Source organism: Akebia trifoliata, chromosome 6 (genome assembly GCF_017979445.1).
Source record: "Akebia trifoliata isolate Shusen 1 chromosome 6, ASM1797944v1, whole genome shotgun sequence".
In the NCBI taxonomy this organism is placed as follows: domain Eukaryota; kingdom Viridiplantae; phylum Streptophyta; class Magnoliopsida; order Ranunculales; family Lardizabalaceae; genus Akebia; species Akebia trifoliata.
This window is the reverse complement of record NC_141380.1, coordinates 22,087,830-22,232,008: the sequence shown is the minus strand read 5'-3', so window position 1 is coordinate 22,232,008 and position 144,179 is coordinate 22,087,830. Positions and strand designations below refer to the sequence as shown.

Sequence of the window (144,179 nt, the reverse complement as noted above, 5' to 3'; positions counted from 1 at the left end):
ACATACAAGATGTATGATTTTTCGAAAAATGTGACATCGGGTGACCATTCACACCCTTTTATCAATTTGAATGGTGGCGACTCCAAAACACCCCAAAGTGGAGGGATGTTTTAAAAATATTGAAAATCCCATGTCCACAGCTTGGCGACTCCGCTGGGGACTACATACTAGTGGGTCCGACCTTCTTCCTTGATTCGGTTATTTTAAAATTAAAAAAAAAATGTTTGTTTTCTTTTGGTTTATCTACTAACGTTTGCCTTGTTTCTTTCTTTCTTTTTTTATTTCACAAGTTTCATATGGGAATGGTTGTAATGTTTATTTACATGTACCTTTTGCTTTACTTTTATTTTTGGACAAGGGATGTAAGGATGGATACGACTCAAAAATGCACACACATGCACATGCGATTCATACCCCTATGCATAAGCCACCCCCTCCCATTTAATTTTCTAACCCCGGATGCCGGTACTCTCATGCCCCCGAGATCGCTATTTTGGGTGGCTGGGAGGAGAACATCCACCCCATTCACCAACCTAAGACATGTACACTTCGGTGTACATCGAGATTTGAAGAATGGGTAGCCGAAAAACCACCTACAAACCGCATGCATCGAAGAATAATTAATAGACAAAGGACACTAAGGCTTACAAAACCAATTCCGTATCTATCCCATGTTCATATGTGATATAATTTTTTAAGCCCACGAAGGTAAGTTGTATAGATTTTAGGATTTTTATTTTGTTCTCGTTTATATGTCCCCCTAGGTAAAAGGGGGAAATCTATTTTTTTTATGTTATCATGTGCATCATTAAAAAAAAAGTGACATTTTTGTGGCCCAAGCCAAAAAATAGAGGCTATGTGCCTCAAAACCCAGGAATTCCGGGCAAAAATGGGATGAGGATCAAAAACAGAACAAGGTTAGAAGGCCAGAAAAGGTTCTGGTCCGTACTTGAAGCACGGACTCAAGAAATATTGTTAAGTCCGTGCTGAGAAAACGGACTGGGCAAATTTTCTTAGGTTCGTGCATGAAGCACGGACCAGTGCAAAAAAATAAAAAAATAAAAAAAATAAAAAATAAAAAATAAAAATTTAAAAGTTCTAGTCTGTATTTGAAGCACGTACCAGCCAAAAAATGGTTGGTCCATACTTGAAAAACGGACCCAAAAAAAAAATTTGTTTTACTCATTTTGTTCCTTACGTCAGTCTTGACAACTTTTCTTCTCAAAGTTTTTTTTATTTTGCGTTTTAGAGCTTGAAAATGATCAAATGATTCACTTTACTATAAAACTCATGGCCTACTACTCATAATCGATCCTACTCAAAACGGATTTTGCCCGACATGGCTCACTATCGATTTTTGTCATAATTAAGCCCATCCTTCATTAAGTATTCACTTTAAAGCGGGTCAACGACCCAGATTCATTTCAAGTTGGGTCCACGACCCAGATCCCTTCCAACTGGGTCCCCAGCCCAGATCCGTTTCCAACTGGGTCCCCGACCTAGACCCACTTCAAACTGGGTCCCCGACCCAGATCCACTTCCAACTGGGTTCACAGCCCAGATCCAACCAAACTGGGTCCATGACCTAGATACATGTCAAACTGGGTCAACGACCTAGATCCAACCAAACTGGGTCCACGACCTAAATCCATGTCAAACTGGGTCCACGACCCAGATCCAATCAAACTGGGTCCATGTAGACACCTCATTTTTGCATCCGCCTGATTAATCAAGTTGTCAACCCGATCGCAAAGGTTCCCAATGATGGATGTCTATTCCAATGCTTTATTTTGTTACCAGATATGTTTCAGAAATCCGGATGAGGTATCTCGAACTGACAAAACTTAGAAACCACGCTACGCTAGGAAAATATGACCCCAGAAACATAGAAATCATCATCTTGCAAACTAAAAAGAAGCTTCACGATAAAAATCACTAAAAATGATTAAATTACCAAAATACCCCTAACCTCAAAACAACCTTAGAGCCTACATTACGCTTAGGAAAATCCGTTCAAACACATAAAACAACAAATCGAAACCAAGTAAACCACTTCGCCAATTTTCACAAAATTTGACAAAATTATGAAAATACCCCTCATAAAGTTCACGATCATTTCATACAAAAAACTTCATAAATGACAAAAACCAACATTCCCATTGAATTCCTTACGAAAAACTGATTCCAAAACATCCTGGAACATTGAAAAATGACTTAAAACGTAAAAAATCCTCTCCGAGGGCAAAACGGTAATTTCACAATTTTCATAATTAAAAAATTTGAAATTAATAAATAAAACATTAAATAATTAAAGTGAAACATCAATGAAATTAATTTAAAAAGTTGAACCTAAAAAATCGATTAATTGGACTATCAGGCAAAATTGTTGAGGGTTCGTGGGATATTTCTTTAAGGACCCCTCCATTTGGGGGTCCAAAGAATTAAAGATGTAATAGAAGGGGGTTCTCCAAAAATTAAAAGTAAATCAAGCAAGACTGAAGTCAAGGTATTAAAGTCAATCAAGTGAAACTGAAGTCAAAATTAAAGTCAATCAAGCAAGACTGAAGTCAAAATTAAAGTCAATCTCATAAGACTAAAGTCAAAATCCTAAATTAAAACCCTAATCTAAACTAATCAAGTCAATCTCATAAGACTAAGGTCAAAACCCTAAATCCAAACCCTAATCTAAAACTAATCAAGTCAATCTCATAAGACTAAAGTCAAAACCCTAAAACCCTAAAGACTAAGTCAAAACCCTAATTGAAACCCTAATCAAACCCTAAATGCTTCTAAAAACTTTATAAATAGGAGTCTCCACACCCTATTTTCGTATCAAAGAAAAAACCCTAGAAAAAGTAGGTGAAGAAGCCTCCACAACCCCTCCAAAATCCTAATTTTGGAGCCCCAACTCCTTCCCTAACACCCATACTCCTATTTTAGCCTAAAAAACACCCAAAAACCTCCCAAAAACATCCCAAAAATCCACGACAAATTCAAAGCATTCAGATCCAAGAAGGAGACACCTTGCCTCGAAGATCAGAAATCAGATCCGGAGACAAAACGAAGCAGGAGTACGGTGCAAGGAACTGTTTTTCAGATATGAGGGAATAGTGCTTTTGCAGATCGAAGGTAAGGTTTTTTATTATTTTTTTAATCTAGGTTTTATCATTAGCAATGTAGTTATATTTGGAATAAGTAGAGACTGGTATTGGCCGGGCGGGGTTGGTGCCTAACACCTTCCAACCCCGTAACATGATCTCCGGATTCAGATTTCTATAGTAGATTAGTTCCTTTTTATCCATTTTAGAGTCAGTTTGGTTCCTAGACCACAATAACTAGGTGGCGACTCCCAAACCTCAAGGGTCAAAAGCGGATCCGCGCACCCCGCGGATCGAGGGCGCTTTCAGTCCACGACCCAGATCTAATCAACTGGGTCCACGACCCATATCCATGTCAAATTGGGTCCACTACCCAGATCCATGTCAACTGGGTCTACGACCCAAATCCATGTCAAACTGGGTCCGACCCAGATCCAACCAAACTGGGTCCACGACCTAGATCCATTTCCAATTGGGTCCACGACCCAGATCCAATCAAATTGGGTCCACAACCCAGATCCATGTCAACTAGGCATGACCCAGATCCACTTCAACTGGGTCCCCGACCCAGGTCCATTTCAAACTGGGTCCACGACCCAGATCCATTTCCAACTGGGTCCATGACCCAGATCCAACCAAACTGGGTCCATAACCCAAATCCATGTCAACTGGGTCCACGACCTAGATCCATTTCCAACTGGGTCTACGACCCAGATCCATGTCAACTTGGTATGACCCAGATCCATTTCAACTGGGTCCACAACCCAGATCCACAACAAATTGAGTCCACGACCCATAGCGAATCAAGTTCATGATCCATCTATGATCTAACAAAGATAACAACTGATCAATCGACTCCAATGCATTCAACTTTTTTTCAAAAAATAAAAAAGGGGGGCACCAATTGCAGTCCTTGATAAAGGTCGGTGCCTAGAAAGATCTTACCCTGTTGATACGAGGGGGATAGACTACATCTATTCAGGGAACAAGGTGATTTAAGAGTGCCATTGTGCGCCATCTCTTCCTTGGAGATCTGCCTGGCCGACGATGATTTCAGAGAATCGAATTAGGGGCTGCCAAAAACATGGGTTATTCTAATTCAATTTATCTCGAAAATTACCTTTTTTCAAAATACTTTCCCGACTCCGTGTCGATGCCAGCTCTGTGCTGATGAAATTACCTTTTTCAAAACGTTTTACCGATTCCGTGTTGATGCCAGCTCCGTGCTGATGTAATTTCTTTTCAAAATGTTTTACCGACTCCGTGTCGATGCCAGCTCTGTGCTGATGTAACTTCTTTTCAAAATGTTTTACCGACTCCGCGTAGATGCCAGCTCCATGCTGATGTAACTTCTTTTCAAAATGTTTTACCGACTTCGCGTCGATGCCAACTCCGTGCTGATATAATTTCTTTTCAAAATGTTTTACCGACTCCGCGTCGATGCCAGCTCCGTGCTGATGCAACTTTTTTTCAAAATACCTTACCGACTCCGTGTCGATGCCAGCTCCATGCTGATGTAATTTCCTTACTGACTCCGTATCGTTGCCAACTCCGTGCTGATGTAATTTCTTTTCAAACCGTTTTACTGACTCCGTGTCGATGCCAGCTCCGTGCTGATGTAATTTCTTTTCAAACTATTTTATCGACCCTGTGTCGATGCCAGCTTCATGCTGATGTAATTATTTTCTCTCAAAAACAATCCAGCTCCGCGCTGACGAACCATGTTTTCAAGCTCACCTAACTAAATTACCGGACCTAATAAAACATCATGCATTTTCCTTTTTTGTAAGTAAGATAGTAACACTTGGTCTTCTGTACCCACAGGTGGCCAAACGAAAAAAGTACAAACATCCTGAGAAGCCTCCATACTTTCTCCGATCATCTTCATCAACTATGAGTAACTCAGATGAACCACAACCTGCTACAAATGAACTGGCCGAAGCTAATGCAATGATAGCAAAGCTGTTAGAAATAATGAAAAGGCAGGAACAAATCTTGGCGACTGTCTTGAGTAGCACTAATTTTTTGCAAGTACAGGCAACTTAGCATCAAGCATCCGGGTCAAACCCCGAACCCCCTGAGCAAATACGACCAGACCAACAAACCACCCCACCTCCTACTGTGCCAATATATCAGGGTCCTCCGCTCTATATACCACAGAATCAACCACCTCCGGTAATGATCCCAGATGACGACTGTGACTTTAGGGCTCCTGAAGCTAAGAGTGCTACCGACGACAAAATGGCCCGACAGATCGAATCTCTTCAAGAGGAAAATGCAACGGATGAAGGGCACAAATACCCTAGGAGGAACAAGATTCAGGGACCTATGCTTCTATCCCAACGCACAGCTACCGGCTAAGTTTAAATACCCGAAATTCGAGAAATATAATGGTGTTGGGTGTCCTCTGTCACACCTCAAATTGTATTGTGGGTCAATGTGCCAATATGGCGAGGATGACAGACTACTGGTACAACTTTTTCAAAGAAGCTTAACAGGACCGGCTCTCAAGTGGTTTTTAGGATTGGACCATACACTCATCAAGAGTTAGCAGGACTTGGCTGAAATGTTCTGGCACAATTATCGGTTCAATACAGATGTGGGTCTAGATCGAAACGATATGGCTAGGATGACGAGAAAACACAAGGAGACAATGAAAGAGTATGCCTAGAGATGGCGGGAGTCCGTTTCACAAGTACGGCCTGCGATGACTGAACAGGAGATGAACACTACGTTTATCTCAACACTGGGACATGCCTTTTACACTCATTTGGTTGGACACACTACAGGCACATTCTCGAATTTAGTTCAAGTAGCAGACCGGGTCAAGGACGGAATCCGAAACGATCTAATATTTGACTTTACAGCCTTAAGTGCAACAGTGGGGACCTTGGCACAAAAGAAATCAGTGCCTTTTGTCAAAAAGAAAGAGGATACCCAGGTCAATAATGTACAACCCAGCCAACCTCTCATCATTCAAGCACTAGCTCAGCGGCCACAGGCACCTCAAGCCCCTTGGGCGCCAATACCTCGAGCTGCTTGGGTTCCAGCATCGCAGAATCCCTTCCGGATGGTTCCTCCACAAGCCATGCCAGCACAACCAGCACAACAGTATGGACAGAATCAACAAGCAAGACCGAACAGGGTTAATAGAGTATTTACCAGGCTACCCATGACATTATCTGAGTTACTGCCAATGTTGCTCAAGGGTGAGTATCTTGCAAAACGTCCACCAAATCCTGAAGCTGCCAAAGGGCCAAGGTACAACCCCAATTTGTTTTGTGAATTTCATATGGGTGCACCTGGACACTCCACAGACCAATGCTGGCAGCTCAAACATCAGGTGCAGAATCTAATCGATAAAAAGGCTCTCATCCTAGATGGGCCCGCCAACCCGCCTCAACAACAGATTGATTGGATTTTAATTTCAATATTAATTGGTTGATCAGATTTAATTTCAATTTGATGGGTTGATCGAATTTGAATTTGAATGTTGATTGGTCGATTTCATTTTTTGGTTGGTTGATCGATTAGATTTAAATGTTGATGGGTTGATTAAATTTTGGATTGGATATTGATTTAAAGTTTTCAAGTTGATTGTTTGAATTTTAATTTTTGTTTCGATTTAAAAATTTTCAAGTTAATTGTTTTATTTCGATTTTCCTAAGAGTCAAGGTTTCTATGTTCAAGTTGGACATCAAGGGGCGTTTCGGTCATTTTTGTGATTTCTTATAAGTTTCTTCGATTTTGTCGATTTTGATTCTGTTGGACTTGAAATCCCATTCTAAGTGCAATGGAGGTTTTTTCGAGACTTTTCGAAGGTCCAAAATTCATGAAGGGTATTTTTGTCATTTTATCAAATTTTGTCAATTTTAGTGAATTTTGGCGTGAAATTTCTTTCAGTCCTAATGTGACTATTTCTAAGTCTTGAGATCATATTTTCCTAGTATAGCGAGGTCTCTAAGTTATCCAAATGTGTAGCAAATATAACCGTACGTGCTTGCTAAGTTGAGTGTATGGCGTAGTGATCCTAAGCGTGCGTAATTGTATGTCACGTGGCCATGAGAAAGAAGAGAATATAATTAGAAGACAGAGGAAATTGGAAGGATGCTTCTCACAAGCTTTTGAATTTTTTACGCTTGTCATTAGGAATCCATAACAACCAAATGACGGATCGCCAAGTCAGGCGGATGCAAAAATGGGGTGTTTATAGTAGCGAACAATGAAATTGAAATGAAAAATCTAGTAGGGAAAACGTTCCTAGAAAATATGAAATGGAAGCATATTCAATAAGAGATCACCGAAGAAAGGACATATGTAAAGGGACTTCATGAAGAATTGGAAGGTAGAACTAGACAAACACAACTAATGGAAGATGCTATGAAACCAATTGAAGAGTGGCTGCAAGATATGGTTGACTTCGTTTCTTCTTTTAGGCTCGACATATTTCGTAACATGTATTCATTCTTGCTGTAACTTTGGACCTTGTATAATATTTGAAAATTGATATCTATTATGATTTTGTGTCCTCTCAAATATATCTGATTCTTCATGCAAAAGTAGAAAACACATTTCCCAATCTTATATAAAGACTAAATCATTATTAGCTCACATAAAATCATAATGATAATAAAAGGACTGCAAATGTAAGATTTGAAATGAAACAATTAAGCTATCAAATACACTAAATAGACCATCGAAGTATGCAAACAACTTTATCAACAAGATATGAAAAATTGTCATTAATGTTAAAAAGCTTCAAGGAGTACAAGTGGAACGAACATAAATACAGATGACGTCAACAAGGAAATCTTTTCAACCATTTACCATTAATGGAATCGTGCATCTCAATCCCTTGGAAATCATTTAATATGTAGTAACCGGTCTTGAAAACTTGGACAATTATGTAGGGGATTGGCTCATAATTTGATGTGAATTTTGTCTTAGTTGAATCTGCGTGAATCTTGTCGGCAACCTTAAGAACATAGTCTTCTACTTTGAAAGGTCGTAACTTAACATGCATGCCATATGCTCGAGATGTACGAAGGCAGTAATGATCAATAACCCGATGTGCATCTTAATGTTTTCCTTCTAACATATCTATATCAATTATTCACAACTTGGCATATTCGACAAATCTACTTTGTAAGGTTGTAGCGCTTTCCATTCTTGATGTATCATATTGCAACTTTATTAGAGAATTTGCTTATGCTCTATAGACTAAAGAGGATGGTGCTTGTCCCGTAATACTTTGAGCCAAAATACGATAGGACCATAATCTATTAATTATGTAAAGAATATTTGAAGCATTGGTGATACGATAAAATTATACCAACATGATAATGGATCCACGGTCTTCCTAACAAGATGTGGTAAGAGGTGCCCGCATTCGTCACACAAAAATTGTGGATAAATCTGATTCTCCGTAAATAACTCAAAGTGATATCATTCTCATGGTTTGTTGTAGCATCTTCCCCACTCCTAGAATGATCTAGATTCTCTCAGTTCGAACCTTATTGATTGGTATTCCCAACACCTCAAGCATAGATAAATGTAGTATATTTACTTAATTGCCTATGTCTAAAGACACCCCATTTTTGCACTCGCCTGATTAATCAACTCGTTAACCCAATTTCGACGGTTCCCAATGATGAATAGTTATTCTAATGCTCTATTTGATTACCAGATGTGTTTTAAAAATTCAAATGAGGTATCTCAAACTAACAAAACTGTAGAAACCATGTTATGCTAGGAAAATATAACTCTAAAAACATATAAATCATCATCTTGCAGACAAAAAGAAATTTCACGATAAAAATCACTAAAAAATAATCAAATTATTAAAATACCCCTAACCTCAAAATATCCCTAGAGCCTACATTACGTTTAGGAAAAACCTTTCAAACACATCAAACAACAAATCGAAATCAAATAAACCATTTCACCAATTTTTATAAAATTTGATAAAATTACGAAAATGCCCCTCATAAAGTTCACAACCATTTCGCACAAAATTTTTTATAAATGACACAAACCAATATTCCCATTAAATTCCTTACAAAAAATCGATTTCCAAACATCCTTAAACATTGAAAAATGACTTAAAACACAAAAAATCCTTTCCGATGGCAAAACAATAATTTTATAATTTTAATAATTAAAAATTCTGAAATTAATAATGAAAATATTAATTAATGTAAAGTGAAATCCTAATTAAAATTAAATTCAATCAAGTGAGACTTAAGTCAAAACCCTAAAACCAAGTCAATCAAGTAAAACTTAAGTCAAAATCCTAAAATTAAAGTCAATCAAGTGAGACTTAAGTCAAAATTCTAAAATCAAGTCAATCAAGTAAGACTTAAGTCAAAATCCTAAAATAAAGTCAATCAAATAAAACTTAAGTCAAAACCCCAAATTCTAGTTATCAAGTGAGACCAAAGTCAAACCCTAACCCTAAAAGAATTTTAATTAAACTCTAAAACTATCTAAAATAATTCTAATTAAACTATGAAACTATCTAATGTAATTCTAATTAAACACTAACTTTATTTAAAAATAATTTTAATTAAACACTAACTCTATCTAAAATAATTCTAATTAAACACTAACTCTATATTAAAAGCACTTAAAAAAATCTATAAATAAGGGTCTCTACAACTTATTTTCGTATCCAAGAGAAAACCCTAGAAAAAGTAGGTCAAGGGGCATCCCCAACTTTCCCAAAACCCTAATTTTGAAGTCCTAACTCCTTGCCTAATACCCATACTCCAACTTTAGCTAAAAAAAACCTAAAAACCCTTCAAAAATCCCTAGAAACCCTTTAAAAACACACAGAAATCCATAAATAAATCAGAAAAATTCAGATATAAGAAGGAGGTATTTCGTCTTGAAGATCTAAAGTTAATCCGGTGATAGAACGAAGCAAGGAATGCTACATGAAAAGCTGTTCTATCAGATCTGAGGGAACAAAACCGTTGTGTTCATAAAGGTAAATTTTTTATTATTATTTAGGTCTTTTTAGCAATGAAGTTTTATTTGAAAAAGTAGAGACCGGCATTTGCTAGGCGGGGTTGGTGCCTAACACCTTCCAACCTCGTAACATGATCCCCGAACCCGTATTTTCTTTCGTAGATTAGTGTTATTTATCTTTTAGAGTCAAAGTTCGATTCCTAGACCATAATAACTAGGTGGCGACTCCCAAATCTTCAAAAGTCAAAAGTGGATCCGCACACCCCGCAAATCGAGGGCACTTTCAGTGGGGATTCCACTGGGGACTATTGAGGATCAAACTTGAAAAGTCCCAAGTATGAGAGCATTGCCAAATCGATCAAGTTTTTATTGTATTTTATTTTGATTTATTTTTTTAGTTAGTTTGGCTTGATTGTATATCATTTGTTTGATTTTTGAGTATTCTAGTTTGTTTGTTTGCTCTATGATTCAATCAAGGGTCGCTTGTGATTATCCTAAATAATTCTAGATTTCAAAGATTAATAAGAAAATGATGGAATGATGGTGGTTAGGATGAGAAGAATGTTTTTCCTTTAAAAAAAAATAACACTTAAGCATGGTGCTCCGATAGTAAAAATGTTTTTATCTATTTTTATCTTTTTCTCCATTTATCTATTGAAATGGGCAGCAAAGAGAGACGCTTCTCTCTCTCTCTCCCTCTCTTTATCGACTCTCGTTAATGACAATTTTGAGAATTTTAATTTGGATTTTAATAATCTCAACAATGGCGTCAAAACATCTCATAAGGTTTACATAGAATACCAATCTGTAAATCCGGAATTGTTGCTGAATGAAGGTTGGGACAGTAATATTAAAACATTTTTACAGAACATTCTAGTGAGAATTAAGTCTGGACATCTATTAATAAAATATAGATCTCATCGAGTAGATTAATTTAGAACCTGAATTTACTCAATTTCATTATCGGGAGCCTTGGATATCATCGATATAAGTTCGGATTAATTTGTAAATCTAGAATTGTTGCTGAATGAAGGTTGAGACAGCAATGTTAAAATGTTTTTACAGAACATTCTAGTGAGAATTAAGTCTGGGCACCTCTTAATAAAACGTAGATCTCATCAAGTAGATTAATTTGAAACCTAAATTCACTCAATTTCGTTATCGAGAGCCTTGGATATCATCGATGCAAGTTCGGATTGTATTTTCATAATTCACAGAAAATATGAGTTTATCTAGTGTTAGCACAGTTAATGTTCCTGATTTATTTTGTGAGAGCGAGCTCATTTGGCACTAGGATCTTTCTCTTTGATTTTCTTTTGGGATTTGTTTCTAGTTTTTTTTTATAATTAAAAAAAAGGGTTCATCGCTCCTTATCCCTACAACCATAATTCTATCATCAATGCAATATTTTTTAGAATCTTGATTTATGTTGGATCACCTAAAGTGATCCTTGATGAACCATAGATAAAAAAAAAAACAAAAAATAAAAAAATAAAAAATTGTGTGCATGTTTCAATATTGGATCCGATTGATTATTCCTTGTGCTATACTGATTAATCGCTTATCTGACATGCCATGATCTTGTTTGATATATATTTTTTGTACATGTTTTGGTCTTAATTTTTTATGCTATGGCATATCCATATTTTATGATTTGATATGGCCCACAGACCTATTTATTTGAAAAAATGCCCTGACCCCACCCTGTATTGCACACACCATAAGCACGTTTACTGTTTTTCACACTTGCATGTCCCAATATAGCCAACATTACACTAGTACGTGACCCAGTCTTTTCGGAGATGCGACGTCATTCATGAAAACACAACTCCAGTCACGTACCTTAGGGTATATCAAACTGGGGCATTAGTACCATCTGATCAGGTGATTCTGAAAAGGTATATCAATGCACCCGGGTTGGAGCGACATGAGTCTTTGTCCTATTGTAAGCCGCACAGTCACATGTCCCAATTACCAACGTAGTACTAGTACGTGGTCGATCCCCTCGTGGGATGTTAAACCATTTATGAAAGTTACAACCCTAGACTCGTACCTATATGGTATATCAAAGGTAATCCAAGTTCACCAATTGCACTTGGTCAAAATCAATACTTAAGCAAGATCCTGTCCCGCTATACCCTACTATACGAGGGGGATAGACTACGTCTATTCTAGACGAGAGGTACTTAAGAGGGCCCTTGCTCAGCATTGTGTACCACCTCTCAACTGGGGATTAAACTGGCTGCTTTTGACTTTAGAGAAATGGGTTGGAGTCTTAGATTATCACTTATACGGTATATTGAACAAAGTCACCACGTATTATTTAATTAAGTACGCTTGAGATGTATATAGGTGCACTTGAGAAAGGATGGTCAAATAAATTACATTGCACGTAGTAAACCTAGAGTCTAGAAGCCTTCCTATAGGTCACGACCTGAACTGACTAAGGGTGTTCTCGGGTTGCTCTATTTAATCCAACCAATAGGTAAATGGGTGGACTAATCCAGACTGTTCAAACTAAACCCACTATATCGGTTCGACCCAATCGGTGAAATGTACTGATCATTTTGAACCAATTAAACTAGTTGGCCCAATTGACAAATGGATCAAACTGATCAATACCAAATCAGTTGGACTAATTGGTTTCACTTTTAAAAATCTAGACTACTTTATGTATAAAGATTCGATCTTAGGATTAATTTGTCTGATCAAAGGTTCAATCAGGGGTAGACCCTCGTCTAAACTTTCTCACTTTCTTGGTCACTATAAATTTATAGTGCATTTGGATTCAATATTTCCCACCGCACTTGGGTTAACCTATATCGAAACTTTAATCATGTAGTTAAGAGTCAACCTTTAGAGTCAACGGTTAACATTGGTTTACTTCCAATCAGGTAATAATTGTTCATAGACGTTCTAAATCACTATCTGTACCACTTTGGGTCCATGAAAAAAATCGTCCTTCCAGAGTATCATTGTCAAGTCCAAGTAGTCAGCCCTCGCCATAAAAAGAAACAAGTACAATGGATGAAGCAACGCTCCGTCAGATTTTAGAATCTTTTTAAGTAAAAATTATCACTTCTGTCCAGACACAAATTGAAGCCCTGAAGACTGAAAAGGAAAAAGATAAAGAATCTAAGCATGTGTTTGACCTCGTCAAAAATCAAGAAGATAATGAATTACCTGTCGACCCTATCTTAGCTCATCGAAAAACTCAGGTTGAAACTACTTTGAAGAATATCAAAGACCTCGACGATCTTGCTTTTGGATTAGGGGCAATGACCTTGTTTCCCACGGTCTATCTTCTAGAGAAGTTCACAATGCCAGACATGGAGAAGTTTGACGGGATTGGATGCCCTAGGACTCACTTGAAAGTATATGTCGGCATAATGCAATCTCAGGGTTTAAGTGAAGAAAAGATGGCTCAACTTTTTCAAAAAACCCTTACAGGTCTTGCCCTACGCTGGTTAATGTCATTGGACTCATCTTAGGTAAGAACATGACATGAATTGATGAAGGAGTTTATTAGTCGGTATTCATTCAACACATATATTGAACTCACAAGAAGAGACCTAGAAACTACTAAATAGAAGTCTGGGGAAACTTTCACTGAGTTCATTGCTCGATGGAGAGCTAAAACTGCTCAATTGTGGGACTGACCTCAAGAGAAGGAACAAGTCAAGATCATCCTCAGGAATCTCACTCCAAATTATGCCAAGTACTTGATGCCTCAGTACCTTCCCACTTTTTAATCCCTCATTGAGGCTGGAAATCAAGTTGAGGATGCCTACTCTTCAGGACTTTTTAAACATTTCAAACCTAATGTCAATTCCTTACAAGTGGCCAACACCTCTTTCGCACTATCTCCTCAAGCTACTCAACCCTCACAAGCCAAGCCTAGGAGACAATTTGGCAATCATGGAATGTCCCTTAGTGTTGCTTATCAAAAATTGATGAAAAGGGGATTGCTGATACCTTTACAACCTAAGCATTTGCCTAATCCTCTTCCTCCAAACATAGATAATGGACAATTCTGTGAATTCCATCATATTACTGGTCATGTTCTTGACAATTGTATTACTCTCTGTCATTTTATCCAAGACTTGATTGAACAAGGAAAGGTCACCATACCCGCTCCTACCGCACCCAATGTTAAAACTAATCATTTACCTACCTTTCAAAATCAACCTCCCCCTACTTTGAACCTGATATCAATATTCAAATCCAAGTCGGTTTATCTAATTTTCTTAATTTATTCAGTCGGTCTTAACAGTGTACCTCTACGATGTCGAGATGAGCATATCTACCCCAAAGCAGTACTAGAACTAAAGACCATAGAGATTATTGAAGCAAGTGGTTGTCCAACATATGACAGGCTTGAATCCGAATATGAAGAGATAGTAAAAGCAGGCAAGTTCAAGTCATCCATCGAAGATAATCGAAGTGGCATAGACCCTAAAATTGTGTCCCTCCATTCAGAATGATGTCGTCTTTTTAAGTCTTCTTAATTTTTTTTAACTTTAGTAGCGTCAGTCTTTGAGTTCAGTTATCTTCTTTAATTTTGGGCTTTAGTCAGGTTTGTCAGTTTATGTTCTTTTTTATTCTAATAAATAAAGAAACTTTTGATTATCATGCGTGTAATAATGATTTGAGTATAATATCTAACATGAGGATTGACTTAGAGCTCACTAATCAAACTTAATAAATATTGAAATTAAGGAGTACACTCAAAAAGTGCAAATTGGTGATATATTATCCTCAGGGAAACATAAGAGAATTATAAATTTACTTGAAAAATTCAACAATGTTCCTGCATGGTCTCATCAGAATAGATTGCACCAAAATAAATCAAGACATAAAGTCGAGGGTGAACTTCAAAGTCGAAGTGTATTGGTCAAGAATGATGTAAATGAAACCATCGACAAAGGTACTAAGTTCTGCAAGAAGGGATCCATCATGTTTTTCACTCGAGAGAGAAAAGTTCTCATTCGTAAAAGAATATGAGATTTTCTTTAAAGTTTGGAAATGATTGAATAAGTCAATGTCAAATACAAAGAACTCAATCATACACAATTTCATAGAAGAAGACTAAAGATTTTTACCTTTTCAAAAGAAGACTTTACTTGACATAGCAATCCAAATATCGAGTTCCTGAAACTTAGACCAAGTCAAGTAGCAATACACCAAAGGAGGCCTCCTTAGGTCAAACCATTTTCTTGTCTAGCAAAGAAGAAGATAAACTTCTTTAGCCCCTCGCGACCTTTTAAAAAAAAATCAATAGCCTTTTCTTTCTAAACCACACTGACCAATCTTAGAAGATAATCTTAGTATGAACTACATTTTGACCTGATCCCAAAAGAAAAAGAAATATTTGAGGTACGTAGGCAACTTGAGAAGTTACTTCAGGCCCGGTCAAGCAAAAAAATGTATTTTCTTAAGAAAAGTGACACCCAAAAGGAAAATCCCTTATTGAAAGGTTCAAAAGAAGAAAATGCCAAACTATGGGCATTAGAAAAAAAATACTAAACTAGAGGCATTAGAAAAAAAAAGAGTCAAAAGAACTTACAGAGAAGAATGATAAAAAAAGATAATATTAAACTAGGGGCATTTTGGGAAGTCGAGCCTTTTATCCTTTCTTTCTAAACCATGTCCTAAGCCCACCTATTAAGTCCTCTTAAATGCTAATTGACTCGGTTAAGGTGTAGGGAACCAAGAAGTTTTCGAGATGAATATTCAAGATCATCGAGAAAAAAGAGAAGTCCGCTAAGTAAAAACCTCGAAAAGGCAACTTAGGCAAAAGTTAGGGCATAACCATAAAAAAGAAAGCCTGCTAAGTTGAAAACCTGAAAAGGAAACTTAAGTAAAAATCAAGGCATCTTTAGAAAAGAAAAGCAAAACCTGCTAGGTTGAAAACCTGGAAAGGCAACCTAAGTAAAAATTAGGGCATCATCAAATAGGAGGAAAAATCCTATTAAGAAAAAAAATTTAGAAGGAAGTTTGTGCAGAAACTATGAAATGCAGAACCATTCAAGCCACAACATTCGTTTTTCAGGCAAGAGCTCAATCCGAAGAAGACAATGTTGAAGTCGAAAAAATCAAAAGTCATCTTGAATATTGTAAGATCTTCAAGAGTATGTTTACTTGTTCAAGTGTTCGCTAATGGAAGATATAGAATCATCAACCACTTTGAATAGAACGATCTTCTATTCTAATATTTACCAAGATTTTTTAAGTCCAGCTCAAGCATTTTTCAAAAAAAATTCAAAAGAAAATGATCAATCCCTTATTGCATATATGATAATCTTAAGAGTCTTAAATTTAAGAGAATATCATTTCTTCTGTCTGTCATATATCAGAGTCTGTAGCTACTCGTGCAATCCATTCCATCAGTTTCGTAGTCAAGTTCCAGTCAAAGCCAATCTTGAAACTAGGGGTATTTTTGAAAGTCATTTAACTCCAAAATTTTGTTCTTAATCACATGATAAAAAGGAAAATCTTACTTAAAAGTCCGATGAAGTCCAATGATAATTATGAATCCAGATGCATGATAAGCCAATAAAGGCCTGATCTTTCAAACTTTGAGCTTGATTTTGAATCATAAAATGAATTAGTAGGATTGTTTAAGTTCCTATAAATCTAACCCGAGAAACGTGGCTTAGTAAGTTCAAGTCCGAGAAACTAGACTTCAACTTTTTTTGAATCATAGAATGAATTAATAGGATTCCCTACAACAAATATGGCAATTAGGAACTGTTTATAACCGTTCTTTAGTCAGTATGAAACGGTTTAGCAACTGTCTTTAATCGAGGCGTCATTAATGAATTTAAACTGTTAAAAGCCGTTCTAGATCTCAGGATTTGGAACAGCTAAAAACCGTTCCAAATCTGTATTTATATAAACAAAAAAAATATCTTAGACATCGATTTAAAATCTGATGTCTATAAGAGTGATGTATTAAATCTGAGACTTTAGACATCAATTACAAACAGATATCTAAACTTTAAAAAAAAAATTAATTTTTTTTTGCTATGTACCTATTACCCGCTTTCAAAATAGACCTAAATAGAAAACATCGAGGTTCTCTATCATATTAATTTATACACAAAAAGAGTTACGATGAGTCATAGGTACAAGATTCTAATGATGCTTGCACGTCGAGGAATTACCACATTATCCTTGATAGATTTGTACTGCTCTCCTCGATTAGAGTTTGCAAGATCAAAGACATCGGATAAGAATGTCGATATGGAATTGTAGGCCTCTCAGAAAGCAATAATGAAAATAGAGGGTAAGTTAGATGGGAAAAATGCTAATATTTGGCCAAAATAATTGCGAAGAATATAATTATCCATGTCAGTACAACTTCCTCATTGAAAACTACTGGGTCTCTTCTTACTTAGCATAGAGAATCAACTAGATTGACATCTTACTGTGGGTGTGCCTACTTTTGAGTATAGGGCTATCTAAGCTCCTCAGTGTTACACTCAAAGCACATTTGCAAGCCCGGCATAGAGCCTCCATCATTTTAATGTCCCAAGCACGACTACACAACAAGAACTTACAAGCTTAGACATCGACAAGAAAATTTAGGCATTTAACCATTGAAAATTGTTCCCTAAAAGGAAAGTTATTCAAGAATCCTTACTAATCAAATATGGCTTTGAAAATTGGCCATAACCTTTGAATTGCATTAGCCACAGCTTTAGGGTGATTTACATACCTAAAAATTAATAAGTTGGGCAATTGAGAAACCACAAAATAGAAACTAGGATACAAAAATAAAATACATGTCAATTCTACATGAAAATGTTTCCAAGTCGATCAATATGAATAGTAAGCTCCCGTGCAATTATTTTTTGCAATGGTCCTGGACCTTGATTGATGATTTCCTGTTTGTTTAGAAAAAAAAAAAACAGTATTACCCAGTCCAATAGAATTTTATACTAGTTTCTTTAGATATAGAATTTTAGACTACTTTCTTTAGAAATGACACTAACTTGTAAAGGAGTTACAACTGGCAAGCATAAAGCCTCTAGGGCTTTCTTAGCATGCATCTGTGATAATATAAAAAAGAATGTACTTCACAAGAAAGATCCAGAATAAGAATGGTCTATCAATGACATAGTAATACTGGTAGCAGATACATAGGATAAAGGTTGATCTAATAGATGGCTACGATTATCCAACTGAGACTGGCTTCAAAGATCTCATAGCTTACTCTGATTTCCCGGTCTTCACTTTAAACTGCTCTTGAATGTGGCTAATCAGAACGCCATGTGCAACTAATGGTTTTTCTTCATCTTGCATTCAAATGAAAGTCATAATCAACTTTTAGTGAAAAAGAGCATGATCTTATCTGCCAATCGACGCTAATTGCACTTCGTAGAACCAAATAAGAGTAGACAGACATAACACTCACACCGAATTTCCAATTTTAAATGAGCATTAAAGAGGATATATTATCTGGTTTAAAGTTTTGTGTCACTCCTAAATGTTTCAGCCAAAACTTTCTATTTTTTTGACATACAAGAATGCCACATTATTTAATCTCCAACAATCTTTACCTTTCAAAGAAAAAAGGAATGCCACATTAATATTGTTTTGAAATTCCAAATGTATCCCAATGCATCGCAAAACCTTAAGGAACATAACAGAAAAACATATGTATTCCCATTAAGTCACGAGTACTTGATAATAAATAAAGCATAAACAAACTACATAACTTCCAAGAATCATTAAGACAAATAAAAATATAATAAAAACTTTTCCAACATTATATATGTATCACATGCAATGTTTTGATGTACATATGCTTGCTCCAGAATGTTTAGAGACATTTGTAATGTGTATTAATAGAGGCAAGTGTGATTATTAATTCTAGCTTTCATTTTAAACACTTAAAAATAGTTTGATTTATTCATCTATAAATAAAACTAGTTTTTTCGATTTAAAGCCAATGTTTTAATACATTCCGATTGAACCAGGATTTATGCATGTCATGAGGAATGCCTCAAGAAAATTCACTCAAACATAAAAGTCTCAAATTCAAAATACCTCTTCAATAGCATTTAAAAGACACCGACACATTCCCTGGAGATGATGTTCGATGTGAGTTGCAACAAGAGGCATCTCTGCAGCTGTGATTCCATGCACCCTGTACAAAAATCAAAGATAAGCTCACAAAATTTGGTGACTGTAATCATAGATTACTACCAAGGAATAAATGCAAAAGAAGCTACAACTGCAACAAGTATAATATTACACATTTAAGTGGAAATGATGTGGAATAGCCCAGAAAAGAATATGCAAACAACGTAAAAAAAAAATTCACTTTGTTAAACAAATTAAGGAAATGGACAAATAATAATACAAAACAAATATGCACCCCCAATTGTATAAGACATATGGTATCATGTCTATGTCTATTCTTGTATCCAACATTGGGAGAAAGCATTCCTCCACGAGAGCAACAACCAATTTTGAATTGCATTCAGCCATCAGTGCAAATCTTTATGCAGTACAAACTTTTTGGTCACCATGGATACATTTAAGAAGGGTCCATGAAAAACCATCAGCAATATGGTTTGACATACCAACATGAGAATGAAGACCAGAGTAAACATGCATGCAACAATGAATTGAACTCTTTAAAATAAGAACAACCAACAATCAGCAAAAACAAAATGACAGAAACCCATAGATATTTTGGGCAACATGAAAAAAATGCAAAGCAAGACTAGGGACATGAATTAGCAGATAAGTGTGCCCAAACTGCAATGCAGAATTGTTAGGCTATAATCACTAAAAAAACCACATGTACCCCTCTATTTTTCCCTATTGTGTGTGTGTACGTGTATGTACATCTATCTCAATATTGCCGAGGACCCGGAGATGATTCATGTGTGTTTCGTGATTCAAACTGGATAACTTTTCCTTCTATATCGTCTGGATCACCCTGATTTTCCCATCACATCTTGATTTTTTTTTTTTTTTTGAATGTTTTGTGTGGCTTTTAGTAAATTCCTCTCTTTTTGTGGTTAAGACATACAATTGTCACAACAAACAGCAGAGGGACCAATTCCCAATTAAAATTCAATAAACGTAGAATATTAAGATAGTAAATACTAAAGTAGAGATCACATTGGAGAAGTATAATAACTTCTCATCAAAATGCAACCTTGTGTATCGAGGATTGTGTTGCTCAAGTGTAGTAGCCTCTGATATTTCAGAATTTGCTTCACAATGCAGCTCATAGTCAAGGACAGCTCCTTCTCCATGAAGTGTGATGTGATTCTCTATTGATACATCACTTGCAAGACTCTTCAATGGATATAGATCTCCAACTTGCAACTGTTGGTCCATCTAAACATTCAATAAGGAGAGAAGTTAATTTTTTCTCAAAAATGTGCGTGTTTATCATACATAGGATTGGAATATTCTAGTGCCATGTCGAACAAAATAGTATATAATTCTCTTCTATATATAAAGAAATATCATAGGTTCATCAGAGTGAGATCTAAGGTTGAACATAAGATGCAAAAATGTTTCCCTATTTTTAAGAAGTTCAACCTTGAGAGTTACAAGGTAGGACTAGATCAATCTAAGTATCAGAAAGAAAGAAAAAAACCTACGAATGCCATTAGAATTAGAAGTCCCTTGTGGGTAAAATCAAGTTATTGATCTGATTCCATTAGTATGCCCTGTACCTACTTGTCAACCTGTAAGGCCACTTTTACCCATTAATGCGAGCATGTTTCAAAGGAAGTACTAGCATGGCTTAAAATATCATATTGATTGAATGTTTCAGTTAATGAAAAGCCCGATAAGATATCCACCAATATATTCGATACAAACTGATACATTTTCAGGGACAATGTTTCTTATAGATGGCAGCCGATACATTCTAATAATTTAAACCATGGGTAGTACTATGTATAACGATGTTAAAATTAAACATACCAAGTACCATAAACTATAAATGCAGCAGTAGCACTAAAGGAAATTAGAAACCCAAAGTATATATATTGAAAAGTCAGGATCCAGTAAGGTATCCTATTCCTATTGTATCTACATGACACATTTTGGTAGGAGTTTAAAACATATCGGGCTCCTAACCAAGCCAGTTTGTACATGGAACGGATCCCGATGTGTTTAATCTCCAACCAAAATGTGCCAGGTAGACACCATATGTTGTTATAGAAATGGGGCACCCCTCTGGAGTAAGAAATTACCTTAACTTTCTCCATGTAAAACTCTAGAGTTATGATTTTCCTTTGATGGGCCCATATTGCTCCATTAAAAGTCAGAATGCCCTATCCAAACAAAGGACCACGCTCCTTCTGTAGAGTTGAAGGTTTTCCTAAATCCAAAGACGTGTAAAGAGGCTGATTTCCTTCACCACATCAGAGGTGCTGACATACAATAGTTGTATGTTGTTGCTTCCTCCACCAATAGTTGACATGCAAACACAGCGTAAGAATCTGGTTATCATATTTACAGTAATCCGTTTCGTGGAGATGTTGTTGCTTCCTCCTATAAACTTTTGGAAAGAATTCCTTCAAGAAGTCATCCATGGAAGTCACTCCACCTGAATCAATGTGGAAAATTTTAATTCTCTTTGAATTCTTAAGTGAATGTTGGAACATTATTAGATTGTAAAATTACTTATCTCAAAGTCTAACTTTCACCAAAATATATATGGAATTCTTGTGTAATTTATGGAACAATATTAGATTGTAAAGTATGAACCATTACTGATTTAAAATTCTGACTCACACATTTTTTTTTCTTCATAAAATTGGGGGAAAAAAACACAAAATTTGCAGAGAAAAATAAATAAATAAATGGAATCCTTATGTGATTTTTTGAAACATTATTAGATTTTAAAAGATGAACCTTGTTACTGACCTAAAACTCTAACTAATTGCACCAAAAAACAAAAAATAAAAAACATTAAATTTGAAAAATACATCATATTTACACATAAAAGAATTATAAATCAAAGAGGGATTAAATGCTTACATCTTGATAGAAGAGATGATGTACCTGATTTCAAATAGGATTTTGATGAAAATGGTGGATCAGAAGAAGGTTAGAGTATTTTTTAGGGTTCTTCGGTAGAGGATCCTCACTCGCTCCTTCTGAGTAGCTCCTCACTACGTAACGAGATCAAGATGGGAGAAATGAAATTGAAATACCTTATTTCAAATATGATTTTGAAATCGAAGATGAGATATTGTTAGGATTTTTTTAGGATCAAAAATGAGCTTCGTTAGGGTTTGCAATCGAAGATGGTGAGCGATTGGAGATGGGAGAAATCGATATAAAATAAAAAACGTGGAGAAATCGAAAATGAGATAATTGAAGGTGAAAATTTCTCTCAAGCTCTGGGGCTCGTTCTGTTTTGTTCGTTCTTGTTGGAATGTGAGATTAAAATGGTTTTCACTCGATCTTCCTAATCTAAAATCAGATTGGAGAAACGGCTTGTAATAGGGAAGTGGCTTAACACCGTTTTCAACAAGAAACAGCTCCAAGTCGTATTAGAGATTTGTTCCTAATTCACTTTTTTCTTGTAATAATTGTTTAAGTTCTTTAAATCTGAGCTCGAGAAACGTGGCTTAATGAGTTCGAGTCAGAGAAATTAAACTCCAACTTTTTTTAAATCATAGAATGAAATAATAGGATTGTTTAAGTTACTATAAATCTGAGCCCGAGAAAGATGGCTTAGTGAGTTCGAGTCCGAGAAATGAGACTCCAACTTTTTTGAATCATAGAATGAATTAATAGGATGCTTTAAATTTCTATAAATCTTTTGAGAAGCGTGGCTTAGTAAGTTCAAGTCTGAGAAATGAGACTCCAACTTTTTTTGAATCATAGAATGAATTAACAGGATTGTTTAAGTTCCTATAAATCTAAGTCCGAGAAACGTGGCTTAGTAAGTTCGAGTCCGAGAACGAGACTCCAACTTTTTTTGAATCATAGAATGAATTAATAGGATTGTTTAAGTTCTTGTAAATCTTAGTCCGAGAAGCGTGGTTCTAACGAGTCTGAGAAACGAGACTCCAACTTTTTTAAATCATAGAATGAATTAACAGGATTGTTTAAGTTCATTAGCCCGAGAAGTGTGGCTACAATAAGCTCGAGTGCGATAAACGCGACTCAAACTTTTTTGAACTCTAAAAAAGAATTTCAAATAGGATTTAACGAAGTTCCTACAATGTTATGACTTCAATTACTTCACTGTTCAAGTTTGACATGATTGCTTTCATTGCATAAGCACATTTCAATTTTGAATCATTATTGTCAGTGAGAGAAGATCTCTAGGACCTGACACATTTTTACTCAGTAAGCATCACACCATTGCACACACGTGCACTTTTGTATTAGTCAGGGAGAATTTTCTAAAATTTGAGGATCTGACATACTTTTTCGGGGAGAATTTTACCCTCAAGGATCCGAAAGTCTCGATGAATTGTTAAACCAAGCTGCTAAATGAACTGTCATTAGCTTTGACATTCAGATATTGCACTATCTACCAAAATAGATTTGCTATCTAGTTTGTTTCAACCTTTGTCAAAAAGGGGCATCTGTAGACACCCCATTTTTGCACTCCCTGATTAATCAACTCGTCAACCAAATTTCGACATTTCCAATGATGAATGGTTATTCCAATGCTCTATTTGGTTACCAGATGTGTTTCAGAAATTAAGATGAGATATCTCAAACTAATAAAACTATAGAAACCACGCTACACTAGGAAAATATAACTCCAAAAACATAGAAATCATCATCTTACAGATAAAAAGAAGCTTCACGATAAAAATCACTAAAAAATGATCAAATTACAAAATACCCCTAAACTCAAAACATTCCTAGAGCTTACATTACGTATAGGAAAACCCTTTCAAACACAGCAAATAATAAATTGAAATCAAATAAATCATTTCAATTTTCACAAAATTTAACAAAATTACGAAAATGCCCCTTATAAAGATCACGATCATTTCGCACAAAAAATTTCATAAATGACATAAACCAATACTCCTATTGAATTTTTTACGAAAAATCGATTCCAAAACATCCTAAAACATTGAAAAATGACTTTAAATGCAAAAAAAGTCATCTCCAAGGGTAAAACGATAGTTTTACATTTTTAATAATTAAAAATTTTAAAATTAATAATTAAAATGTAAAGTGAAATCCTAATTAAAATTAAAATCAATCAAGTGAGACTTAAGTCAAAATCCTAAAATCAAGTCAATCAAGTAAGACTTAAGTTAAAATCCTAAAATTAAAGTCAATCAAGTGAGACTTAAGTCAAAATCCTAAAATCAAGTCAATCAAGTAAGACTTAAGTCAAAACCCTAAAATAAAGTCAATAAAGTAAAACTTAAGTCAAAATCCTAAATTCTAGTTAATCAAGTGAGACCAAAGTCAAACCTTAACCCTAAAAGAATTCTAATTAAACTCTAAAACTATCTAAAATAATTTTAATTAAACTATGAAACTATCTAATGTAATTTTAATTAAACACTAACTCTATTTAAAATAATTCTAATTAAACATTAACTCTATCTAAAATTATTCTAATTAAACACTGACTCTATCTAAAAAACATTTAAAAAAATCTATAAATAATGGTCTCTACAACCTATTTTCGTATCCAAGAGAAAACCCTAGAAAAAGTAGGTCAAGGAGCCTCCCAACCTTCCCAAAATCCTAATTTTGAAGTCCATAACTCCTTACCTAACATCCATACCCCAACTTTAGCTCAAAAAATACCTAGAAACCCTTCAAAAACACCTAGAAATTCATAAATAAATCAAGAAAATTCAGATCTAAGGAGGTACTTCATCTTGAAGATCTGAAGTGAATCCAGTGAAAGAACGAAACGAGGAGTGCTACACCAAGAGATGTTCTATCAGATTTGAGAAAACAAAACCTTTGCATTCGTAAAGGTAAATTTTTTTTATTATTTAGGTATTTTTAGCAGTGCAGTTTTATTTGGGAAAAGTAAAGACCAGCATTTATCGAGCGAGGTTGGTGCCTAAAACCTTCTAACCCCGTAACATGATTCTTGGACTCGATTAGTGTTATTTGCCTTTTTAGAGTAAAATTTCATTTTCTAGACTGTAATAACTAGGTGGCGACTCCCAAACCTTCAAAAGTCAAAAGTGGATCCACGCACCCCGCGGATCGAGGGCGTTTTCAATGTCAATTAAAGCTCTTTTAACCAAAATATCGCATATTTGAACTTGAACATATAGGGACCAATTGTGGGTAAATTTTATCACCAAATCATCATTAGAGAAGCATATCAAGATCCTCCCATCTTTCAATTTATCAGCGCTAAGTACTTCAACAATTTTCTTTTCTATCATCAATTCCCTTTATCTTTTCTTTGACTTTTACTAACAACACTTCTTCTTGTGTTTTAGGTGGACATAAAACTTCTTAAGTGAACAAAAATTGAATTTCATTACTATGGAGTAAAGCCTCAGCCAAGGCAATTTCAAGTGTTAGTCAAGTTCTAGGGGACAATTCAGTATGTTCAGATACAAAATCCACAACGGAGATCTTTTTTAGGAGTGATATTATGTCATGGAGAGATTTCGATGTCAATATTCGTGTGTCCTCTTCTATAGACTTATTTTCATTTTGTTCAACCTGGTCACTTGGTTAGTTATCTCTTCATTGTCTGTCTTTATTGATGTTGTTTTCCCCATGATTCTGTCATACTTTCCTTCTCCAAAACCTTTTCAACAGGTATTTTCTTCGCCTATTTTCTATTTTCCTCTAACTTTTTTTTTCTCCTCTTTTCCTTCTAGATTATTTGTCTCATCATCCTTGTTACTACTTTCTACTTCCCATACTCTAGAGGTATGATAGGCTTCCATCATTTATAACCCTAGGACATTCGCTTGTCTACCAAAGTCTCATCAGCAACTTGATCGTGAATGATGCTGTGCAACTTAAAACAATACTTGGTCGCATACCCAAGAATCCTACAGAAGTTGCCCCATCTAGCTTCAACAATCAGGTTTGTGGGTTTATTATTCTCCATGAGATGTCAAAAAAATGGCTTTTATTTTATCTATATCATAATTTAGCTCCTCTTTGGTCCTATATTGGAACCTTTTATCTTGTCCCTGGGCTCTCTCAACCTCTTTATCGAATTTCTCATCTTCGATGTCCTGATTGAAACCCTTCCTTACAACATATGTATACACCCATGCTTGGTTGTAACACTGTTGAATTACTTTTACCACTTCTTGTAAGTTTACCATAATTTTGGCCTCATTAACTATCAAATATTTGTGAAAATTCTACAAACACTCCTTCAATAAAATGTACATACCAGGCTACGCTTGGATACATCATTAGTAAGTTTATAAATGAGTGCTTGGAAGTTCTTGAAATATGCAATCAATGATTGTCTAGGTTCCTATGGACATCTTTGAAGATCCTCAATTGTCATAATTTTCCTGAAGGAGAAGAATCTACTATAGAATAACTCATTTTTTTTTCTAATTCCCTACATTGTTAGTTGAAAATTTTAAGAACCAAGTAAAGGTTGGACCACTAAAAAATATAGGAAATAATTTGACTGATAGTATCGGATCCATGGCGTATTCTTCGCATAAGATTTCAATTTTATAAATATTCTCGTTCAGAGCAGTAAATCCATAATATTGAGGAAATATTGGTGGAGTAAATTTCTTTGGGAAAGGGTGTAAAAGTACTTCTCTTCGAAACACTCTTCGGTGGTTTTTCCCTTCTCCCTTCTTTGAGCTAACTATATCCTTCATCATTGTCTACATTACATTTTTAACATCAGCCATACTATTCAAAGATAGACTCCTTTGAAATTGCATTTCAAGTGAATCCTCTTGATGTCTTGGAGGCTCAATAAATTCATATTCTTTTTCTAGTGTTTATTCTTCCTTTTCTTTTGCCATTTTATCATGGTGTCTCACATTTGAACCAATTGTAATTCAAGACTTTATTCTCTTCTAAATTGTCACTGTCAGTCCTCTTATCAACCATGGGCGCTTTGGAAGTAGAGGTATTATTTCTCATTTGTGTAGACTCATTTTCAAAAGCATTCTTGAATTGGCTTCTGACTTGTAATAAGGACTCGAATGTGGAGAGGTACTGGGTGACTAGATGTTAAGCATACCCTTGTGATAGATTTTTCAAGATGATCGCCACTTGCTCTTTCTCTAAAAGTCTATCCCACATTTGTGCAGCCTTAGCTCTCCAATGACAGATGAAGTCAGTAAACGTTTCCCCATTCTTTTGCTAAGTCGATTTTAAATCCCTTCGAAAAGTTTCGATCTCTATGCTATACTTGTATTGGTGCCAGAACAACTTTGACATATTTTCCCATGTCTCTATTATAGTTGGATCTTGAGACATCAACCATCATAATGTTGATCTCGATAGAGTATGTTGGAATAGTAATGTCATATGTTCAGCACTGAGGCCCAGAGTACGTATGTAAGTGACATATACTTTTAGGTGCGTTTTTGTGTAGCCTACCTCACTGAATTTTTTCATTTTGGCATTATGAACTTCTCAGGTAGATAGATTTTAGGAATGTGATTTAAAGCCTCGATGCCTACTGTGATTTCGTCAATTCCTTTTATGTTCCTCAAGGTCGTTTCCAACTGCGTCATTTTGTTGGTTAGCATCGAATTCTCATTAAAGGGTTTTTCGTTTCCAACAAGCTTATAAACCTCTTTTAGATTTTTGGTCGTACTACCTTCTGGTCCCTTGCCCTTTTGACAGTTAGGGGGCTTTTTTGTTGATTCAGAGATTTGTTCTAACACTTCTACCTTATTTTTTTATGTTGTTTATATCCATTGTAAAGATTGCCAAGATTTTACGAATCTTCGTGAGTTCAGATTTATAAGTCATTCTTGACGATTCACTTGGTGCTGACGTCTGCCCTAATTGACTCAACTCATGACTCCAACTAGGTGGTAGACACTTAAGCTTAGGAGCAATGATATCCTGAAATCTCATCAAATGTGGATTATTTGTTGCAGACCCAAGAATAGATTTTTAGCAATTGGAACTAAAGGTCCCTCTTGATAATGTTTATTAAATTAACCCCCTAGATTCAAAGTCTCTAAGCGATGAAATATTCTGAGTAAGAAATTACATGAAGATGATTTGTTGATTGATAAAGAATCTTAAAAAATTTTGAATCATGATTAAGAGTTGTACGACCTTCAAAGAATAAGATCTAGGTTGTTCTAGCCGGTACACCCTCTTAATATGTTTTCTATTAATCCTGATCTTGTCGATTATTGAATATTCAGTCTATTGAGTTAAATTGGCCAATACAAAATGATTAGGACTATGTACCCATTTGAGTTTAGGTCGGTTTGATTCAATGCATATGAATATTCCACTTGAATCACTTCATCCACTATTTTTAAGCCAATTAGGCCAATTGGTCCATGTGTTGATCCATAAGATTCATTTACCAATTGGGCTAATTAGTTTAACTTGACATTGACTGTTATGTTTATTGGGTCGAATTGATATTGTAGGTTCAATTTTAACGATGTAGATCGGTTCACCTTTTTACCTTTTAGTTAAATTAAGTAAAACAACCTGGGAACACTCTTGGTCGATTCGAGTGGTGGCCTAGTAGGATCGTACTTAAGTTCAAGTCTCTAAGCTCACTATATGATTGAGACTAGGTTTGGACAAAACTTAGGTCACTTCAACCCGAAACACCGATATACTATCCTAGTTTTACCTAATTGAGCAGTATATGGTGCTTTAGTTTGATATAGCTGAAGGTATTGTACTGAAGTTGTAGTGTTCACAGGCGTTCCCCGTGTCCCAAAGGACCAGGTTAGCTTGGATCCGGCTATAGGGTTTATAAGGATATGTGATTGCAAATATGAGTATGTACGTCCGTGAGTGTGTGCAAAGGGACAAACTACGCCTGGGCATTTTCGAGAATAATTAACCATATAAGCCACATACATTCATCAAAGTCAATCACAAGAAATAATCAATCACATCCAATCACATACCAATGAAAGAAATGATAAAATCTAACCTAATCTAAGAATCTCTTTGAGTCAATTAGGTTGACTCGAGCGAAAATTCAACCTAAGGATAGTCTTGGATCGAGTCAAGTTTGACCCTAAAATCTCCAACGAAGTCGTCACTGAAATCGCCTTGACCTTTTTTTACTAAATAGTGAAGAGGTGTTTGATTGATAAAATGGGAATTTTCTGAGAATTGGGAGTTGCCACCTAGTTTAGTTCTAAAAATCACAAATAACTCCAAATGGATCTGGATCGGTCCACGAATAAGAGAAATAGGTAAGGAGTCAGGTTACGGATTTTGAAAGGTGTTAAGCACCGAACCCGTGCCGATCGGTCTTTACTATGATTCAAAACTATCTTATGGTCAACACACAAAGACTAAAGTCAAATTAAGATCCAATTATCATCAAATTATGTCGGATTTGTTAAACGAATCTTACGGCAAAAATTTTCCAATCATTACATGATTTCTCAAATTTCGTAAAAAAGGGAAATTTTGAAAAAACCTAAATCATATCATATGTTCTAAAGTTCACATGATAATATTTTCCAATTAAAAATTTACATATGCAAATATTTTCCAAATCGGACCAAACATAAATTTGTAAAAATCTTCCAATTAGAAAATTATGAAGGTGAAATTTATAAATTGATAATTTATGAAGTTTCTAAATTAGAAATTTAAGAATATATGATGAATTCCCGAATTAGAAGTTTATAAAAATAAAATTTCCAAAATAGAAAATTATGAATTTCATAAATTAGAAAGTTTCAAATATGAATTTTTCAAAATAACAACTTATGAACATGAATTTTTCAAATCAAGAGAATCTAAGCTATTCAAGATTACCAAATTGATGGAATCTAAATAGAAGTGAACCTTCCAAATCAAGATAATTTAAATCATGTATGATTGTCAAATTGGTAAGATATGAACATAGGAACTTTTCAAATCGACATCATATAAATAGATGTAAAATTTCTACATTAGAATATTTCCACATGCATCCAACTTCTATATTAATAAAATGAGGATATGTCCATAATTTGTAAATTTCAAAATAGTTATCATCCAAAGCATGCATAGTTATCAAATTATCCAATGACTTATCGCAAACATAAAAACTTATCAAAACAATTTATTTTCTATCTAAGCAATAATATTTGGTAAACTGATAAACATGTCACATGTTGGAAATTTTAAATTGGAAAAGAACATCTAAACACACAAATTAATTCCCAACTTGATAACTAGATCATGAATATTTCCTAGAATAATTCTCAAACCACCAATAAATATCACCTGTTAGGACCTATTAAATTGAACATTATTTATTCCTAAACATGAATAATTGTGAAAGTAGTTCAAATCATTCTAGTCACCAAAAGAAATTTAAACAACCTCAATTTCATCATATCAACTTAAGCATAATGATCATGAATTTCATAAAAAATAATATAATTCCTACTAATATAAGAATGGAAAAAAGAAAGAGAAAGAATGAAAGAACGACAAAAAAAAAAACTCTATACCTCAAGCCATATGATGAATACAATTATAAAATAATAGAAAACACTAACACAATGATCGAAAAATCAAATAAATAAGAACAAAGAATAAAACATGAGGAGAAAAAGAAGAAAAAATAAAAATACAAAATACAACTATATCGAACTAACTTCAACGACAAAATGGTGGTTGTTGTGATTCCTTCAAATAAAACTTGAAATATCATGAAACGTCAAAGAAGGTAGGAAAATTATGGGATGATGGCTGCTGTGGGGGGTTCAAGAGAGGAGAATAGATATGGTTGGGGGGCTCAAAAGCGTTGTGAAGAGAAAAGAAGGGAGATGGCTGGGTTTGGGGAGTGTTACTCAGAGAAGATGAATCAGGTTAATCTTTTCTTCCCTTTTTTCATCTTCTTTCTCTTTTTTTTTTTGATTTCTGTTGTCTAGAAAATAAAGAGGAATGGTGAAGGAGTTAGCTGACTGGGATGTGGAGGAGAAGATGACCCTTCTTTTGCTATCGTATGTAGGAAATAAAAGAGAGAGAGAGGGGTTGTTGCTGAGTAGAGGACGTGAGAGAGAGCAAGGAGTTGTTGCTAATATTGGACAGTCTAGAAAGGGAGAAGAAAGTGGAAAGTTGGAGAAGTGTGGGTAAAAGAAGTTAGTTGAAAGAGGAGGAGACATGCGGCCAAAAGAGAGTTGTTGGAGAGAGAGATTAGAGAAAGGAAGGACATGGCAGAGAGCTGCTGGAGGAGGAAGAGAGAGATGTTGGAGCAGGGAGAGAAACCAAAGGGGAGTTACTGGAACAGGGAGAGAGGACATGAGAGAGAGTTGCTGGAGCAGGAAGAAAGGACGTGATTGAGAACATGATAGAGAGAGGAAGGACGTGAGAGAGAGAAGGATAGAGAGAAGAGGTTGTGAGAGAGAGCTAAGATCAGAGAAAGAGGGAGGACGTGAGTATTATAAAAATATAGTTTCTATTTTTGTTTCTCTTGTTTCTTTTTTTTCTTTTTTTCTTTTTCTTTTAACGGTTTTTTTTTTTACTTCATTTCCTTTTCTCACGTTTCTCTTAAGAAAATGAGGGTAGAGATCCCATGTTACTCGCACTTTGGTAATCCTTCATCAATTGGTTGTATGATTGGTCAATATTTATTTTTTCGATTTTTACATAATTATTTTGATTTTAATTCCAATTTTATAGGTCGATTAATTTTTAATTTGAAATTTTTTATTGGTTGATTAAATTTTACTTTAATTTTGATTTTGATTTTGATTAAATTTTAATTTTGATTTAAGTAGATTTTTAATGTTGATCAACTCTTAATTTGCATTTTTAATTTGATTTTGATGAAATTTTGATTTAAAATTTTAATTTAATTTTGAGTTTTAATTGATTGAATTTTAGTTTGGTTTTGATTTTAAATTTAAATTTGACTTTGATTAGATTAGATTTTTAATTTGATTTCAAATTAAATTTTTTTTTTTTATATCATGTTTTCTTAAGAATTAGGGTCTCTAGGTCAAAGTCGGATATTGAGGGGGCATTTTAGTTTTTTTGTGACTTTTTATAATTTTTTATGTTTTCATCGATTTGGGTCTCATTAGACTTGAAATCATATTCTAAGTACAATTGAGGTATTTTGAGAATTTTTCATAAGTCTGAAATTCATGAGGGGGATTTTTGTTATTTTGGTGATTTTTGTAGATTTTTATGAATTTTGACGTGAGGTTTCTTTCGATCTCAACGTGATTATTTATAAGTCTCGAGGTTGTATTTTTCTAGCATCGTATTGTCTCTTAGTTATCCAAGGGTGTAGCGAACCTAACTTACGTACTTGCTAAATCGGGTGTAAGGTGTAGTGATTCTAAGAATGCATAAATTTCTATGTCGAGTCATAACAAGTAAGGGAGATAAAATGATTAGAAATGGGAGAAATCAATGATAGTATTTTGAATATGATTTCTTTGCGTTAGAATTCTTTGCGCTCATCATTAAGAATCCACCACAACCGAGTGACGAATTGTTGAATTAGACAAATGCAAAAATGGGGTGTCTACACTATCAAAATTGAAATAAAACAGATTTCATTGAAAACTATACTACGAATTTTAAAAAATATTCTTGTGACTAAGTAGATTTCAACTTCGTGGATATTTTGTTCTTCATTGTCAGATATTAATTTATGTTCGAAATACATTTAAATCGCAATTGAAGACTACGTGTACGAATCCACTATCAAAACCCATCTTTCTCTAATTTTTGTTCTCTCTCACATGAATGAATTTGACATCAAGCAACATTATAATATAGTAATATAATATAATATATTATATTATATAAATGTTAACACCTGGATACCTATGGTTAACACGACACATTTATAACTTATAATATAATAATATAAATATTAATTATAAATAATTCCTTTAACAATTCAATAATTTTAAATAAGTCCATCTTTTATAAATAATTATACTTAAACTAATTTTATAAAAATAATTATTTTAATATTTTAATAATAAATAATATATTTTTTTCATATATTTTTCTTTTTTCCATTATGTCCACGTCATTAGACTAATTCAAGCTATGTATCTCAAATTTTCAAAATTCCACATCGATTTTTCTTTATTAACTAAAATACCCTTAATCCTTAATCTCTCTTGATAAAATTAATATTTTCTTAACTTATCCTACTAAATTTGAATTTAAGCATGTTTGTAGTTTAAACTATGTTTTTTTATGCTTTTGAACTCATCGGTAACGTATATTTGACCAACTTCTTATAAAATTTTGAGTTTTATCTATTTTGATTAAATGTTTCAATTTTTCAATCATAATTATGGTAAGCTTCCCCGAATTGTATATTTCACTTGTGAAATCCTCTTTCTAGTAAATTTTTATTTTTTTATGTTACGATTTATTTTTAAAATTAAATAGGAAAATATGTCAATATAATTGACTTAATTCCTCGATATACATAATAACTTTTCATGGCATTACACTATCTTCAATTTTCACATGGATTTTGACAAGAACTTATTATCTTAGACATAAAACTATGCAAATAAATAAAATTCCCATGTGAAACACTTTTCTTACAAACATAGTAAGATTTTAAGCCTTATTAAGGGTCGTTTTGCCCAAATGGATAACAACATCAACAATCCGATAACCCAGGCCTTTAAGTTTCATCGAAAAACTCTTATAAAAAAATTCAATTTTTTTTTTCTTTTTTTGAGCTTAATCCAAGGTTTTTAAAATGGACGAATACAAAACTTTCACAAACTCCCAAACTTAAAATTAAAATTCAACAGTGGAAAATAACTTTTTTATATTTTTTTTATGAAGTTCATATAACTTTTTCCTCTACAACCCTAAAACATCAGATCATGTTTTTGGATCCACCAGGTGAGCCCAAGGACCTTTAGTAAGGCTAGTTGGACTCAATTCCTATAACTCCGATTTTTGCCATTTAATTTTAATTTTGAAAATCATAAGTGTAACATTTTTAAAATTAAAATATTTTTGTGATTGAGAAAAAAATTACTATTTTATAAAATAATATAAAATAATTTTTTTATCATTTACTAAAATTAAAGTGGGACAAAATATTTATTGTTTTTTATAAAACATTAGTTTTTCAAAATATTTTAATTTTGAAAATGATAGATTTACCTTTTCGAACTTAAAAGAAAAATTACTTAGAGAACCTTAACGGATTGATTTCTTTCTAAATAGTCCTTGAATTTTGGGTGGTAGCTTGATTGTCCATCTAGTAAACCTTTTATTTCTTAATGGCCCCTCATTGTTGTCGAGGTCACCAAATTTTATTTATTGTCGAGGCCAACATTTTATTGACAAATCACCACTTATTATTGTCAAGCTCACCACTTTCTATTTATGGTCCAACTAGTTGCACACCAACCTTAAAAAATCATTTATTAAAAAAAAAGATATTTTTGTTACCTCTATTTTAACCTACTGCTTGCACTCCAATACCTAACCTTTTAGAGTTTAATTTTTATTTTAACTTGTAGTTTTATATTTTTTGCTCTTGCTATGTTTTGATTGTGTTTTGTGATTGATTTTGCTTGTGTTATCTTTGGCTCCAACTTAATTAAGGCACTTATTTTCTAATCTTAGTTTAAAATTTAACTTGAACCTATGTATTTCAAGAGAACCTAACTTTATAAACATGGTTCTGAAACAAAAAAATATTTCTTGCGAAAATTATTGAACTAACAATAATTTCTTTTGACATAGTTGAGGAGGAGCAAAAATATTAAAAACAAATTGTGCAACATTTTTTTAATTATTTTTGGAGTGTAATAATCCTAATGGAGTGCAAATGTGAAATTTTAAACGATGGAGTGCAATTGGTAATGGGTGGTGTTCAACTAGTCGGTCCCTTTACTTATTGTCGAGCTCACCGTTTATTGTTTATTGTTTATTGTCAAGGTCACCATTTTTATTGTCGAGTTAGATATATATTTTTTTTTTGTTGAACTCGACGGTTTTAAAAAATTGTCGAAATCGACAATAATAGACGTCGAACTCAAGGTTGTAAAACACACCCATTTTTGTTTTTTGTTGTTGTTGAGATTTGTCGATTAAAATACATGGAAAGATTGGTTAAAAAGTTGACTTAATGACTTGTCTAGATGATTTCAAACTAAAAGAATCATCCTCGATCAATTTTCATAAAAAAAATAAAATAATTTTTTTTTGAAAAAGTCCTAATTTTTTATATACAACTTCAAAATACTTGAAAAAATCTGTGAAAAATGGCTTCTTCTACCTTGTCAAATCCTTTATGTCATAAAGGAGTGTTTGAAGCTCAATTGGGATGGTAAAAATTCAAATTTTTTTGGATGAAAATGGTAAGCTTAAACAGTTAAGACACATTTGGTGTTTCAATTGTGAGAAATGAGTTTAGGGATTGATTAGAAAGAAAAGTTTTACTAATTAAATTATTAAGAGAAAACCTAAAATTTAGGAATTAATTAGAAAATAATCCCTCTACCAGGCTCCTCCAAGCAATTTTCCTAAATTAAAATGAATATGGAATTAAAACATGATTTTTAAACTCACCCGAGATCGAGATGCATTGCCCGAGTTAACTCGGTATTAGAGTTGAATGAGACCAGCTTACAAAATCAATTTTTAACCGAGATTTGTGAGTTACAGTGCAATTTATTGATTTGTCTCACAACACGTCTCAAACATATCGGAAAATTCATCCGAGATGGCTCGGTATCGGAGGTGAACGAGACGAGATAAAATACCGAGTTTAAAAACCATGAATTAAAATGAGTATGTTGAAATGAAATGAGAATTTACACAAATTTTATTTTATAACATGGCGATTTCCCCTGAAAAAACCACTGGATTTAAGAGCTTTATCTCAAGACTACCAAGTAAACATGCTCCGTACCATCGCCATGGGCTCGTCTTGATGTTTCTTGAACTCCTAAAAACCCTAATTCTGAACCACTGAATCTAACATGGCTTCTTCCATCCTTCAACCTTCATGGATTTCCTCTCTAAGCTCCATTAATGGCGTCTCATTTCCTAGAACCGATCATCTCCAATCAACAAAACTCAGAAACTCATACTCCGTCAGAAACACTAAAATATCTGCATCTTTAAACGACTCCAACTCTGATTCTTCTTCTCTGCCCAAATCTACGGATTCACCTGAAACAACACACTCCCAAGTTGAATCAGTTAAGCTTGCTTTTGAAAAAGCAAAGTTGTATAAGAAATCTATACAATCAGACTCAATTCCAAAACAAGATCAAAACCAAAACCAAAATCAAAACCTAGAATTAGAATCTGTCGAAATTGAAATTGGGAAGGAGGAAGTTCCTGATTCAGTTAAGCTAGCATTGAAGAGAGCCAGTGAATACAAGAAGAACAAAGGATTTGTTGCTAAAAGCAAGGATTTTGGGGAAAAAGAGAAAGATTCAGGTATTTTATGGAATAGTGTTGGATTTCTATTCACATTTTTTGTTGATTTTGATAGAATGTGTGTTTGGATTGAGAGAAATGGAGATAAATTGTTGAGTGAGGAGAGAAAAGAGAAATAATGGAGAGAAAAACGGGCCAGTTTTTCCTCATTTGGAGAGAAGAAATGCTCATGACTAATAAGAGCACTAAAAATTACAACTCTACCCTTTTTTCTCTCCAAACTTAAGTTTTTCTATTATTAAACCAAATAAGATGGAAAGAAACTGGATTTCTTCTCTCTTTTCTTTTCTTTTCTTTTAATGAGTTTCTTTTCTCTTCATTTCTTTCAACCCAAACAAAGAATTCTTTTTAAATGCAATAGAAGTCGAAATTCGAAAATCGAAAATCTGCTTAGAATTCTTTTGTTATTTAGGTATTAGCTTATTGATGAACAAATGGGCTATTTTGGGTTGAAGACATAGGAGTGAAATTTATGTATAATTTGTGTTTTAGGATTAGAGGAGGCAAATGCGGGGAATTTGGGAGATGGGTTTGTTGAGAAAAGGACACGTAAGAAGGAAGAACCGATGATTTCCAATATTGATTTTGTGGGCCTTGATTTTTCTGATAAAAAGAAGAAAGGATTGCCAGCAGGGTTGGTTCCATTAGTAGACTCTTTTCCAGAAGGGGATATTCCTGACGTGGAGTTTATTGTTGGGGATACGAGCAAAATTGGACCTGCAAAGTCATTAATTCCAGAGACAACCATGCAAGAGGACTCAGATCTCTACAAGCCCAAGGTTTCTACATGGGGAGTCTTTCCAAGACCTAGCAACATTTCTAAGACGGTATAATATTTATCAGATTCAGAGTTATTCTTAGAGAACATAACCCTTTTTACTGATGAGGCCTTTTTTTTGTGTTTCTTGATTTAACATCATTCTTCATATTCTTAGAGAGGGGTTTGTTACTTTGATTATATATTCGAACCACTTTCATAATTTGGATTTGATCAATAATTGCAAAATGCAAATATAGCTTGCATGGCCAATTTGGCCTCTCCAAAACATAAACTAACTTACTGAATCTAGTGCCTAGTAGCAAGAAGCTTCTACCAAGCAGGTAGCTCCTGCTCCCCCTTGTCTTAAAATAGTTCAATTTAGAAGAATTATTGAAAATAATTGTCAAGTCTCATAGTGAGAGCTTGACATATATATATATATTAATAAAAGAGTGAATGGACGTAAATGCCCTTACATAGAAATAATAGAAAAATATTGAACATAAACATTATTTCCAATACTCCCCCTCAAGCTAGAGTTAATATATCAATTAAGCCCACCTTGACAAGATGAGAGTTAGTGATAGAAGGATCAACAAACTTCGTAAGTATCTCGGCAAACTGATCTGAAGAAGTTACAAAAACTGTCTGAAGAGCATCAAATCGAACTTTCTCCCAGAGAAAGTGAATATCAACCTCTATATGTTTGGACCTTTCATAAAAAACTGAGTCAGATGTAAGCATGATGGCAGATTTATTATCACAAAATAAAGTGGAAGAGCTAGAGACAAGAAATCCAATCTTCATCAGTAAAGATCTAAGTCAAATAAGCTCACAAGTGCCAAGGGCCATAGTCCAATACTCAGTTTTAATAGAAGAACGGGAAACTACATTCTATTTCTTACTTTTTCATGAGTTCAAGTTACTATCATGGAAAGTACAGAAATCAGAGCTAGATTTCTTGTCTGTAAGAGAACCAGTATAATCAGCAACAGTGAACCAGTTTTTTTTTTTGTAAAATTTTCTTGAAATTCTAATCTAAAATATATCTAGATTATGACATTATAGCACATGTGCCTTGATGTATCGTGTAGCTCTGTTCAGGCTTTTCCAGAGTGTCGTGTTAGACACCTTTTTCAATGTCAGACACTCAAATATCAATATTTACATCACTAGAACCAAGGAAAATTAATCTTTTTGGGTAAGCAAGAATTATAATGGGTGACAAAGGGTTTTGAAGCCTAGTTTGTGGTATCAACATTCACACGCTGGCATTTTTACCACATACTATTTTGTAGTTAATTGCTGGAAAGCCATATTAATAATTGGAGCCTATCTTATCCATTGCCAAGGAAGTTATTTTAGCTAAAAATGTATTCACCTACTATCTTGGATATTTTTTTTTGATTGGTCACCTACTATGTTGATTATTGTTATATTGAACTTGCATTTAAAGGTGGATGGAGTCAAAATTTTTTTTTTCCCAATGGATTTGACCTCATTTATGCTTTTTCTATGTGCCCTGTTTTCCTTTCTTATCTCCTTCGCTTCTTTCTGTATATTATTGTCTCTTATGGAAACTTTTTTGATTTGGAAGACTTCTTTTCTTGTTTCATATTTAGTAGGATGTAACATCATTCATGTTTTTCTTGTTTATTTCTTTTTTGGCTTATTTACCTATAAATATTTTCTTAATGGTGTTCAGTTTGGTGGTGGTAGAGTTATTCGCCCAGGGGAGGTGCTTGAAACGGTAGAGGACAAAGCTGCTAAAGAGGCACGCACTAGACAATTACTTTTAGCCTACAAGAAAAAGTCGGGATTAATTATTGATGCAAAGCTAAAATCTGAGAGTGAGAAGGTAAAGATGAATAATGCCTTTTTGTCTCTATGCTTATAGCATGAGTATCGTGCATGACTCACTAAATGTTTTTTAGCTGTTAAATTTTTTATGGACAATTTTAAATAAGCGATGCATATCAATCATTCGAGAGACAATTGTTTGAAAGCTTCTCTTATTGGGTATGGCTTTTTTTTTTTTTTTCTTTTCTTTTCTTTCCAGTTATCATGTCTAATCAAATTCAATTTGCATATAGCTGATGCATGCCCTTTTTATAGCAACTTGTGTGTGTGTGGACAATGGTGGAGGGCAACGACAACACGGGGAGCATGGGCTAGTGGACAAGGGTGAAGGGAGACCAAGACATCGAAAAGGCTAAAATGGATAGAGGACCCTAAGAAACTAAACTATTAACTATCTAAACCAAGCAGGGCCACCGCAAGTGGTAGAAAAATGAAAACATTTAGATAGGTGATGGACTCAGATTTACATACTCCCTCACTTTAAATTCCTAAGTCAGAGGTGATAGAATTCTCACATCAAAAGTCCATTTTTGCAATCGGGTTGTCAGCTAAATCCCTTAACTTTTTTAATTACGTAACACATCCTTCCGCTATGTTTTGAACATAATATGTGAAAGGTTTATAAATGAATACTAGGTACCTTGCCACCTAACTATCGAAGGTCAACAGTCTATTTGCATACGGGGGTTCAACAGTCAAGTCTAAGTCTTAGTAAGGGTTGAGCGGAATCGACTGGGTTGAATATAGAGTATGCAAACAAGGGAAAGTAAACCAAGGTTGGATGTATGGACACATGATAACACAAGGGTTAAGACAGTAAAGGTGAACAAGATAAATAGTAACAATAGAAGACTTGGGATGGAGAAGATGACTAGTAGAGAAGAATAAAGTTACACATGAACGCACACAATATGCTTCATTAAAAAGTAGTAGGGACACAGAGAAACAAGACTACAAGTTTACAACAAACTGATTACAAGCTCAACATTAGTAAACATACAAAATAAAAGACTTAAGGACTTACCAAGCTGGGAGACAAGCTTGGGCTCACAATCTCAAATTTTAGAATTCAAGAGAGGACTCAAGATTAACTCACTAGTGATGGGATTATCTCAACTGATCTTGTGATATCAGCTCTTGGACTTCAAACCTATCTCCATGTTTCCAATTTTTTCGTCAACCCCCTTTTTAGTCCCATCAACTAACATTACATCATCTGCAAATAATATACATCAAGGTATGTGCTCTCAAATATGAGCAATTACTTCATCTATAACTAAAACAAAACAAAGTTGGGATTCAATGCTTATCCCTGATGCAAACCATTTGTAAATGAGAACTCATTTGTATCCTTTCTGTTTATTCTCACACTTGTCCCAACCCTCTCATACATGTCCTTAATTATGTCAATATGTCCATTTGGGACTACTTTCTTCCCAATACCTTCCAAGTTGGCTCTTTACGAACTTTGTCAAGTGCCTTTTCCAAGTCAATAATAATTATAGAGATTCGTCCTAGTAGAGTCATTAGCTTGATAGTTGATGTAACCGTCATAAAACCAATTTGGTTTTAGGATGTATTGATTTCATTGTGTGGATCATAAATTTAATACCTTGATAATTGGTACAACTGTGTGTCTCTTCGATTCTTATATATAGACACTGCAATGCTTTTTCTCCATTCACCAGACTTCGTTTTAGTCTTTAAACTGCTATTGAAATACTCAACTAGGAGAATACAATACTTGTCATACATTTTCATAATTTTGTTGGACTACCATCCAGTCCTAAAGTCCTACCTGTTTTCATTTTTGCTAATGGTGTTTTCAGACCTTTAACCAACAGAAAAATGTTGAATAATATCTCGCAAGTGAGAAAAAAACTACCCAAAAAGAAACCAGAAGTGTCACACCAGAATCCATGGAATCAACACAGGTACTTATAAGTGACAAATGTTAAGAAGAATCCATGCAAAATAAATAGTAATGGGCAGTTGGTACTTGATATCCTACTCACCAAAGTCTCCGACTTATTGAAAAAGCCACGATTAAATCATGATTTTTTTCCTTCCCTGATTTAATCACAATTTTTTAATGCTACACGACTTTTTATGAACTTCGCAGTTAAATCACGAGTATTGCGAAAATAATGAGGATGCAAATGAGAGTGACATTGATTTGATGTTTTTGATCTGTTAAGGAGTCCTAATTCGGACTCAAAATTTTCTTCTTTTTTAATATTTTGAATAGTATGAATCTTGAATATGTTGTGAATCTGTGGTTACTTGTTTGTGGATGCATAAATGATACTAATATGGGAATTGGTGATCTACCATTCTAGTTTAATATGGAACTTAATGATATAATATAGGAACACCCACTAGTAGGAACAATTACATAGCCCTAACTTAGCACAATTTTTCCCGAATTTTTTCTGATGTTTCCTGATTTTACTGAATTTTTCCCTTGCCGACTTATTCTCGAACCCCGACTAGGTGACTATGCTTGGTATAAATGATAATTTTTCATGTTACAACTCGAGATGCATCCTTTATCTCATATTTCCTGGTTGTTATAAAAGGGCTCTCCTAATTATCCAGGGTTTGCAATTGTAGGCTTTGAGGGATGGTGACTACTTGATGGGTGTTGGGAAGCTTAAAGAAGCATTACCTTATTATGAGAAAGTGATGAAGGGATTGGCTTTTCAGGTAATTCTTCACAACCTGTATGCTCTATATTGATTGTGTTGCTTGCATGGTTGCAAATCTCATTTCTGACGACTTTCTCTTGACTTTCACGAGCAAGATAAATTCTCAAGATGTCCTAATGTTTTCTAGCACTGTACAGTTGGTAGTATTTTAAAATTATTGAGTTAGTTTATGTGTACAAGGGGTACGCCCAATGCTCTATAAGTTCCGAGTTGCTACAGAGGTGAGACATCTCTCCAATATTATTGATTGGTGTAGTAGAAACTTAGCATTTTAGTGAGAGGGATGTGTGGTTTAGTCCATTTATCTTCTTTGCCTCCAAACCACCTATTAAGTTTTCTGATTTCTGTTTCTGCTCTAAATAGTAGGCATGCTTACATCTACTATCATATAGCTTGACAGTTTCTAGTAAACCCTACTTCTAGCACTATATATTCAGCCTAATCAGAACTTAGGTCTACCAAGGCACTGACCTTAAAAGGCTTAAAGAATTCAAGCCAAAGCTTGAAATCTTTCCTAAACAGTGTTCTGTCTCACCTTATTTCATCCCCTACATAACAGTCCCTTTGGGTTCCCTTTGTACTTGCGGTTGGTCATCTTGACCTCCGTCTTTATTAATATATTTCTTTTACCTATAAAAAAAAATATATCCAACTATTTTGAATATGAACATACATGGTAGTCTATTTAGAATAAATCAAAATGATAGCTACCGATCATAATTCTTATCATAAAGAACATAATGTGAAGTGTATAAGTCCCTTATACAAGAAGTTGTACTTTCTGTTATTTCTACAAATTTTATTACCATTTTCAGAATATTGTGAACAAATAATATTTTTCTATCAAAATTTGCAGTCTATTGAAATATTTACATGGAATTTTTTACTTATAAAAAGAATTCTACGAAATTGTTTCATTTTTAAAGCTGAGATTTTACTTTTTCTGCCATAATTAACTGTTAACTGCAATATTTCATGCGAACAATTATTTTTACCGAAATATGTTCATAATGAAATTACCAGTGGAATTTCCTGTCAAGCCATGAGGAAATGGAAATATTTCGATAAAATTTGTCAAAATTAATATCATGTTTAGCATTTAATGCATTAGAAACTGTAAGAAGATCATGTCTTAGTTGATGCACCAGCAGAATAGATTGGGAGTTGGAAAATCTCAAGCCATCCGTTAGGCCATTTTTGTGTACAAACACCCTAAATTCCTTTTTTGCTCTTCGAGGCCTGTTATCCACCTTTTTTTTTCCCACTTGAGAAGGCTTATAAAAATCCCCTCATAGACACCATGGTGCAATCCCATATACCCATCATGTAATCGAGCTCTTCCCAAAATTGACTTCTAGTATTTTTGCTCATCTTCCCCATAAACTCCTATGAAGATCCATTTGACCTTTTTTGAAACCTATGTATCCCGAATGGAGATAAAAATTGCCCTGACATGCGTATCTTCCATTACAACACTTATCTTATCACACAATAGTTCTTAAATAACAGACCCTTACCAGGAGAAGATTTGAAATACTTCAAGATACGATATGCCGCTTTGAGATGTTGGGTTAGATAAGCATGCATAAACTAGCTTATAACACAAACTGCATATGCAATATCCGTCTGTCTGTCTCTTTTAGTGCCACACTGTCCAAACAGCCATAAACTTGGTTGAGGCAAAATTAGGAGTTGCCCTATTCTAACTCCTCACAACACATGAGCAAGGCCTTATCTGATCACCTATACTTTACTTTTACCCATCACAACTGGGAGCTTGGCTTTGTATTTTTGTTTTTCATGGATCAAGTGTCCTAATCTATTCTTTTGTTTCAGACAAGAGATCCTAGATTTGGGATGGAAAGTGTACATTTAGATTTAAATAACTTCCCCGAAGATAAAACAAGGTTTTGACTTCTAATATCATTTCTATCTATTCCAGGTTTAGCTCTGATATCAAATCTTGGATGCAGGACGGTGGGGGTAGAAGAGGAAAAAAAGGGTGGCTAGGGGATCTAATTTGGGATTTAGAACTGGGTTTAGAATTTGGGTGGCTATAGGAAAAGGGTTTCCAAAATCCCAATTGGCTATTTAAATGCAAAGGGCAAAGTTTTATAAATTATTATATTTTCAATAGGATAAAGGAAATGATTAAAGGTTAAGGTTTGTAGGGTAAAGATTAAAGAATAAGATAATGGGGAAGTGATTAAGGATTGAGGAAAATGTTAAAGGTTGCGGGAAAGGTTTTCAAGAATTCAAGAAAGTGGTTTCAAGAATAAAGAATTCAATAAAATCAAGAAAAATGAATTAAAAGAAAATCAAGAAAAAAATAAAAGATTAAAAAAGAAATAGGGAAATTGATAGAGAAAAAAAATGTTATCTTGGAGTAACTCCAAATGGGCCTTACACCCCACCCATTTTTTGGGAAGATCAAGCTCAAGCTTTCTTTTTACCTATCATTCTTCGTTAAACAAAATCCTAATACAATTTATATATATATAAAATAAATCCAAAAATCCTAATCAAACAAAATTCTAATTAAATAACCTAATTTCATAATTTTCTCTCTCCTAATTTTCCAACCCTAATAAACTTAACTGCGCCTAAATATTATACTAAGATCATGTACCAATAAAACATCATAATAAGTCCAAAAACATAAAATTAAAATCTTAAAACAACTCAAAACTAAAAAAAAATAACTAATATAAAATAATCCCGAATGATGAAAAAATAAATCTAGATCCAATTATGTGAAAACCTAAACAATTACAAATTTTTCATCAGAATCCTTGATCGTTGACTTGATTTGCATTCCGCATTAATGTCCTTTGAAGATTTCTTCCCTTTGCCATAGGAGCTTTGGAGCAATATTCTCAATGTAAAGGCCTTAACTTTCATTTGTCAACTGTGTTCGAGGATTGCAAAAGGTTTCCTTTTGAAAATCTTGTATTTAGATGGGACACGATTGTTTGTAAGAGTTTTTTGGTTGAGATTTTTTTTTCCAGCTTTATTGTGTGTGTGTTTTCCTTGTGAGGCCTTGATAGGTACTCCCCAGCTTTCGGGGTTTTCGTAAATTATTTCATCTTTGTAAATAATACTCACACTTGTTAGCAAGAAAAGAAGGGGAAAAAAATGGTTACCCCTAAAAAGGAAAAACTAATCTCCATTTTTTTTTTTTTTCTAACATGAAAATTAACTTAGCTAGTGACAACACATCATCCTTCGATGGTAATCATTCAACTGAAACTGCCTAGCAAATCATTTGCATAAACCCCTCTTGGAATGTTACAATGAGGTGGCTACGTTACACTACAAGAATGGACATTCAAAGTCCTTTTGGCTGGTTATCGGAGTGTAATGATAAGGTTGTTTAATGACTCCTGAGATATTATGCTGAGATTAAATTGAAAATTCTTTCGGTTGTTTTGTTCCTTAAAGTAACCTATAGTAAACCATCAAATGCGGAAATCCTGATATCTTGAGATTAGGCTTTAGTCTACCAACATTTAGGCTATATACTTCAATGTTACTTTAGGGGACCCCAACTGGAGCTTTTTTCTTTAGTATGGGATTTCATTCTACTTCTTTTTCTCACTTTCCTTAACATTTCTTATGCAGAGTGAACTTCATGGATTAGCTGCTTTGCAATGGTCTATTTGTCAAGATTCTCTTAGTAGGTATATATTTACATTTTTTTTTATCATAGAAAATAATTCCGGGTGATTATTGTTGCTTTCCTGTTGAGTATTTTATTTTCTTAGTAATCTATAAAAAGATTTAGTTTTGTTCTGTATAAAACTTTGACTGTAAACAGCATTTAGAGTGACTGCACATCACAAAGAAACTGGAATGTTTTTATCGACCCTAATACCTACTAATTAATTAACAATAATGCTGATGTATGTGTCAGGGTAAGACACAAATACAAGATCCATGACTTGGTGCCTTCTAGAAGCCTGGAACACCAGCACATCCACGGAGATACATTCTATATAGTATTTTTGCGATATGCCTACATGTAACTCTATTTTTTGTATTAAATAAAAGAAGGAAATAAAAAGAAAAAGAAAATATTTCCTTGCAGCATAAGATACATTTTATTATGATACTTTGTGACATGCCTACATTTTTTTGACTAGTGAGATTTTATAAATAATACAAGGGTGGTCGAGATGACCAACAAATACAACATAAGGATCCCCAATACGACGACTAAGTTAATGGCAAGTGATAGATCCATTCTCATCTTCCTATGAAGTTCTCAAAGAAGATTCCTCTAAGCTCCTTGAAAAAATTTACACCTCACAAATACAAGGCACATGGTATTAAAAAATAAGACTTGCATTTTAGATTTCCCTTCGAACACTCACTGATTGCACTCCTTCCATAAACCCCAACACAACGAACTGAAACATACTCCAAAGTGACCTATTGGAGCCTCTAAAACAAGAACCCCGCTCACTTAAAAAACAAAACAACGTATCCAAAGTGACTTACCGGAGCCTCTAAAACAGGAACCCCACTTGCTTAAAAAACTAAACAACGAATGAATGGTGCAGGGCATGCAACCGATCAACCCAAATATGTCCAAGATATTGTCCGACATGTGTGAAATGGGACAGTGGATAAAAAAATGATCTGTACATTCCTCAGCTTCCTTACACATGTAGTTCATGTTTGGTCTTTGAAAGCCACAACTAATGATTTGATTCATAATTAGGATTCTTCCACGAACAACACACCAAATAAAGAATGCGACCTTAGATGACACTTTCGGACCCAAAATAGAAACCATGGGAACTGGAGAGGGTGCAAACTCCAGTCTACTAGAGAAGAGGAAAGTGATCTAACAAAGAATACTCCATTTCGATTTCCGTGCAAAATCCGGTAATCATTTCCTCTAATATCAAGGGGGCAACCACCACATGGTTTGTCAAAGAAGCCACTGCCATCACTTCCCAGTCACTAAAATTTCTTCTGAAACCAAAACCCCAAGAAATCACATCCCCTTGCCCAACTAAGGATTCTATGATACTAATGATGACATCATGAGTTATCAATGAAAGAGTCACGGGGTTTTAACAGAATTTCTGGAGGCTTTAGAGAGTTTTCAGCTACCTGGAATGGATTTATTCAGCTTTGAACGTCCAAGGTTGGTTTGGGGGGAGGGTGGGTGGGTGTAGTTTTTATAACCTTTGGGAGCATGTATTTAGGATCTTGATCCTTGATTTGTGTTTTAAAGAAACCAGGTTTCAAAATCCGAGTTAGGTTATTTGAAAGAGTAGGCATGAGAAGTAAACCTGGCCATTTCTGATTCAAGGTTCACTATTGTTAGCTTGCCTAGACTTATGTTAATGAAGTAACATAATACCCTTTTTTTTCGTAGGATACTGAATAACATTGAGTTATCACGTGGTCAGCATGATTATATGGAAAACTAGAAGAATTGCCTTCCATAGCTTTTTTCATTTCCCTTTTTCTTCCACTTTTCCTATGTGATCTTATTATTTTCTAAAAAAAAGATGCAACATGTTTTCATGGAATTCATTTCCTAAAGAATTGAGCGTTTTTTGTCACATTAATGGAGGTCAGGGTGGAACGCAAGGTGTTCGTGATCAAGGAGGTATGGAATCAGAATGGAAGAGGTATAGAGGTCATAGAAAGAGGGAGAAGATTTGATACAAGCATTCAACTCAAGGTAGAGGAAGCTGTATGGGTTTCAAAGCAGTTAGACTTAGCAAGAGCTTCTACTAAGTTGGTTACAGCTATGTTTTCTAAGGATGGAAGGATTTTTGTTATCAGGGGGGAGTGGAATAGTTATAAAAGTTTTTTGAAGCTTCAACGGTTTTCTGATAAGGCTCGACTGCGAGCAATCGTGTTTCCGGAGGGTTTGGGAGGCAATGGTTGGGGAGAAGTTGGCCTAGCTCTTAAGATGTCGACTCAATATGAAGAGAGGATGGCAACACCTAAGGAGGATGTAGAGGGAGTCAGGTCGTGGGTGGAGGTTGTTCATAACCCACAGATTTCCAATCTGAAAGCTACTGAGGTGCTAGATGTGGGGGTGAATCCTAGCTCTGGGGGAAATTCTTCGAAAGTCACCGATAAAGCTTTCGGCGTTTGGAGGTGGGCTTTCATATGCAAGGCAAGCTCCCTGGCGGCTGATTGGGAGGGTTTCTTAATAGATGTTAAACAAGTTTTAAGTCAACCGTTGGGAGTAAAATTGCTGTATTGGGGACCCCTTACGTATATACTACTGCTGGGTAACAGATCAGCGTTTTTGAAAGTCAATCCAAGAAGATTGGTAAAGGTGGGAGATACTTCCTTCCATTTACGACCTTGGTTTGCAGACTGCAACACCTTGAAACCAGAATGGAAAATTGGAGGGTCCTGAGTTCATATCAGAGGACTTCCATTTCATTTATGGAGCAGGTGTGCCTTCAAAAAGATCGGAGATCAATTGGGTGGGCTTATGGAGGTAGATTCGAGCACACTCCGTTGTGCAATTTTGGATAGCGCGAAGTTGAAGGTCAGGTTTTCCCCATGGAGGATGCCACGGGGGCTAAACCTCTGGATTGACGACTACAAATACTCAGTAGGGGTCGAGGTACTAGTGGCAGAAGGTGCGGAGCCAATAGAGGAGGAAGTAGTTTCTTCCAGTAAGATGGAAGAGGGTGTTGTTGAGGGGTTTAGGATCTCAGTCGATAAAGGTGTTCAGGTGGAGGATTCATGGAGTAAGGTGGAAGAAGGGGTGAAAGAGAGAGAAGGACCTGGAGTTATCAACTCAGGATGCAGCTTATCAAACCTAGGAGAATGTAGCGTAAGTAAGAAGGCGATTAATTCCTTGTGGGACAAGTTTCGTCTCCGCAGTAACTCCAGTGGCAGGAGTAATAAATGCGGCAAACCTCGATGCTGGGAGCAAGGTCAGAATCGTACGGTTGAGCTACTGGGCAAGGCTGCTCGAAATGTGAAATATAGGAAGGGGCTTTGGATATCTCCGTAGAAAAATTAGCAGATTTGGGGGAACCTTCAGGGGCCCAAGAGGTAGATCGGAGGCCCATCACTAAGGTAGTCCAAGACAAGGAGGATGTCGGGCTGGGCCGAGTTGCTTTTTGTAGTGCTAAAGGGCCCCCCTTATACATCAACCAGGACCAGGCAGCAGATGGGCTGGATAGTGTGGCCCATGAGGTAGATATTGGGCTGGGGAGTGAGTTTAAAAGTGTTGGAAGCTTTACTTTTCAGGAAACACAGGAACAGGTTACAAATGGGCTGGGTAGTGAGGTCTAGTGTGTTGAAATAGGGCTGGACAATGTGGGTTTGTGGGCTCATGACTCAAGTTTAGGAGAATCAGCCATATTTAAAACCCAAAAGTCCATGGGCAAGTCTGCTATGGTTGGAAGCAAATAGGCTGGGCGATCCAAGGTGTTTGGGCTGAGAGTTAAGAAGGTCCGTTATTCAACCCTTCTTCGTAAAGCTATTAGAAGGAGACCTCGCATCAGGCGAGACGAGGAGGCTGTTCTGTCTGCGTGTGACTCGATCAATAGTTTAGAGGTAACCGAGGCAGAGAATCTCGTCGATTGTTTAAGTGTTGGGGCTGCGGGATCTGAGAGCTGGAAAGGCATCGATACCGTAGGGACTTTTAATCTGTTGGAGAAGGAGCAGGGACATTCTGATCAGGTGGTTAGTGGGGCCGGACGGAGATGCTTTGACGTAGGAGTTCTGAATACGAAAGAGCAGGAGGTTTACTATCTCGGTACCGCTGGCCAACCGAAGGTAAGATCGCCATCTGGTTTGTGGGGTATGAGCACAGGGACAGAGGGGAGTTGGCTTTATTCTTTGACGATAGATTCAGGAAACTTGTGGGTACCTTGGGTCTTCGTTCTCTCGACTCCGTTGGGTGGTTTCAGTGGGATAGGGCGTAATTTTGTTGCAAGCCTATTTTATAGGAGAGAACAGTATTCAAAAGATCAACCGGACCAGTGGAGAGATTATCGCCTGAGAGGGGTAACAAGCCCTCTATTTGTGTCTGTGACAGAGAGGAGTAATGCGAGAATTTTAGGAGGCCAGTTGTGCAGACCGACAAAGCTAGCAGTGGCAGAAAAGCTAGGGAATGGCAGTAAAGAGTTTCAAGACAATCTTCGTACTTTATCAGAACAGATATTGGCTAATCTGTTGGAAGTCGGCTTGAAAGTGGGGATGTTTGTTAGGAAAGAAGGTAAGGTAGCTCAGCTTCTGGTTAGCGTGGCCCTAAAGAATAGCAAGGGCGTGGAGGTTTGTATGCAGAGGGTGGCGGGACAATGGCCTCTTTCAGGGGCTGCTCCCCTTGCCAGTGGGGAAGTGGAGGAGTTGTCAAGGACCCGCTTTTATTATGAATTCTCTAGACTAAAGATTACGAGACACTTGTCATGTTTTGAAAATATGAGCAAGGAGAGAAATAGAAGACTGAAGAAGGAGATTATTCAGCTCAAGAAATCGGTGGAGGACTTTCCAATCGGAGTTTCTAAAGGGAAGAGAGCCGGAAGGTGCTTAGTAGATGTCAATGTCAATTAAAATTTTGTCCTGGAACGTAAGGGGTTTGAATGCAGCCCCTAAAAGAGCAACAATCAAAGCCATGCTGCGCCATCATAAACCTCACATAGTGGTCATGCAAGAGTCGAAATTAGAAAAAGTGGATGATAGAGTGATCAAGGAGATTTGGGGAATGAATTCAGTTGGGTGGTGCGCTCTTCCGTCGTGGGGGGCATCGGGTGGTATCATTTTACTGTGGAATAAGAAGTTAGTGGTGGTGGAGGACATTCTCAATGGGGCTTTTTCGGTGTCAGTTTTATGTAGGTTGATTGGAGAGGACTTTACCTGGGTGTTCTCTGGGGTGTATGGCCCAACTTTAGCTAGAGAGCGGAATTAATTTTGGGAAGAATTAGATGATATCAAGGAGCATTGGAACAGACCGTGGGTCGTGGGGGGAGATTTCAATGCCATTCGTTTCTCTTTCGAGAAGAATGGGGGGTCTAGAATCACTCCTCAGATGCGTAAGTTCTCGGAGTTCGTTGATCGCAATGGGTTGATAGATCTTCCGCTTGGTGGGGAAAGTTTTACGTGGTCTAATAACCAGGAGAACATGAAGCTTAGCACACTGGATCGTTTCTTAGTCTCGTTGGATTGGGAAGAACACTTCGGTATGCTTACTCAGGAAAAATGGCCGAATCCAGTGTTAGACCATTGTCCTATTTCTCCGGTGGCTGGGATGTGGAGGAGTAGACCTACACCCTTTCGTTTCGAGAATATGTGGTTAGAGCATCAAGGTTTTAGGGAGATGATTGACGCTTGGTGGAACGAGTTTTCGTATGAGGGTAGGCCAGGTCAAAGGTTGAGGCTAAAACTAAAGGCTATCAAAGAAAAGTTGAAAGTTTGGAACAAAGAAACGTTTGGGTCTGTGCAAGATAGGAAATGTGCTATATTGCTAGAATTACAAGATTTGGAAGGTAGAGAGGAGAGAAGGGGTTTGGGCGCCGTGGAGAAGCTAAGACGAGTGAATCTTAGAGTTGAGTTTCAAAGGCTGGCTGTGATGGAGGAAATTAGTTGGAAACAGAAGTCGAGAGTTCAGTGGCTCAAGGAGGGGGACAAAAATACTTCCTTTTTCCATCGTCTAGCAAACTTTCACAACAGGGTGAATTTCATCTCGAAGCTTAAAGTAAATGATGAGTGGAAGGTAGGGGAGGAAGAGGTGTGTGAGGGGGTGGTGGAATTCTATAGTAATCTGTATACGGAGGAACATGTGAATAGGCCTTCATTAGATTCCTTACACTTTGACAGCATATCTCTAGAGCAACAAAGGTGGCTTGAAAGACCGTTTGATGTGGAAGAAGTGTGGGGAGTGGTAGGTGGTTTGGCGAGCGATAAGGCCCCAGGGCCAGATGGTTTCTCTCTAGCCTTCTTCAAAGCCTGTTGGGAGATAGTGAGGGAGGATGTAATGGCAACCATCGGGGATTTCTATAGAGAAGGTTTCCTAGATCTGGGTTCTAATTGCACTTTTCTTGCTTTGATTCCGAAAGTGTTGGGGACAAAAGACATAAGGGATCTTAGACCGATTAGTCTGGTGAGCTCAGTTTACAAAATCATCTCAAAAGTCTTATCTTCCAGGCTTAAGACTGTGTTGAGAGATATCATTGGCCCGGCTTGTCTCAGGGAGACAGATTTTGGATGGGGTGCTCATAGCAAATTTGATTTGCGTAGAAAAGCTAAAACTCCGGGGTTAGTTTGCAAAGTTGATTTGGAGAAAGCCTATGATCATGTAAACTGGAATTTGGTGAAGTATATGTTAAGGAGGATGGGGTTTGGCGAAAGGTGGGTTAGATGGGTCATGAAGTGCATTACAACTTCCACATTTTCTATCTTGGTCAATGGATCTTCAACTGGGTTTTTTAGAAGCTCGAGGGGACTACGCCAGGGAGATCCGTTGTCACCATTTTTGTTTGTGATAGTCATGGAGGCCTTGGGAAGGATGCTTTCCAAGGCAGTGGCCGAGGGGGAGCTCTCTGGTTACTCCACTAGGGATGGTGGCAATGTGGTGTCTCATCTTCAGTTTGTAGATGACACCTTAATCTTCTTGGATTATTCCCCAAGACAGGTGAGTTTCTTAAGTGGCATTCTTAGGTGTTTTGAGGTCATTTCCGGAATCCTAGTGAATCTTCGTAAAAGCAAGTTGTTTGCGGTTGGGGATGAGGCAGGTTTGGAAGTAATGGTGGTCTCGATTGGTTTTTAGACAGGGGCCCTTCCTTCCACATATTTGGGGCTTCCTTTGGGGATGGGGTACACTAGTAAGGACATTTGGGATCTGGTGGTAGAAAGGATGAGAAAGAGACTGAGTATTTGGAAAGCGAAGCTCCTGACTAAAGGTGGGAAGATCACCCTCATTAAAAATGCATTAGCTAGCATTCCCATCTATACTTTGTCTCTTTTTTCTTTGCCAAGATATGTAGAAGTTCAATTAGAAAGAATTTGTTGTGATTTCCTATGGCATGGCAATGATGGTTTGAGAAAACATCATTGGGTGCGTTGGAGCAAGTTATGCTTGCCTAAGAAGAATGGGGGATTGGGTATTCGAAGATTTGGATCTATGAACTCGGCTTTGTTGGGGAAGTGGCTTTGGAGGTTTGGCGTGGAGGAGGATAGTCTTTGGCGGAAAGTAATAGCAGACAAATATGGTGTAAATGGACTTGGGTGGGAAAGTGGTCCGGCGAGAGGTGCGACGGGGTGTAGTGTGTGGAAGGGTATCCTTAGAAGACTTCCGGCAGTTAGGAGTAGGGTGAAATACAAGGTTGGGAACGGGACCAAGGTGAGGTTCTGGGAAGATTGGTGGTGCGGAAATAGCCCCCTAAAGGATTCATTTCCGGTTTTATTTGACTTATCATTGAAAAAGAATCAAGCAGTGTCCACTTTCAAGAGAGTGGAGAATGATGTGATTAACTGGGACTTTGGGTTTAGAAGAACCTTCAATGATTAGGAAGTGGATATGTTAGGGAGGTTTATTGCTATGGTGGAGTCTACTTATGTGCATAATTCTTCAATAGACAAAAGAATGTGGACAGGAAATAGGGATGGGAAATTCACGGTCAAATCGATGTACCTTAGCATCGCTCCAAGTAGTACAATTTTATTCCCTCATTCTTTTGTCTGGGGTGGTAAGATTCCTCCGAAGATTTCGGTCTTTATTTGGTTGGCAGCTTTAGGGAAACTTGCAACCCTAGATCAGTTGATCAGAAGAGGGTTCATTTCGCCAAACCAATGTTGTATGTGTAGATCTCAGGCGGAAACGGTGGATCACCTACTAATTCATTGTAGGGTGGCTTATCATGTTTGGTCGCACTTTATGGCCTTATTCGGGATTGTGGGTTGTTTTCCTCGTTCGATCAAGTCGGTTCTGGAATCTTGGTTGGTGTGGGGTGCTTCTTTCTCATCTTCTAAACGGGTTTTGTGGTTCCTGACACCATTTGCAATTTGTTGGGGTATCTGGAAAGATCGCAATCGTTGTATCTTTGATGGAAAAGTCTCCACGTTGGAAGGATTAGTTCTTTCGGTTTTGGAGATCTTATTTTCCTGGAGTAAACTCTATAAGGATTTCGAGGGGGTCTTCTTTGAAGACTTTGTAGTGCGTTGGGATAGGGTGTGTTCGTTACAGCGAGACTAACTCAGTGGTCGAGCCCTGTTTTGTTTTCTCTTTTCCTTTGCTTTGTTGTTTTTGTCTTGGTCGTCTTCTTTGTACCCGGGTTGGTCACCTCAACCCCCTTTTTTTCATTCAATAAATTATCTTTACCGATCTAAAAGAAAAAAAATCTGAGCCATAGATGAGGTTTTTGAACTTACCTATCAAATCTAAAAATGATGTAGACCCTAATTCGGTTTTGATTATGGATAGGAATGAATCTGTGCCTTAGATTTGAGTTCTCAATCGGATTGAATTCTGATGTGTTTGGATCGTCATTATTTTTCTATGGTTTTTCTAGACCTTACATCTTTTCCTAGAATTCATCTAAGTTGGTTTTCTAGAGGATTTAGGGAGCAGTTGGGATGCCCAAAGCCTGGCTATTGGAGTCCTAAAACGGAGGAAAGAATAAGATTGGAGTTAAGGGTAGTGTTGGCATTGATGTGGCTGGTAGCTAGGCCAATGGCTTGTTTTGGGCACATGTTGGCCCGAGGCAGCTGTAGTTAGTTCTAGGGGTCTTGAAACTATCCGAAAGTGTTCCTAAAGACAGAATTTTCTTAAGTTGAAGTTCCGAGGATATTATGATCTATTCCTGGGTTGGATTGGGGATGCCTCGTTAAGGGTATTTTGGTCATTTTGAGGAAAAATGGGAGATTTTTTGGGAAATGTTTGCTTTAGACCAAAGCTGATGTTTGCTACTTGGAAATGAGTTTTTTTAGGTGAGAAATGGTCTCAGATGTTTGAGATTGGCTATGAGAATCCTAACAAGGGCTCTAGGGCCTACGCTTGCTGGGCTGGAGGCTGAACACATGGGGCGACAATTGCCATTGATGGTAGTTCCAGTGTTACTTTCTCCTCTGGGCTAATGTGTGATAATCATTTTAATAGTTTATCACTATTACTACCTGGAAGAAATGAAAATGAGACAAATGTTAAATTTCTAAGTTTATCTAATTGTTGTCATTTTCACTGGATTGTGATGGTAACAACAGGTTAGATGAGGCTCGAGTTATGTATGAGAAGCTCCAGTCTCACCCTAACGTTCAAGTGAGCAAGAAAGCAAGGGAATTCATGTTTGGGTTCCAGGTATAACAAACGATACTTTCTAATAATGCATACTTAGGGTCTGTATGATTTGAGAGAAACATTTTTTTTCAAGAAAAAAAAAAAAAAAAATGAATTTCCAATGTTAGATTCCACCAAGGTCAACAAAATGCCATTAGTGTGGATTTTTTTGGTTTGGGGGTGGCCGGAAAGCTAGATGAGAATTACAACTTCATTTTATGGAAGCAGGCCATGGAAATGTTGAAGGTTAAAAGTTCATCCTTCTCTTCAAACACGATAGGCTACAGGAATTATTTTGAAGCATTTGTAGAGGATAAAGCCAACTACTCTCTTGGACTGGCAAAAGAAGATGATGAAAGTGCAGTGAGTCAAGCTCTTCCATACATTATTATGTTTCTTTTTTCTCCAGTTTTGTTGGTAATATTTATAGCTGTAAGGAAATACATGTAATATTGGAATGTTGTATATTTGTAATTTTGGTAGCATAATTTAATCAAATTAATTTTGATTCTGTAGAGGTAATTTGCATAGTTAAATTATTAAATGGTTTTTGAGTATTTGATGCTTCTGCAATGGTTGGCAGTTTGGTAATTTTGAGTGTGGGTTTGCACCATAATTTTTAAGTTCAATTGTATAAAGATATCTACATTTGTGCCGTTGAATTTGAATTGATTAAGATTTTGAATCATTAATGCAGAGTCAAGATTGGGCTCAGTTTCGGTAGAAAGTTTGAAAATTGATTGAGAAATGATCTCAATTGCAACATCTAATTAAATGTGTTTAAAACCCTTTTATAGTTTATTTAAAATCTAATGACAGTCAAACCCAATGTTTTGAAACTCGTCTGAGTCCATCTTGAAACTTGGCCGAGTTAACTCGACTCAATTGGATTTTGAGTTGATGTGGCTCTAATCCTCATATCAATTGAAATCTACAGATGACTTGGAAATGCACGGACTTGGATTAGAAACGCCAGTTAGGCAGTTATATTTAGGTTATGAGTTGCGATATTCTTACAAAACTCACTTAGGTCTGTACTCGGTCAATGTGGTAAGTGCATAGAACCAAATATTTCTTTTTCTTTGTGCACTTATCATGTTGACAGAGTGAAATTTTTTGAGTCAGATTATCATTAGTCTTGGGTTTTATGTGTATATATGGGAGCGGTTCGGCAGCCCTAAAGTTTGCCAAACATGGTGCCAAACATTTTTTGTAAATTACTTTTGATGGGGGTTAGAAGTTTCCCTAAAGTTTGCCAAACATGGTGCCAAACATTTTTTGTAAATTACTTTTGATGGGGGTTAGAAGTTTTGGAATAGGCTGATTTTTTGTGAGGATGATCTCTACGGTGAAGAGACCATCCTCACCAAAAATCAGCTCATTTTGAAACTTATAACCCTAGTTTACAAGTTGAAGAATCGTGGACCGTCCAATTTTTGTAAATCACTTTTGATGGGGTTAGAAGTTTTGGAATGGGCTGATTTTTGGTGAGGATGATCTCCTTATCATAGAGATCATCCTCATAAAAAATCACCTCATTCCAAAGCTTCTAACCCATGTTTTGAAAAATGTTTGGCATCATGTTTGGCAAACTTTAGGGCGGGGCTGCTGAACCAAACCCCACCCCCACCCCCACCCCCCACCCCCTATATATATATATATATATATATATATATATATATATATATATATATAATATATATATATATATATATATATAGGTAGCGTTCAATGGCAAACTCTTTGGCAAAACATTTTCAAAACATGAGTTAGAAGTTTTAGAATGGGCTGATTTTTGGTGAGGATGATCTCTACGGTGAGGAGATCATCCTCACCAAAAATCAGCCCACTCCAAAACTTCTAACCCATGTTTACAAGTTGAAAAATCGTGGACCGTCCATTTTTTGTAAACTGTTTTTGATGGGGTTAGAAGTTTTGGAATGGGCTGATTTTTGGTGATGATGATCCCCTCACCGTAGAGATCATCCTCACCAAAAATCAGCCCTTCCAAAACCTCTAACTCATGTTTTGAAAAATGTTTTGCCAAAAAGTTGGCCATTGAACGCCCCCCTATATATATATATTATAGAGTAGTTATATTTTTAGGTTATACGTATATATACTAGAGTGTGTACTATTGAAAAAGGGGGTGAAAGAGGAAATCTAATAAAATTAGAGGGATATTATAATTGAAAAGGAGATTGGGGGGGGGGGGATTGAAAGGAGAGAAGAGGAAAGACTCTAGTTCAGGGATAACATCCCTTACAAGTGGGTCTCTCTATTGTGTCTTATTACATAGACTAGAGTTTGCCCATGCCTACGATAAGAGCATCATCTTTGGAGTTGGAAGTAAAAGTGAAAAAAATAAAGTTAGAGGGGTTTTATTAAAATTTGATGGTAAGAGATGAAATATATAAAGTGGTATAAAGATGTTAAAGAGAAAATATAATAAAATAATAGGGGGAGATGAGGAAAGGCAATAAAGTGAGCCACATGAAAACGACCCTCTTTGGGGTTAAGGGGGTAAAATATGAAAAATAATAAAATGAGTTAAAGAGAGAAAATATAACAAAGTTAGAAGGGGAGAAGAGTAAAGGCAACAAAGTGAACCCAATAAGAATTGTAGGTAACAATGATAGAATCACTTTAGCTATATGGTCTTCCTTAGGATTTCGTTCACACATTGGTCATCATTTATTTTTGAGTAACAAACATTAAGAATGAACGATCATTCTGGATTTAGGGAATAGGGATAATGATTTATCTGAGTTAAATGGAAGAGGGAGAGTGGGAATTTCATCTATTTTTATTGAATGTATTTTCTTACAAGAGTCCTAATGTTCTTTGAGAAAATTACTTAAAGGACTCTGGCAGAGGGATTTAATTTTAAATTATCACTAAGTTTTGCAAGGTAACTTGATAGGACATTTGGTAATTTTTTTTTATATTTCTTAATGGGCTCTCATTATTGGGGAACTCACCACTTTTTTATTTACTGTTGAATTCACCACTAGTAAAATCCACCAATTTTCAATTTTTGAGTTTTCTCGACTAAAATACATGAAAAGATCGACTAAAAACTTGAGACAAACAACTTGTTTAGATGAGATTTCAACCCAGAAGAACTATTCTTGATCGATTTTCATCCAAAAGAATTTTTTTACATGCATTTTCAAAATGTTTGAAAAAACCCATTGAAAATGGTTACTTTTTCCTTCTTAATCATTTCCAACGGAATGAAGTCTTCGAAACTCGATTGAGATGCCAAAAATTCAATTTTTTTGGATGAAAAAGATGAGTTCAAATGGTCAGGGCATTCAATCATGAGAATGTGAGAGATGAGATCTATAGATTGTTAAGAAAATAAAAATTTACTAAATGAACTATTAAGAGACTGCCCAAAACTTAATGACTATTTGAAAGAAAGACCCACCGCCTGGGTCTCGGTCCTTTAGGTAATTTTCCCTTGTTCATTTGAAAACAAAGGAGGGTATTTCTAAATCACCCAAAGTTAATTGTTAAAAACAAATTAATATTCATTTCAATTTATTTATGTAATAGATAAAATACTATTTTAGTTATAGCTAGTTGGAGGTTATGAGATTTTGATAGAGGAGGAACACCACCACAAGCCATAACAAGGCTGAGAGGCAAATGTGGAATGAATCTTGAATGTATAATATAACTAAGTAACGGACTAGGGTAGAGACTAGACACAATTCTCTTTTTTAATTAAATAAAAATTGATTTATTTTCATGGAGATATCATGGATTTTAAGTTGACTACAAAAAAGTTTTGTTATTTTAGAGAGAGTAATGGTGATTGATTGTTAAGGGTCAACAAGACCCTGAAGGGTGGCCCTAAGAAATTAATAAGTTGCTGGGGTTCCGGACTCTTGACCATATTTTCTTTTATTTTTAAGTGGGGTGTAACAAGTAAAAGTAGGGGTGTCAATAGCATCTCCCAAAATTAGAGATACAATAGATATTAGGGTGATTTCGATGTATCCTCCAAGTTTTGATCAATATTAGAGATATGCCCATGTTCTTAAACTGATGACATGCCACCCCCATGACCTAGCTTTCGTAATATAGCTTATATAAAATGACTTAAATGGCCTTATCTTCAACCTCCAATGAAAAACCCCTTGATTTTCTTCTCAAAACCAGTCATTATCTCAGGTTAAAATATTTTTTGACATGTTCGACGGTCATCTTTAATGTGACAAAATCCCTGATTTTTCTAACAAAAAAAGATCCAAATTTCTTCTCTAAAAATCCTTTTGTGTTGTTTTGATTTGAAATTTGAAGAAGATATAATCTTATCGTCTAGAGTAAATCATTTTTAACTTATTCAATCTTATTGTAAGCCCATTATCTTCAATGTTTTGTAGAATCCTTTGATTTTTCTTTACTATAATCTATACTTGTATTTCTTTGAATATCATATCTTGTTCTTGAGGTTTGAAGGTTGAAGAAAAAGACAAATTAACTCGTCTACATGTTAGATTGAAAAAATCACGGAGGGTTATATCTAAATCACCTATTCCACCATTTTTCCATTCCAATGGTTCCTTGAACAAAATCATTCTCCTACCCAAACATTCTCATTTTTAAATAAGATTACTGCAGCAACATTTTATTATAACACACCAATCTCAGAGAGAGAGAGAGAGATTTTCTGGTGTATTATGCCTAAGCTAATTACTGGTGTGTTATAATTAAAAGTTGGTGGGGCGATCAAAATATGACCAAATAACTTGCAATAACAAAACACAGAGCTTTTGAAAGTATTATTTATGCCCAACTCATTAGTAGGCATTAATATATTACACAATGAATGAATATTATAGAACAATGGGTTAATAAAACATGACACAAGATATAATAAATAGTTTAATTATTTTCTAATAATAGAACACTGCATTCGTGTTTTAATGGGTAAGCTGGACTCAAAGTTGATTATGTTTCGAAAATAAAATAAAATGTTTGCCATGACGAACATTCACCACTTCCAGTAAAATGTCTTCGAATAATCCTATTTGAAAGTTAAATTTGTATCACCTTCTCAAGAGCTTCAACACATCTCCAACTAGATGCAGCGATCCCGTTACGAGAACCTGCAAATCTCAGAAACAATAAATAATCAAATTTTGTTTCGACTAAGTCACAGAAGTCTGTGAATCAACTATGAGGGGTGATAATAGTATGCTGAAAAAACTAAAAAAGTGGAATACAGAATGGAAGATTTAAAAGATCCAAAGTTTTGAGATTGAGTAGAGTTTGTACCTGAACTTTGAGGGATGGATTTTCCCTAACAGTGTCCCTTAACCATTTTATTGTTAAAGGCAATGAAGGAATCACTTCACTGCAACTGAAATTATTATTGGAAAGATTGCATTTCAGAGAAGGATCTCCATAGAGGAATCCACATGAATCAGATGGAAAGCTCTCTGAGCTATTTGTCTTCAACTTTTCATCAAGTATAGCATCTGAATAAACGACAAAAGTATAAAGCAGTTACGATTCAATGAAGAACAATCAAGCCTGTATGGCTTGTAACTTCCCTTCAAGAACTACCAAGGACAGCTGATGAAAGACAACTCATCATTTCTTCTGTTAAAAACTGATTTAATTTAATTTAGTTCCAAATCTTGGAGAGCTTGTGATTATGGGGTTATCCAATGGTGTGTGGCAAGGTATTTTATCATCTAATATATATATATATATATAGGGATTTCATTAAACCAGAATAGGATTGCAAGGACAAAGGAAAGCTCGACTGGAGGTCGATGAGACCTACCAAAGAGCAAACTCAATTACCTAATGTATTATAATGAAAGCAGCAATGCTTGTTTGGCAACTTGCAAGGTGAAAATGGAAAAAAAAAACTACATCTTATTTTGGATATTTTCTAAATTAAGGTTTGATAGGTTAACAGAAGATGAACTGTAAAAATCTAAAACTCTACGGACTAGTTCTTCAATGGGCATAAATGACTAGTTTAGGTTCTCAATTTAGGTTTACAACAAAGTCTTCATCTTAGTCACAAAAAACAGCATTTGTTTTTTTTTTTTTTGTCCGAAAAAAATCTCGTTTAAAACACATTGTCCTTCTAGAGAATAAAATAAGTAAAAAAGTGACTTTTAAAAAACAATGGCTTTTTTTTCATTTTAAACATGATTTTTTTTTAAAATTTAAGTTATTTTTTACAACATTTTTTGGGCTTTGTGGTTGATTTTTGAAGCTTTATGGTTGTTCCTGATTTAGAATCATAGCATGTATAAACTAGAAGTGGAAAAATTTTATGTTGTATAGATATTTAATAGTGTGCTTTCTTGCTCAAAAAAATATTAAAAACTTAGACTAATATATATATGGGGAATGCTAACGTCCAAGACCTCATGGGGACGTTAGCATTCTCCAACACTTTTTTTCCCAATAATACCCCTACATATTTGTCATTTAGTGAAAAAGATAAGGGTATATTAGTCTTTTTACATAATAAATGCTTATTTATGAAATTAATACTTGTCTCTTTCATAATAAATACTAAGGACATTTAATCTTTAGAATTAAATGTCTTGTTGCAATAAATGATTTGGCAATCAATGCAAACAAGCATTTATTGTGTAAAAGATCAACATACCCTTATTTCTTTTCACTAAAAAACAAAATTAATAGGGGTATTATTGGAAAAATAAAGTGTTGGAGAATGTTAACGTCTCATAAGGTATATATATAATTTTTAATCAGACCCCCTTTTTTTCTCTTTTCCCAACGTTTTCCTTTCCTTGCTATTTTAAACTCTTTCTCTAACTTGATGACTACAATCATAACCAAAGCTTTTATCCCAACAATATGGGGTCAGATATACTTGATGTAAAATTTATTATTTGTTTTAGAGCTATTTTTGTGCTAAAGGTACATTTTTGTGCCTCTATTCAACACATCCATTCTCCAAATCTTTGTTTCCATTTATGCTGGCCAAATTATGGTTATAGTGTTAATTGTAACCAAACAAATTTTATAGGTCATCATCACATGCAATATGTGTAAAATGGGAATTGTAATTCACAAAGACAGAGAAATGGTTGTGAAAATCAAGAATAAATTGAAAAAAAAATTTAATAATTGTTATAGACTGCAAAACAATGAAGAATTTACCTTTCCCATGGATTATATTCTCCCAAGTTCTCTGGAGAGTGAATTGCCATGACAAGTCCTTATTAGAGACATCTGAAGATATGATTGTGTTAGCAGAAGTAACCTTGTTATATGCTGACATACTTGGGACGAAAAGGGCTTTCGAGAAGTGAACACCTGCCCAAGTTGTTACAAAATCCAAAATCAGCCTTATTTCTTAATTAAATTTCCGAACTTGCTGGAAATAAGTCTAGGGTTTTTCAATCATTTAAAAGGGTCAATTTAAAAACGTAGGATAAACACAATTTACATATTTTTTTTTTTTGGGGGGGGGGGGGGGGGGGGGGGTGGGGGGGGCGGTTGGGTCTGAGAAGCATACCAGACGAAGCACAAGTATAGAAAAGTCGTGGAAGCAGAATCTGAGGGTCTCTCACTTCCATGCAATTGAGCAAAAGAATCTACAGAAAAACAAGGATAACTGTATTTTAAGAACCATGGAAATGAAATTGACAAAAAAAAAAACTGTCTTGTGGAAACAAGAACAAAAAATCAACAATCATATTGACTATTTTGGAGACATATTCCCAAGTTTATTTCGTCACCTGCTTTGAAATTTTGTTAGACCCATCAAAACTCTCATTTTCATGTTGAGATACTCCACTGTTTCCCCACAATCCTTCAATTTTTTCAAATCTAAAAGAACTGTCGTCTTCTTTTATAGCATTGGAGAACCATCTTGCACAAACTTCCATACTCTCAGGGCTGTGAGCTCCATCTAAATAAAAGATTAGATCTCCAGGATTGTTTTGTTTCATTTCTAACAAATTGTAGGATTTCCCCAAGGTATCATGAAAAATCTGAGCTCGCCCAGAGAGACGTGCAGTCATGAGACCTCTCAAAAATGGCTCTGGCAAATTTGCTCCCAGTTTTGCCTGATTTCAAATGTTAACAGGTTAGGAAATCAGATATAAACGTAAAGTTTTACAATTAAAGACTCCCCTAAGCGAAACATATTCCTGGATAGAACAAGCTTCTCTTTAGATGGTGCGATAAATTACTGTCCCATGTAAAGATACCAGGTTCAGTATGGATATCCACGTCTGAGCATCTTAGTTGAAAAACTTTTCAGAGTAAATTTTTTTTTAGAATTTTAAAACATAATTTTGTTAACAAGAAAAACAAGAAAACTATTATGAGTTCAAGAAATAACTAGGCTCTAGGAATAAGAAAATAGTTATGATATCTTATCATGTGTACACATGTACAATGGGCACGTTGAAATATCCTGGTATCATAGGCTAGTGCAATTCTCTGATATCCAAGAATGTTCACATTTCAGCTGATCTTTCAACACAAAACTTTTATTTAGCCTAATTTTATAATAGTATTCACATTCTATCTACATCCATGTTGGGCATCGGTGGGGTGCTGACACCTAATCTGTTCAAATAATTCGTTTTCAGCTATAATATCGATATATTGTATATGATTTTAACATATCATCATATTTAAAAAATAAAAAAAAATTATAATATATACTTAACATGAAATTGAGTATGAAGTGTTTTAAAAAATTAACCCTCATTGCGTATGGAATAATGCACAGGTGTTAGTGTGTCTTATTTAAGGTCCATGGGCCTAACTCAACCTTACAAACCAGCTTGTAAGGTGATGGTTGCCACCACCTCAAATACCGCACAAATCGAGCACCCAGGACCGATATGGGACCATGGTTCTAACACCCTCACTCACATGGGACCACCATGTGCAAGGCCTAGGAAACACCTTCGTACATCCACAAATGATGACCCAGCTTTGATACCATATTATGGTCCATGGGCCTAACTCAACCTTACAAAACCGGCTTGTAAGGTGAGGGTTGCCATCACCTCAAATACTGCACAAATCAAGCACACAGGACGGATGTGGATTGCTGTAACATGACTGACAGTTTGTAGCATACCAACATGCATGCCATGCTTTTGCTACATAGCATTCTAACAAGTAAATAAGCAATGACTGTCAATACTTCGCCCCATGATAAAGAAGCTGGAAGGCTATTAGTGGCTGGATATAATATCACAATAGAAGCAAAAATATAATAGTCCAAGGTGAACGGAGATAAACCAACATTCTGGAAGAGTTCCTTTGAGTTTCCTGTACTTTGAAGCCAACATCTACAAAGAGCAACAGCAAGGCTTGCATTTATGTACTGGTGATCACCAAATAAGCTAAGCTTTAATCCATCCAACTCTTTTGGGTCAAGTGCTGGTACGATTTCCAAAGGAACCTGCGTTGGTAAGAATACATCAGGTGAGAGAAGAAAACGATTTGAAGTTCTCCAAAATTAGGGCCAGCTGACCCTTTCTTTAACTAATATACTATAAAACTGAAATAACATAAATAACACTACATATAAATGATGCATATATGTTTTCATTTCCTACAATAGCAATGTTTGATTCTATTACATCAAAAAATTGGATGTCGAAGTGGAAGTAAATTTTAAACCATGATTTAGCCACCATGGAGATATCTTGCAACAATCAAGCTACAAACATGAAGTGAGAGATCACAGGTTTTTCAAAGTGACGATCTTGCTGATACAAAGTAGCGAGATCGCTGATAATATTTTTTTTTTTCAAAGTGACAATCTCGGTGGTTATAAAAGTGTCGATCTCACAGGTTCACTACAAAGTAGCGAGATCATTACTATATAAACCAGCGAGATTGTTACTTCAGAAAAAAAAAAATATCAGCGAACTCAACTTTATATCATTGAGATTGCCACTTTGAAAAACCTGCAATGTCGCACTTCATGTTTTGGGAATTAAAATGAACAGTGAGCCGGAATCAGAATTTCGACACGTTCATCTCATCAAATAGTAATTACCCTTATTCCATCTCATGAAAAAAAATATACAGAAATACCCCACATAATTAAATGATTATGCATGAAAAATGAATAGTATCTTAAATATGAGTTACAAGAAAATAAATAATTACATTAATAAAATGATAAATGGGTTTGAAAGGACGTATATTTCTGACAACTCATTAAAAATATGAATAATACAATCATTTCAAGGCAATCAATGATGCGTTAAATAATCAGTAAAATTCAGTTGTGCGGAAAAAGAAAACAGAACTAATCATGTTGGTAACATATTTTTTGCAGTATGATCTTTTCTATACATTAGGTACATAGGCAGAGGAGCTAACCATCAATTCAGAGGCCTTGTCCTGAAGAACATCCATAGCTTCTGGAAGTTGGGGTACAGTGAATGCAGGGATTTGAAGCTTCCAAGACAGGAAACACATCAACACATTTTAGAAAAAAAAACTTAAAAAATGAAAATTACTTAGTTTGATAATCAAAACAGAAAATATTGAAACAAATTATCCATTACAAAAACAAAAAATCAGATTTATGCAAGTTTACTTGTTGAATTGATAAAATTCATACCTTGAAAATTCCCGCCTTGTGTGATGCAATCTTTCCAAGAGTATTTCCTGCATATAATTTTGTTAAATGCGACAGTGAAAAATGCTCTTGTAGTTCTTTTGAGAAATATTATCCGAAAACGAATCTATATGTCGGACACTTCCATTGAATCAAACTTCGTCTCTCTTCAGTTCACATCAAGAATGAGGAATATGAATCAAGATGTATGGCCTTTGGACATCTAGCCATTAGTAACGGAGAACGAATCCCTACTTGTGGAAAATATTAACTGTTCAGGAATGTTTTGGTGCATGAAAAGTCTTTATATAGAATACTCCAAGAAACACCACTCCACATTATCATAGGCTCTCTAATTTATTTGACACCAACCCATATTTCCTTTTCTTTTCCTAAAATGAATGCATTCACTAGCAATGTGTTACATGTGTAGATCTAGGGTTTGAAGAAGATAGAAGATGATGAGAAAGAGGGAAGAGTCGAACTTGACTCCACCCCTAGGGATCAATCCCCTTTCATATTATGTTAACATAATAGAGGAAAGTACAATTTTACCCCCTACACTTAATATATTATTTTAACACTCCCCCTCAAGCTGAAAAATATATATCATATAATCCCAGCTTGCTATCACTTTCCAAAGCTTTAGTGCACAAATCAGCTAACAGATCTTCAAACTTGACATATGATGTAGTTGTTGATAAATTTGGGGGTCCAACTCAAAACCAATTGGCAATGAGTGGAGAGGCCTAGGAACTTATAAGAGGAGAGACAATGCAATGAGTGTCCGATGTGGTACTAAACTCAACACGGCCCCGCACATGTGGGCCAGACTCGGCCAAAGCACGTGGAGATATGAACTGGATGACGTGGAGGAGAGAGAGGCTCGCTTTGATACCATGATAAATTTGGGGGTCCATTTCAAAACCAATTGGCAATGAGTAGAGAGGCCCATGAACTTATAAGAGAAGAGACAAGGCAATGAGTGTTCGATGTGGGACTGAACTCAACATTTATTTCACTGTTGAGTTTCGCACAAACCAAATGGCAATCCACCCAAACATGTGTTTTGTTCTCTCATGAAACACTAGATTAGCAGCTCTATGAATAGTTGTCTAGTTGTCACAAAGAAGATTCCAAGAATTGACTTGCAATGCAAATAGCATACGAGATGTTTGGTCTGGTAATGGTGAGGTAATTCAATTTATTGACAAGTCTTCTACACCTTCCAGGATCATCAATTATATCTCCTTGCTCACCAGTCAACTTTAATCTTGGATCCATAATTCACTGGTTTGGACACAAGCAACCCAGTTTCTTCTAACAAATCGAAGAAATATTTTCTTCGTGAGAAATTAATCCCAACTACACATCCACCTCAATACCAAAGAAATACCGCAAATTGCCTAGGTTTTTTAGTTTGAAATTCACTAACTGTTAGCACAATATTATCTACATACACCAAAAGTAGACGAGCAAACGAACCATGATAAGGAATTTGAGTCGTATGGAGATTCTTCTTCCCGTTGTTTGGATGTTAGGTTTTCTTCAAAAACATGCTAGACCTACATTCTTATATAATATGATTTTCCTGGGCTACGGGGAGAATTTTGTGCAAGAAATTGCCTTTCACTTTATGTTGGGACATTTGCAAGGAATGAAAAAACAGGATCTCTAGGATCCTTTATGGGAGATCTAGAAAAAGTACAAGCCTATAGTGAAATTTCCCATTGAGAGGTGGTATTTCATAAAGGGATTTCGAGAGTTAAGTCAGAAGAGATCAACGTTAATTGGGAATTTTTAATTCATGAGGGCAGAGATTTCTTATGTCAAGAGGTTGTTTTACTTGTTCTCTTTTTATATCTTTTTTGTTTATTTATTTTCACAAGGAAATCTCTTTCCCTTAGCTGTACTCTTTCTATCTTACCAAAAAAGACCCACTTTCTTGTAACTCTAAGATATTTGAGGTTTTTAGAATATTTCATATCATTTGGGGAAGAGTGTCCGCATAATGATTGGTGAAAATTGAAAACAGTTATTTGATATTGTGTGATTTGTGGTTGTTTGCTCAACAAACCCATTATGCTTTCAAGATAAAAACATAGTTGATTCATTTAATCACATAATGTTTTGCTGAATTGTCTTGGTGTTGGGGGTTATTAAAACAATACATCTGGGGTTTGTCTTCTCATTGTTTCGTGTTGTACTAGTCCAGACGCCTTAGTTTTCAACTAATTATGGTGTTCCTCAAAATTGAGATTTTGAACCATGGGATAGAATCCTTCTCCTATTATGGGAAGCTCACATTTTTAAGAGGCTAAGCTAGCTGCTCTTTTCTTCTAAGCATGTCGTACATCATTTTTGTCTTTTTTTTCCTTTGGTGTGAATGAGTTTTCTTATACCACTAAATTTTCTCACATGTATTATGATAATAATATTTTTTTTTTTTGTAATGCAGAAAAATGAAGCATGAAAGTAGGGTCCCATCAATCCACAAGATGATGTGCAACAAAATACTTGATGTCAAGGATGAGAATTTCAAAAGAAAGACATACCTAATACTTCCACATGATCCATCCCTAAAGAAGTAATGCCACAAACAACAGGTTCTTTGATCTGTATAGGTTTAGATCCAATTCTATTACAAAAGAACTCATTAAGGAAATTTGTATGGTTATATGCACCAAACAATAGTAAAGAAATGCCAAAGAGAAGAAAGAAAAAATATTTTTATGTTTTGCATGGATTTGGTAAGATAATAGTTCCATATGAAATACTGAAAGTATTGCATCCATGATTATATGTGATCACTTGGGAGAGATGCATACCACATTTGTTGAATCCCTTTCCCCCCCAAGACCAACTTCAATAATTGCGACATCGACCTGCGACCAATCAAGCCTTTGTTTTAGTGATGGGTGTACCATGAAACAATAAACATCGAAGAGAGTTCATATTAGGCAAGTTAATCAAGAAGCGCCATTTAGCAGTCAAGCTATTAAAATATGATTCTTGGATACTTCAATAAGCCCAGTGGACTCTTATTGACATGTTGTATTGATCATAGTCACCAAGTCGGGGTTCATTTATAAGTCGGCAAGGGAAAAAGTCAAAAAAACGAAAAAAATCGAGAGAAATTCGAAAGTGTTAAGACTATATTTTTTTTCTACTAAGTGATGTTATCATTTATATCATCAAATCCTATTTTCAACTTAAGAATAAATGGTATTTGAAAAAACCCTTTTAAAATGGCTTGCCCATCTAAAAAAAAAATTCCCATTTTTTTGTGTTTAAATTGTGACTTTTTCAAAAAGTCGTGATTTAATCGCCAGTCTTTAAAACCGTGATTTAAACATGATTCTTTGAAAAAGTCAGTGGGTGACTATGATATTGATGGCAGTACCAAGGTTTAAAATCCCATCTCGAGGCAATGTTTATGTCAGGAGAAAAAACAAGACTGTTTCGACTAAGAAATTCCGAGACATTAAATGCTTCGAGGTCAGTGTTTACTCCGATCTCGGCATTAATTATTTTCTTTTTTGTAAACAACAAGCTATAGAAAACATTATAGTATAAAGTTCACAATTTTAGATGCTTCATTACAATGTCATGATGTAAACACAAAAAGGAAAAAGTTGACATTTAGCTTAAAAGTTCTAAAATATAAAGCTTACCATCAAGATATTTGAATGGCAAACCTCTTAAACACAGTTGAGCATAATCTAGCTAACGCCAAATCACTAAAAAAAGTGATTCCAAATAAATCTTTCTAAAACGGCAATTGTAGTTAGAAATTTATTAATTCCCCACTAGCTTCACCAATGGAGCAAAAATCAACAATTATCCACTTATCGGTGATCAAGTGACCGACAAACAAAATCTTGTCCATCAAACAAACAAGGCAACATCAAAAGGAATCTTGGAACCCAAACCTAAGAAAGAAAAGAAACCAAAACAAGGAGATATATACAAAACCACATAGAAAGACCCGACCAATAAAAGGTTTTCATGACTATACTACCAAAATCTTCTATCATCATTTGGAAGTATATAGAGAGATCAAGATATACAAGTGAAAAGGGTAAGACAAAATCATCCTTCCAATAGCTTAAACATGAGAGTTAGTAACTCTCTCAAGTTGCCAAAGATTGTGTTTGGAAAGCTCAACTCACCAACTCTTTTGTTTTTTTAGATAAATAAGGATTTCATTAAAAAGAGAAAGTGAGGTCAACCGATGGCCAACCAAGCTCAATCTCCCACTTCCTAAAATTGAAGCATTTCAACTTTCACCTTAAGAGGTGAAAGTTGGCAACTCTCGCTCTCATCCCCTTTTTTTAATTTGATTTCTTATTTTATTATAATAAATTATTATTACTATTTCTTAAAATGAATAAATAATAATAATAATAATAAATCAATTCGTATTTGGAGAGAAGAAGATTAGGGAAAAGTTATTAAATTAATTAGCCCTAATTAGACTATATAAGGATTACATAATAAAGAAGGGAAAAGACCAAACAGGACATAGACTTAATAGACTTATTTAATTAGCTCTAATTAGACTATATAAGGATTACATAATAAAGAAGGGAAAAGACCAAACAGGACATAGACTTAATATTGACTTATTTAACACTCCTCCTCAAGTTGGTGCGTGGATATCAACAATGCCCAACTTGGACAAGACATCTTCAAAAGAGACATAACTAACACCTTTAGTAAGAACATCAGTGAATTGTTGAGATGTAGGAACAAAGGGAGTGCAGATCTATCCATAAACAATCTTTTATCTAATGAAATGATGATCAACTTCGAAATGCTTCATTCTGTCATGCTGAACCGGATTTGCAGCTATGTTAATAGTTGACTTATTATCGCAATATAGTAAGAAAGGGATCGGCACAGGAAGACATAAATCAGCTAGTAAGATCAAGATCTTGAGCCACAACAACTCACATACTCCAAGTGCCATAGCTCTGTATTCTGACTCAGCACTCGATCAAGAAACCACATCCTGCTTCTTACTACGTCGGTTACCAAGTTACCACCAACTTTAGTACAATACCCAGAAGTAAACCTTCTATCAGTCACTGAACCAGCATAATCTGCATTTGTCCATGCCTCAACACGAAGATGACCATGATTTTTGAATAAAATACCTCGACCAAGACATCCCTTAAGGTATTTAAGAATACGATAAACAACAATAAGATGAGACGTTCGAGGCGAGTGCATAAACTGACTTACAACGCTAACAGCATAAGCAATGTCAGGGCGAGTCATAGACAAGTAGATCAATTTTCCCACAAGACGCTGATATTGACCAATATCTGACAAACACTCCCCCTCAGAATCAGTCAACCTGTGATTCTGCTCAATAGGCGTATCAGCGGGACGAGATCCAAGCTGACCAGAATCATGGAATAGATCAAGGACATATTTATGCTGAGAAATAAATATACCGGACTGGGACCGCGCAACCTCAATACCCAGAAAATAGCGAAGATGTCCAAGGTCCTTAATTTCAAATTGACGTCTTAAGTACGTTTTGACCGCGATAAGGCCATCATCATCATCTCCAGTAATGACAATATCATCCACATACACAGCAGAGCAACAGTTTTGCCTTGGGAGTGACGCAAGAACAAGGTGTGATCAGCAGAACTCTTATGAAAGCCAAATTGATGCATAACCTTAGTGAAGCGCTCAGACCAGGCACGAGGAGACTGCTTCAGGCCATAAAGAGACCGGCCAAGACGACAAACATGGGCAAGAGAAACAGAAGTAAGAAACCCAGGAGGTTGGACCATATAAACTTCTTCCTGAAGATCACCATTGAGAAAAACATTCTTGACATCTAACTGAAAGAGAGGCCACCCTCAAATAGCGGCAACAGAAAGGAGAACGCGAATGGTACTCATTTTGGCAACCGGAGCAAAAGTTTCTTGATAATCAAGCCCATAAGTCTGAGCATAACCACCAGACAGGCCTTATAACGAGCAATGGAACCATCCGGATTATGCTTAAGCATGAATACCCAGCGACACCCCACATCTTTCCTGCCAGGCGGAAGAGGAACAATTTCCCAAGTTTGAGTCTTTTCAAGAGCAGTCAACTCATCAATCATAGCTGCTCGCCACTCAGGATGAGCAAGAGCATCTGCAACAGTAGTAGGAAGAGAAACAACGGAAAGAAACAAGAAAACTCCGATAGGAGGGTGATAGTGCAGAATCAGATATACAATGTGAAATGGGATAAGTACAAGTGCGCTTACCCTTACGAGTGGAAATAGAACGATCATCACAGGGAACAGACGGAGGCGTAGCTGGAGGCGAGCTGGTCGGACATAGAAGTGATGGTAGTATCACATAGACGTCGAGAGTAAACCTGCAAAGGGAGGAGAGGACGAACTGACAGGGGGTGGCGAGGGAGGAACAGGCATGGGAAGGGGAAATAAAGAAGGAAAATGATCATCAAGTGAATCTAGAGGAAACCACTCAGATTGAATGCCAACAGACCCACTATAGTAGGGAGTATGCTAAAAAAAAGAAACATCTCGAGAAATGAAACGTCGTCGAGAAGGAGGATGGTAACAACAGTATCCTTTCTAGGTAGAGGAATAACCCAGAAAGATACATTTAACAGCCTTAGGATCAAGTTTAAAACGAGTTTGGTCAAGAATTTGAACAAAACAGACACACCCAAAAACGCGCGGAGGAAGTGAAAACACAGGACGATCTGGAGAGAGCTTAGAGAGGGGTGTGACAAACTGAAGAACACTGGAGGGAGTCCAATTAATAAGGTAAACAGCAGTAAGAACCGTATCAGCCCAATAGGATTGGGGCACGTTCATGCCAATAGAAATGGCACGGGCTAACTCTAGAATATGATGATTTTTTCTTTCTGATCGACCATTCTGCTGAGGGGTCTGAACATTGGACATTTGATGTTCAATGCCAGACTCTAAACAAAGTTTCACGACCTCACTATAGGTGTACTCAGTACCATGATCAGAACGGAAGGTCTTGATGGTACGATCAAATTGAGTTTGAACCATAGCAATAAATTGCTTGAAGATCCCATAAACCTCACTCTTATGTTTCATAAGATAAACCCAAGTAGTACGACTGTAGTCATCAATGAACAAGACAAAATAGCGAAAACCAAGAGTGGATGTGACAGGGGAAGGACCCCACACATCAGAATGAATTAAGTCAAAGATAGCAGGTGTAGTAGGATTCATACTAATAGAATAAGAAGAACGCACATGTTTAGCTAATTGACAAGTTTCACAAGAAAAATCAAGCAAATTATTATTATTAAATAAATTAGGGAACATGTGTTTCAAATAGCCAAAGGAAATATGGCTTAAGCGTAAATGCCAATGCATTACATGAGTCTTATTAGACTGACTACTACTACTACTAAGTTGAAGAACAGAATGAGTGCTAGGGAACCAGGAACGTCCAGGAGATACAATCCATTCACTTCACGTCCAGTGCCAATCGTCCTCTTCGACTCCAGATCCTGAAAGACACAATGAGAGGAATAAAAGGTTATATTGCAGTTCAAATTTTTTGTAAGACTACAAACGGATACAAGGTTAGTAGTAAGTTGAGGAACATGTAGTGTGTTAGTTAAGGGTAAAGAGGGTGTAACAGGTAAAAGACCTTGACCAGCTATGGAAGACAAAGAACCATCAGCCAGGTGAACCTTATGATGGCCAGAGCAAACACTATAGGTTTTAAATAGGGAGGACGTACCGGTCATGTTATCTGAGACACCAGAATCAATGATCCATGGTGAGGAAGTGGTGGAAACACTGTGTGCAGATGCAAAGGTACCTGAGTGAGCGAATGTAGAAACCGGCTGAGATGAAGTTTCTATCTGATTAAAGAATTTTCTGAACTTGTCAAGCTCGGCTTGGGATAGAGATACTGAATCCGATGGGGAGGTAGTAGCTGAAGGAGGTGCTAAATCAGTCGTCTGCTGAGAAATTACATGAGTTGAAGATCATTGAGATTGTTGACGATGCTGATTAGGACAACCATGAAGTGCATAACAGCGAGCCTTCACATGACCTAACTTTCCACAATGATCACACTTATGTTGCTGACGGGTAGGCAAAGACCCGCTGGGGGGTTGTGGAGAAGGTAGGCGAGTAAGCATAACGGAGTGATCTCCGGAAGAAAGGGGTAGGACAGCTGCGCGACGACTTTCATCGGCCAAGACATAGGAATACGCAGTTTGTAGGGACGGAAAAGGATCCATACCCAATAAATGAACTCTCGCATACTCAAACTCATCCTGGAGACCAGCCAGAAACTGAAAAATCTGATTCTTATCCAGGATGGACGCATACAATGTCTCATCAAGAGGGTCCTTCCAGGCAAAGGACGATGAATAGAAGGTCAACTCCTCCCACCGAGCACGTAGTTTTGATATATAGGTGGTAACTGAAGAATCACCTTGCGAAAGACGAGAAATTTCACGCTCTAAGTTAAAGATCCGAATGTTATTTTGACGTTGCGAGTAAATGTTCTTAGCAGAATCCCATATCTGTTTTGCTGTAGACGAGAACATAAAACCAACTGCAATATGTGGTTGCATAGATGAAACCAGCCACGATCGGACCATAGAATCATTAGCCAACCAATGAGAGTAAGAAGCGTCGGTCGGTGCAAGTTGTTTGTCTACTCCTGTGAGATAACTGATCTTTCCCTTTCCACCAATGAACATTTCAACCGATCGTGCCCAAAGGAGATAATTAGGACCATCTAATTTCACGGTAGTAATTTGAATACTCGAAAATCGGTTGAGTGAAAAGGAAGGCCACTCGATCCATTACTAGTGATCGAGGAAGATGATGTCTCAGATGCCATCAAGGGGTCTGTGTACTTTGGTTTGAAGGGAGTTCAAGTAAACACAAAAAAGGCACGATTGTAAGGGCCGTGAAAAACTTATCAAACACTGATGTAGGTGACCCGAGTAGTCATTACCGCGAGCGAGAAATCAAGAATCAATACTGCTATTAGAACAGCCCAAAAAAAACAGCACCCTGCTGTTAAAACAGCTCCAAAAACAACACCCTGTTGTTAGAACAACTCCAAAAACAGCACCCTGCTGTAATCTCCGTAGGTGTTGACTGCCACCACTCCCATAAAACAACCAACGATAGTCAAAGATCAACAAACAGCCATCTACCAGTGATTGTAGGGTTCAGAACAGCAGTCTGCTGTGTCGCACAAGCCAGATCCGCCTTTTACGATGTAAAACAAAAGCAACGAAGGTCACCTGCTGTGATCACAGGTCTCTGATAGTCGCCCACGATGATCGCACAACTTATATAGTCACCTACGATGGTCGCACAATACCAGAAATGCACCTTGAGTGTCGCAATGCCCATAGACAGTCGCCTGGGGTGTCGTAGGGCCTAGATACAGCCACTGCTGTGAGAACAGCCTGATCGCAGCTTCAATTAGTTATTAGCTCCCTATCGCATGATGTGATTAGGGCTTGTAGTGACAGAGGACCCCCGTAGGGGTGATATGAATTGAAAAATGAAAGGGGTTGAGTGATGATTTTAAGGAAGAATGAATCGATGAAGTTTGTAGCAGTGGGTTTCGATGGAGGTAGAGAGCTTGGCTCTGATACCAAGTTCGTATTTGGAGAGAAGAAGATTAGGGAAAAGTTATTAAATTAATTAGCCCTAATTAGACTATATAAGGATTACATAATAAAGAAGGGAAAAGACCAAACAAGACATAGACTTAATACTGACTTATTTAACAAAATCATATATTACTATTTTTATTGTAACAATGAGAAAAATAATTAAAAAATAATAAAAGATTTAAATTTAAGTTTTAAAAAAATTAAATAAATAAATAAGAATTTATCTTCAACATCAATTAGGAAGTTGGATTTTTTTTTAAAAAGGTCTTCTCTTATCTCCCAATGGAGTTGGAGCTCTATATAATTCCAAGGTGAATTCTTGTAAGCAACCAAACACAAAAGTTATAATTAACACTCACTGTCAACTTTCCAAAGTTGACATTCAGAGAGTTGAACACTTGAAAGTCCAACTATCACAAACTCTCACTTATCAAATAGACCCTAATTCTTTCTTAAAAATCCAAGATATTAAGATAAATCCCCTACTTCCCATGCCATATAGTCTTGTGCTGCCAGCCCTTTTGTAAAGAATGAATATAGGATGGAAATACATATTTGAAAGGGGATTAACCACACCAAATATCATTTGAAAAGTAGACCCTATCTTTCGTCCATACCTAGAATTTAATACCTTTATAGAACTCCATCCATGTCATAAGACTACCTTTCCATACGTTGCAGCCATACAGGTCACAGGAATGACCACTATCCCAACCAAGATTCCTATTGCCATACGTGGTCATAGTTACTATCCTCTTAAGACTTAACCACTCCCAACCATTTCTCAATAGCCATTTGCCAAGAAGAACCCAATTCATAGTTTTAATATTCCTAACTCCCAACCCTCCCCGCTTTTTGGGACTGCAAATAGTATTGAAAGTATTATCTTGAGCATTCATTTCCAATTTCTTTGCATCTCCGGCTATCCTTAATTTAAATGAAACTCTTTTTAGAACAAAATTCCCATACATGTTCATAATCATTTTATGACTATCAACCTATAAAAATACAACACCTTTTTTTTTTTTTTTTTTCCATTATGATTTTAGAGCTTGTATTTATAACTGGTGGACTACTTCCAAAAAACATTAAATTCCTTCATAATTAGAGTAACTATTTCCCCAAAAGCACATTATCCCAGTCTCAATCTCTTCAAACTAATACCCCTAATCTTCTTAGGATGACACACCAACTTCCATTTTACAAGGTGAGATCTCTTCTTATCTCCTCGATCATTCCACAAAAAGTTAGGCTTTTACCTTTAAAGAGTTCAATTGGATTCATTTCAGAGACACTGAGCAAAGGTGGACCTAGATCCTCTAAATTGTTTCAGCTAAGAAGAACATAGCAACTCCAAAAGGATGGAGCAAAATTAAGAACATCCAAGCTTAATTTTGGTGGTTGCTCAATTTGAAACCCTAAGTATGCAAATATATGAAGCCTTTTTAGAAACAACAATGGTGTTAGTCTTAAGATATATTTTTTACTATTGCAAACTAAGGTTTTAACCAAGCAATGACTATTCCTTTGTTTAGTCGTTCAAATATCTTTGTAAGTTACGTATTTGATGTTACGTAATTCCTTTTGTAGATGAATTTTCAGTCAAGTTGGCTCTGAAATCTTGGTTGGCATGGGAAGGATCTTTCTTATCGTCTAAATGGATTCTTTGGTTCTTGGCTTCGTTTGCGATTTGCTGGGGTATTTGGATAGAGCGCAATCGTTGTATTTTTGAGGGGAAGGTGTCTACGGTGGAAGGGCTAGTTCTTTCGATTTTGGAGCTCATGTTCTCTTGGAGCAAACTCTATAAGGAATTTAAGGGGTCTTCTTTGAAGATTTTATTGTGAGATGAGATAGGGTTTGATCCTTGTCGCAAGAGTGATTTGTTGCGCTCGCTTTGTTGTGGTTTTTCTTTTTTTCTTGTTTCCTCTCTTTGTTTTGGGTTGCTCCCCTCGACCCCCCTCATTCTTCTTTTCAATAAAATTATCTTTACTGATCAATTTTTTTTTTTTTTTTTTTGAAGTAAAAGACAATTCCTCAATGACCTTGTCAAGGGAAATGGAAAACCTCTGACAAGCAGAGGTAAGCTAATATCCCAAACCATATTAGGGATTTAGAGATGCCTTAAAATATCCTGCAACACATCTTAGAAATACCAATGAGAAAGAAAATTCTCTTGCTACGAAGGGTGCTTACAGACATTTGATGTACAATGCAGCTGAATTCTTGAATTTCTTTCTTACTCTTTAATAAAGTTTCTCTAATTAAATAAATAAAATAATATAAAAAGTGACAAAACATAGAGGCAAATGAAATCAAAGTGAATATTAAGCAACCTACAACCATAAAAACCTCCTAATTTAGATGACTACTTTAGGGGAATTTCATAATTTAGCACATAGTCAAAGGTAAATATCACAGCTTGAGTTAGGCTATGGTATATGCTATTTTAAGTTTGTTTACAGAAGAGCAAATGAGTCATCTAGGGGGAGCTAATATGCTTCTGGGGTGCTATTTAGCCCACATAATCCAATCAAGTTGAAAGGAAAATATCAGGGGATGGGAATAAGAATGACTATGCTTTTTGGGAGTAAATGTTGGACATTCAAGAAACATGTTCATAGATTGAGCATAGAAAAAATGAGGATGCTAAGATGTATGAGTGAAAGACTAAGAAAGCTAAAATTAGAAATAAACATATTCATGAAAATTTAGTAGTAGCCCCAATAGAGGAAAGACTAAGGAAAATGGATTGATATGGTTTGGCTATGTGCATATAAGACTCAACAACAGCCCCAATTAGAAAGAGCATGCAAGTTGAAGGATCTAAAAGAGAAACAGGAAAAACCAAAAAAGATATGAATATCGGTCATGAGAGCATATTTGAACATTGAAGGTGCCATCTTAGCCAAGTTGGTAAGGCTTGAGGAGTGTTGATCCTGTGACCTAGTATCAAATATCATTGAACCCACCTTCACCTCCGTTGACCACTAACACCTTGCTTGCCTTAAAAATAAAAAATAAAAAAATAAAAAAGAGCGGATTTGAACATACTTGAACAAACAAAAAACATGGCTTTATTGGAAAAATTGAATGGAGCATTAGGATTCATCCACCCAACACCAATTTTTTTTTGCGTTACGGCTTTGGTTATCATAATGGCTTTCATTAAGGGTTTGATAGAACATAAAAAATTGTTTCATTTTTTTTAGCTCATTTTTAGTGTTCGGAACTTCTATGGGCGGAATTTATAGCTTTTATGGGTTCTTTGTAATCCTAGATATTGAAGTTGAGATCCCCTCTTCACATATTTCACTTTTTGTTTTTGTTGTGCTGCTTCATTCATGGCAACATGCTTGGATTAAGAAAATTTCAAAAATGGAGACATCACTTACAACGAAACATTTTCGAGATAAAACGGTAGAGAAAAGAGTGACTAAAGTTGTAAAGAAAGCCTCTAGTAACTTACCTCTTCACAAATAAATATTTTACATGTTAATACAATAATGAATTGAAATAATGTTTGAAACTTTTACTATGATGATCATAATGATTATTTAATTAAGGATTTGAAAGGGCATATAAAAATTGATTCCTTTTTCAATTAATTTTTAGTGTTCGAAACTTTTATGTGGAGAATTTATTGCTTTTTATAGGTTCTTTGAAATCCTAGACATTGAAGTAGAGATCAACGCTTCTCTTTTTTCACTTTGTTCTTTTTGTTGTGCTACTTCATTCATGGAAACATGCTTGGATTAAAAAATTTAAAAAATGGAGACATCAGTTGTAGCTAAACATTTTTGAAATAAAATTTTAGAGAAAAGAGTACAACTAAATTTGTAAAGAAAGCACATAATAACTTACCTCTTCACAAATAAATATTTTAAATGCTAATACAGTAAGGAACTGAAATAATGGAGGCATTGGCAATTCTTCAGAAAGCTTTTCCTACACACCAGAATTTCCACATTAAGACATGTGCCTTTCAAAGCACGTAATTTTGGAGCAGAAAATTAAAAGGAAATAAAACTAGAAGAAAAGAAAAAAGAATTGAGTCAAATGATAATCAAATGGTGAGTACATCATCATCCATGCATTGTATCTAACGAACTATTTACCTATTGTAGCACTAGTTCTCACTTCAATTATCGATCATAATATTCGGATCGATAATCCTCTCCTAGATACTATACATATGTAAGAGGCAATCTTGTAAAGTCGTAATTTGAAATAGGAAAAAATGGTGGTTGCAAGGTCCAATGCAAAAACATGTTTTTGGTTTATGGCCCATGAAGTTTGTGAACTTCTTTTGCCCCAAATCCAGTTAGTAGATTTGGTCCTTCCTGCCTATAGGCCTATGAGTTTGTGTTGTCACAACAATGCAACAATCAATATTTCCCATAATCAAGTACAACACAATAGGACCAAACACACTGAGGTGGATTGTCACTTCATAAAAAAAAAGTTGAAATCTGGTTATATCTTCACTACAATTGTAAATACTAAAGATCAACTGGCTGACATTCTAAGGGACTAGGTGGCTCTTAGTTTCGAGTAGGCTTAAAATGGATTGGGTTCGGGCTGGATATGAGTATATCCATAACCAAATTTTTTATTCGGATCCATATCCGACTCAGATCATACTAGCTAAAACTATATCCAAACCATTTTATTTTGACCAAACCCATATCCAGATCCAACTCGACCAAATGGTCGACCAGGTCGGATAATTTTGAACCACTCAAAATTATTTCAATAAAAATCAATAAAGGTGTGACTTGAACTCAAGACCTCTACCTTTATTGAGGGAAGCCTTAGCCACTATGCCCAACATTTATTGGTTGTAAAAAAAACCTTGAAAAATATAAAATATAACTTACAAAGTAATATATCATTAGGTTCTAGGTGGATATATGGATGGTATACGACCCGGAACCAACTCGGGTCAAGGGGCATCAACCCATATCCGACCCATTTTTTTAATTTGGATATACTTGAAGAAACCAAACCTGCAATGTCAGAAAATTTATTACGTATATCGAGGAACCTTACCATGATTACGATTGAAGAATTAGAATATTTAGTCAAAATAGATAAAACTCAAAATTTTATAAGAAATTCTATTGGTCAAATAGACATTACCATTGAGTTCAAAAGCATCAAAAAACATAGTTTAGACTGTCAACATGCTTAAATCAAAATTTAATAGAATAAGTTATGAAAATATTAATTTTATCAAGAAAACTTAAGGCTTAAGGAGTATTTTAGTCAATAGAGAAAAATCATGAGGAATTTCGAAAATCCGAGATACACAGTTCAAAATGATTTAATGTAACAGACATAACAGAGAAAAGAAAAATATATTTTATTTAATTATTTTTTTATTATTAAAATATTAAAATAATTACTTTTATAAAATTGGGTTTAAGTATAATTATTTATAAAAGAGGGACTTATTTGAAATTATTGAATTGTTAAAAGGGCTATGTATATATTAATAGTAATATTATTATTATATCATTATATTATAAGTTATAAATGTATTGTGTTAATAATAGGTATCTAGGTATATTATATTATAATGTTACCTAATGTCGAATTCATTTCTGCGAGAGAGAACAAAAATCAGAGACAAGTGGGCTTTGAGAATGGGTTCGTATACGTAACATTTGATTGCAATTTAAATGTATTTTGGTCGTGAATTAAGATCCAACACTAAAGAATAAAATATCCACGACAATCTACTTAATCACCAGAATATTTTGTTGAATCACCAGAAAATTAGCTAGAAAATTATTTTAATACCATAGGGACGTGTAAAACCCAACTGCAAAAGTAAGAAACTTATAATTTCAAATTCGTAATATAGTTTTCAATGAAATTTATTTTATTTCAATTTTGATAGTTAGTTTCAAATTTATTATGATTTAAATTCAAAATTTATGCATCAAATTGTGGAATAATTTATTTTATATATTTTCTCAGATATTTTAATATTGTGGAATAAAAAATAAATAAATATGAGTGAGTTTAACCAAAAAATCAATTCGAAACAAATTGAATTTCATAGTAATTTTTATAAAGTGTTCATTTCAAAAATTGTTAAGACGCCATGTTTTGAAAGTATACTTTCACTGGGTAATAATCTATAAATAAAAAACATGAAATGTCTAAGTTTAAATTTGAAAATCTCGATTGGTTAAAATCGATAATGGGATTCTCGGTTGTATGTGTTTGTAATGAGGAATTTTTAGGATTAGAATGCTTTTGAGTACTATGTAATATAGCATAAGATGCAATTAGGATGGTACCTACATGTTTACTGCTTTATGAGTTATTATTTTCGATAAACTGCTGCATATTTATAATTCTAGAATACCTAGGAAGGTTATCACACTTGCAAATTTGTTTTAATTTATTTCAAATGAACTTTGAAAGTTATATATATATAGGGGACGGTTCAGCAGCCCTAAAGTTTGCCAAGTTTGGTGCCAAACATTTTTCAAAATATGGGTTAGAAGCTTTGGAATGAGCTGATTTTTTGTGAGGATGACCTCTATGATGAGGAGATCATCCTCACCAAAAATCAGCCTATTCCAAAACTTCTAACCCCATCAAAAGTGATTTACAAAAATTGGACGGTCCACGATTCTTCAACTTGTAAACTAGGGTTAGAAGTTTCAAAATGAGTTGATTTTTTGTGAGGATGATCTCTTCACCGTAGAGATCATCCTGACAAAAAATCAGCCTATTTCAAAACTTCTAATCCCATCAAAAGTGATTTACAAAAAATGTTTGGCACCAAACTGTGCAAACTTTAGGGCTGCCGAACCGCTCCCATATATATATATATATAATTTTTATTGTCCATTAAAGGGATAATGAATGCCCATACGATTAATCGATAACTCTTTCAAAAAATAACCAATTAATTTAGAATAATAGGGGTTTAATATTCTTTCTAGTAGTATGAGATATCACTTGAAAATACCATTGTACCTACTATTCGGGAAATTCCTATCTTATCTTTATTAGAAAACAACAAATTATAATGTAAAATGGTTTGTAGAGGACAAGATTGGCTGAGGACACATGCATACCACAAAGGTATAATGAAGTTTATTGTCAAATGATCATTTACAGTCTATAGTAGTCAAACAATTGATCTCGATTAGGATCAATGACCAGCTTGAGCCGGAAACACGGTCACCCAATTATGGTAAATTGCCAGACCGACCATAAAATCAGGAACTGGAGGTGAGTTTCACACTAGTTAAGTACTGGAGCATATACAAATTGGTACTTTTGTGTCGATCGTGTACCTCATCATTCTTATCAAATACACCAGCAGGATTGATATTCTTATGATATGTTTATGTTTCTTTCGTTTTATTATGTGCAGATATTTCATTACTGCTTTATTAATTATTAACATATTTCCAGTTTTATTCGTTTTGTCTACTTATTTAAAAAATTTGCATTATTTATAATAGATTAGCTTGTTTATCCATTCATATTAGGACTATTAATTTGATATGTGAGTTTACTATTGAGTAAATTCCCTGTTACCCACCATAACAACAAAACAGTACAGATGTCCCAGGTATCGAGATACTTGTTTCTGATAGAGAACATTATATAGAGGGATCCTATGATCAGGATGATGAACATTATTTCTGTTATATGTGAGCTGAGATTTGAGTTTAATGGAACTAATTTTGCATACTTTTGGACTTCCTTGTATATATTAGTATCATGTGTGTGCATCTTCTTGTATGCATATGTTTAGAGAGTGAGAGTTTAGTGTTTATGCCGTGGATAACTGTCGATTGATGTGGGATGTATAGTTGATGTATGTAATACTTTTGAGTTGTACTTATAATTATGATTTTTGGAAATGATATTATATATTTGATATGATATGATGGTTGGAATGCAGTTTGATATACAGATATGTCTATATAAGTGAATTTTTTTTATAAATCCAATTTTTAGGGGAAACTCTGTCGAAATTATTGGTAGAAATTCACATCGTATTTGAGATTTGAGGATTTGAATTATTTTATTCACTCCACCCTGAGATTTGGAAAAAATCTAAATCCTAAATCGAGAGTGTGACAAAACCCGTTAAATTCAGATTCGGATCACTCGATAAAATCTGACCCATTTTAAGCCCTAGTTTTGAGGCATTGTTAGCAAGTAGAGCATGAGCAATATCTACACACCAACTTGCAGGGGAGTGTAGAAAGAGGTAGTAGGAATGTCTATGGGAGAATTTTTGGTAGTAATGGTCCTTCCGTAATTTGCCTTTATCTCATGTACATATGCCCAACATATTGAACCGATATATGAGTGAAAGAGTAGAGAAATTTTACCACTATTTCCTTCATTTTCTTTCTCTTCTCCTTATTCTTTTACTTCCTCCCCAAAACCCTGGATAAATCTACTAGATCATCCAAGGCAAAGGAGTGTGGAAGGTCATTTGGAGTTTTTGCCTCTTTATTTATTCCTTGTCATTGTTTGAGATCTTTGTGTCTGTGTTAGGGGTTTTTAGTGGAAAGATTTTAAACATAAGCTCAAATAGTATTCTAGTAAGAAGGGAAGGCGTCTCTTCCAAGAGTAGGCTGGTTTAGGTATAAGAATAATCAAAATCAAGAATTGCCACACTGTGTGAATCACATGAGTGGTTAGAGCTAGAAACTTCCAATTTGTCAAAATCTCACTACTACATAGTGAGGAGCCCTAGTTCAAGGGCAAAGAAGATGAAGAAGGAAAAAGAGAAGAAGATGGGAGAGAGCGAGAAAGAGACAAACACAACTTGGAGGCTAGGGTTGGGCCTCTCCTCCTTATATATTAAAAAAACTTAAAAGTATGTGCAGTCCACATACATAACATAAGGTGTGGGCCCCACCATTACATAAACAGCCCACACTACTCTAGCAGCCCAAAGAGGATTGACATACAAGAACTCTAGCACTACCCCTCAAGCTAGAGCATACATATCAAATACGCCTAGCTTGGAACATTAATAAGAAAAAGATGTCTGAGATAAGGGATGAATCAGGATTCCGGCAAGCTGATCATCAGATTTCACATAAGGTGTGATAATCTGTTTGTGCATGAGTAGATCCCAAACAAAGTGACAATCCAATTCAATGTGCTTCGTACGCTCATGAAACATAGGATTACTCGCAATGAAAATGGTTACCTGAGTATCACAACACATTTGCATCGGTAAAGAAACCTCAACACCCATATCTCGAAGAAGAGAACGAACCCATAACATCTTAGATACAGTGGGCGCCATCACACGATATTCAGCCTCAACACTAGAACGAGCCACCACATTTGTTTCTTGCTACACCAAGTAACAAGATAGCTTCCAACAAATGTACAATAATCAAATGTAGATCATCTATTAGTATGGTTGCCCATCCAATCAACATAAGAAAACCCAGAAATAGATAGTAAGCATGCGAGACGATACAGGAGACCCTTTTCTTGAGGCGCCCTACAGATAGCACGAAATACGACATATAACTTCCCAATGAGGTTGTCGAGTGCATGCACAAATTGACTAACAACTCCCATAGCATATGTAATGTCTGGGCAAGTGACTGTGAGATAGATAAACTTACCAACCAACCACCTGTATCTTTCGGTGTCCTAAAAAACTATCCCTTACTCGGTATCAAGCTTGACAGAAGAATCCATAGGTATGTCAACTGGAAGAGGACTCAAAGTCCCCGTTTCACATAGTAAATCTAACACATACTTCTGTTGGCAAAGAGTAAGTCCTTCCTTGGAGTGAGCCACCTCGATTCCAAGAAAGTAATGAAGAAAGCCTAAGTCCTTAGTGTGAAAACGAGTTCCCAAGTGAGCTTACAATTGCACAATGTCAACTAAGTCATTCCCTGTAATAATGATATCACCCACATACACAATCAGAATGATAGTACCAGAAGTAAAATAACGAGTGAATACAGAGTGATCAGAGGTGGATCGCTAAAACTCATACTGAATCACAACAAAGCTAAAATTTTCAAACCACGCACATGGGGACTGTTTCAGCACATACAAGACCTTTTTCAGCTAACATACCATATGCTCTTGTCAGTGAACAACATACCCCGGTGGCTGATTTAAACACTTCTTGTAAATTTCCATGAAGAAATGCATTTTTTTATCTTATTGATAAAAAGGCCAATTAGAACTTACTGCCATTGAGAGAAAAACTCTAACAGAATTGAGTCGAGCTACCAGGGAGAAAGTCTCACAATAGTCCACACCATAGGTCTAGGTATATCCCTTAGCCACAAGCCGAACCTTAAGACAATCGATTGAGCCATCAAGTTGGTATTTGACTGTATACACCCAACAGCAACCAACTGTGATTTTCCCAGAGGATAGAGAGGTGAGCTCCCATGTTTGATTAGTATAAAGAGCGCATTTGTTTATCCATAGCATGTTTCCATCTTGAAGAAGTCAATGCCTGACAATAAGAACTAAGAATAGACACAATAGACAAGAAATAGGCAAAGGATTGAAATGTAGGTAAAAGGCAATGGAATGAAATAGAATTGGAGATAGGATGGTTAGTGCAAGAACGTGTACCTTTCCATAATGCAATGGGTAGTGCAAGAGAAGGTACAGTGCTAACGAGAAGAAGGGCCTCAGACGAATCAAGTGATTGGGTTGTAGGGCCATATGAGACAACTAGGTGAAACTAAATCAAAATCAAATTGACGACCCGAAGAAGAAAAAAAGGAAGTAGAATCGAAAAAGGTAACATCCGCATTAGTATAGTACCAACGACCTATTGGGTCATAACACCGGTAACCCTTTTGAGTCCGAAAATAATCCAAAAAAACACGCTTGATAGAATGGGGAGACAACTTATCAAGACCAATCCCAAGAATATGAAAAAGGATATGCACCCAAAAACACAAGGAATAAGAGCACAGGGCTTGGCATTCAGGTTTAACAAGGAACAAAGAGTATGACTACCCAAAACAGGTGTAGGAACCATGTTAATGAGATAACAAACGATAAGGACAACATTTGTCCAATAAGGTTTGGGGACCGACATGTTAAACAATAAGGTGCGACCAACATCTAGGAGATGGCGAAGCTTACCTTCTGCAATACCATTTTGTTGTGATGTATTTGGACAGGTAGTCAGATGAATAATGCCATGGTCATTGCAAAAATCATCCATAAAATGTTGGGTATACTCGAGAACATTGCCAGACCGAAAATTTTTAACACCACGATCAAACTGAACAGAAACTTCATTATAGAATGTTAAAAAAATCTTGGGTAGTTCAATGTGATCTTTCATTAAGAATAACTAAGTCATACGAGAATATAATCATCCACAAAAATAACAAAATAAAAGAAACCAGAAATTCTTTTTATTCTTGTAGGACCCCAAATGTCCGAATGGACTACATTAAAAGGACTCAATTGATGCATGTTTAACTGACAAGCCTCACATTCTAACACAGACATAGGATTCAAAGAAGGAACAACTTGACGCAACTTTTCCACTAACGAGTGACTCAAGCGGTAATGCCATTGGAGAGGAGATATTGTAGCACTTAAGGCAGACTTCGACTCATTATGATCTAGAAAATAAAGTCCATTATTTTCATGCCCCGAACCAATCACTTTCTTTGTCTTGAGGTCCTAAAACACACAAGAAGAATGAGGAAAGGTTATAGAGCAATGCAATGATTTTGTTAGTTGGCTAATAGAAATCAAATTGAAAGGAAATTCAGGAATAAATAAACCAGAGGTTAGTTTCATAGAGTTAGTGGGAGAAAGATAGTTCGTCCCAAGTACAGAGTGAGACGAATCATCAGAAAAAACAATATAAGATTTAGAAGGTGAAAAATTAGAAAAGATGGCGGAGATACCAGATATGTGAGCACTAGCTCAAGAATCAATTACCCAAGTGGAAAGCGATCAGGCTGAATTACTTGAGTTAGCCAAAGTTGCGGTTGGAACAGATGACAAAGATGGCAAACCTGACAACTTCTGGAGGAGCTAACTAAGCTAAGTAGTGATGTCTCCCTTAAAATCACAATAAAAAACTATGGGAACAGAAGTAGAAGGCTGGCCAACAGAAGTGGAAGACTGATCAATGGATACTTGGTGAGCATGATCAAGGTGTCCCCATTTGTCCCAACAATAATCCTCAGTGTGCCCAGATTTACAACAGAAATTACACTTCCAATTGGAACTATCAGTACCACGGCCACCACGTGTGCTACCACAACCACCATGAGTAGTACCATGGCCACCACGAGTACCACAGCTAGAAACTAAGATTGAAAATCCTTAAGGGATGGGGTAGTGGCATGAGTAAGAGAAACACGCCGAAGGCATGAGTATGCATTGGCTGCAATAGGCAGAGTTTCATTCGCCAAAATCTGATCCTTGACGACACTATATTCGGAGTTGATGCTGGACAAGAGGAAGGCGACTTGAATTTCTTCAAATTGGCAATGTTGAACTTCCAAATTTGTGCTCTTCCCACATACCCTTCACGTTGCTATAATGCTCGTTCAATGGTTTATCTCCATGTTTAGTAGTGAATATACGCTCAAATAATTCAAAGATCTGAGTAACACTACTCTCCTGAGAGTGCAACTCGACTAGAGAGGTCAAAATCTTCTTCGTAATATCAAGAAGTTGAACATTGGAAGCCACTGAAGGTTCCATACTTAGCCACATCCATGTCATAACCAACAAGTTCTCACTCCACCAATCTTCACAATTTTTCGAATCTTCAACGTGAAGATCTTCCACTAGATACTTCACTTTCTTCTTGGCATGCAAGAATAACTTTATGGCGTGAGACCAAGAATGATAGTTATTTCCATTCAACTTAATTGAGGAAATCTACTTAACCAAATCATCACTTGTTGAGATCCGATCATCCATTGGGACAGCCGTGGAGGAGATCAAGTAGACAATGATAGAGACAAAAAAACGTGTAAAAGAGAACTAGAAAAGGAACGACACGAGATGAATGCACAACCATTTGACGATTTTTGGTTAAATCGAAAACCTAATGTTAACCAAGAAATTGACGAAAACACAACATATCTGAAGAAAAGCACCAAAAACTAGTTGAAAACAGATCAAACAACCCCAAAACACATCCACAACCAATCACAATCACAAACAAAAGCCCTAGATGTATCGAGGGTTTATCTAATAACACCACAACGAATCTCAACACTTTTTCACCACAAAACTATAGATTAGAAGATTTTAGAGAGTAAAAGAGTGAGAAGAAAGAGAAAAAAAAGATGCTCTAATACCAAGTCAGAAGCCCTAGGTCAAGGGTAGAGAAGATGGAGAAGGAAAAAGAGAAGAAGATAGGAGAGAAAGAAAGACAAACACGGCTTGGAGGCTAGGGTTTGGCCTCTCCTTATATATTAAAAATACTTAAAAATATGTGGGTGTGATAACCCCAAACAAAACTTATCTAAATAGGCCGGGTCACTTTCAGATTCTTGATTTTAGTTATCAAGAATTTTCTTGAAAAACATGTCGAGTCCCGTCGATCAAGATGAGCGAAGAAAGAACTTGTAATTTAACTGTTTCATGGTACTTTATTGGTTATACAGCTATTAATCTCAAAAGGAATGATTATACAATCATAACTATATCTTTCAATAATTCCTTGAGATTTGCACAACTACTTGTAAGACAATCCTTGATTGGAGCATCACCGATGAGATCGAACTACCCCATTGCATAGATCTCGTCGAATAGATGAGAATCAACTACTGGACCGCCAAAATCGGACTCCAAACAAGCCTAAAAGAGCGATCCAAAATCTTGTCTATCAGGAGTAACTTCGTGTGTTACTAGATGTAGCATACAATAAAAAAATGTCCCTAGTCACTTCAAACTGATGGCTTACATCAGCAACATCATTGTTGCAAATTATTATATATGGTCTTGCATGCAAGACTTGGTTTCCATGTTTCTAATCCACCTACGATGCATGCAATCACACTTGTCACTTAAAAATTGATCTCTCTCATTTCTATTCACCTCACTATAACTGCCACATCAGATTTTCACTCAAAGACATCATGTCTTTAGTTAAGAGATAAGTGTCTAGTTAACCCTCATGCATTACCCCTACTTAGAACTTAACTTGACCATGATTGCTTTAAACTTTAACCAACCCCAACCACCCCTTAACTAGAGTGAAATTCTAACTAATCTTAGTTAACTAACTTGACCCTAATTAGTTTATCTTAATTCATTATTAAATCTCAACCCAATCTAGATGATCCTATGCAAGTATTTTTTTTCTTTCAACTTGACCCCCTCTACTTAATCTATATGGCTCCATATTGCCACCTCAATTCACAGTTCTCTCCATTATATAAAAATTAGGTAAATCGCTGTCTCTAATCTTTCATGCATTCTCAATTGCCTAAGCATCTTTAAAGACCTCTCATCCCCCTCAATTACCACTACAAATCTTTATAACTCAAGTCTAGTGTATATGATTCTTCTAAAGCTCTTCTCTTATCACCATTAAGAAGTTCTAAAGGATTCTTGAAGAAAAAAAATCAACAAACTTCTTATGTCACTTAGTTGGGTATTTGAGAAGAAGTCTCGATTTAGTACTTATTAAGGTAAGTGGTTTTCCACTACTACATATTCTTCTATCTTTTCATTTTCTTTTAGTAAATTCTTATTCTTACACCATTCTTGCTTATTAGGTTCCCCCTTCAATTAGAAACTATAACCTCAACTCTTCGAGGAAAGTCCACTTTCAAGCAATCTTGAAGAAGAACACATAAAACCTTAGGTAAGATCTGTTAGTAAACAAAACTTTAGCTAGAATATGAACTATAGACATTCATATTTAATGAAGTCTTTTTATATCTTAGCCCCAAAAGAACTCAACGTGGCAGAGCCAGAGCATGGAACCGAGACCGAGGAATGGGGTTTTTGCAAGTTGTGTTTGCAATTTGAGAATGTATGTACCTTTTCACCCTACGTAGACCACTCGATATGTTATCTAAAATACTTGTATTGCTGATTTTAAAACTAATAGTTTTCAAAATCTGCTTCCTTCAACTTATTTGACATAGGAGGGAAAGATAGTATGTTTTATATTTCACTTGTCATATGTATAATGTTTTTATTGGCTTAATTATATATGACTTGGTTATTTGATATGAATCATTAGAGAAGAAAGTTTCATCCTTAAATGTTTATATACTTCTAATTTTACGGACATAACTATTCGAAGAAAGAACATCACTAGAAATCTTACAACCTCTCTCTCGTAATTGTTATGTAATATTTCTGTTTTATAACAAAGAAAACTCTTATGTTATTCATGTAATATTTCTGTTCTATAATATGGAAGTATATCATTGTCAGCATGAAATGTTAATATGAAGTGTGTATGTTTTATTTATCTACAAAGTTCTCAATATTTCTGTTTTGCTCTATAAATATACATCATTTTACCATGAAAGGCTTATGTTTTATTATCTAGAAAGCTCTCAAATATTTTTGTTTTATGTCATACAAATACCTCATTTTTATCAAGAAAATTTCAGTTTTGTAACATTGATTTATAATCTACAACCATCTCGTCTCACCCGTGAAAGGTTTTGTTTTGTAAGTCGTAGTAATGTTTCCTATTTACCATAAGAAATTTATAATTTATAATTTACAGCTTAAAAACCTCTTATGTTTACTATGAAATATCATGTTTAGTAACTTAAAAATATCTCATTTTCTCATCAAATGTTTATGTTTTGGAAGTAAAGAAACCTCTACTATTTTCAAAATTATCTACAATATAAGTATGTGCATTTATTAAGTATGTATCGATGACTGTTGTGATGTGTACTCATCACATGGATACCCTGTGGTGTAGTTTAGGAGTGATATGGTGGACAATCAATTTTGGATATGGATAATACCTTGTTTATGATTATGAATTTGTTATTTAGTGAGTACATCGGGATAAAATACGACATTGGAATTGACAGGCAATTTCTAGGTATCCATGGGACGAGTTGTAATGTTTTGTTTTCATGTCTTGATTTTCTTTTTAACAAACCGGAATTAAAACAATTATTATACTGATGATTTAACATCTCACCAATTTTTTTGCAAATAAAACACGTACTTATATTATTTTAGTATAATTGGTGAGCCAAAAACGACCATGAAACTACCTCGTGAGTAATTTCTTGGCTCTTTTGGAAACGAGGAATTACCTTATTGAAATATTAGAATAGTCAGTTCTAGTTTGACTAATATTAGTTTATTTCGGTTTATTTCTTATTTTCTTTGTAAGGGCATTTATGTCCATTCCCTTATTATTGATTATAAATATATGCCAAGCTCTCAGTACGAGACTAGTCTTTTCTCTTCTAAAATTCTTCTTGGTATTACAGTCGAAAAAAACCTTTGATCCTCCATTTTCGTTTTTCCTCCAAACTTTTTTTTCTCATTAATCCCACTACACTAACCGAACTCACCTAGCAGTAGCCTCATCTAGAGTTTCTCCCCTTGGGGGGCTCTTTTCTTTTTGATTTATAATATCTTAATCGCATGTTGCGATAGAGACTTTATTAGTTCTTCACATGCTGCAACAAAGTTTTGCGTTGTGATTTTTGCTTACGTTAGGGTTTCTCTTTACAATCAAACCATGTGTTATTGGGTGAACTTCGATCAGACTCCTAACTGCGTTGCGATCAGAGCCACTGAACCTAATCTGCCTTGCGATAGCAGCAGATTGTTTTTGGGTGAACTTTGATCAGCCCAACAGCCTCAATCCATCTTGCAACAACAGCAAACAACAACGTGTTGTTGTGCACATCTCGATCAAACCTAAAGGTCCTAAACAGATTCTGCGATCAGTTTATATGCCCTAAACAACTCTTCGATCAGACCTACAGGCTTGGAACAGCCCCTGCAATCAGACCTATAGGCTTTGAACAGCCCTGCAACAGCAACAGCCATTGATTGGGAGTTTTGCGATCAGACCTACAGACTTGGAACAGTTCTGCGACAGCAACAACTAGTGGTTGGGAGTCTTGGGATCAGCCTATAGGCTCTTAACTACCCTGCAATCAGTTCTACAGCAGTTCTAGAGTTTGACGAAGACTTGCGCCAACAACAGGGGCTTCGACAGCAATCAGTTGTGATTTTTGGTGTTGCCGACAGCAATTAGTAGCATTATTTGACCTTCAACAGTACTAATACAGGAGATCACCCTTCAATCCAAAGTTTCTTCCTATCTATAGTGTGCAATGATGACGACTCACGAGACTAAGGACTCTACTATGACCCTTGGGGCTAATTTCTCAGTCCAGCATATAACCAATGCCCCACTACATGGTCGTAACTTTTAGTCTTGGTCCCGGTCGGTGCAACTTTATTTGGGTAGTAAAGGAAAATCTAGTTGGGCTGTCAGGCGTTGTTCCTAAGCCACCCCTCACTGATTCTAAATTTGAACAATGGAAAATTATTAATTGCACCATTCTTGGATGGTTATTTAACTCCATGAAGCAACGCATCTGCACTATGTTTATGTATCATGAAATTATCTCTTCTTTGTGGTCTGCTCTTACTCAGACATGCACATGCTCGAAATGACTCGAGGATTTATGAACTTTACCGGGATATTGCTCAGGCTACCCAAGGAAATCAAAAGTGTTGCAGATTACTGTGGATTCCTTCAGTCTCGTTGGGAAGAGCTCTCGCACTATGAGTCTATGGTTGAATTGTCTGCCGAGACAGCCGGGTATGTAGTCAAGAGGATTGCTTGACATCAGACATATCAGTTTCTCATGGGTCTACACCCTGAGTTTGAGGCACTACAAACCTAAATCCTTAATACCACTCCTCTACCTTCCTTATTTGAGACATTTGCGACTATTGATAGCGATGAGCGTCATCGCCGTATAGTTCCCTCCCAATCTCAGCCCCCTATCATTATCTCTGCTCTAGATACAGATTAAATGGCTCTTGCAGCCAATTCAGGTTTCTCTACCTCCCGAACTCAAGGATCCGAGAATTGAGGCCGTGGAAGTGGTAAAGGTAGTGGTCTTACATGTAGCCCCTATGGGAAGATTGGCCATGAGAAGGCCCGCTGTTTTTAACTCTATCCCTACCTATTGAGATCTTCTAGGGGACAGCCTTGTGCTACTCTTGTGGAACCTACCTCTGTTGATCCTGCATCCCTTGGAACTATTGATTTGCAACATCTACAGACGTAGATTACAACTATTGTACGGGATTAGCTCTAGGCTCAGACTCCCTCATCTATAATCGCATCTATTACTACACCTCTTCTACATTTCATGCTTCTCAGTCTGGCTCTGCTCGTTTGACTTGGGTAATTGATTCTGGTGCCTCTGATCATATGACTAGTAAGTCTAATAATTTTATTTCTTCAATTTTTTCCTACTACCCATAAGGAAATTCACCTTACTGATGGGTCTCTTACCCCTATTCACAATAAGGGTACTATCTCCTTAACTCCTGGTTTTTCTCTTGATTCTGTTCTAGATGTTCCTCACCTATCTCTTAATCTTATGTCTATGAGTAGTATAACAAAATCTTTAAATTATTCAGTAACATTTTTTCCTACTCATGTCTTTCAGGACCTGACTTTGAGTATTTTCTGACAAAGGGTATGAGAGGGATGGGCTGTACCTATTTGGAGCTCCACCTACTGCTGTTCCAACTTCTGTCCTCTCACTCATTGGGAATCATATTTTTTCTTCCTAGACTTTAGACTTATGGCATGCTCGCTTAGGACATGCAAATTTTTAGCACTTATATTCATTATTTCCTGCTTTAAAAAATTCTTATAGTGGACACAAATTTCAGTGCTCCGTGTGTGAGCTTTCTAAACACACATGTACATCTTATATTCCTCACATGCATAGATTTAATGTTATTTTTTATTTAGTTCATTTTGATGTGTAGGGGTCTTCTCCTATTACTACTTTTAATGGTCATAGATATTATGTTACATTTATTAATGACTATTTTCGTTGTACATAGGTTTATTTAATGCGTTCTCGCTCTAAGGTGCTCTTTATTTTTGTTAATTTCCTTAAAATGATTCATACTCAGTACAACATTACTATCAAATCTCTTAGAATAGATAATGGAGGGGAATATATTTCTAATGGGATTCGGTCCCATCTCCATGAGCGCGGTATGCTTCATCAGTTAATTTGCCTATACACTCCTGAGCAAAACGGGGTGGCGGAACGTAAGAATCACCACCTCATGAACATCGTCTGTTGCCTTCCATGAGGGATGCAAGTTCCCAAGTCATATTGGAATATGACAGTTCTTACTGCTGCTTTCCTAATGAATCGTGTTCCGAGCCGCACCTTAGGGGGACCGGTGCCTCTTTATGTTCTTCGACCTGATACCACTCTCTTCCCCATTACACTAAGTGTCTTTGGGTGTACCTGCTTTGTTCAAGATAAAACTCCCCATCGCACCAAACTAGATGATAAAACCATTCGTTGTATTTTCTTAGGTTACTCATCTATCATTCGGTACTATAATCTACTCACTTATCGTCTTATTCATTCTTTGGATGTCACATTTTTCATGCTTCATCTTCTTTGCAGGACTCTTTTCCTTTGCAGGTTCACTCTCTTATAGTACTACCGTTTCCAATTTTCTCTCCACCTTCATCTTCGCCACCGCTGTAGGTTTACTCTCGTCACCCTCCCCCCCCCTCAAACCTTGCCAACCTCTTCCTTGGACTCATGTATACCTCCTACATTTACTCCTGTTCCTTCTATTTCTGACTCACTTTCCTATTGCACTTCGTAAAAGTAAGTGAGGGTGTGTTACTGATCACCCTATTGCCTAGTTTGTTTCCTATCAGGGTTCCTCTCCTTCCTGTCGAACCTATCTTGCCACCACAGACTATTCAGATTCCTCAGTCTTTATTTGAGGCTTTACGTGATCCTAAGTGAACTAGAGCCATGACTACTGAGATGGATGCATTGCAGAAGAATCATAGCTGCGAACTTGTTTCTCTTCCCTCTAGGGAACGGACTGTTGGCTGTAAATGGGTTTTCACTGTCAAGTATCTTGCAAACGACACTGTTGATCCTTAGAAGGCCCGCCTTGTCGCTAAGGCATTTACATAGATTCTGGGAAAGGACTTTGGTGCCACATTTGCCCCTGTAGCCAAACTTTCTACTGTCCATCTTCTTATCTCTTTAGTGGCATGTCATTCATGGCCTCTTCACCAGCTTGATGTGAATAATGCCTTTCTCAACGGTGATTTGATGGGGGTCATTTATATAAATCCCTCTCCTGGGTTTCGTCTTTAGGGGGAGTATTCTGGGAAAGTATGTCGCCTTCTCAAATCTCTATATGGCCTAAAGCAATCTCCGCGAGCTTGGTTCCAGTGTTTCTCTGAGGTCATTCTATCTATGGGGTTTTCTATATGCCACTCTGACCATACTTACTTTACTCGACGAGGAGTAGGTGGTTGCAATACCATTGTCTTGGTTTATATGGATGATATTATAGTAACTAAAAATGATGCACAGTAGATTGACAAGGTTAAGAAGCAATTGGTAATTCTTTTGAGGTTAAGAACTTAGGTCCCCTCAAGTACTTTTTGGGGATAGAGGTAGCCTACTCACGTCGTGCTATTTTGTTACCTCAACACAAATACACATTGCATCTTCTTCAGGACACTGGTATGCTTGGTTGTCGTCTTGTCTCTTCCCCAATGGATTAGAATCATTGTCTTCATGCTGAATCTGGGGAACTTTTATCTGATCCTTCATCTTATCAGAGACTCGTAAGCCGTTTGATTTATCTGACTAACACTAGACCGTATTTGACCTTTGCGGTTAGTGTAGTCAGTCAGTTTATACATGCTCTACGTATCTCTCATCTTGACGTTGTGTATTGTATCCTTCGCTACTTGAAGTCTTGTCCTGGTCTAGGCTTATTTTATTCGTCTACTACTCAGTTACATTTATCTTGTTTCACTGATGCTGATTTTGTGGGTTCTCTTACAGATAGGAGATTTACATCTGGTTTCTGTACTTTCTATGGCGGTAATCTTATTTCATGAAAAAGTAAGAAACAGAGTGTGGTTTCTCGTTTATATACTGAAGCTGAGTATCGTGCAATGGCTCTTGGCATATGTGAGCTTCTTTGGCTTAGATCTTTACTGATAGAGTTGGGATTTCCTATTGCTGGTTCCTCCTCCCTGTTCTGTGACAACAAGTCTGCTACCATGCTTGCATCTGACTCAGTTATTCACGAAAGGACTACGCACATCGAAATTGATGTTCACCTTCTTAGGAAGAAAGGTCGATCTGGTGCACTTGAGATAGTCTTTGTTCTTTCTTTAGATCAACTGGCCGATATGCTTACAAAGTCTGTTGGACCTTCTATCACTAACTATCACCTTGCCAAGCTGGGCCTAGTTGACATATTTGCCCCAGCTTGAGGAGGAGTATTGCAAATATTAGAATAGTCAGTTCTAGTTTGACTAATATTAGTTTATTTCGCTTTATTTCTTATTTTCTTTGTAAGGGCATTTATGTCCATTCCCTTATTATTGATTATAAATATATGCCAAGCTCTTATTATGAGACTAGTCTTTTCTCTTCTAAAATTCTTCTTACCTAAGATATCGATGGATTTGACTTGCCCCCTGGTGGTATGGGATGCCATCGAGACAGTTGCTACCAACGAAGTCTGGGTACTGGTAATATCATTTTCTGATATATCTTGATTTTGGTTCAAAAGAGGTTGAAGTCAATAGCTGAAGGGATTTGAGATTGCATGTACGCTTGATAGGCATTAGACGCGAGGTTCACACCTGGTTTAAACATGGATCCATCCTAGACTATAGTCGTTGAATGGTTGATTGCCATTTGGGTCGTTGACCTTATTGTAAAACGGCAACCTGGGCCGGAAAAAGATGGCATATTGCGAACGACTCCATGCTCTCCATGGGAACCAACGATTACCATGCCAGACCAGAAAATCAGGACAGGTGAAAACCCTCAGCCCGTGTTAAAAGGCTAACAATGTTAAGGTCCTTTATCAGTAAATTAATGAGATCCCGGTTCTGTTCTACATTAGTACATAGTAGAACTTTGCACAAATGGGCAAGCCGATTTTGATCGGAAGATCAGTTGCAAGCTTGGACCCACTAGAGATATCCCTCACCTCATGTATTGTAATGTGATGTCGTGTGCATATTTATTATGTCATTATATAACTATAACTGAACTAAAATTAATTGATTATCATTGCAATACTTACTATCATAAGATTTACTTGCCTTCTTCTATTAATAGACGACATATAGTAGATGCATTTAAACATAGTTAGATATAATTATCCATTTATGCATCATGAATTTCATAAATAAAATTCATTTCACACACCGTATTTTAAGGACAAAAAACTTAGAAACTAGATTATTTTCTCACCCCTGGGTGACTAGCTTAGGGTTAGTCGATATGTGTTGGGTGACTTTGTCGCTCCTACCACTTTTTCCCACCTTTCAAGTTTCCCTATAGAGGACACGTTCTGGGTGGAGGAGTACGTTGAGGAGGATCCGTATTGGGAGCTGGAGCCAGAGTCGTACTATGAGCCAAACCCTGATTCAGAGGTCATGCCTTGAGGAGCCATCGGTTTGCTGCTGCTATGATTTGCTTTCCCCGACAGTATGTCTTTTGTTAGATGTTGGGATGTCTTTTGTTTATTTATATATGTTGTCCTTCGGGATGTATTTGGTTTCTTACTTTTGTCATACTCTATGCACTACTCTTTTGCTATCGCTATGATATGTTATGTCACTCAACATCTATATATGATAGTATCACCTATGCTTTAGATAAAATTATGGTGTTATAAATTATTAACTTGTAGAATAATTAATTCTTTCTATTGCTAAGTAAATTGAAATTTCTTTGGGTAGAAAAGTCCTTGAGTTACCTCAACTTTCAACCCATACCTCAGGAATCACAAGAGTCCCAAAGCATGGAATCTAGACCAATAAGCTTTAGGTGTTAGCAGATCTCTCCCTCACATAGTTTTGAGGTTTATGCTCAAGTTTCGGGTTTGGGGCGGGGTCAAGTATCCCCCAATCATGTTGCCAAGTCGACGTATAGTCAAATTTGGGGGCTGACAGTAGGGCCCCATAAGGTGTGGGCTCCATCACTACATAAACAGCACACACGACTCTAACAACCCAAATAGGACTGACGTACAAGAACTCTAACAGTTAAAAACTAAGGCAAGTGAAAAATCAGGAGCACAATCTTATCAATGACTTAACTACCAATAGGTACCTTCAAACATAACTAAAAGATGGATTGGAGTAGGATTTGAGGATTCGAACCATGCAGCACTTTTGATGTTCTCCAAAGACATAGGAAACTTAAGAAACCTAAAGACAACACATTTCACAGTTATATGAAAATCTTTCATTTTATCTATATATGAATTGCATGTACTCTTCCTCCCTCCCTCCTCTCTCTCTATCTATCTATATAGATATATTAGGTAAAAAAAATCTCTCTAAACTTGGACTAATATGATAACTTGAAGACAGTCATGCATCATAACAGATTTGTAGAACATATTTTACCCAATAAATCACAACTTTTAATGATAATACCTCCAATTGGTGCCAACAGTCCCAAAAGTACTGTAGAAATTTATCTTCCGAAATATCCAGCCTACACAAGTAATTCAAGGATGGGCATTAAAAGAGAAAGAAAAGAAAAAAAGTCAGTGGCTAAAATCATACCAACCTAAACTAAAACTTCATCCACTTTAAAAGTCAGAATTAATTTGGAGGATCGATTCTATTTGGAGACTTCTGATAAATTTTTCTAACTTGGGAAAGGTTGGAGAATATTAGCCATAAAAAATGATATAAGTATGATAACACCCTCAAAAAAACATTGTATCCTCATAAAAAAAACCATCTAGGTAAACATATACAAGATCAACAGTTTTTACACATACTAAAACAAGTATCCGCAGTGTAGTCCATCCAATTATATGTCAATCATGACTTTTATGAACTTTGTGATTAAATCACAAACTTCATGATTAAATAGCAAATTTTGCGATTAAATCGGATTAAAACGAAAGATGAAATTGAAGCACTAGTAAGAGAAGATGAGCTTGATGAAGATGATGGTGACAATTTTATTGATGAAGCATTAGATAATGAGGATGGCATTAAATATTTATTTTTTATATTTTCAAGAATATAAACCTTGAATGTGTTGTAGACTTGTGGTTTCTTATTGTGGATGCAAGGATGATATCTACATGGGGGTTTGGTGTTTTATTACTGTAGTTTTATATGAGATCGGGTAATATAGTATGAGAACACCAATTAGTATGAACTACTACATACACTTAAGCCTAGTCCAAATTTTTTGATTTTTTCCCCATTTTACCAAAATTTAAATTTTCCCTTGGGGACTTATTCCCGAATCCCAACTTGGTGACTATGATTGTAGTTGAACATAAATCTTTCACTATGGTTAAGTGAACTAGATATACTGAAAAATCACATGGCAGAAAGGGGAAGGAGATGGCATGAAGATGTTCTGCTCATTTCGGAGGAAGCTAAATGATTGTCCAATGCTTTACGCGATGTTAGCACTGGTAGTTATATGAAATTAGGAAGGCATTCTGGAGAAAGATACTCAGCCATGACAGATCCAAGATAGTCAAGGGGAAGGTAAACTATAAATGCGAAAAATGTGAAAGTCAGTCTATACTCATAGCGGGAGAAAGAAAATGATGTTCTTTGTGGAAAGCAGTGATTAAAACAGACCGAAATCTATAGCTTAGGCACTAAATATCATCCTTGTTTAGTTACAAATTCCCTGAAAGCGAAGGGAACATCCATTTTATTCAAACACAATAAAAAATCTATCAATGAGGCACCACATATGATAGCCAAGGAACGTTGCCAGGAGACTTCACATCTAGCCTTTCATTTTAGTGTAGGTGTGAGATGGCTCACAGAAACAAAGTGTGAAGCTAACCAGAAGGAACCCCCATGGGAAGATTTGTGCTCAATTTCAGAAATCTTGCACTCTTCCCCTATTTGTCCATTCTTTTCTTTTCAATGTGACATGGTGGTAGTTGTGGTAGAAGATAATTGTGTCCTCATCACATCTCAAGCAACTATCTGTTAGATCTTCAGGGTTGTCCAGCCATGGAGAAAGGTTAAATTGGTGGTCCTCCAGATAGGAGTAGAACGGAGTAATCCTCAACGATAGTTCTCCCATTTCTAAGGTGAAGCACGTTTCTTTCTGACATGGCAGATATGGATGGCATGCAGACCAAGTGGTTAATGCCCACCTCAACAGTGCAAGTGGGCGGTTCCAGAGAACAGAGTTACTCCTAGTAGGACTAAATATTGTCCCAAGGGGAAGCCAAGTACAAAAGCATATAATGTTGGATCTCTCTCAATCTCTAATTAGTTTCTCAGACACGACCAACAGTAATCTCAATAATGGGGATATAATGCATTTTGACTGTTTCTCATCTTCTTTGATGAAAGACGGGAGTAGGACTCCAACTTGTTCATTGGACCACATATTTCAGTAATCTTGAGAGAGACAGGACTAACCTTCTGGATATTAGCAAGGGTAGGAAAATAGCTTTTGCTCCCCTGATTCCTAGTGTTGCATAAGGTTCATAGGTCCAAAACCATCAATCCTAGTAAAATGTTTATGCAATCCTACAATTGCCAATATCTTTCGAATGTCCAAAGGGATTATGAAGAATATCAGCATCCCTCAAATAATAATCACAGGGTGGGCATTGGAACCTCTGTCAGAGGGATGACAATGTTCATGGGAGTAAAACGAATATTGAGCAATAGATCAAATGGTTGGTGGTAGGTTCCAATGATCATTGATAATGCGCAATTTTGGATTTTGATCTCATAAAACTCTTGATTTGCATGAAAACACAATTATTAAATCATAGTGGTCAAAAGTCTCATTACGTGTATTTTTTGATAATTGTAAGAGTTAAGGATCGATTAAAAGACATGGACCATCATTGAAAGCAAGTAGGAGCACATGAGCCGTAAGCGAGATGATTCCCCATAGAGCGCTCCAAAAGTGCCAACAAATAGGATTAAGGATGGGTTAACAAACCTTAATTAGACCCGAGTAAAAAATTCACCCCAAGCCGGTCTTGTGGATGCCCTTTAGTATTTCGCCACCACCAATAGAGATGGGCCTCCCTACCCCATCTTGAATCCACCCTTCTGACTATGGGCCCCTTCTCCTTAGATATCATCACCCTAGGTATCTTTGGAGACATGTGTCACACATGGGAGGTAGAAGATAGCATACTTTGATGGTGACCATATCACCCTACCATGTCTCCTTGTTGGACTCATCGTAACCATTAGATCTATCATGGAGCTTGATGGAAGCATCACAACCTTCCATTAAGTGTATTATTTAAGCTATAAGATTTTTTTATTCTACTTGAGACACCTTCACATGGGTGAAAGTGACATGACCTTGGGAGGCCAACACATTCCCCCAAGCCATTTCAAAATACGCCAATGAAAGCCCACCATTTTACCTACCCATTTCTCATCTATTCCCAATGGCCCTCTATTCCCAAAGCCATTAGCCATTTTTAGCTTCCACCTTTCCCTTATTTTTGTCATATTCTCTCCTTTGCCCCATTTTGGAAATTTCTTTTTTTTTACTTTCATTTTGAATTTTTCTACTTTTTCTATTTTGTTATTTTCTTTCATCTCTAGAACACATTTTTAGAAATCCCTAGAGCTCTCCCTTCTCCATCTCCTTCACCTTCATCATCTTTTCCATTTTTCTTATTTTCCATGACTAGCTCAAGCATGCATGGCTAGACTTCTTGTTAGGGCTTACGGAGAAGACTCCTTGCTCCTCACTTTGAGACTTCTATGGGTGCGCAATCATGACTTGAGGAGCTTATTTTTATTCTCCATTTTCATTTTGTAAGGTAAATGCTTAATGTTGTATATCATGTATACATCTTTATTGATACACTATACATTAATGAATATAAAGATGTATTTCACGATCTTGTATGTTCTATTGTAACTCTTCTTTGATTATTCATGTCAAACATGATTAATACTTAAGGTTCACATCGGTGCATCATTTATGTTCTAGTTTACTCTAAACCTGGGATACTAGAATACCTTGGTGGAAATTATCTTATTTATTATTTGAGCTTATTGTCTTATTATTTTGAGTGGGGAAGCTCTCTAGTTCTCCCCACCTTGATTGATTGCATCCAAGAAGGAAAAAAAATGGAGGGTTTGGGTTGAATCTTTATGCCCTAACCTCTCATCCTAAGTATTTTCCTTTACATTTTCTCTACTCCTAACTTGCATTTCTCTAGCACAATTAAATTTTACAACACTTGTATTTCACTTCATCTTTCTTTCATCGTTTCTAACCTTCTATGCTGTAGTAATCTAGATTTTTGGCATTAAACCCAATCCTTGTGTTAGACCTTGGGGCTCCCCCTCAAGTTATCTTTGTTGCACTATACTACGTGCCACGCCCTAGTTACACTCCTTTTTGTTGCATTGTAGACTTTAATGTCTAGGGTTTGATTAGTTGCATTCATAGTTCAAGGTCATTAAGGATTCCATTTTTGCAATTTCTTATTCTTTTAATAGTGTGCACATTAAAGTAAGCAGCAATCATCATTCTACAATCAAGATGTAACATCATAAATGGCGGAGAAGGAAAGTTGTGGTGGAGCCTTAGGGGAGTAATGATATCAGCTTAGTCATGGATGTAGGTGGAAAGGATGCCCACAACATACAACCTTTGCAAATGGTTGAAATCTTGGATAAATAGTTAATGACGGATTCCACAAAATGGTCGAATGATAACATTATGGACATCCACGCTGGCTTCGGGTGGTTTTATTTTGAAAAGGTCAAAGAGGCTTGCTTCTTCAATGAATTATTTTTAAGGAAAAGTCAGAACTAGTAGGAACTACTGGAATCTAATCCAATGTTCCTCCCACATATCAACCAAATGAGGTGGTGGTTCTTCTAGACATGAGGCCTTATGTGTAAAAAGAAACCAAAAGTGTTAAACTATCAAGAGAGTTTCAAGGCCTTATGTGTTAATTGAACTCTGGAAAAGATTGTGGAAGTACTCATGCAGAATGGAGAACATTTATAGTAATCAATGGATTGAAAACATTATATTGAAATGTGAGAGGAACTTGGGAATAGGGAAAAGAGATCGATCGTCAAACCCACATTTAAGAAATGGCAGGCTAATCTGGTGGTAATTCAAGATGGTGTGTACAAGGACTAAAATTCTAAAAGAAAGCTTTCTCACATGCTCATCCATATGGGACATCCCCAACCCTTGCACACTCCCTTAGTAGGTTTATATAGATTTTGATTTCAACTCCAACAACCTATTTTAATACAAAAACAATTAATACTTCACCTACCCACCCACTTACAGCAATATTTTATATTTTTCAAAATACCTGGATCTTCTCAAAGTATTCTCTAAAATCACAATATAACAAAACTTGACTATAAGTAAGACTCGGAACCCATGGGTTTAAAGACCAACAAGCCTAAAACAATTGTAAGCACACACTGGCCATAACATCCTCCCCGGGTTGTGCAGAACTTGCCCTCGAGTTTAACTCAAGTTCACTAACTATTAGCCATAACAAATCTTGTCACGTAAAAACTTCCTTTTTGAAGAAAACTCACCCTTGCGCCGCCACAAGTGTTCCTAGTAAGAATTTCCACTCATATATTTACTCAATGAATGCACCAACAAACCCATATTTCTTTTCAACGAGCTCATCCATAGGAAGAATTTCAACTTCTTCTTTGTTTTGACCAAGTAATGATTAAGCAAGATATATGCATGTTTTGGTGCTAAGACGTTGTTCTACTCCTTTGTAGCTAACAATCGAACACCTTTCGGAGTGAGTCCTTGGATTTCTTTATACCAAAAAAATTATTACGAGAACAGATCCCCTGTCCCATGTGAAAAGGAGTGACTCAACATGTAAAATATGGAGATTAAACTAAAATATCTTACCCAATTATTTTACTCATTTCGAAACGAGTAAAACAAAATAAATCCATTGTACCATGTGAAAAGAATAGGTGGCTCAACATGTATAATGTGGAGATTTAGCTAAAATAGTTTACCCAATCTTTAAAGTTGATTTCAGTATTATAAAATAGTAACTACTTGTTGAATTTTTTAATTAGCTTGGAACTTAATATTTCTGTAACTCGTGTGATACAAGAAAGAGAAAAACTCCCTTTCTGCAAACTTATCAATGATGGCATCAACTTTTCCAACATTATTTGTTTGTCTTGGCATAAACTTAAATTTTGTTTAGGAGCACCTTTGCTAATTCACTGATAGTTACCATCTAAATTGATGAATGTAATTGTAGTCCGCTTTTCCATTGGATCAATAGGCACGTTGATGGTGCCTATGTCAATGGCATCTTGATTCTCAAGTCTTGAGGCTCTAGTTGTAGGCAAGTCAATAGTGTTATTGGTGCTGTCCTTATTAAAATCCCTAAAATATTCTCGGCATGGTTAGATGCTTTCGGAGTGTCTTTAGTGGTATTGGTACGACCAGCACCTCTAAAGCCAGTTTGAGCAATCCTAGCCTCCATTTTTAATTCAATTGGTATGTATCATTAAATTTCCATACACGAAGCATCTCGATTTCATCACAAATTGAAGAACATAACCCATTGACATATCGAGCTGCAAGTTCCTTTTCAGTTTTTCATATCTCATTTAGAACTATGAGTCAATCAAATTCCTTCGTATATTTGGCTATAATGTTTGACTTTTGATGAATAATATTAAATTGGAAAATACGATATTATAATAGTTAATAGGAAGGAACTATTCTTTTAATCTTGATTTCATTTTATTCCATAGACAATATAATAGGAACAAAGCATGGTCAAGTAACATCTTCAAGGAAAATTGAGATATATAACTAATAAATGCTAACACATTTGGATAATTACCCATTTATACGAAATCTTTCTCTCACATCAATTAGGTGTGGGGATGTGAACAATCCAGTTCGAATACCGCATTCTCGTAAATGGCCTCACAAAATGCGCATGTTGAACCCTGAAATGCGATGTCTATTAGAGCAATATGAAACTTGAACATTTAGATTTGTTATGATATACCAATTAACTTATGGGTCAAAATACCAAGAATAAGGGGGTATAAATGCCAAAGTGTGTGTGGTAATATAGTTATAACTTGGAATATATGTAAAATAAACCTAGTACAAAATTCCCACTATTTAACAAACTATTTTCAATTTTAGGGGCAATTTACAAGGTATTTTGTAGTTCCTTTTTGTCATCAAAATCACCATTATTTTCAACCAAAATTTTGGTGAATAGTGAATTTCAACCAAAGTCTTATAATGGCCATTTCTAAATACCATCTTGTAATCTGTAATATTTCAACGAATGAAAGATTTCAACTCTTGATCTTTGAAAAACATATTTTGACCCAAATTTAATTTTTCTAGCAATTGTGAAGAAAATCTCTAAAGTATAACTTAAATTTGTAGCTTCTTGATAAAGGCTTTAGAGGTGTACCAATAACAAAATTAAAATAAAATAAAATAAACCGTAAAAGTGTAATTGCATCAAATCTGCGCATCCACACCAGATTTGCACACATTAAAGGATATTCTGATGAAAATTATGAAAATTTAGGTAAACTCCAATCTTGTCTTCATAATCTACGTCCATGGTTGTGTATTGAGCAAAACCTTATCCCAAAGATTTGGGGTAGGATCAAATTATATGTTATATAGCTTCACCCAACTACGACTTGATTAGATTGAACTACTTCATACAAAACTTAAAAAATCTAGAGATTTTGTAAATGTTATAAGTTGCTCTGCATAGGACTAATAAATTGCAGAGGTTATATTTACATAAAATGTTTGGTCAAGTGTGAGGGAATTAAAAAACTAAAGAAACATGGAAGGAGGAAACATAGATGAGTTCAACTTTGAAACATATGTAGGCATCAAAAGTTTGATATGAACAACCCAAAATGGCACCACCCTCTTTTCTACCCATTTCAAGGGGGATAAAACTAATCTTGCATTTTGCAAGGGGGACAAACCTAATATCACCAATTTTACAGGGGGCTATTTCTAAAATACCCTGTTTTTTTTTCCTTTTTTCATTTCTTGTTTCCGATAACCATGCTAAGCATGTGTTTCAGCATGTTTTGCTCTTAATGAAAGTGAAATGTTTTCTAATATGAGAATTCATCTTCAGCAAGTGGCTAGAGAAATTTGGTCCTATTTCTTCAGCATGTTCGCCGTTGTTTGGTTTCCCCTGTGTTCTTTCCGGGATTTGGTTGAGTGCTAGCAAGCCATCGGGGCAGGATTCTCTACAGTCAAACGGAATCTGCGAGCATTACACCATTTGTGATTTCTTTGGGGAATTTGGAAGGAAAGGAACCTTAGGCTTATTTGAGGGGAAGGAGTCCTCAGTGCAAGACATCATTCTCTCCATTCTGGGTTCCATCTTCCTTTGAAGCAAAGTCTTTAAGGAATCAAAAGTGGTCTTCTTTGAAGATTTGTAACAAAGTGGGAGTGGGTGTGAAATACTGTTGTGTAGTTGGTTGGTTGTTTGTTCTCTTTTCTTAATAAATATCTTTGACTTATCAACCAAAGAAAAAAAAAAGAGTTCATCTTCAGCAACATCAATAATATGTTTGAGATTATCAAAATTGAAACAATATTATAATGAAAAAGGGCATTAGCTCAGATGATCGCAATCTTTCCCATTTGTATGTACTTACAACTTTTCTTTTACGTAGTTAATGAGACACGATTTGATTATTAAGATCATTTTCGTTTGTGCATATATACATTGTTGTTTTTTTAGCTATTAGGCCCTCAGATATCTACATCAACATGTAACAAAATTTTATGGATCTTTATTTCCACACTTGATAGGGTCATCTTCTCTTAAACTTTCTAGAAAAATTTTGCTACATTTTCACTATTTCCATGAAAAATGATGATTTCCATATAGTTGAAGCATTCCCTCAAAGTTTTCTACATCTTGGCTGATGTAGATGAGCAGTGGAAATATAAATTGAAAGCCTTGATAATAAATAAATGAAAAAGGAAAACTAGATACTACATACAAAAGGGAAAAGCAACCCCATGGAATTATATGTTGGATAAAGACCATTAGCAAATAAATAAACAGCAGTGGTCGCTTAAAGGGAAATCTTAAAGTCATTTGGAGCCTAAATTTAATAAAAAAATTCTCTTAGGTATGGAAAATTACCTTTCCTTTGGTTCCAGCAACATGGATGATTTTTAGCCCAGCCATATGCTCTTCCAAACCTAATATCTGTAGACAAGAAATTCACTTTTTCCAGGATCCTTTTTTCAATAAATAAAACAGCCACACGGCGAGATGACATTGTAATGGATCATTATAACCAGAAATTTCAAGTATGAAAGCTTATCATTTGAATACAACCAGGATGATAAACACAGAATTCAAATACATAATTATTTCAGAGAAAATGCTAAGCTCACCCACAGCTTGCCTATATGAATTCCCTCAAAAAACTGAACCATAGCCAAAAAAGTGGGTGGGAATCAACCCGAGCCCAACCAAACTTGACAAACACCAACCTGTGCCCAACTCGACCTTGGGCATGAAATGTGGTTGGGTTAGTTCATTCCTCAATAATACTAGATAATTTGGAGATGAAAAGGGCTTATATAAAGATAAACGGTATGTAAAGAACATAAAATTTGCAATTGTTTCTCCTAAAAATGTGTTTCATAATTTACATGCATAAAATTATAAGCAAATTTAAAGAAAAAGAAGATAACGTTTATTAACTAAAGTAACCACCTCTATTGTCCATTAATCGCATTTTCTAACAAAACAAACATTTAAAGTTGCAATATAATCAGTGTATGGCAATATAGAAGTATAGAAACAAAAACATTACTAACAAAACAATTAATTATTTAATGAAAAGAATCACACATTAGCTTGATCTATAGATAAACAAAAGCATACATATTGAAATATGAATAGTGAATCTGAAGAAACAAAGATATAAGAAAATATTTGTATATTATAGCCATATTAAGTTCAAGTTCAGGCAAACCGGGTTGCCCAATGCCCATACCCAAACCCAAGCTTACTATGCCCAGACTTGACCCCAAAGGTTTGGGTTTGGCCCTACCCAAGTTGCAGCTCTACCAAGCAGTGATAGTTAACAGAAATGGGCTTGGGCTAGAGTTTAAATAGTGGTAAACATCACTAGCAATCTATGAATGCTATAAAATCTTTTGCAGTTAAAACATTTGGAAGACTATGTTACATGGATTGAGCTATGGATATTAGAGGCCGACAAGGTCACATAGTATCCAACTCAGGGAACCAAATAGGATTACGGACTCATTGTTATATTTTCAATAATATAGAACAAGCTAATTATTTTTATACAATAAGGGATTACACGTGGCATATGTTAAGATATGTACATGTATGAGTCAAAAATAAGAACACATCACCACTAGGGCTGTCAATGGACCAGGCTGGGCCGGGCTTTTCAAGGCTAAAAAACTTGGCCTGAATCCAACCCATATAAATATCAGGCCGGGCCGGGCCCTAGGAATCTTCAATCAAACATCTAGTAGCGGACCCTATACTTACATAGAAGCAATTTGACACACCCACTCCCCTACCTGGAAAGTCCTCAAAGAACACCCCCATAAATTCTTGGGAAATGACCACAAAGGTCACATTTTAAGAAATATTGACTAAAACGCCTTCCATTGGAAAGTTTGCACCATTTAAGGCTCACTTTCCCAAACATTTTCCTTTCAAGGATTTTGTTTTAACTTCCGTTAAAAATGTATGGTAAAATACCCTTAAACATGTAAATTGTACCTAAATGAATCTATTCCGAATAAGACAAAAATTGGCCGAGTGATATAGATAGCCTTGCCGACACTTATCTCAATGCCTATGATCGAATTAAAATGCATCAAAGAAAGAAATCAGCAACATTGACTGAGTCAACTCAGTTCAACCGAGTCAACTCGATCCAATTTTTGACCGGTCCTCAAGACCTAGTCCAACTTCTATTAGGACTCTTTCTTTTATTGATTTTCTATTTTTTAAATTGTTTAAGTAATCCTAGTAAGTTTCTATTTCAATTTTACAAAGTTTCTTTTCCTACTTAGTTTCTAGTTCAACTTTAGGAAGTTTCTAATTTGTTTTATGTTTCTATTATTTTCTAAAATTCGTTTTTATTCTTTAGGTTATAATTAGAAGTCCTTTTAGATTTTCAAATTCAGCTCTAATAGGATTAGAAGGTTAGTAATAAATTATAGATAGATTAGAAAGTAATTTTTTAGCATTTTAGAAGGTTTCTAAGTTATTGTGAAGGAGTTATCTATAAATGGAGCTCCATAAACAAATTCCACAGTTAGTTTTTTTGAAAATTGATTAACAAAAGAAAATAAGATAACCCTTCTCTTCCCTTTCTTTGTTTGTTTTGAGCATAAGAGACCGATATTGGTTCTTAATTTTAGTGTTTGCGAATGATTTCCATCAATCTCAAACCTATATTGAAGTTTCTAGTCTGTTTAACTCCACATAGAGATTCTTCATTACTCCTAGTTCTTGGGATTTCACCGTAGAACCAGATTTTTAACATACACTCTAGGTTGTGTGTTCTACCCTACATTATCGAGTAACTTGATATTTAGTAAAATACTCAAAATACCTTTAAACATATAATTTCCTCCCAATGAATACATATAATTTGTATAAAAAATACATTCATTTTTTATTTGATTTACTTGAAATTTCATCACTATTTCCTTGAATGATACTAGATCAATAATGAAAATCAGAGAGCTCGAAAATTAGCCGAGTCGATTTGACTTGATAAAATTGTGGCAATTCGATATATAGACAATATTTGGTCAGATACAAATAGTTGATTAGCCAACTCAATAGAGTTATCGAATCAACTCGTCTTGACTCAGGGATTTCATTTATTTTTTTCAAAGAGACTATTTTGGTCAACATAATATGATGTTTAGGGTATGTTTTTGTCATTTAATGATTCCAGACCACTAATGAGTCATGACAATCATGTGTTAAACAATGAGAGCAACTATTGGCACCCCAACTTTTAACACCCCAATTTCTTGGATTATTTATCACACCCCAATTAAAGATTAAAATACACTCTTCAAACATTACAGAACATAACACTCATACAAACAATTTCAACTTTTCAATAGTTGTTTACAATTATGATTAGACTCATATAAAATCTTAAACTCAAACAAAAAATCTAGCAAAAAAAGATTGAGAGAGCTTCTATTGGCACCCCAACTTTTACTTATTATCAACCATTCACTTATTTTCTTTATTTTTAATTGGGGTGCTAATAACAGCTCCCTAAATAATGGTATTTCATACATTTTACGATTTTATGTCAATTGTTCCTCACAGACGTGCTCCATTGTGAAATGTGAATCAAGGGTATTTTTTAGTATTTCTTGATGCATTTATGAATAAACTAGTAACTTCATATGCAAAAGTGTAGTTTAGGAATTTTACATAATAATATGGATGGGAAGTTACGAAAAGTCGTTAGGAAGAAAATGTTTAGAAAATTGGGTCTTAAAAAGTTCAAATTTTCTAACATGGAACTTTTCAATAAAAAATTTAAAATAAATGTACTAAATGGTCATTTTCCCTAAATTCTTTAAACACAAAAACAAAAAACCCTTAATAGATACAATTCTTGTTATAGGTAAACAGAATTTTATTAAAAAAGAAGAACAAGGCGGTCAAGGTGACCAACCACAATGCAAAGACTGCACAAAACAAAGGAAAAGAACGTTAAAGAGAACACAAAGCATCCCATTTGAAAACAAACTTCTCAAAAAAGACCCCCTTAAACGCCACATCCACCTTATACCAATAAAATAAAACCCCAAGAAACTCCAGAATCATGTCTTGATGAGTATTTTCCACCCCTGAAAAAATCCTCATGATCCTTTCCAACCAAGTCCCCCAACAAATTGCAAAGGGAGAAGAGCCCCAAGAAATTTTTTCCTTCAAAGGAACAAGTTTGAATTCAAGCTCTTAAAAGGAGAAAACAATTATTTGGAAAGACCCAATTAACAATGAACAATTGTAGAAAATGAGACCAAATTTTTGCCATGAATGGATAGTGAATGAGAATGTGATCGTTTGACTCTCAATTAGAAATGCATAAAGCACAAAAATTAAGAGATATAAGACCTCGATGGATAAGGTGATCAAGAGTAAGCAATTTCCTTGAAACCACAAGTCTCACAAAAAGGGAAATCTTAGCAGGAACTTTTGCCCCCTATGGTTATGGCTTTTGAGGATTAAAAGGATTTTAAGCCTCAATCTACTTGAGTTTAGGAGTTACCACCATACATAGAGTTTAGGCGTGAATCAACACCATGAAAAATGAGTTTTAGAAATATGTTTTTTGGCTTGTCACAATTGATCTAACCATTAGACGTACAGATAAGGAAGTTTGGCTTAAAGACAAGAAAGGTGTTAGGTAGCTTGTCTCACCCACCAAAGTTGTGGTTACCAAAGCATGGCCAAAGTGAAGTTGAAAACTAATTTTTCAGAGATTTTTTGAAGTTAGAAAAGATGAGAGAAGTTAAGAGTCAAATGGACTATAATTCAACTTATAAAATCATGAGGAAGGGTCAATGAGCAACCTAAAAATGAAAAGTTGTGCTAGTTGGATTTTTCTTTGAGCTCAAGACTCAAATGCAAATCCCCTAAGATTTCACTCTTTTGGGAGTTGTTTTTTGTTGGTTTAGTCTTAGGAAATATCTACAAATAGATACATCCCTGGTGGGACTTAAAACCTTATGCATGAAGATGAGTCCCATGGGACTGTTTTTGATGGCGTAGAGAGCTAGATGTAGATCTAGGAAGACTGATAAATTTACAACTCAACCAATTGGCAATGATTTGAGAGGCCCAGGAGCTTATAAGAAGATAGACAAGGCAATTTGTGTCTGATGTTGGACTAAACTCAACACGCCTCCGCACGTGGACTTGGTCAAAGCACGTGAAGATATGAACTAAGTGACGTGGAAGAGAGAAAGGCCTACTCTGATACCATAATAAATTTGGGGGTCCAACTCAAAACCAATTGGCTATGAGTAGAGAGGCCCAGGGCATGTTAAGTTTAGTCCCAGATCGGACACAAATTACCTTGTCTCTCTCCTTATAAACTCCTAAGCCTCTCTACCCATTGCCAATTAATTTTGAGTTGGACCTCCAAATTTAACATGGTATCAGAACACTGGTTTGTATAGGTCACGGGTTTGAATCTTTCCACCCTTATGGGTGAAGGGGAGTGTTGAGCATATATTTTCCTCCACTCTCAGATAAGTCATACCCAAGTTAATCCCCGTGACCCTCTTATATTCATAGTTCTCCCCTTCTCCAACAAATCGGTCTTCTGGGGTAAATGGTTGCTAACAAAGACCTTCACCTTTGACTGTTAGCTCTTTTTGAAATATAAATAAGAGTAGTGTGTGCTCATTGTGTATGCATGGATTGCTCCCAAAGGAACTTATTACATGGATATATAAAAGGGAAAATCACCTCATGAAGAGGGATTACTCTCTTCTTCCTTAACCATGAAAAGAAAAGAAAGCTAACTAAGAAATGTGAAGTTACTTGGAATTTAAAAGGAATTGAAACAACAACTATTTGGAATTAAATGCTAACTTTGAGCTTATTATGGACTTATAGGGGGGATTACCTCACATGAATGGATTACTCTCTACCACCCAAGCCACGAAATTTAAATGAACTAAAAAGCTTCAAAGAGGGGTGAGAATTCACTTGGACAGAATTTTGGGGGCTTGTAAAGGCTTTAAGAAGCAAACTTGACAGAGTTTAGGTATGCTAGACCTCTCCTCCTTTTGCTTTGGATGGGAGGTCTTATTTATAGGCTCTATGGAGACCCTTGGGGATAAACATGTCCAATTTCCTTAAGTTCCCAATATTCTCAAATAAAACTTAAAGAATGACCTCAATTGCCCTCCAACATCTTGTCCTTGATGGTTTTTTATTTATCCATAAGTCTTATCAATCATGATGACCAAGGGGTGGGATTGTAAAAGCCTACAAGGTTCTAGAGAATTCTAAGGGATGGATAAAATTGTCCAAGTCCCTTGACTATGGGTCAATCACTAGAGACCTAGTCCTAATTGCATGTAATTTGGAATTGTGAATTTGGACTTTTATGTCATTACCCCTAGCTAGGCTTCTAACAACCAAAGGATAAAAGTGTAAAAATCCTAGGGATACTAAAGAGTTCTAAGAGATGGGCAAAAAGGTTATGGTCCCTAGAATGTGATCAATTTACAAAGATTTGCATGAAGACCTCTTGAATTGTGGGCAAGGTTAATGGGCATAAGAGTAAATCACCTTAATTGAGTCTTAACAAGATGAAGTTAGGAAAGTAATTCAACTTATGTGGGGACCAAAACTTAACTAGGAGTCAAGATTAGAAGAAGGGGAGAAAAACTAAAAAGTCTATATAAGAAAATGATGAGCAGCTTAATGCAAGAGTATAGAAGGGAAAGAGTGGGATTTTCTTGAGGAATAAGTCATTAAGAAAGGGATTAGGAAGACTTTTCCCTACGCAAATCTTAGGCACTCATGGGCCCTAACAACCTCAACCAAATGGGCTTGGGTGGGTGTGCTAGTGTGCAAATTTGGCTATGATGATAACCGACCCAAGGTCCAAATGAAAAACAGCTAGGGCCATGGGTGACTCAAAGCACCAAGGAAATTTCCTTTAGGCCGTGGGTACCCAATGGCCTAGTTTGGTTTAGCTTCGAAAAATGTTCCTATGAGAGTTGGGCTCCACTGAAGTGGGCCCCACTTGATTAAATTGAAAATCCTTGGATTGGGCTTCTCTTGCTGGACTTTGAGAGCTTTTGGGCTCAGTCCGGACAAATTGGGGTGCCTACACCCCCCAAATGGCTTTAAACGGAAAGGAGGCATCACCTTGGGGCTCAAGAGCACTTCTAATAGATACAATAACGTCTTGAATTGGAAGCTCTCTGCCTTAAAATACATGTCGATTTCTCTCTCTTTCTGAATACCCCAACATATAGCAAATGGGATAATAGATAAAAGTATACTCTTGGCTCAATGACATCCAGGCCCTGAATAGAGCTTTCACCAAATCCAAAAAACACGTAAAGATACCAAACAAACCCGAGGTCAAGTATTCAATAATGCTAGATGGGATGAATGCCCATTTTGGGGGAGCTAGGAAAGAAGAGGGTTTTTGTCACCAGAAGAGGATCCCATCATGAGAGATTGTAGATATGGGAATGGGATTCCTGACACATGACAGGAGAGCTAGAATTTTTTTTGATTGATGTGTAGCAAACAAACTAAAGGAAAATCTTACTGGATAGCAATAAGACCAACCTTGCTTTTTTAGAGCTAAATAGTGGGCAGTCCATAAACATGTCTACAATACCATCAAGGATGTTGAGATAGATGACTGAGGGAGCTAAAGAAGATAGAATGAGAAATGAATCTACTTGAGGGGATCTAGGAACAGTCCAATGTTTATGATATGGCATTGATGATGATCATCATCATCTCAATCATATATGTTTGTTTTACTAATTTCAGTTTGCAAAGCTATGACAACGAGACCCAAATGGAAGTCATGAAACAATTAGTAGAATTCTCAACAAAAGACTTCTAAAATGGCACAATTGTAACTGAAATTACCTTGAGATACATTGCCATCCTCTCCATTTTTCCATATCTACCACCTATATTTGATTTATCTCCACGTTTCTGACAAGTAATGAGAGAGGAGAGTGCTTCCATGGCGGTTTCATATGAAGAAAGAGGCAAGTCTTGTGAATTTGCAAGCAAAATCCCATCACTACCCATTTTTTCAATGACTTGAAATGACCACTTTTTATATCTCAAACCTGCAATACCAAGCCAAAAAAGAAGCTCAGCAACTCATAAACTGACATATTCATTATACATTGCAGTAGAGAATAACAATCATAATGACCATCCAACCTTTTTTGCATAGTAAAATTCTAAGACCAAAGTATCAATAACATTAATTTTTAACCAAAATGCTAGCAATAAATCCAGGAAGCGAAAGTGATAAACACGAGCCTTAAGTTGGAGATGCTAACTGAGAAACAACAAGAGAAAGAAAATGGGCAAAAAACAATCAATTGTACTTCATCCGAAATGTCTCCCTCTCTAGGGACTATTTTCCAGCAACGACATTCCCCACTCAATACTTGATTGATAATAAATTTTTCCTAACCCATTTGTTTCATTAAACATGCAATCAACCATGAAGAGTAAACCTCATAAAACTAGAATGAAGCCAACCTCAAATTATGAAGACAAAAAAACACTACTAAAATCTCAAGTGAAGCCCTTGAAAGAAATGAATAGTATAGGTCTTTTCTCAAAAGATGTGATGGGGACATCAATGCTTGAAGAGTATATTTTATTTTTATTTAATATTTTTGTTTTAGGGCTTTATTTTTATGTTTTTGGCCTTATTTTCATGTTTTATTGGCTCATGGTCTTAGAATAATATTTAGGGGTAGTTTGGTATATTTAATGTCTTTTATTTAAGTTTATAAAGATTGAAAATTTAGGAAAGAGAAAGTTACGAAAATTAGGTTAGTTATTTGGTATTTTAGTTTATTACGATTCTTGGATTTATTTTCTTTATATATAAATTGTATTAGAATTTTTTTTAAGAAGAATTTGATGAATAAAGAATGAGTTTCTATAGAGTTTTTGAAGTGAGTTCTCCAACATTCTTAGTGGTATTCCAAAAAACACTTGAATTCCAAGGTTCTATCTTTCTATCCCTTCTCTTTTTCTCTTAATCTTATATCTATTTTCTTGATTTTCTTTTAATCCTCGTTGTTTATGATTTTCTTAATTCTTGAATTCTTAAAATCTTGAATTCTTGAACCCATTTTATTCTACCCTGAATTCTTTCCCATTTTCTTTAACCCTTATTCCATTAATCTCTTCTTCAAATCTACCCTATACTATTTCCAGTGTTTAAAGTTCCTAAAGCTCACTTGAGGTGTTTTGGGTTCTTGAAGTGAGGCGAAATGAGGCGTAAGCCTCGATAAATTTATAAAACAATCTCTAAAAATAAGAAATAAAAATTATAATGAAGCAACATTTTTATGGAATCCCTATAATATGCTCCATTATTTTTCCAAACTTTCAAAATGGTTGTGGCTAATCTTCTTATTTTTCTCATCCCTTCAATAGATTAAAACTTTCATATCATTTTTAACATCTTCGGATGAGCATAGAGCAACATTTGTTCTAATGCACGCAAGTTGGTCTTTCAATCTATTCATCCATCTATACTACATTAGAACAATACACACGTTCTACATAAATATACGACTTCCCCAAACCGGTATTGATCAATCAACTTGAACCCATGCTTTCAAGTGGGGTATCTTTTATTAACTCCACCTCAATCCACTTGTTTATAACTTCTTTTAGTCATTACCAACATCCATCATTCCCCTAACCCCCATTGTTTACATTTTCTTCCCTCATCGTCCTACATTAAATTGGTATTAGAGACAAGGGTCAAGTGACAAGAATTAGCAGATCACATTGAGGGGAGATGGACTCAACAGAGATGTTCTCAGAGAAGTTGAAAAAAATATTGTCAGAATTACGTCAAACGCTCCACTCTCGGGCATATTTTCGCATTATTCATGATTATATTATAAAGGAAAGCAAAAAAACAAAAAAATAAATAAAAACAAGCAATTACGTGGTCAATGGTATGAAGAGTTCAGGCAACAAAACTTGTGCTCCAAGTACAATCGTCATGGTCACTATAAATCATAATGTTCAATCTAGGATAACAAAAGTATAAGCAATTAAAGTACATGAGCCTAAACTCAAGGTAAGTAATGAAGAAATCAAGGAAGAAATCTATGAGCTTGGTTTCAGCGAGAGTGAGATTGGCGAGTGTGGGGCATCATTATTGGATCTTGAAGAAGAATCTATGTCTGAAAAATCTAAACAACAAGAAAAGGAAATTGTTGAGTCGTTACATCCTTTACTGCTTACACAGGTTTTATCCCATGGAAAAGAAAAGGTAGCTAATATTTTGGAGAAACCAATGAGTTACATTATACATGGAGCATTTAAGAGTACCAACTTCAGTTTTACCCAAAATATAAGAGTCCAATAGTTATTTATGTGGTTTGATGATATCTATTGAAGCACGGAAGGTGCATTAGTTGAGAAGCAAGTCAAGATTAGATTACATGTGGATTATAGATATTTCATATGCTAGGGAGTTACTATAATTTTATTTCTCCAGTGGCAAAATCTTCCCATCAAAGGTGAATTGATGAGGACATCAAAGCTTGAAGAATAGATTTTATTTTTATTTAGGTTTATGTTTTAAGGCTTTATTTTTTATGTTTTTGACTTTATTTTCATGTTTTATTGGCCCATGGTCTTATATAATATTTAGGGGTGGTTTGGTAAATTTAGTGGCTTTTATTTAATTTTATAAAGATTGAAAATTTAGAAGAAAGAAAGTTATGAAAAATTAGTTTATTTATTTGGCATTTTAGTTTATTAGGATTCTTAGATTTATTTTCTTTATATATGGATTGCATTAGGATTTCTTTTATCGAAGACTTTGATGAATATAAAGAATGAGTTTCTTTCATGTAGTTTCTTGAAGTGAGTTATCCATAATTCTTGGTGTGATTCCAAGAAACCCTTGGTGTGATTCCAAGGTTCTATCTTTCTATCCCTTCTCTTTTTCTTTTAATCTTATATCTATTTTCTTGATTTTCTTTTAACCCTCATTGTTCTTCATTCTTGAATTCTTGAACCCATTTTATTCTACCCATAATCCTTTCCCATTTTCTTTAACCCTTATTCTGTTAATCTCTTCTTCAAATCTACCATATACTCTTATCACCCAATCCCATACTAGATTCCCCTAACCCCCCTTATTTTCATCTTCTTGCCTCATCGTCTTGTATCAATATGTATTAGTGATGATAAGTAGATAACATGGGATTGATAAAGTAGGCCATGGAGACTCATCAAAAATAAATAAATAAGAACATAAGGTAAGCCATGAGCTTGAACCAAGACCATAAATGAGGCATCCGAGACAAATATGTAGAGTCAATCGTAGGCAATTTTAAGAATGTTGATTTAGTTGTCAAGTGTTTCACTTGAATGTTGATTAAGATTTAAATAAACTGCCAAGATAAGAGTGTTGATTTACTTTAATTGTAGTAAATATATTTTAATAGACAATTTGAAGGCAACAAAAAAGAATTTTGTTGACAACTTTGAAGGTGGCATATACACTTCTTAATCTAACTTCAGGTTTTTTCAAACAATGAAGAAGAAAAAACAACAATTAAAATATAAAATGAAATGATGAAAAAGGTCCCCACCAAGTATACAAATTCGAAGGGACCAGCTATGCCTTTTGGAGCTGAATGTTTGACAATTAAGAAAAATATTCGTGGATTAAGCATAGCCAAGATGAAGATGCTGAGATAGATGAGTGGAAAAAGTAAGATAAAATTGGAAATGAACGCATATAAACTTAACAGAAAGTCGAAGACTGATAAAAGCCTCAGTTACAAAGAGCGTGCAAAGTTGTAATTTGTCCAAACCAATAGAGAATGAAAAAAGAAGAAAAAGAGTTTTTTAGGGGAAAAGTGCATAACCCTAACCCGCCTACCTCTTTTACTTATAACATTCCAACTAAAGACATGTTCGATTAGGCTGAGAAAAAAATATAAGAGGTATGATCTCAAGGCACCAAAATGATAGTTGACTATTTGACTAGACCAAGGGGGCGTTTGGTTCGGATTGTAGATCCTGACTCTTGATTCTAATTATGGATTGTCAAAATCAAATTACAAAAACTGATTTCCAGAATCCAAAATCCCATTTGCTAACATTGTTTCTGAAAAGTGATGTTGTGGAAAAAATTACCCAATTACACTTCTTGAGTTGAAAAAGTGAGTAAAAATACATGTCCTAGAGATTGAAGATAATGAATGTTTTAGAGAAAAAATCAAAGATTTTGGGAAAGAGTTTAAAAAGATAATATTTAGGTCATTTTCTATTAGTTTTCAAGTGAATTGTATGTTAAGGAACATGTTAAAATTAAGATTACCCAAAAAATTATGATGATTTTGTATTTTTATTTAAAATTTATTATTATTATTATTATTATTATTATTGTTGTGTTGTTATTAATAACTATATTTATTTATATAATTATATATTAATATTAGTTATTATTATTATTATTATTATGATTGTTTCTTTTGTTATTATTACTATTACTATTGTTATTAATTATAATTATATTACTATTATTATTATTATTATTATTTGTTATTATTAATATTAATATATTATTTATATCATTATTGTTAAAATAATAAAATAATTTTATTATTATTATTTGGATAACATTTGTTATTAGTATTATTGTTGTTATTGCAAGATGTAATTCAAGATCGTCATAAGTGGATAGTCTGTGAGAATCACGAGATTCTTCCTGAGAATTATTTTTAATTCTCAAAAACTTTGGTTCCTAATTATGAAAAAATCAGGTCAATAATCCAAACCAAACGATGCATCGGATTTTAGAATCCTAGAATCAGATTCTAAAATCCGAAACAACCGCTCCCTTTAACCTATAAGAAATCGGGAATTTTAGAGGAGCAAAACATGAAAATATGCAACTTGATGATGTGGAAGCAAAATAAAAAAATTGGCAGCCGGCTTGAGTCATATGGCCCTTGAAAATCAAATCAATGGAGTCTCACTTTGACCTGGACTTCTAGTCGATTGGTATCCCACTAATCAAAGCAAAGGAATTTCCCTTGCCCAACCACAATAATAGGCAAATAAAATCTTATTTCATCTATTCAATAATAAGGGAGGGTAGACATATTTAAACTTGGCATGGGAAATCCCCTGCACTTCGTCTCAAACAACTCACCTTTCTTTCTCTTGTTTTTTTAAAAAAAGGTAAAATTCAGTAGTTAAAACTCCTAGCTTCTAGGTAGTTACTAACTGTACGATTTTCAGCATATAAAAGTGAAGAAAGAAGAGAAAATAAGAAAGGAATAGTGATTACTGTTTAGGCAGCACTATTCACCGTGAACACTAACTCTTTATTATTTATATTAAATAAGAAATAAGAGTATACTATGGCGCAGCTAGTAGCACCATAATATAATACATCCTATGCTCATTTCAACACCCTCAAGCAGAACATAGATGTCAGTCATGCAAAGCTTGCCAAGTAACTCCATGCGCCTTTTTTCTGTCAGTGACTTGGTAAGAATATCTACAATCCGATATTCTATATGCATATAAGGAATACTAATTTCTTTGGACAACACATTTTCCCTAATGAAATGTTTGTCTACTTCGATGTGCTTGATCCTATAATGAAGGACAGGATTGTGAGCAATGCCAATGGCTGCCTTGTAAGAATATCTACAATTCGATATTCTATATGCATATAAGGAATACTAATTTCTTTGGACAACACATTTTCCCTAATGAAATGTTTGTCCACTTCGATGTGCTTGATCCTATAATGAAGGACTGGATTGTGAGCAATGCCAATGGCTGCCTTGTCATCACAATAAAGCTTCATCTCCCCCTGAACAAGTAAACTAAACTCGTCCATGAGAGTTTTAAGCCACATCATCTCACAAGAACCATGGGCCATTGCCCTATATTCTGCATCACAACTCAATCTGGCCACAACGGACTATTCTTTACTCCTCAAAGTGACAAGATTACCACCTAAGAAGGCACAATAACAAAGGTAGACTGTTATGTCAATAATAGATCCTACTCAATCTGCATCTGTGAAAGCTTCTATACGAAGATGTCCATTATTTTTTAAGAGAATGCCAAGTCCTGGTGAGGACTTCAAATACCTCAAAATCCTCTCAGCAGCCTCCTAATGACTCATCCTTGGTGAATGCATGAACTGGCTAATGGCATTAACAGAGAAGGTAATATCTGGACGTGTGAGAGAGAGATAAATCAATCTCCCTACTAACCTCTGGAACATATCAATGTCTTCAAGTGGCTCACCATCTTTTGTGTCCAATTTTCGATTGGTCTCCATAAGGGTATTAGCTGTTTTTGCACCCAACTTTCTTGTGTCCTTCAAAAAATCAATAACATATTTTCTCTGGGAGATGAAAATGCCCTTCTTTGACCAAGCAACCTCAATCCCCAGAAAATATCTAAGGGGACCAAGATCTTTAATTTCAAGCTCTCTTGCAAGGAACTTTTTTAACTTAAGAATCTCATCAATACTGCTATACGATACAACAATATCATCCACATAAACTAAAAGGACCATCATGTTGCCAACACGATGCATTACAAATACGACAGTTTGTACCCAAACCTCTTCATTGCCTCACTAAATCTGTCAAATCAAGACATGGTTGACTGTTTGAGGCCATATAATGATTTCTTAAGTTTGCAAACCCTCCCTTCTTGTCCTAGAGCACTGAAACAAGGAAGGGGTGTCGTGTACACTTCTTGTAGGTCACTATTAAGAAAAGCATTCTTCACGTTGAGCTAATAAAGTGGCCATGACAGATTTGCTGCAATCGATAATAAAACTCTCACTGAGTTCATCTTTGCCATTGGTGCAAATGTTTCCTGGTAGTCAACTCCATATGACTGTGTAAAGCCCTTGGCCATAGACGCGCCTTGAACCTATCAATTGTCCCATCCTCTTTACATTTAATGGTGTATACCCACTTGCATCCAACTACTTTCTTCCCATCAGGAAGTTGGACAAGATCCCGAGTGTCACTCTTCATTAATGCATTCATTTCCTCTTGCATTACCTACTTCCACTTTGGATGATGAAAGGCTTCTGCAACACTCGTAGGAGTGGACGCTGGACAAAGAGATGAGACAAAAGATTGCAAACACGGAGATAATGAAGACTAAGAAAAAATATTAGAAATAGGATGTGTGATGGTACAAGAACACTTCTTTTTGTGTAAGGCAATAGGAAGATAGTCTAATGGGAGTAAAGGAGTAGGATTACTTGATTATTCAGAGGTTGATTAAATAGGTTGCTCAGCTACCGTGGTTGTTAGCTTAGGACATCTCGGGTAAGTCTTTAGTAGTGTCAACCAAGGAAGGTGGCTGAACTAAAAAGGAAGGATTCAGGGAGACAAGAACATTAAACAAAGGAACCGAGAGAGGTACCTCATCACTACTACTACCCCCCCCCCCCCCCCCACTTGAAGAGGTACTGAAGTAAGACCATCAAAGAAAGATCTTGACTCAAAAAAGGTTACATCCATGGCTACAAAGCCTTTTCCAGAGATAGGATCATAGCACTTGTACCCTTTTTGACTAGATGAATAACCAACAAATATGCATTTGACTGACTTTGCATCCAACTTGGTCCTTGAGAGCCCCAACACATGAGCAAAACACACACATCCAAAAACACGAAGGGGTAATGTAAACAAATGAGAGGAAGGAAACAACAACTAATGTGGAGATCGCATACCTAACACATGGGAAAGAATGCGGTTGATCAAATATGTCAATGTAAGTACCGCTTTAGACCACAATCTCTTGTCCACCTTCATATTCAACAATAGACTTTGACCAACTTCAAGTAAGTATCGATGCTTTCGTTCTGGCACACCATTTTGTCGTGGTATATACTCACAACTACTTTGATGAAGAACTCTTAGTTCTTTGAGTAGGGTTTGAATTTTTCTTTCTTGGTATTCCTTGGCATTGTCAGAGCGGAAGACTTTAATCTTTTTTTCAAATTGAGCATGGATCATCTAATAAAAAAAACGAATGATCTAGGGAACTTCTTCTTGCAACTTCTTAAGAAATAACCATGTGTATCGTGTGTGACCATCCACAAAAATGATAAAATAATGGAAACCAAGATAAGTTAAAATGGGCAAAGGACCCCAAACATCACTATGAATCAAATCGTAGAGTACAAGAAATACATACAGGAAATGACACACGGGTATGTTTAGCTAACTAACATACCTCACAATATAAAGTATCCAAACTGGCAGAAATAAATAATTCAGGAAACAAAGTCTTCAACGCAAGAAAAGATAAATGACCTAATCGGTAATGCCAAAGCATAATCCGATCTCTACTGACACTACTAATACTAGATTGGAGGGTACTAGGAGGTGCCAGAGTTGTGTCCAGAAGATACAACCCGTTAGCTTCACAACCACATCCAATCTCCCTCCTCATATCAAATCTTGGAACACACAATGAGAAGGAAAAAGGATTACAATACAATTATGTATCTTAGCAAGACGACTAACAGAAAGAATATTAGAAGTAAAACCGGAACATGAAGAACAATTGGTAAAGAAAAATTAAGAGATAAACTAATTGCACCTTCCCCTCCAACAAAGGAGAAGGAGCCATCTGCAATTTTGACATGAAGATGACTAGAAGAAGAAGAATGAGAAGTAAACAATGAGTACATACCTGACACATGGTCTAAGACCCCGGAATCAATAATCCAAGATAACTCAAAAGTAGAAAGAGACACATAATGTGCAGAGGCATGTATACCTGAGTGGGCAAGAGAAGTGGAGCTGGTAAGAGGATGCTCAAGTTGTGCAAGACGACGACACAATAACTCAATCTCTGATGTATGATCTGTACCAACACCCATCTGAGAGAGCATAGACTGAGATATAAAAGATGAGGAATCTGTGGTTGTAACACCTGATATTGGCTGAGAAGCATGTGCTTGATATGAACTTCCAGACTGTGGAAGAGGAACTTGACTTGCTGAATGTAGTTGACTTCCCAATCAAATCCCAATAAAACTCTCTAGTATGACGAGTCTTTACACAATGATCACATTTGAGTTTTTCCTTCACTTCAGCTGTTAAAGGCCTTTTTCCATGGCGACAATTTCCTCCTTTAAAAAATTTATGTGACCCTGATGTTGTAATCATAACAGATATCTCTATCTGTCCAATGAGGTGCCCTTAGCAAGGCGTCAACTTACTCACTCTGAATCAGTGCAAATACCTGGTTGAGTGAGGGAATGGTATCTCTACCAAGTATTTGAACGTGCATAAACTCAAACTCCGGGTTGAGACTGGCTAAGAACTGAAATGCTCTACCTGGTTCCTATATTTCAATACTTCATTAGGATAAGTAGGCATAAAGTTGTGATACAAATCCAACTCTTCCCATAGAGCACGAAGAGTGGAAAAATATTTAGTCAATGATCTACCACTCTGCTTCAAGGTTGAGATCTCCTGATGTAGATGATACACTCTAGCTACGTTTTTAACCTATGAGTATGTCTAGGCAACAGCATCCCGAACTTCCTTGGGTGTACAATAGAACATAAATACCCTAGATATTTGTGGCCGCATAGAGTGAACTAACCGCAACATAACTGTGAGATTCTCAAAGTCCCACCTCTCATGAAAAGCATCACTAGACGGGGGCTCCTTCTTAGTCTTAGTAATGTAGCCTCATTTTCCTCTACTGCCAATAAACATTCTTGCTGACTGAGACCACTCCAAATAATTTTTTCCATCAAGTTTTACCGTTGTGATCTTAAGACTTGGATTATCCAAGGGTGTAGAGTTAAACATAGAGACTAATAGGGTGGTCTTACTTGAATCACTCTCATTGCGACTAGTCATCCTCTAAACACATGGGAATCAAACAAAATACTATTGTACGAGCCACAAAACACTATTGATTATCACAAATCAACTATCAACAACATTGACTGATCTGCACAGATCAGTTTCAATATTATTGAGGCTATACGGCCATTAAAAACTTCCAAGAAACATAAAAAATAACAATTAAGGAAGATCAATCCCACAAACAGAATCCCAATAACTCATGTGCATCCAATTAGTCTAAATCCGTATTTTTTTTTTCCATAAACTAATTGGAATGTTTTAACGATAAAAGATGCTAATAAACCAGCCAAAATCAGTAGAATAATCACTCTTATTGTTTGGTGGATGAAGAAGTCCCCTCAATCCAAAACCCTAGATGTTTATCTCTCCATAATGATGATGCACCCAAAAATAAGTGTGAGGATGTATTCCGTAGATTCGTAGATGATTCTTGGATCGATTATATTTTAGCTATGATACCATGTAGGATTTTCAGCATATAGAAGCAAAGAAGAAAGGAGAAAATAAAAGGAATAGTGATTACTGTTCACGCGGCACCATTCACCACGAACATTAACTCTTTATTATTTATATTAAATAAGAAATAAGAGTATACTATGGTGCAGCCAGGAGCACCATAATACAATACATCCTATGCTCATTTCAACACTAACAAAGCAAATTCTCTTTAAAATAAGAAGGCATTGAATAGAACCCAAGTACCTATCAAAAAACTAATTGATCAAGCATATATTAATATAACTCGAATTGCTAAAATCTAGGGCTGTAAAAAATTACGAAAGCTTTTTAAATGTGTTGCTTGAGATGGAATTTTAGCGATATTAATGATAAGTTTGGGGGTCCAACTCAAAACTAATTGGCAATGAGTGGAGAGGCCCAGGAGCTTATAAGGAGAGAGATAAGGCAATAAGTGTCTAATGTGGGATTAAACTCAACAATTAATTTGCTTAAAAAGAAGATAAGGGCATAGGAATCAGGTGTAGCTTAGTGCATGTCATTTTCTTTAAATCTGAATCTTACTCAGTCCAACTTTCCCACCCAATTCCAAGTCAGCGGACAAACAGGGAATGTTCTGTGTTCTTCTGATGAAATATCGCCGTGGTTCTCTATTATAGAGTTGAGCAATCCCATAGATACCATGCCTTAAATAAGTATTTCCATTGACGTGCATCAGCAAACATCAAGCCTGCAAGAAGTATAGCTTCAATTTTGATATCCAATTTAAGTACAAGGGTAAACATGTAATAATGAATTAAATATGTTCTTGAAAAAAAAAATAGAATATACACTTTCGAAATAAAAACTAAAGATTTTGAATAAATGTTAACATCACTAATCTATATACCATACAGAATTAGTCATACTTAATCGCTATTTGTACTTTTTCTTATAGGACCTATATGGTTATCATGTTAAACAATCTAATGGTATAATGACTTTGTTTGCTTTGGATACCATCAATGTTGTCAAAAGCGATCGCATATGCGAAATCTGGGGGATAAATCGCATATACCATGGTTGTATATGTGAAAATAGAGGGGCTGATGTGTATGCGATCACATATAGCAATGAATTTGTTTGCTTTGTGCGGATTATTGAAGTCAAAGTTAGTTAGGTTTATTTGTTTTTATTTTTCAAATAAGAAATATTCTAGTTGTTATTTCCAGAATATTAGCAGAGTTTATTTCCTAAAATAAAGGAGGTATTCTCTCCTTTAAATAGTTGTTTTTCTGTTCCTATTTTTGAGGGATTTGGAGCTATTCCAAATAGCCTATTTAACTTGTACGTTTCTCTTCATTCAAGGTAAAATAAGAGCTGATTATTTCATTTTAAAATCTTCATGGTATCAAAGCTAGCCTCTAATATGATTTAATCTCTTTCAAATGACCAAATACGGCATGGCCACTGAAAGACAAAACTCAAGGTCTGAAGTTACTTCCAGCCCTAAAACAATTTCAGCACCTGTCAATCATGGTGGATCTGAAACCACATCTCTCATCAGTGGCCAAAAGTTCAAGGGACATAACTTCCTCCAATGGTCTCAGTCCATTATGATGTTTATATGTTGCAAAGGGAAACATGAGTATCTCACAGGTGAAGTTTCTATTCCAGCAAAGAATGATTCAAAGTACAAGGCTTGGAAGACTGAAAATAACATGGTGATGTCCTGGCTTATTAACTCAATGAACAACGATATAGGAGAAAATTTTCTTCTGCATGGGACAGCAAAAGAAATTTGGGATGTTGTCAGAGAAACCCATTCAAGTTCTGAAAATACTTCAGAACTATTCAAAGTCAAAGCCATCCTCCATGATCTGCGTCAGGGAGATCTTTCAATCACTCACTACTTCAACTCTCTCAAGCGCCATTGGCAGCAGCTTGATATGTTCGAGGTTTATCCATGGAAGTGTTTTGAAGATACAACAATTTATAGGAAGATTGTTGACTAGAAAAGAGCTTTCAAATTTTTATTAGGTCTTAATAAAAATCTTGATGAAGTTAGAGGGAGAATAATGAGCACAAAACCACTACCGAGTATTAGAGAGACTTTTTCTGAGGTTCGTAGAGAAGAAAGCATAAAGAAAAAAAAAAAAGTAACGATGGGACCACAAACTTCTACCTCCACGGTTGAAGGATCAGCACTAGTTGCAAGAGACTTTTCCAGCAATACTCAAGATAGCCGACCAAGAAGAGGACAATCTTGGTGTGACCATTGCTGCAAACCTTGACATGTCCGTGACACCTGCTGGAAACTTCATGGAAAACGTCGTGGATAACCAGCATATTGGAAGCCTAGAGAGAGTCGTGGAAATGCTGCTACAACTATGGAAAATCATCCAAATGTGCCTGAATCAAGTCCTTTCTCTAAGGAGCAGTTGGAAGCCCTTCACTGCCACAAACTAGTCCTTCTTTTGGTATGGGAATGTTAGCCCTAGAAGGTAAAATTTCCATTGTTTTTGCAGCCACTAAAAAATGTGCAAAACCATGGATACTGGACTCAAGAGCATCTGATCACATGTCTGGAGATGCGACTCTATTTTCTGAGTATAGTCCGTGTAATAATAATTATACTGTTAAGATAGCAGATGGATCCCACTCCAAAGTTGAAGGCATTGGTTCCATAAAGATTACAAAGGATCTGATTCTAAACTTTGTTTTGCATGTTCCTAACCTTGATTGTAATCTTATTTCAATTAGAAAGTTTACAGCTGATCATAATTGTGTGGCTAAATTTTTCTCAAACTTATGTGAATTTCAGGAACTGGATTCGGGGAAGAGGATTGGCAGTGCTGATTTATGTTCTGGACTCTATCTCCTCAAAGGCGAGAATTCTCTAATAAGACAAGCTAAAAATGCTAGTTGTGTTTCTTTTGTTAGTCATTCTGATCTTAGTTTATGCATCAATAAGCATAGTGAAGTAATGTTATGGCACTATCGTTTAGGACATCCAAATTTCATGTATTTGGAAAAATTATTTCGTTATCTTTTCATCAATAAAAATTCATCCCATTTCTATTGTGAAATCTGTCAACTCTCTAAACATACTCGTAGTAGTTATCCTAGTATTTTATATAACCCATCTCATCCATTTTCCATGATTCACAGTGATGTGTGGGGACCTTCAAAAGTAAGAAATATAACGGGAAAAAGATGGTTTGTGTCTTCATTGATGATCATACTAGGTTAACACGGGTCTTTCTTATGAAAGAAAAATCTGAAGTGTGTCAAATATTTCAGAATTTTAATGTGATGATACAAACTCAATTGCAAGCAAAAATCTAAGTTTTAAAGACAGATAATGCCAAAGAATACTTTCAATCTGTTCTTGGAAATTATCTTGTAAATCAAGGAATTATTCATCTAAGTTCTTGTGTTGACACTCCTCAACAAAATGCGGTAGCTGAGCGGAAAAATAGACATTTGCTAGAAGTTGCTAGATCTATCATGTTTTCTACCTATGTTCCTAAATTCTTTTGGGGGAAAGCAGTTCTTACAGCTGCTTATCTAATCAATAAGATGCCATCTAGAGTTCTCAAATTCCAAACTCGTTGTCCAATACTTCTCTAATCCTATCCTTCAACTAAAATTCTTTCACCCCTTGATCCTAAAATATTTGGTTGCACCGTGTTTGTTCATATTCATCAACAACATCGCACTAAATTAGATCCAAAATCTATTACGTACATCTTTTTGGGATATTCTTCACATCAAAAAGGATATAAATGTTATTCTTCTATCACAAAAAAGGTCTATAACTCTATGGATGTTACATTTTTTGAACATCAATCCTATTATCCTAAATCTGAAATTCAAGGGGAGAATATGAGAGAATTTCAATTCTGGGAAAATGTTTCTGGTCTAGAATTTAATCCATAAGATGATATCAATCCATCCATTTCATCTTTGCCTATTTTGTCACAACCAGCCATTGTCCAAGACACACAAGTTGTTGTTCCTACTCAAAATCCAGCCGAAACAGTACCAGTCGAACCAATTTCAACAGAACAAACACAAGCTACTAACAATAATCAGCTTCATGTCTATACTAGAAGAAAGAAACCTGAAAATGAGATAGAATCCATAACATCTATCGCTCATGACTAAGAATCTGACCTAGATCCAGAACCTGCTCAAATTCATTCAGGTATAAAAAAATCTAACCATGATAATATAGATTTTGCTTGTATTCCTAATGATTTGGATAAACACAACTCATCCCATATGCAATTTTGTGTCATATAATGCCTTATCATCATCCTACAAATCATTTGTGTCTACTCATGACAGTGTACAGGTTCCTAACTCTATACAAGAGGCTTTAAAAGATCCTAAGTGGAAGATAGCAGTTAATGAAGAAGTTAGTGCTTTGATGAAAATGGTACGTGGAACATTGTTGATCTTCCTCCCGGAAAAAGGGCAGTCGGTTGTAAATGGGTGTTCACAGTCAAGCACAAGGTAGATGGTAGTATCGAGAGGTTCAAAACTCGCTTGGTAGCAAAGGGACTCACTCAGTCTTATGGAATTGACTATCAAGAAACGTTTGCCCCAGTTGCAAAACTTAATACAATCAGGGTTCTTCTTTCTCTTGCAGCAAATCAAGACTAGGCTTTATATCAGTTAGACGTGAAAAAAGCATTTCTAAACGGTGATCTTGAAGAAGAGGTATACATGGAGATACCTCCTGGACTTCAAAATTCTTCAAACTACAACAAAGTATGTAGACTTCAGAAATCACTATATGGGCTTAAAAATCCCCACGTGCATGGTTTGATAGGTTTGCGAAATCAATAGTCAAAAGTGGATACACACAATGTCAAGCTGATCATACTTTGTTTGTTAAATTCTCTCCAGAAATGAAGATAGCATTGCTAATTGTTTATGTTGAGGATATAATCTTGACAGGTGATTATGAAGATGAGCTTTTAAGATTGAAGAAACCATTGGCTCAAGAATTTGAAATCAAAGACTTGGGATATCTCAAGTACTTCCTTGGCATGGAAGTAGCAAGATCCAGACAAGGTATATTTGTTTCTCAACACAAATATGTACTAGACTTATTAAAGGAAACAGGAATGCTCGGATGTCAACCTACAGCTACACCAATGGATTCAACCAAGAAGATTGGTTTGGACAAGGATGGTACACCAGTGGATAATGGGAGATAATTAAAGACTGGTAGGGCGACTCACTTATCTCTCGCACACTCGACCTGATATAGGTTTTTCTATAACTATTGTGAGTCAATTTATGAATAGTCCAACTGAAGTGCATATGGATGCTGTTTACCGAATTCTTAGGTATCTTAAAATGACTCCTGGAAGAGGTATTCTGTACAGGAAAAGTGATAATAGAGAAGTTGAAGTATACACAGATGCAAATTGGGCAGGTGACATTTCAGATAGAAGATCGACCTCGGAATATTGTACCTATGTTTAGGGAAATCTAGTAACATGGAGAAGCAAGAAGCAATATGTTGTCTCAAGGAGTAGTGCTGAAGTAGAGGTCAGGGCACTTGTTCTTGGAATTTGTGAAGGAATGTGGATAAGAAGATTGCTATGTGAACTAGGAGTAACTTTGAAGAGACCAATCAAGATGTTGTGTGATAATCTAGCTGCTATAAGTATTGCAAAAAATCCAGTCCATCATGACAGAAATAAACATGTTGAACTGGATCGACATTTTATTTCTGAGAAGATTGAGAATGAAATTGTGCAGACAGTTTATACTCCTACACGGCTTCAAATCGCAGATATTCTCATGAAGGCTTTGCCTAGGACTAACTTTGAAGAATTGAGTAATAAGCTGGGTATGATTAATATTTACAACCCAGCTTGAGGGGGAATGCGGATTATTGAAGTCAAAGTTAGTTAGGTTTATTTGTTTTTTATTTTTCAAATAAGAAATATTCTAGTTGTTATTTCCAAAATATTAGCAGAGTTTATTTCCTAAAATAAAGGAGATATTCTCTCCTTTAAATAGTTGTTTTTCTGTTCCTATTTTTGAGGGATTTGGAACTGTTCCAAATAGCCTATTTAACTTATACATTTCTCTTCATCAAGGTAAAATAAGAGTTGATTATTTCATTCTAAAATCTTCACTGTGGAAACTATCAATGTTGTCAAAAATGATCGCATATGCGAAATCTGGGGGATAAATTGCATATATACCTTGGTGTTATATGTGAAAAATAGAGGAAATGTCGTGTATGATGGCACAAAAATAAATGCGATCAACATGCGGTGGCAAATGTGTCCAACAGCTAAAAAAGTAGCCATTAGAAGCAACTTGATTTTTTTTTTTTTTTTTTTGCCCTTCTAATTTGCTTATAAATACACTACTCTTGCATCCCTCATTTGGACTACTTCAAATATAACTTCCATTGAGCATTCTACAAGTCTAAGCATCAAAATCATCAAGTTTATTCAAGATCAAGAAGCAATCTCCAATCTCTAATCTCAAATCCATTTCTCCTCTCTCTATTCTTTATTTCTCATTCTCTAGAAATCTCTATTCTAGTCTCTACACTCTTTTTTTTATTCTTCCAAATTCAAGAATCAAGAGCAAGCAAGACTCCAAGTTTCAACTTCCAAGAATCAAGAACTCAAGGTCAAATTCAAAACTCATCACTCAACTCTCAAGAATCAATCAAGACTCTTCATGTTTCAAGAATCAAGATCAAGATTCAAGATTAAAGAATCATCAAGAAGATCAAATATCAAGATTCAAGAATCAATAAGCTTAGAGCCTTGTGCGACACATTGTATTGATCTTATTTTAGAAGACATTGGTAAGTTACATATTAAAATTGTTATTAGAGTTAGAAAAATTATTGTTTTCATGTATAAGTTTACTTTATTATTGTAAAGAATGAGAAAAAATATTGTTGAAAACTTACTTAAACCGGCTATTACCCAATTTGCAACGGCTTTTTTGACATTACAAATCTTGTATAGAAAGAAAAGTCAACTTAGAAGCATTTTAGTGTCAGCCAATTGGAATAATGGGCCTTAGTCAAAGAAGAATGAAAGAAAACTAATTGTCTAAATTATTCTTTCTCAAAACTTTTGGACTAATGTTTGTAGGACCTTAAGAAATGCCAGACCACTAATTACTGTCCTAAGATTGATGGATGGTGATGAAAAACCACCAATGGGTTACATTTATGATTACATGGAAAAGGCTAAATTAAAAATAATGAAACATCATGCATTTAAAGAAAGGAATTATAAGGATGTAATTGACATTATAAACAAAAAATGGGAGAACCAAATGTTGTCTGCCTTGTATTCGGCTATGTGCATTCTCAATCCAACCGTGTACTTTCAAGCCACTGCTCGTGATGAAGCGGATTCGACAAACATGATTGGGTTCCTTGATGTTTTGGAAAGACTGATTATAACGAGAGATGAACAAGACAAGATATCATCGCAATTGGATCGATACAAGAACAATGAAGGAATCTTCGAGAGGGAGATCGTCATCAAACGTAGAACAACAAAGACTCCAAGTAAGAATAATATTATATTTAATGGTTTATTTAGATTTATTCAAGTCATTAAGTGTTCAAATTCAAATTACTAAAATATTTTTGAATTATATATAATAATTGATTGGTGGGCACAATACAGAGTGGATCCAATTTCAAAGGATCCATGTTTGAAGAAATTGGCCATACGAATTTTTGGCCTCACATGTTCTGCATCTAGATGCGAACGCAACTGGAGTACATTTGAGATGGTAAATTTTAAATTCTTACTTTATACATTTTGAATTTTAAATAATAAATAATAAATTCTTAGTTCTTACTTTATATATTGTAAAAAGAATCGGATCAGCTGTAAATAGCTGTATCCTGATTTTTAGGGATAGACTTTTAATTCAAATAAGCTGAAAACAGATCCTATCCTTTGGGATATTATTCCAAATCTGTTGGGATATTATTACAAATATGATTCTAATTTTTCCTAGTTTATTTTTCCTTATTTGTTCCTAGTTCTTAAGGGTTGATTTGTTGTCATCAGCCTATTTATTCTAAGGGTTGTAACCGTATTTTTGACAATGGAATAAGAGGAATGAAATAATTCCAGCAAATCTAAAATTCTATCCTAAGAAGCTCACATGGTATCAGAGCCTAAACTTGATTGAGAGATGCCATGTACAAATCGACTTTCACTGGGGTTAGCGGCGGTAATAGTTCAAAGGTTACCACTGAATCTAACCCCACAATAGCCCCCACTACTTATTTTGATATGTCATCTCTTCAAATGTTATCTACAATGGTCACTCTCAGTTCAAATGGTAATCCGAGGAAGAAGAAGGTCTGGGTTCATCGATGGGACTGCTGCAAAACCAGCCACTACTGATGCTTCTTTCAAAATGTGGGATGCCCAAAATTTCATGGTTATGGCTTGGCTAATCAACTCCATGGAGGACAAGATAGGTGAAAATTTTCTTGGTTATACCACAGCAAAAGAAATGTGGGATGCTGTGCAAAGGCAATATTCTGACCTAGAAAATTCAGTCCAATTGTTCGAATCGAGAAATAGAGCCCGAATGCTAACCCAAGGTGAGATGGATGTCACTCAATATTACAACTCTCTCACAAAACTTTGACAGGAGGTTGATCTCTTTGACAAATTTCAATGGTGCACTACTTGCCAAGAACACCATCAAAATTCTGTCAATAAGGAACGGATACACGACTTTCTTGCTGGCCTCAACAAGAACCTTGACGAAGTTCAGGGACGTTTTCTTGGTACTAAACCACTGCCTTCAATAGATGAAGCGTTTGCAGAAGTAAGAAGAGAGGAAACATGTGATGATGGGAAAGCCCAAACCCACACTTATTGACAATTCTGCCCTTGCTGCCAACAGAAACTCGGAGCCCTACCACCGAGATACCAACTGAAACCAGCAAAAAGGAAATCTCTGGTGTGATCACTGCCAAAAGACCAACCATACTCGTGAAACTTGCTGGAAACTTCACGGCAGACCAGCAAACTTCAACTCCAAAGACCAACGCAAACCTAGAGGCCTTCAAACAACTGCTGAAATGATCACAAAACATGAAGATTCTGCTCCAAGTTTGTCCTTTACAAAGGAGCAACTAGACCAACTCATCAAACTAATTAATCTCCAAGGTTCCACTCCTCCGTCAATAAAGCCAACTACTTCCTCTCTTACTCAGTCAGCCAGTTCATACATGGCCCAAAAAGGTACATTTGCAACTGCTTTGAGTGGCTGTACAAATGAAATAGACCCCTGGATCATAGATTCAGGAGCATCTAATCACATGACAAGATCCTCAAACTTGTTCACCACTTATGTACCTAGCCCAGGAAATATTAAAGTTAAGGTTGCTGATAGTTCTCTTTCAACTGTGGCTGGTAGTGGAAATATAAACCTTTCTCCTAATTTTGTTTTGAAATCTGTACTACATGTCCCAAAGTTGTCTTACAACTTACTCTCAATTAGTAAGCTAACTAAAGACCAAGATTGTTATGCCAACTTCTCACAGTTTGAGTGTTTATTTCAGGACCGAAAATCTGGGAGGATGATTGGTAGTGCTAGGGAATTCAATGGGCTATATTTCTTCAAAAATGAAGGCTTCGAGAATAAGCAAGCTCAAATGGCTGGTTGTGAGACTTTTCCCTTAACGCGTGAGCAAACAATAATGTTGTGGCATCGTAGATTAGGCCACCCTAGTTTTCCTTATCTTAAAAAGTTGTTTCCCTCTTTGTTTAGAAATAAAGATGCGTTTGAATGTGAAATATGTCAATTGTCAAAACATCAATGTTCTAATTTTCCATCAAAACCATATAAAGCATCTCAACCATTCACTCAAATCCATAGTGATATTTGGGGACCATCTCGCACACAACACATCACAAGAAATAGGTGATTCATAACCTTCATTGATGATCATTCTAGGGTCTGTTGGGTTTACTTACTAAAAGAAAAATCTAATGCTACCCAAATTTTTAAAAATTTTCATTCTATGGTCTAAAATCAGTACAACACCAACATAAAAATCCTTCATACTGATAATGGAAAAGAATACCTTAATTCCATTCTTGGAGATTTTTTCTTAGAAAAAGGGATTATACACCAAACACATGTATTGACACTCCTCAACAAAACGGTATTGTTGAGAGAAAAAATTGCCATCTCCTAGCAGTAGCTAGATCTCTAATGTTCACCTCAAATGTCCCAAAATAGTTCTGGGGGGATGTTGTCCTTACTACCTGCTATCTCATTAGTAGAATGCCCACTCATGTCTTACAATTTAAGACCCCGCTTCAAGTTCTCACCACTTACTACCCCTCCTTTTCCAAGACTTACTCATCCATACCCCTAAAAATCTTTAGTTGTCAATCATTCGTTCATGTTTATGATCGAGAACGTAGCAAATTAGATCCCAAAGCCGTTAAATGCTTGTTTTTAGGATACTCTACTACTCAAAAAGGGTATAAGTGTTACTCTCCCGAAAAACGTAAATATTTTGTCTTCATGAATGTCACTTTTTTTTAAACCAAGCCATTCTACACCAAAAATTACCTTCAGGGGGAGTACACGAGTAATGAAGATAATTTTTAGGGTCTTCCACATATCCAAAACACTCACCAACCTATCATATCCCCAGATCTACCCGACACACCACATAACCAAAACACTCACCAACCTGTCATATCCCCAGATCTACCAGACACACATCACATTTTTCAGCCTAAGAATCAATCCGACCCTATTGAGTCCTCGATGCTTAATAACAGAAATGAAGAGGAAAACTCAGAACCACAATCAGAGCTTCGTGTTTATTCTCGACTCCCAAGAAGAATAGAACCAATTGAGGACACTCAGCTCGATCATGATTCCAAACCAGATCAAGGTACACATATAAATACTCCTAATGATCGTGATGCTCCTATTACTCTCAGAAAGGGTGTTAGATCTTGTACTCAGCATCCATTATACAACTTCGTGGCCTACAATCATTTATCTCCTCAGCTTCAAGCTTTTGTAGCCAACTAGTCAAAGGAAGAAGTACCTAAAACCATACAGGAAGCGTTACAAAATTCTAAGTGGAAAAAGGCAGTCATGGAAGAGATGAGTGCCCTAGAAAAGAATGGGACATGGGAGTTGGTGGAGAAACCACGGGACAAGACATTTGTCGGGTGTAAGTGGATTTTTACTGTTAAATATAACTCTAATTGGACCATTGAAAGATACAAAGCTAGATTGGTTGCAAAAGGTTTCACTCAGACATATGGTGTGAACTACTTGGAAACCTTTGCACCTGTGGCAAAAATGAATACAATCAGAGTCCTTCTATCCTTAACAACAAATCTTGATTGTAAACTACACCAACTTAATGTAAAGAATGCATTTCTTAATGACTTAGAAGAAGAAGTGTATATGGATCTTCCACCAGGTTTTGATGATGAAAGTAAGAAAGGTAAAATCTGCCGACTTCGAAAATCTCTCTATGGCTTAAAACAATCTCCCAAAACCTGGTTTGAAAGGTTTACCAAGGTTATTGACAACAAGGGTATAATCAAGCTCATGCTGATCATACACTATTTTACAGCCATAAGGAAGGAAGAAGCACCATCTTAATTGTCTACGTTGATGAGATTATTCTAACTGGTGATGACCTTATGGAGATTGAGAGACTGAAAGATGTTTTGGCCACAGAATTTGAGGTTAAAGATTTGGGACATCTAAGATACTTTCTAGGCATTGAGGTTGCTAGGAGTAAGAAAGGCATTGCTATTTCTCAAAGGAAATATATTCTTGACCTACTCAAGGAAACTAGAATGCTGGGGTGCAGACCAGTCCCTACGCCAATCGACTACTACGAAGCTGGGTTTTGAACCAAGCAATGATCATGTGGACAAGGGAAGGTACCAACGCCTGGTTGGAAGACTTATTTATCTCTCTCACACACGCCCTGATATTGCTTTCGCTATGAGTGTAATTAGTCAGTTTATACATGCTCCCTGCAAAGAACACATTCAGACTCTGTATCAGATCCTTCATTATCTAAAAGGAATACTAGGAAAAAGTTTATTCTTTAAGAAGAATCAAAACAGCAGTGTTGAAGCTTATACAGATGCTGATTGGGTTGGATCCAAGGTCAACTTCTGGTTATTACACCTTTGTATGGGGTAACTTGGTAACATGGAGGAGTAAAAAGCAGTCAGTTGTGTCTAAAAGTAGTGCTGAAGCGGAACTTAGAGCCATTGCTCAAGGAGTTTGCAAACTTTTATGGCTAAAGATATTACTGAAGGAACTAAGAAGGGAGTTTAATCAGCCTATGAAACTGTTTTCAAATATCAAGGCAGCCATAAGCATGACGCTTAATCCAGTCTACCATGATCGAACGAAGCATGTTGAGGTGGACCGGACTTTATTAAAGAAAAGATAGAAGACGGAACTTTGTGTCTGGTTTATCTCCCTACAACTGATCAGACTGTGGATATTTTCACTAAAGGGCTTCCAAGGGTATCATTCGAAAATTTTGTAAGCAAGCTTGGACTATTTGATGTTTTTTCAGTCCAAGCTTGAGGGGGAGTGTAGAAAGAATAGGATCAGCTGTAAATAGTTGTATCCTGATTTTTAGGGATAAGACTTTTAATTTAAATAAGCTGAAAAACATATCCTATCCTTTGGGATATTATTTCAGATCTGTTGGGATATTATTACAGATCTGATTCTGATTTTTCTTAGTTTATTTTTCCTTATTTGTTCCTAGTTTTTAGGGGCTGATTTGTTGTCATCAGCCTATTTATTCTAAGAGCTGTAACCGTGTTTTTGACAAATGGAATAAGAGGCATGAAATAATTCCAGCAGTGCTAAAATTCTCTCCTAAAAAGCTCACATATATTTTGAATTCTAAACATTTTAATTGATGTGTGTTTATTTGAATTGAAATAATAAATTCACACCAAGAAGAGGAATTGACTTGAGTAGAAAAAACTCAATGACTTAGTCTTTGTGCAATACAATCAAAAATTGCATGAAAGATTCTTACAGAAGAAAAAGCAACTGAGGTTCTACGACCCCATCTCCCTTGATGGGCTTAATAGAGATCATCTATGGATTTCTAATAAAATGGATGAGCCAATATTTGATGGAGAAAATCTCACTTGGGCACATGTTGAGGAAGCTGCTTTTGCACCGACACCCTAGGAGGGCTCAAGCCAAAGAAGAAGAGATGGCCGATCGAGTCAACAACTCTTGATGAAGAAGACGAAATACAAGAGAAGGAGGATGAACGTCAAGAGCATTTGGATGTGGATGAAGTTTTGGTGAGATCAGATGAAGAAGAAACTGAAAAAGATGAAGAATACGTAAAAGAAGGTGATGATTCGGATGATGATGGGAATGGGAGTGACGACAATAACGGAGGTGGTGATGACATCGGAGATGTACCATAATGAATTAGGGATGGTTGTGTGGAGTATATGGCGGGTTATCATCAAAATTAGTTATTCACTTGTTTTGTATTTTGAATATTTATAATTTTTATGTGTATGATTTGTATTAGATATTTTATATTTGGATTGATGCTTAATTCTTGTGTTTTTTGGTATTTATGTAATTTTGAATAATATTTCTAAGTCTATTTTGGTGTTTTTTAATTTTTTCTTATTTATTTTCAATTTTTTCAGATTTTTTAAGCATTTTTTAAAGTAGTTGTTGCATATGCCATCACATATGCAATATGTGACCTGGCATATGCAATCCCATATGGTCGCATATGCTATTTGAAAACACTGGATACCATCCTCACAAAATTTGAATTTATTCTAACATACTTAACTTAATTAAATGTTCAATTTAATTTGAAATTTTTGGAGTTTTCATTCAAACCATTATTTAAGTTAGCTTTTTTACATAGTAATGCTAAAATGGACTTACTTTTGGGGATATTGATCATCATGTTAAGATTAACTATGTAAAAAGTAACTTTGAAAAATGCACTTTTTAAAAGAAAAAGTATGTGTGTGTGTGTGTGTGTGTATATATATATATATATACACACACACGCACACACAAATTAAGAGAGATTATTTTGCCCCACCAACTTTTACTAATGCCACCCCAATCTATTGAAGGAAGCTTGACCTTTAAACAAGCTCATTACAAGCTTCCAATACTCTCTTTTGCTTATTTTCTTCTACCCCAATTGAATTAAGATTGTTAGGTTAATTTTATCCTTAATATCAAAAATATTGAAATAAAAGAAAAGTTTTTCGGGTTCTAATCTTCTACCCTCATATTGTTATTTTCCTTGCAGCTTGCTTGGCACAGAACAAGAAAACTAAGCCTAGTAAAGGTGAGTTACTTTGATTTGAAATGAGTGAGGGAGAGTGAGATAAATAACTCTCTTATTTCTGAATTTATGGTTTTATGCTCTATCAGGGAAAGCTTTGGTCATAACCATATTTAGTTTTTAAGCAACTAAACACCATATAATAATCTATAATTATGAAGTCTAATAACAAATCTTGCTCACACTAACCCTCACTATAGTGACTCTAACTTGTTGGAATCAAGCACAGAACTTGAATTCTTTAAAAGAAACAAATAAATAATTATAATTCCCAATCAAATCAACTTGGCTAAGAGGCGTGTAAACGTTTCTTGAAGATAGTCAGAACCTCCCGTTTGTGCAAGGGAACACAGCAACACTATCTCCGGGATTCAACCTAGCCTGGACTCGATCCCATTCCTCTACAAGTTTGCACTACTCGGTAGAGACTTGTAGTTTGCCTCTTTAAGATGCCCAAAAGAAATATGAAAAAAATTCTCACAAATAGTTAAGTGAAAATTGAGAGAGATGAGAAAATTGAGTGAGGTGTTAAAAATTCAATGGGGTTAGAAGTTTATATAGCAGTGGAGATGAACTTAGGGAAGTATATCACACTAAATTGATATGTCCTACAAAACCTTATAACTAAGGTGCATTGTACATGTATTTATTAAATACATGTCCCATAATACCTTCCAAACTTAGGTTTAACTCTAAATTCATTCATCTAGAATTAATGAATGAACCTTGATCTATGAACCAACATAAATGCCATGAACCTTGAGCAATGCACCTAGATCCATTAATCTGGGTTCATAAATTTAAACTTGAACTAGATACAATGAACCTCTTTGGTTCATCTCTACACACTATACATCTCCTTTGGAAATAAAATTAAATCTCAATTTAATGTTAAAGGACTATGCTCTATCAGGTATGTTCAAACTTAATGTTATAAATAAAATTATTGTTTCTGCTTACATTTCGGAGTATTATGATCTTTAGCATGATAGATTGGGCCATATAAATCGTAACACGATTAAATATATAGCTAACCAAGGCTTAATCTCAAATTATAGTTTTAACCACCAAGAGAAGTGCCTAGCCTGCAGTAAATGCAAAATTACGAGAACCTCATTCAAAACTGTTGAGAGGACATCCAAAGTCCTAGATCTCATACATAGTAATATCTGTGAAATGACAGATGTCCAAGCTAGAGGTGGGAAGATATATTTTATTACTTTCATAGATGATGCCTCGAGATATGCATTTGTTTATCTCATACGCTTTAAAAATAAAGCATTTGAGATGTTTAAGGCATATAAAACGGAAGTTGAGAACTTCTATGAAGCCAAAATCAAAACTCTTCGGTCTGATCAAGGTGGTGAGTACCTCGACACAAAATTTATCAAATTTTGTGAAGCAAACAGAATCCATCATGAATTATCCACTCTTGCCACACCTCAACAAAATGGGATAGCTGAGAGAAAAAATAGAACGCTAATAAAAATGGTTAACACCATGTTATTCAACTCAGAAGCTCCAGTTAATCTTTGGGGAGAAGCTTTGCTAACCGCATGTCACATACTCGAGCGAATGCCTAAAAAAAAACTCAACAACTCACCGTATGAAATTTGAAAGGGAAGACAACCAAATCTCAAGTATTTGAGAGTTTGGGGGTGTTTTGCTCATGCTAGACTGCCTAACTTACACAATCCGAAGGTGGGACCCAGAGGAACTGATGTAATCTTCATTAGTTATTTTGCAACTAGCAAAGCTTATAGATGTCTCAATCTTGAGTCTTCGGCCCCTCATTCAATTGTCAAAACTATAAGTACTAACTTTTTTTAGCACATCTATTGGTTGAAGAAGAAATTAGAATTAGTGGGGGAACGTAATCAACCTAGTTTGAAGAGGAAAGAACCAGAAGATGCAGAACCATCTGAACCTCGAAGGAGTGCAAGGACAAGAATTCCCAAAGATTTTGGAGATTTCATGGTGTGTTCAGTGGAGCAAGATCCTACCTCTTTTGTCGAAGCTATGTTATCTGAAGATACTATTTTCTAGAAAGAAGCAATTGCTGATGAGATGCATTCCATCATAACCAATAATACATGGACGTTGGTTGAATTGCCACCTGAAAGCAAGCCAATTGGATGCAAATGGATCTTCAGGAAGAAGCTTAAGCAAGATGGGACAATTGATAAATACAAGGCAAGGCTTGTTGCAAAGGGATATAGGCAGAAAGAAGGTTCCGATTACTTTCATACCTATGTTCCGGTAGAGAGGATAACCACCGTCAAGATGATGATAGCTCTAGCTGCAGAGAGTAATTTGATTATTCATCAAATGGACGTCAAAATAGCATTCCTCAACGGAGATCTTGATGAAGAGATCTACATGGACCAGCCAAAAGGACATGTACTTTCAGGACATAAAGGAAAAGTATGCAAGCTGCTGAAGACGTTACATGGATTGAAGTAAGCACCAAAGCAATGGCATGACAAATTTCGAAAGATCCTTCTTGCTGATGGTTATCATATCAATAGGGGAGATATTTGCATCTACAGCAAATTTAATGGGAATTCTAGTGTTATAATTTGTCACTACGTAGATGACATGATCATCTTTAGGACAAATATGAGTAGCATCATGGATGCTAAAGCGTTTTTATCCTCCAAGTTTGATATAAAGGATATGGGCGAAGCCGATGTTATTTTGGGAATCAAGATTATTCGTAGTTTTGAATGGATTGCTCTCTCTCAATTCAACTACATCGAAAAGATTTTCACAAGGATCAATCAATTTGATTGTAGACTGGTTCTAACCTCGTATGACACTAGTGTTCAACTGAAGAAAAATGAAGGTAGAATTGTAACTCAACTAGAGTACTCCCAAGTGATCGGTAGTCTAATGTATGCCATGCATTGCATAAGACCCGATATTGCCTATGCAGTAGGAAAGTTGAGCAGATACACGAGTAATCCATCACAAGTGCATTGGGACGTTCTAAACAAAGTTCTGAAATATCTAAAAGGAACCATGCACTATGGATTGCATTATAGGAGTTTTCCCACTGTGGTCGAAGGATACAGCGATGTGACATGGAATTCATGTTCAGATGAATCCACCTTAGTGACTGCTTGGATTTACACCTTAGGAGGAGGGGCCATTTCATGGAAATCTAAGAAGCAAACATGTATAACACATTCCACCATCGAATCAGAATTTATAGCACTCTCATCCGCGGGAAAGGAAGCTGAGTGGCTTAGGAGCATATTGGTAGACATACCAATATGGAGCAAGCCAATGCTAGCAATCACAATCTATTGTGATGATCAAGCTACTATGATAAAGGCATATAGCGAGAATTATAATGGGAAGTCTAGACAAATACGTTTGAAGCACCAACATGCAAGGGGTCTTATTAGTGATGACATTGTGGCCATTCAATACGTAAAGTCCAAAGAAAATTTGGCAGAACCCTTATCCAAAGGTCTTGGAAAATACTTGGTTTCAACAACATCAAAGGGAATGGGACGGAATAACCTGTAATAATGCTATACAAAGTGGTAACCCTACTTGATGAATTTTCTCAATTTCTAAGGGAAAAACAAGCTAAAGTTTTAACTTTTTTGTATACACTACATTTTATTAATTACATGAGGCAAATCCATTCCTATGATGTAGTGTGATTTCTTGTAGATGTTAATCCTACAAATGATCTTTTGTGTTGTGGTAAGGTTGAGAATTCAAATAATTCTCTTAATGAGTGCATGTACCTATTCAGGTCGGGGTGTTGCAAGAGACACTCTTGATGGCTCACATTTTTGTGTGTAGAAGCTACTCACTTCATATGAGAATA

The 144,179-nt window shown here is 35.7% G+C and overlaps 3 protein-coding genes across 5 annotated transcripts; 2 read left to right on the top strand and 1 right to left on the bottom strand.

The window, feature by feature from the left end:
- Positions 1 to 35,978: 35,978 nt before the first annotated feature.
- Positions 35,979 to 55,730, top strand: LOC147400411 (cytochrome C oxidase subunit). 3 transcript variants are annotated; one of them, XM_086446090.1, is made up of 7 exons: positions 35,980 to 36,620; positions 37,113 to 37,447; positions 39,086 to 39,238; positions 41,854 to 41,946; positions 45,570 to 45,628; positions 55,143 to 55,236; positions 55,444 to 55,730. In XM_086446090.1, exons 1-7 carry the CDS (start codon positions 36,155 to 36,157, stop codon positions 55,663 to 55,665), a joined length of 1,422 nt encoding a protein of 473 aa, XP_086302216.1. In that variant the 5' UTR covers positions 35,980 to 36,154; the 3' UTR covers positions 55,666 to 55,730. The 3 variants fall into 3 exon arrangements, with proteins under 3 accessions (XP_086302217.1, XP_086302216.1, XP_086302218.1); XM_086446091.1 differs by lacking the exons at positions 55,143 to 55,236; positions 55,444 to 55,730 and adding an exon at positions 45,862 to 46,001 and having other exon boundaries at positions 35,979 to 36,620; XM_086446092.1 differs by lacking the exon at positions 55,143 to 55,236 and having other exon boundaries at positions 55,444 to 55,596.
- Positions 55,731 to 59,975: 4,245 nt separating this feature from the next.
- Positions 59,976 to 126,020, bottom strand: LOC147400410 (folylpolyglutamate synthase-like). The gene is given in 17 exon segments (XM_086446088.1): positions 59,976 to 60,335; positions 60,505 to 60,707; positions 62,383 to 62,538; positions 62,741 to 62,819; positions 62,964 to 63,293; positions 64,493 to 64,651; positions 65,584 to 65,661; positions 65,828 to 65,874; positions 68,380 to 68,440; positions 68,653 to 68,709; positions 79,361 to 79,444; positions 99,201 to 99,261; positions 105,620 to 105,701; positions 105,704 to 105,728; positions 107,936 to 108,001; positions 115,466 to 115,674; positions 124,391 to 126,020. Coding segments are annotated over 17 exon segments (1,872 nt in total). The 5' UTR covers positions 124,506 to 126,020; the 3' UTR covers positions 59,976 to 60,275.
- A 1,374-nt stretch (positions 126,021 to 127,394) lies between these two features.
- LOC147400409 (uncharacterized) lies at positions 127,395 to 127,946 on the top strand. Its single transcript, XM_086444584.1, has one exon. The coding sequence runs from the start codon at positions 127,395 to 127,397 to the stop codon at positions 127,944 to 127,946; it is 552 nt and encodes a 183-aa protein (XP_086300710.1).
- Positions 127,947 to 144,179: the final 16,233 nt, after the last annotated feature.

Bases quoted from the DNA above. Each gene is read 5' to 3' on its own strand.
- LOC147400409 (XM_086444584.1), top strand. From the start codon at position 127,395: ATGGCCACTGAAAGACAAAACTCAAGGTCTGAAGTTACTTCCAGCCCT.
- LOC147400411 (XM_086446090.1), top strand. From the start codon at position 36,155: ATGGCTTCTTCCATCCTTCAACCTTCATGGATTTCCTCTCTAAGCTCC. The intron at 37,448-39,085 runs GTATAATATTTA...AATGGTGTTCAG, and splicing joins CTAGCAACATTTCTAAGACG to TTTGGTGGTGGTAGAGTTAT. The intron at 45,629-55,142 runs GTATATATTTAC...TGGTAACAACAG, and splicing joins TGTCAAGATTCTCTTAGTAG to GTTAGATGAGGCTCGAGTTA.